This window comes from Haemaphysalis longicornis, unplaced genomic scaffold (genome assembly GCF_048455015.1).
Source record: "Haemaphysalis longicornis isolate Haplotype H1 unplaced genomic scaffold, Haemaphysalis longicornis Haplotype H1 scaffold_6, whole genome shotgun sequence".
Classification (NCBI taxonomy): Eukaryota; Metazoa; Arthropoda; class Arachnida; order Ixodida; family Ixodidae; genus Haemaphysalis; species Haemaphysalis longicornis.
Genome location: NW_027526407.1, coordinates 193,882,584 through 194,026,762, shown reverse-complemented (window position 1 = coordinate 194,026,762; position 144,179 = coordinate 193,882,584). Strand labels below are relative to the sequence as shown.

Sequence of the window (144,179 nt, the reverse complement as noted above, 5' to 3'; positions counted from 1 at the left end):
TATGCACCACGTTCGGCAATACAAGAATAGTTGTGATAGCCTGCTATCGACCCCCCTCCGCTCCCTCTACTTTCGTGGAGGAATTGCACGACGTACTAAATGCTATCGTTTGCCAAAAACCTTCGTTACCTATAATTTTGCTAGGAGATTTTAACTTTCCGAACATTGACTGGTCAAATTCTTTCCCTACCCTTAAACCATTTTCTTCCCAATCTCAGAGTTTCTTAGACATCTGTGCCTGCTTAAATTTTACTCAACTTGTTAAAGAGCCGACTAGACTTAGTGGCAATACCGCAAACACTCTTGATTTAATCTTGTCGACCCACCCTGACTTCGTATCGAGCATTAGTGATCTTCCAGGTATTAGTGATCACTCAGTATTGCATTTCAATCTTCAATTCTCCTTCAAACGCCTTCAACAAAAGCTTAAACTGATTCGTGATTATAGTAAGGCTGACTTCGACGTCATTAATCTGAATCTCGGCTCCTATCTGGACACGTATCTAGAACGGTTTGATGACCGTAGCGTGCAAGAAAACTGGAACTTATTCCTTGGAAAAATAACCGAGCTTACCAATGCGCATGTTCCCCTGAGGCGTATTCGGTCTGATGGAAGATCCCCGTGGTACAATAGGACACTTACTCGTTTGTTAAACAGAAAGAAGCGGCTATTCCGCAAAGCAAAATTTCACAACACTAGTGATCGCTGGGCGTCATATTTTTCTGCTCAAACAGAATACACTAGCTCAGTACAACACGCCAAACGGCACTTTTTGAACAACACCTTGCCGGATATTCTTCGTACGAACCCGAAAAAGTTTTGGAGCATCGTTAATACTAAAGAAAACCATGATATTGTACTTTTCGATGATACAGGCGAGCCTGTACCTCAGGCGAAGTGTGTTTCCGTGTTAAACAACGTTTTTGTTCATAATTTTTGTTCAGCCGTTCTAAGCTCTATACCAGATCTTGTTCCGAGTAGCTTTTGTGCCATGTCTCCTGTTGTGTTTGAGTCTGTTGGAATTGTAAAGATCATTGATTCATTGAAATGACATCTTCATGCGGAATAGACGGAATTAACGCAACGTTTCTGAAGCAAACTAAAAACTACTCATCCATTTTTCTGGCAAAGATTTTCCAGCAGTCCCTAAATAGCGGAATTTTACCACGAGACTGGAAGATTGGCAAGGTCGTCCCGCTGCATAAATCAGGAAACAGACATTCACCTCTAAACTACAGGCCAATTTCATTGACAAGCATTCCCTGCAAAATTATGGAGCACGTCCTATATTCACACATTTGTAATTTTCTTGAGTTTAATTGTTTTTTCAATTCCGCACAACATGGATTTAGGCGTTCTTTCTCATGCGAAACACAGTTACTTCACTTTACTCACTCGCTCCATACCTATCTTGATAGCAATTCTTTGGTTGACTGTATTTTCCTGGATTTTGCCAAGGCCTTTGATAAGGTGAACCACGTTTTACTAATGACTAAACTTGCCGCCCTCAACCTCGATCCCCAGTTACTGCTATGGTTAGAACATTTTCTTAACAACCGTTCTCAATATGTCACGCTAAATGGTTTCGACTCCCAACTTAATGAGGTAACATCTGGTGTGCCTCAAGGTTCAGTTCTAGGTGCCTTACTATTTTTAATATATATTAATGATCTATCTAACCATGTGTCTTCTTCAATGCATCTATACGCAGACGATTGCGTCATTTATCGTCAAATCAGGTGTGACGACGACAATTGCGAACTGCAGTCTGACTTGAACAAAATTGTGACATGGTGCGAAACATGGAAAATGGTGCTTAACCCCCTAAAATGCAAGGTTATGCGTATTTCTCGGCGTGACGTATGTTCACCTTTTTACACACTTACTGATGTGCCACTAGAAAACGTATCATCCTATCGTTATCTCGGCGTCACCTTATCATCAGACCTAACCTGGAAATTGCACATTGACTCCATCACATCAAACGCTAATCGCATGCTGGGCTATTTACGACGAAATTTCAGCCAAGCTCCTGTCTCCCTAAAGTTAACACTTTACCGAACTTTAATACGCTCGAAATTAGAATACGCTGCATCTATTTGGGATCCGAGGCAAGCTAACTTAATTCAGTCTCTAGAGCTAGTGCAAAACAACGCAGTGCGTTTTATATTGTCGAACTATCAACGAGCAGCCAGTGCTACATCAATGAAGTCCAGTTTATCTTTGCCTCTCCTGACCCTGCGCAGAAGATATTTTCGTCTTTGCATGTTCCACAAAGTATACAATCATAACTTGCTGCGCAGCTTGCTTATACCGCCACCATTCTATCGTTCGTCCCGTATTGATCACATGCACAAAGTTGGAATCACTCATTGTCAAACCAACACATTTTTTCACTCATTCCTACCCTGCACATCAAATGATTGGAACCGCCTTCCTGCAGATATAGCATCCATAACAGATCACACACTTTTTCGAAGCTCGTTATATGCCTATTTGGTTCCAGATGACCAATCATAATTTGTTTCTTATAGTGCTGGCGCACAGTTGCCCTTGTATCTGCAATTATCTTTTATTTTGTATGCTTTGTTCAGCATATACACTCGGTGTTAATGCTTGTGTCTTTGACATGAAACATTGCCACCTTCCGTTCCTATTTTCTTTTTCTTCCTTTGCGATGTGCATATATTTTGATTTATGCCTTTTCGTTGTGAATATACGTTGTGAAGTGATATATTGATGTGAACTAATTGTTCTTGATTATGGTATTTATGTCGCGACCACGTATAGTTGGCCAATTTAAGAGATTTTGTGTAATTGGCCGCATCTGTCTTTTTTTGTGTGTACTCTGTACACCACTCCTCTCTACAATGCTTCGGCGATTGAGAGTAAGTGAAATAAATAAATAAATAAATAAATAAATAAATACTTGATTTAACCTTGATGTTACGTACCGACTGCAGCTTCATGAATTCAAAGTGTGAGCAAAGCAAATTTCGGGGCTGCCTTGACACTGAGGTTACCGTCAAATGTCACTTGTAGGTTAAACGGCAAGGCACTCTGGCCCCCTTTGTTTAGCTTGAAAGAAAAAGAAAAGCCGGTGAAACCCTCATTGCAAAAAAAACGAGGTTTCGCAAAGATTCGAACCATGGACTTTCAAACCAAAACGCCACCACACAAGCGCGCAACCGCTCGACCACGCAAGGAGAAGACGCAGAAGACGCAGAAAAAAAAAGCCGATGACACCCTCATTGCAAAAAAAATAAAAAAGCTGTGAGGTTTTGGCAAGATTTGAACCATAGACTTTCAAAACACAACACCAGCACCTAAGCTCCAATCCGCTCGACCACGCCGGAAAACAATCCGTGGACCCAAAAATTTGGTACCCAAACAGAGGCTGCCAGCGAATATTGTCGGGTGATTCCTTTTGGTCCTATTTGACAAATTTCGACAGTGCTAACGCTTGTTTCTTTCGCACCGATCTTGTAGCCGAGGTCAATTATGCTAATGGTGCAAACGATGTAACCAAAGCTCTCTTATTTAGGCAAAGAAAAGTTATCGCGCTTGATCGTTCCCCTATGCAAGCTAGGGTAGCCGCGAATAAAATTGGATGCACCGCTACATTTCTGGCGTTGATAAATTTTGTTTGTTACGCACCGATCCTGCAGACAAACCCATCATGCTAACACTACAAGCGATGTAACCAGGGCTCCCGTATTTAACTCGCAAAAAGCTCTCCCAATCCCCTGATCTCCCCGATGAAAGCCAAGTTAGCCACGGAGGAATGCGCACTTTCGAACAGAAATACCATGTTATTTGCCTCAAGGCACCAAATTACCGCACGTTAAAAAATGATTGTTTTCTGCGAATGTAATGACCCCAAAGAAGGAGATGGAGATAGAATCCGGACGATGTCGCCTGCTTTCAGATGCTTCCTGTCGCTGCGTCGACGGTGATATCTGGCGAGCACCATAGACATCGGCGTAGCTACATAGGAGCAGTGGGAGAGTGAACATGGCCGCTCGGACCTGAGTAAGATGGCTCGCTGAAAGGGCGAAGACGGCAGGCCGCAACAACGGAGGTCCTGGACTGAGGACCCCGCCCACTTCGAAGCTCGATCTACCAGTTCAATAAAGTTTTCTCCTCCTGCTCGTCCTCCCGCGTCAGGTCACGTCGCCGTTCATTTTGCCGACGCCGTCAACGCGCGGCGGTGTCGACGCGCGAAAGCGCGGATAATACGGTGCAAGTGGTTGCGGCCTCAGAACAAACCGTAAAATTACAGCGCCCACAATCCCACGGCCGCTGTATTATCACCACAGACACTGAAACTCCCTTAAATGCCGTAATTTAAATTGTCGGTATAATTACTGTTTTCTTTAAAAATACCCACCCTCAAGCTTTTCGTGTATGTAACTGGCAACTAATATCTGTATTAACCAATAACTTTGGCATCTATTTCGCAACGCGTTTTATCAAGGTGGGTGTCTTTCAGGAACTAGGTTTTTCCCTCGGACGAACACGAGACAGGAAGTCGCTGCGCGGCGAGTCCGATCATCCGTTATTAACTGCACTCTGTATCGATACGCGTGCTACAGGCCGGTGACGGCACGGGTGTGCACACCTTCAACTTTCGCTATTTCGGTGATTTGACTACCATGGATTTATCTACCGGACGAAGAAATACTGCCAAGTAGTGGAGGTAAGTGAGTACTAGTGAACCTTGTTTTCTTGTCATATTTAACGTAGCAGAGTTGCCCTCGAACATCGATACGCGTAAGCGGTTACCCTTAACGATTTGAGGGACTCGCTTGGGGCGTTGCGGAGATTTGTCGGTAGACCTTTGTACCTGGCTGCTGCGTTTGTAAACAGAATCGATTCTCGCGCAATTTCTATACCTGCGTTTGGGGAAGTTGTTGTGTTGGTGAAGTGTTTGTGTTCTGTCCTGTTTTCTAGGCAAATGTTTTGATATGAAATGAAATAAGGGAAGCTGCAGAGTGCGAATATAAGTGCGTGCGCGAATATAAGCGCGTCTGCGAATATAGGCGTGTATGCGTTACACGCACATCGTGTATGTTTAGCGTGATATTAGTTTTTGGTTCGTTTCTGCAGATGCCGTTTTTTTTCGTCATAATAGTTTTCGGTTAAAAAACGTGCACAATAAATTGAATAATTGCCGTGCGTGTAGCATTAAAATAAAATAATAAATCGAGTGAATTCTGAGAGTACAGCATTAGATTTTATTGCCATCTGGATGCTTTTTTCGCGTTTCGATTGAGTGTTCAATCTTTTCGAACGCTCAGTTTCATCGTGAAATGTTGGAATGAACAACGTGTATGCAACCCGAATTTATTTGTAACGTCAGAACTAACGTCAGAATTTGTAACGTCAGAACAAAACTGTCGTAACTGTTACACTAGTATAACCAGCGCTGGTTGTGCTTCGTACTCTTACTGCAGCATCGCATACGTAAATCAACCTTTTAGAACCTAGTAAAACTATTCGAAAATGGCTGTTAAATTTCTGTGACTTATGGAATTTCCATCTTAATGCATTTAGTGTGTAGCACACCTTGGTGATTAGAGTTACACAGCATTTGGGATTTCGCAGTTTTAAGGCAGAGTATGATTCTGGTGCCTGGCCTGTCGTTTCCTAATAGCTTACATGTTGCAGGCTGCTGACTGGTGCAACTTTGACTATGTGTGAATGTGATTGTGCTGTAAAAATGTCGTGCACTACTTTGATGCTTCCTGCTGCACAACGTATACTTCAACTAAAAATGTAGGCCTAGCAGGACAAGCGAACAGGACAACATGACGAGTTCTTCAGTGATGTGCTTTTTGAAGATTTAGTTATGCATATATACCAACTAACCCACATCGCAATTCTTCTGCAGGACGTATACGTCCATGGCAGTGACGCTGTCCGGGTTTGTGCATGTTTCCTTTTCCCACATATTGTGGACATGGCTTCATCCGTGTATATATTGTCACTTCAATCCACCAAGCGGTTAGGATAGACGCAGAAAAATATTTTGCAAGTTCAGATGGGACCAGTAGCTGGGATAAAATGTCCTCAGAGTCCCCATTCACGAAATATAGTTCTTATATATATAGTGGTACCTCACATTAGCTGTCATAGTTAGTGTTAAGGTTGCCGTAGTAGTGCCAGTGCTTACATTAAATTATATCCACTCCACTCTCTTCCTGTCCCTTAATGTTACACCCATCTTCTATTGTTCTATTGCCTGTTAAGTCGTCCTTTATTTAAAGGGGCACTGACACAAAATTTTGAAGGCGAGATAACTTCGGAGATAGATTGGTGGGAACACATATACATCATCTGCAAAATATCAGCGGCGAATATAGCCTAGAGCATATTTAAAATCAATTTTAAAGTGTGCAAAACGCAACCGAGCAGCCAGCAGAGGACCACGCGCAATCGACATCCCGATTAAATAAACAACATCCAAACACGTCACGAGTTTGTGTTTGCCGCTTCCGCACTGCCGGCGTTTTTCGCCGGGTCGCTAGGCTCGCTGCTCCAATCGGAGGGCCGGAGGGCGGAGCTTTTGCTCTCGAGAACGAACGACCCGATCGTTGGCGGCGCAGGCGCCGTGATTTCGTCAGCTGATCGGGCAGCTGGCCGCGACCAAAGTTCTACAGCTATTCCAGGCATTCTGTTTCTATTACGGTTTATTACCATTGGATGCGAAAACGCGCCGGAGGCACGAAAAGCCACTCAGCTAGCCGCATGGTCGCTGTGCAGGCGGCGGCCACGGCCGCGACGTGGCCCAGGCCGGCGCAGGTAGCTCGAGTGATAGCTTGTTACCGCTGCACGAAATTGTCCCCAAGCCCCGACCATGGTGGCTTACATGAGAAAGGAGTTAATGATGCGATTGCGGGTTGCATTAAAAATTGTCTTCTGCACCGCTTACGACAGTGGCACTCGAATATCCGCCGCAGTGCTAAGCCGAACACATCAGTAGGCGGACCTGTAGGCAGACCGGCCGGCTGCTCCCAGCGCACGTCTTGCCACCCACCGTCTCGAGCGTCGCGCGTCGTTCTTTAGCCGCGGTAGCATTTGCACTCGCAGTGCCTGCGTCACATCCACGGTCTCTTTTTAATTAAGCGCCTCACGAGATCAGTACGTGGGGGCATTCGCAGAAACTGCCGTCTATGCGGATCCGACAGTGCTACCGCGGCTCTGCTCTGTGATATCCCTCCGATGGTCACGTGGTCAGCTTTGTTCACACAAAATCCACAAAATCCATCGTTTCGCGGCACTCGCTGAAACCGGAACTGCGACTGGCCGCATTAAAAAGGCATTTTATTAAACAAGCGTCGGACGCTGAAGCAAATGAGGTTTCTACAGGTTATAAATAGGCCACTAGCTACTTCTCGCAACAAAAACAAAAAAACAAGATGCAAAATTTTTGTGTCAGTGGTCCTTTAAGTTAGACCGTTTTAGTTAGCCTGGACGTTTCTGGCCCATAGGCGAGTACCGGTAGGATGCAGCTGTCGTACACTGTCTTTTTCAGGGACAATGGTAGGCGGCCATTCTGTATTATACCACTGTTAAAAAGCTGTATTAACAACACAGATTTCCCTGTACCCATGCCTAGATTGATGAATTGGCTTGCAAGGGAGGTGCTACTGCAAAAGTCTGCACAAGCGCCTGCTCAAGCTACTGTTGACGGTCAACTTGGTGCAGGACTTCTCCTGGTTTGGGAAACAGGAAACACGATTTTTCCACCTGCGAGTGGCATCCTGCATTGTGTGTAACTAGATATCTTCGTGTAGTTAAAGACATCACATTCTTTCACCAGACCAGACAATGTATAGGGCCGAGATTTTTATTGTCAGTAACATCCTGTGAAAATATCACCTTTTTCGACAACCTGCGGCTTCTTAGTTTTTATTGCTAGAAGCGGTAATTAATTTATTTCAGCCTTTGGACCATAAAATTTTTACTCACTTTCCAACCATTCCGGTCTGCAACTATTTCCGCAGTTTCTGACACCACAACGAAGAACGCAAGCTGTTCAATTTTCTACCATAACTAATGATGGGGGCATGTACCATTGAGCCACCATTGAATCATTTCCGTGCTTCGATGCGTTTTTATTTTGTGTTATTGTTCTTTGAGCGTATCAATTGGTGTGAATCACGTAGTCATGTAAACCTGTTTTGTTGTAACTAATATTCAATCATTTCCGTGTTCCCCTTTTTTTTGTTTGTTCCCAAATTATATCACTTTGTGTGAACTATTGCAATAGTGTAACTTTTTGTTTTCCTAACCGGAATTCATTAGGTTGTTTCTAAAGTTTTTGGTTGTTTTATTGTTGTGCTGCCATCTCACTAAGTGTGAATCATTTCATCACGTAAATTTCTGCTGCTCTTGTGACCGCCGCACAGTTTTTTCTTGATACACACCTTTTCTATAGATCATAACCATTTCCGTAGATGTTGGTTTGTTTAAGGTAGCTTAAATTTGTATGGCACTCACACCCACCACTCAACACCCCTTCTGTGTTTCCTAGGTGCTTTTGTTTTGTTGTTCCACAGACTTTTTACTAAATGTGAACTATAGAGTTTCGTAAATTTGCTGTGTTTTTATAACCACCATTCAATCATTATTTTGCTTTCACACTTTTCTTGCGTTGTTTTTCACCCAAATATTTTAATGTGCGATATTTCAAGTTGCAAACCTATCTTGTGCTTGTACCCTGGGTTTACATGTTTCCTTTTCATCCTATTTTTTGTCAACCTTTCTGCTGTGTGTGATTTATTTATAGTCATAAATATTTGTACTATTCTTGTAATTGTACAGTGTGTACCCTGTGGGCCAGTGCAGATAGGAATAAAAATTAAAGTGTTTTGTGTTGCGAAAGCAGATTACATAATTTGGAAGTCAATATAAACTGTTTTACCTCAACACTTTTGTGTTTTATGTATACTTTGAAAGCGTTCTTACTACCAGCTGCAGGAACTTACAGATAGGATGGGAGACTGTCATTTAGTTATTTTAATTTTTGAATTGTTTCTGTGATAGTATACTTGCAGAAGGCCTGTACAGCCTTGCTCTATGGTACAATTCTCTGACGCTACTGTGGTTGCCTTAGTGTCCAGGGCGCTTGTGCTGATCAGGACTGGTTTGCTGTTACTTACTGCCTCTTGTTTTCGATGCGAAAGTTCTTGTTTAGAGCTGTGCTTCGTGTGCTACTGCGAGAGTGTGTGGTCAGCTTGGCACTTCACATATGAGACTTCATGCAGTATGCAGCACTTCAAAAGTGGAAACACATTAATCTAGAAACGAGGTGACAAGTAACAGCAAACAGTGCTGAATTGCTAGTAAGGCATGTATTTGAAGGATTAAGCCCACAATACGTAGGCAACCATGGAAAGGGGGCTGGCCAAACTTCCTAATAATGTATAAAGAATGTATATTTCAGGCATACAGGTTTAAATCAACAATGTCATACTAACGTACACAAGTCATGAATATAAACAATGTAATGCTTGTGCCAAAAACAGAAACCCAATGTAGAACAGACATCTATATACGTCTTGCATGCGCACCACTACAATATCCATAAGACGTACCACTAAGGTAACGTCCCGTAAACAGCATATAAAATTACCATGAGTCGTCAATTGGACGTTATCCTTCGTGTGATTTAGATGGATTTTTGCGGTTGTAGCAACGTTGAATATATTGCCACGGCCCATTGATTCAGCGACAGCCTAGAAAGGAGCTCTACACTTAAGAATATCAATGCCGCCAATCCCACCACAGCACGAAACCAGATGCGCGTGTTCTGGCACATGGAAGTGAAGGAAGACGAAACTCGTTTCTGTGTGTCCCGCTCGGTACTGGCATCGCAATTTGAGGACATCATCATCATCATCATTAGCTCTGTGATTTAAGCCTAATTCTGGCATTAAACTAATTGCTTACGAGGAGCTACAATATGTAACTCCGACCCCAACGGTACGTCTTCTGGACATCTGCAATGTCGATTGCTCACGACTCCGGGATATCTGCACGGCGTAACGTGCTTTGCTGGGGAGTGTGCGTCGGGGTCTCTTTCAGTAGCTATTGCTAACACGGTTGCACTTGTGATCCATCATTAGCTACATACCACAGAAGCACATTGCGTCCTTGGTTTTGGCAATGACGCAAGAACATAGCTCGTCTTTTGTGTGATAGTCCTTTGTGAGTTCTGAAAGATACCCATGCTGAAAGCATTTTTTTAGGTTTCCAAAATGATTTATTCAGACAAAATTTCCCGGGTGAGTGGACTAAAGGCAGATGGACTCTGCCTGACTAAGGCCCATTCTTCCGCACATGAGCATTGCTAACAGCGGTAGCAGCGAACATAAAAACGCACATAATGCAAGAAAAACAACATCATTAGCAAAGAACTCACAGAAAAAACAATTCATTCAAGCAAGTATACATAAATGCAAAGCAGCAATCCTACCGCTGGTACAACATCAGCAGAGTTCATTCCACAGTACGGGAAAAAAGATATTGCTTGACATCACGTTTGAAGGCACGTATCGAACGAGATTCGTGGACCATTTTCGGAATATCAGGATGTTTGTTCATGAAATAAGGTATTAAATGACCAAATGTTTGGGTCCCATAATTTTTCCTAATCATTGGGGTTTTGTATAGTTCGTGCCTAAATGTATAATACATGTTGGGTGGTTGATACAGCCTATAGCTTGATTTGTCTATAGCTTGATACTGCCTATAGCTTGTTCATAGGTTGATTTCGTTGAAAATGCGTATTAAGAGCTCGAATTCAAACAGCAGCATAATTTTTAACAATTTTAGTTCAGAAAACGCCGGTGAGGTATGTTCCAAGTAATGAAGATTTTCAATACATCGAACAGCTCGTTTTTGTAGTACTGTTATTCGTTTCATGTTCGTTGTAGTCGTGGTGCCCCACACGAAGAAGCAGTAGTGCAAGTGAGATTGCACCAATGCGTAATACAGTTCTCGTAATATAGTTTTAGGAACCAGATGTCTAATTTTGTATAACATTCCTATTGATCTTGATACGTTTGCATGTAGCTTATCTATATGTGGCGTCCAGCTCAGGCTTTCTTCGAAAACAAGTCCAAGGAATTTGTATGTATACACACGTTCTATAACACAATTTTAAAAATGTATTTGGATTTCGGTATCATCCGGTTTATTTCTAGGCTTGAACACTACGTATTTAGTTTTCGCAACATTTAGCTGCAGTTGATGCAGCTGTAACCACGTTGTCAAGTCACCTAACCAGGTGTTAACAGCCGTATTAATACTGCTCAACTGCCTCCCAGAGAAAAATACACTGGTATCGTCGGCATACAAGATGATATCTGGTGTTCGTGGTATGTGTACAATGTCGTTAATATATCCAACAAACAATTATGGCCCTACAATTGATCCTCGGGGAACTCAGTACGTGATTGTTTTTAAAGAAGATCGATAACCATTGAGAAGAGTGTATTGTAAGCGACCGGTTAAATAACTTCTAAGCAGATTAAAAGCTACGCCCCTAATTCCGGAATAAGGCTACTTTAGAAACAGCACATCATGTTTAATCGAATCAAACGCCTTTCTAAAATCTAGAAATAAACCCAAAGTGAACTGTTGTGTTTCAAAATTGCTAATTAATTTATCTTTTATGTTCAGTAAAGCCATCTCAGTGGATTTACCTTCGCGGAAACCGTATTGTTCTTTAACGATATCTTGAGATAAGTTTAGAAATGTATTTAGGCGTGTTTTAAAAAGATGCTCAACTATTTTTGACTATAAACGAAGAACGGAAATGGGGCGGTAGTTGCCGATGATGTTCAAAGGACCCCCTTTATGAATGACGACTACTCTTGCTTTTTTCGTGCTCTCCGAAAATATGCCGGTTTCAAACACGGCATTGCATATATGTGCCAGAGGATAACTCAGGAGATCAGCTACGGCAATAATGGGTGTGGCTTTAATATAATCGTACACGGCTGCAGTATCCTTGTCTAACGTTTTAAGAATATTATATATTTCCAATTCAGTACAGCTTCGGACGGGATGTATTGCCTACAATCAAGACATGACTTGTTAGACGAGGGTGCTGCGCCCGCATTAAGAAAATAATTGTTGAATTTTTCAGCTAAACATTCCCGACTATATTCTACATTGTCTATCACAAGGCTCTCTGATATAGAATTCTTTGATGCACCAACTAAATTTCTTATTGTATTTCATATTTTACTCGGATGGTTGGAAATTGACTCAAACGTCTTTTTAAAAAGTCTAATTCGGCTTTCTTTAGGTCCGAGTTTAACTTATTTCTTATGCGCTTGTACTGAATTAAAATATCGACGTCGCAAGAACGAATGAATTCGTCATACAATTTGTCACAAGTTTTAATTCTGCTGCATAGCTCTCGGGAGACCCAGTGTTTTCTTAATTTTTTGTATTTCTTTACTTCTTACAAAGGAAATTCTCCCTCATAACTATATTGAACCTTACGCAGAAAGATGTCATTCGATATACTCGGATTTGTTTTGTTATAAACATCATCCCAACTTGTGGATTCTATAAAGGCCCTAAAATTATTCAAGGAGTTTTCGCTGATTATTCGATGGAATGCCGAGTGCTTTTGGGAATACTTCGTTTTCTGTTTAGAAATGGGAACAAAACAAAATATGAGCCAATGGTCACTAAGGCCGAATGTCAAAGTACCGGAAACTACAACATTTACATCATGGCTAGTGATACATAGATCAATAAGGGTTTCACTATTCGTCATTATGCGGGTTGGGGAGTGAATATTATTCCTCCAGGAAAATAATTCAAGAACATCATAGAAACCTCGGTGTTGCGCATTAGGTGAAAGTACATCAATATTGAAATCTCCGACTAAGACAACTGGAAATTTCAATGTGCAGGCATATTCAAAAATGCCATGCCAATACGACACAAGTTTTATTACCTCACCGGATGGCGGACGATAAACAGGAGCCACCACTGTGTTCACACACTTTTCAGCGATTGACTCATAATCTTTACAGACATATGAAAACTCGGATAACACATCATATTGCAAGTTATCTTTTAGGTTAATGCAAGTACCACCTCCTTTCTAATGTGACCGGAAAACACCCTCTGTTTTATACCCGACAAGCGCCACTACGTCTTGTTCGCACGAAAACCACTTTTCAGTAAAAGCTAAAACGTCAAATTTCTGGTAAGGGATTGCAAGGCGGCATCAATTTCAAAACGATTATCTTTCATACTTCTTATGTTTACGTGAAAGATCGACATAGTATTGCTCGAACCTAAGGAGGAAGTGCAAACAAGATTGTTAAACAACTCTTCATTGTAGAAATCAATTGGAAGAGGCACTGCCATCAAAAAAAAAAAAAGAAACGACAAAGCACAGTCGTTAGCACATGGTGCCGTTTCAGCAGATCTTATCAAGGTAAGCTTCGCATTCAACTCGAATGACCGGCTCGGCGTCTGCTATGCGCACTAGCAGCTTTCCGTTTCTTTGCCTGGCATACTCGTAGCTTTCATCATCCACAACAGTTTTTTTGTTTGTGGGGCTAGATTATCAAGAAAGTACACTTATACTACAATAAAATCTTTATACTACAATAAAATCTCTATTGACGGTTTTGTCCTAGCAGCAGTAACTATGTTTTGCAGGAACTATGTTTTCTATTTTACAAATACTTTATTTTTATTTTACATTACCTTTTTTAGGGCACAAATGCGGACAAGGTGTATTTAGGTTCTTTACCTGTAGTAGTTGCCCTAGGTATTGGCAAAGATCATCTAGTTATCTTCGCTTCGCTAGTAACTACTGATTTTTTTGTATGGAGGGCATTTGTAGCATTACACAAAATCACACAAAACAAACTTCCTCTCCACCAGATTTGTACTGCCCGCAATCGTTTTCTGTATAGTATTGCGCGGCTATTTCAAGAATTGTGGTTGCCGATTTCATTGTCTATTGGTTCCCTTTGTAGCATAAATACTCCATCAGTTCTTGGAATATTGTCCTTCTTGTACCGGTTGAAACTTTCCTTTCACTCAAAGCAGGGCACGAGGTAAGAGCTATTTTTAAAATAAAGAGCACTTGTTTTACTTTCCAAAGGACTCGTGCAACCTCCTCTATGAATTTGTTTTTTTTGAACTTCTCTTCTTCTTAGGCTATCGCCTAGCTTTACAATGAACCAAGCAGTACCTTTTTCTTTCGTTTTCTGTGTGCTTATCCTCCTTGGAGATGCCAACCCAAGCCCCGGGTAAGAAGGACTAACTAAATTATCTCATTTTTTTGCATAATTTAAAGTACTGGTCAACTTATCGCTGTTTTGTTTTAAAATTGCTGATATAAGATAAATGTGTCTGCTAAGAAAAGTTGCGCCGTTTTAGAAAGATAACACCACCCCTGAGACCACCTTTCGAGGCTCACTGCACATCCTATCCCCACCGCATGAGGGTGGAGAACGACCACGAGCGCAGAGCATACAAAGCGCGTGCCACCCGCCTTTTAGCGGGGCAAAAACTAGGCAAGGGTTACATTCCAGTTTACAAGTATTTCGCCGTATCAGACGTTATATTTGCTGCCGCCACGTAATACGGGAACCAACAAAGTACTCCCCGCTTCCTGGGAATTCATGATTCTGGCCATGCCGAAGCGTTATCTATAGTAGATGGCATCACGAACTTCACAGTCCGAAGGAAACTGCTCATTATGACGGACAACCACATTGCACTAACTGACAACCCAAGCACATACGCAACATTGTCGAAGTACATCTAACATTCAAACCAGAGCTTTCGATAGACCTCCGCTGTACTAAAGATTACCAATGAATACCAGGAAATAGTGCGGCTCACCAACTGTCGCAGGAAACCCTCTTCCGCGAGGCCGAGCCTCTCTCCCGGAGGAATACGATGGCTACACCATGTGCGTCGAAGAAAGGAAAGCCAGGCCCCAAAATTTGGTTCAGCGGTGCAAGGATCCAGACACACACTGCGTTCCCCCATCTCTTGACCACGATTGAAGAAAGTTGCATCTCTCCAGCTCAGAAAGGTGTCCTACGCACCCCACATATCAGGCACTACATTGCAAATAAACCTGGCCACCTTAGCTAGCCACGCTGTGGTCACGGGTACCCTAACAACCAACACTATATGTGGAACCGCGTAGAGTCTATACAGACAAGGAACACATACACAGACCCCCTTTTCCCTTCGCCTGGCACTTGGGCGGAGTGGCCCTGTGACAAGTGTGTGGCGCCCCCCATCCCTGATATTTGTTGGCCGCTAAGTTCAGTGGCCCCACCAGCCTCGGTGGGCAACATTGTGTGTGGTCGGGCAATAAACACCGCCGAGCACGGCTGCTCGGGGGTCAGACACCGTCACCACCAGCACGCTGCATGTCGTCTCTCGGCAGCAGGGTACCGCTACCCTCCCAGGTTCACGAACGCGGGTTTAAATCGTGACAGGCTCGTCCCCCCCGAGCACCCCCAAAAAAATCTCGAACATGTTCCCGCAAGCGCCAAAAAGCACTGGCCGGTACCCACCCTCAGTGAGACACTTTACCACCTCTTCATTAGAACTGACAGAAGAGGAGCACTGGGAGGCCCTCCTCGAACACATTGAAGCAGTTCTTTGGGGCGACTGAAAAGAACAGGCACCCCCCCCCCTCCCGCGCCGCAGAAGCCTTTATAGGAGGGCAAATTATTGTCTTCTTCCCTCTCTCTATTTGTACTTTAAAAGAGAATGATAGGAGAAAATGAGTTTACTCGCGCTCTTTTTTTTAACTGCAAACCAATCGGTTAAACGCTGTTTTTATTGCAAGTAAACGATTCTTTCGGTGTTGGCTGCGCCCCTCACAAATGCCACCTATTGCTCGTGTCTCCAACCAAACAGGAACCTTCAGGGACACCCACCATCGCCATACGCACGAAGTGCTTATTGTGCGTTTAATGGAGCCGGCCGCACCTGCCTCTTGACATTACGGAACCCGCTGGAACATCCCAACCGGATTTTCTAAAATGGTTGTGTCCTCCGGCCCCGTCCCTTCCAAGCCGGTGTAGTGCACTCCTACCGCTGTTTTCGCCGTGGTCACATGAACACTTACAGTCCTTTCTCAACACCGGATTCCAATGAAGACGAAACGGCTTCCCCTAAAGGGCCAAAGTTTAGGTCTTGTCTCTGCGTTTTAATGACCATGAGATCAGAAATAAAGGCTGCCACATCAAAAGCAACGAAACGCGTGCGAGGCGCCGTGCATGGCATGCTCGTACTCAGCCAGACCAAATGTTAAAGTTCAACCATTTCGATTATTTGCGGAAGAAGAGGAGGACGCAATGGAGGGGAAGAAGCCACGGAGTCTCCCTCACACCCATCATATCTACACGTTCCCCGTGGTTTGCGGCGTCATCGGCACGTTGTTCCTGAGCCACTATTGTCTTCCGTGGAGGATGAGCTTGTGACGCTTAATGAGGAAATTAACAAACTCACCAAGCGATGGTCTCAGCTAACACGCCGGCAGCAGAACCCGCCTCAATCGTCTCAAGACCTATCACGCCCGCCTCGTCTTTACTGCAAGCCTCATCAGCAGGCCAAGTGTACGACTGAACTTGCCTGACCGCCAGCCTCTTCTGCCGTGTCCAACAAACAGCTTCTCCAGTGTGCGGTGCACCAGCTGCAGACATTGCTTTCTGTACTTGCCGCACACCTTCGATGACCAGTTCGCTACCATGCCTGAACCACAACAGCACATTGTACAGTGGAACGGTCGGGGTCGCTCTACAAAAATTGGTGAGCTCCGTGCAAGAATACGTCTTGGAAATCTCCATGCGTGGGTTTTCTCGCTTCAGGAGAGGAACCCTCTCCCTCGTCTGCCTCACTTTACGGCATACGCTGAGCCGTCTTACCCTGATGGCGGTGCAGCTCAAATTCTACACCTCCGGGCATGGCGGCAAGCTATGTTTTAACTCGGTTTCCTCAAAACCCCATCTCTCTAAATTTGTGGTGTACAGCCAGGCAGGAGGTGGTGGCGGTAAAGGTGCAGCTTCCGCGTTGTGCGGTTATCCTGCTGTCATGTTACGTGCGCCCTTACAGTGGTCGTGCTCCCCGCCTGTCGCTGGGTTGGCTTACCCAACAACTGCGAACCCACCCCTGCTGCCCCCTTCTTGTTGTGGGGGACTTCAATGCTCCCCACTGTGACTGGGGATACCCTGCCTCAAGCGAGCATGGTGGAGTGGTCCTGGAGCACTTCACCAATGCCTGCTTTAGGCTGGTGAATGATATTACTAGCCCGACCCGCCGTTGTACCCACGCCCGGATGCCCCCATACTCACCTGACTTGTCCTGGTGGCTGGGTACAAAAACGATCTCCTGACAACGCGAGGCGGACTGCTGGGGCAGCGACCACCACCCAATTCGCCTCGGGCGTATTCCGGAATCAACGGGTGTGCCTTCATCGCCGGTGCACACTTGTGAACTGGGAAACCTCCCGATTCACTCTCAACTCTCCCCGTCACAAGCCTGGGTATTAGGCTGCACATTGTTCTAGTTAAGTAGAATTAGCTCTTAAATACATACCAAAATAATCTTACGTTTGCTGTACCAAAACGACGAGCAGGTGTTGTTGAACCCGCTAATTTTTATATCTATGAAAGAGGCACTAAAGCTAGGTGCCGAAACGTTTGATTATTGTGCAGAAGAAAAAGGTTTTAAAATTATTCTATTAGAACACCGGCGTTGCTTTTTAAACATGCACCGCACAATATACTGCACGCTGCCCCTACTCCTATACAACCAAAAACAAGGTTTTAGTTTTAGTGTTGACCAATACTCGCATTATTCCTCCGAATAAATAACATGCACACCGAATCCAATCAACAATCCCACCGTTGTATCACAAAAGGCATAAGGTACAGCCAAGCAGCCTATACTAAGGTTATATTAGCTTGGTGGGGGGCTCGCTTCGACATGGGGAGTGTGGTGTATATGGCAGAAACCAACACAGCATTAAAAGTTTTCATCGACTGTAGCGCCCGGGTATTCGCACTCCGTGTGATACTATTTGTACTCAAAGGCGCTTGGGTGATTGCGAAGACAATAAAAAACACGCCGACCAGTTCAAACAGAAGCATACGGAAGTTCAGGCTTCCAGCCCGGGCGCCTTGTTCAGAATGAATGGATCATCAGATATGGGCGTCGTTAACGCTGCTCAGTGCGGACCGGCACGCTCAGCGTTGACACGTGTGGAACTAGAAGCAATTAGGAGTCTTTGTAAAAACGATGACATCGCGATCCTGGCAGGCGAGTAAGGCAATTCTATCGTTCCTCTTTACTTTGCCGACTGCAGGAAGATACGCTTTGTTACCGATGACAGCCACACGTATATCCCCCACAAGAAGGATCCAACACTCAAAGTGAAAAACGTGTTCCAAAATCTTCTGCCCAACGTATTCCCCACCGTTTCTCTGAGCCACAAAGCACTCTATCACAAGCTGCGGAGCCACATTGGATCCACGCCTGCACTTTATGGACTGCCAAAAATTCACAAGCCAGACGTCTTAATGTGCCCCATTGTTCTTTATACACCTTCTCTTCTGCACGGACTGTCGAAATTTCTGAAACAAGTTCTGACTCGGCTCGTCGGTCACCCGACCACTCAGGTTCATTATTCTTTCAATTTGGTCGAGGAGACTCGCAATACCCTCATCGAGGAAGACGACTTGATGGTTTCATTTGACGTGAAGTACCTATTCACGAGCGATCCGATTGACCTGGCTGTAAACGTATGCACCGCTGCTGCCGAGGCTGATTATAAGTTGCCCCCAAAGATCCCCGAAAGATGTACCAGAACTATGCAGGCTTCTGCGTTTTTGCCTTAAGAATACGTACTTAGTTTTTAAGGGAAATTTCTACAAGCAAGGCCCTAGGACTCAAATGGATGCCGCAATTTCGGTCCCGACGGCGAACCTGAACATGGAAGCGCTGGATGCATGGCAGCTAGGCTCCTTTGCCCTTCGCCCGAAAGGGTTTCTCCGCTATGTTGACGATTGCTTTTGGATCGTTCCAAAGAACGCGGCAAACAACTTTCTGCCCTACCTAAACGGCCTGAAATGTGCTTTTTAGTTTAGGTTGGAAAAGGAGGTCAATTGCACATTTTTTTTGCTGGAAGTCCTCGTGTCTCGGCCGGACTAGAGGCCACGTTTCAGCGTGTACCGTAATGATACACACACAGGCCGCAATTGAACTTCAGTTTCTTGCACCCCGCTTCCAACAAGAGGGCTGCTGTTAGCACGCTACTGGAGCGTGCTAAATGTTTGTGCCCAAACCGTGAGGTTGCGGCGGTGGACGCGCCAAAAGTACCGGACGACGTCGCTAACTTGGATTACACCAAGAACTTTATAAGCGAAACGGAACGCCGACTGACATGACAGGGACAATTGGACGCACCTCTTCCTGTGATGAAGCGAGCTCCTGTACCATACATTCCTGGAACAGCGAATGTTTGGCAAGTGTCCTGCGGGAAAATGACATGCAGGTGGCGCACTTTCCAGAAAAAAGATGCGCTATCAGCTCGTGAGAGTCAAGGACCGCTTCTCCAAGTAGGGTTTCCCCGGTGTGGTATACGAGATACCTCGTGCAGACTGCAGCGGTGTTTGGATCATGGAATCAGGGAATAACGAGTATCGTCCGCAGCAGGTCTGCAACAGTGCTTTATCCGAGCACGCCGTCTTGAATGACCACAAGATTGAATGGGACAACGCAAGGATCGTCGCAACAGAAAATTGAGAGCATCACAGCTACATCTGGAATCACAAATTAGTCAACCATAAGGACGAAAACCTGAAGGCGATATAGCCACTCTCTTTGCAGCGATTTCTCAAGCGCACAGAAACGACACATTTCTAGTGATGGATTTATTGTGAACAAGGCTTCTGTGCTGGAAGCCGAAACGTCAGTACGTTTGCGTTTGTACTGTTCAGCGTATCTTTTTTGTTCCGAATGTACCTTCCCGGCCAGACGTGATTCGGTCATGCTCTCGTCTTTATTGCGAAAACTAGTGCGAGAGCATCATACAACATTTGCATTATGGGGCTTCCGGCACCGAACTTGTTTGGATTTATTGTAGGCTCTTAAAATGTGATCGATGACACAGCGTTATTTTGCATTCACATTTTCTATCCGACGACCACTAGCGCACTGTCCTCTAGATCGCCTCCTGTGCTACTGTCGACGAGCGCTCAAATATGGTCGGAAAAGATCTCACCTTCTCGCGAATACGTCATATGAATCGGTTGCTCTTGTAAATTAGTCTTCACACAAAGTTCTTGTTTTTGATAATTTGTGGTCTCGGCATCTGTCCCGCGAGTCGCCGGCTTTGGTTTCTCTTCATGGGCCCGGTCTTTTGCTTCCAGTAGTCAAAGAAAAGGAAGAAGAGGTAGGTGGGGAGTAGCGTTGAGGTTAATTTATCTGTGCTTAGGCATAGTCGGGGGAGTCGAGGGTCGTAATAGGCGGGCCGACATGCTCAATATTTTTTGGTCGCTTCCAATAGGTCGGTTGCGGCGCATTCATTGCAAATCCATGGAGTACCTTTCGGCGAGAAGGGCAGTAGAGAAGTAGATGACCGCCTTCACCACACTGTTAGCGGACGGAACTGTTGTCAAACACGTGGTGCACAGGCGCTTTACCTTCCAGCCACCTTCTTTTAAGACGCGCCTCTGGGTCAAATAGGTGCAGAAATGGCTGTATCGAGGCATGCAAAACACATGCCACGGCCATTCAAGGAATGTCACAACGTCAGTGATAGATGTATCGTAACGTTGAATGGAAGCTGCCACTTGCACAGCGTTCGTGTAACTAAGTAAAGTAAGCTCGAGGTGTGGCAGTGCCCCTGGTTCTACTGCTAGCCAAACTTAACAACCGACGACATCTCCGAAGAAAGAGACTGATGCCCGAGGGTCCGTACTATAGAGAAGTGCAGTGCATCACGGGTCGATCTATGCACAAGGTCGCAGATTAATCGCGCGTCGGAATGACTTATTTTATTGCAGAAATCCGTCCCGTGACGGAACACAGCACAATGCTAAGCAATCACACAGGCACTTAAAAGAATGTCAAATGGTATACGTGCTCCAGGAGCGATTCCAGCATCTTATGAAAAGTACTTTATGTTACTTAGTAAATTTTACCAAAGGTGTCAATGGCCGTACGATGATATCTTTTAATATTTTAAAAAGGCCTAAACATCAATACGTCTGGCAAAGCTGGACCCCAATGAATCAGTCATTTTAAACAACGTTCAGCGTAGGCAAAATGCTCGTACATTTTTTACAAAGATTGTTCTTCGTAATGCTGCATCGCTGCAATACGTAAACGTGTTTGTAGTGACGATTTGGTTTTTGCCCTGAATATGTATATACGTTACAAGACCCCGCTTTCTTTATACCAGAAGATTTTTATGTACCACACACTGCTCATGCAGTGAAATTGCTAAAAGAAAGAAAGAAAGGAATAAAGCAAGAAAGAAAGAAAGAAAGAAAGAAAGAAAGAAAGAAAAAAAGAGAGAAAGAGAAAAGGAAGCAAGAAAGAAAGAAAGAGAGAAAGGAAGGAAGAAATAAAGAAAGAAAGAAAGGAAGAAAGGAAGAAAGCTAAAAAGATGTAAAATACCCTCATTTTGTTAGCAGTAGCATTATTTGTCCGCAATATTTTGCCGTGGTTCGGTTTCCTAAGGATAACATAAGCATGACATTTTACACCTCGTTCAGAGTACGTTCAAGGCCGTTCTTTTATTTTTTAGTGGCAATCGTACGATGCCACAAATAAGGCCAGTACAGATTGTTTTAACCAAGACAACGGGGAATTGTATGTTGTATTGACCCTTGTTGTATAGTTCTTATCTTTTCAATCGATGTGTTGCAACCTGTCCTTCCCCCTACCCGGTTATTGCACTTTTTTAGGAAGCCGTGAGGTTTTCTTGCCAAAAGGAATCAGGAATCACGGCAACTTGTCTGAAAACGTACCAGAACAACATATTTACTTCCCTCCAAGGGTGACATCGAACAGCTGGATGCGACAATTGGGAAGTCTACAAAGGGCCTTCTGACTGAGAGTAACCACGGCCATGAACATGGTAATAGAGTTCAGTAAAATTGACAGTTGGGGTATTTGGTGTTGATACATCGTCAAGTAGCGCTTGAAACACGACGAATTCGGACAAGACAAGCACGACGGCACCAACTCGCTACTGTTTTGTTACGCATAGCACCAAATGCGTAATCAGAATGAACACATTCCCAGGTCAACCCCTCGATTGTGCGGCTCGATAAACACAATATTACAATGGGTACAGGATAACTAAAGCGATAATTACACGATAACAATGTTCACATTCAAGAAATCACCCGAAAAACAGCCGAATGATGCATATGATACGAAAAAAATTTCTTTTCGTGTTATGCCACCGACGCAGGAATGACACACTTTTCTTCGATTTTAAAGCAAAGCTTTTTACCTATACCCCCGAGAGTTTTTTCGCGACCATTAGTTTCAACAGAACACTCCCGAGAACAAATAAAAAGTTTACTGGGCTCGCCGGAAACGAACCTCGAACTAATAAAATAAAAAGGCGAGAGCCCGGTCTTTTACCGATTTAGCTTCGAGCCCACGCGGAAGCAGGGAAGACAGGTGGTGCACTCACCGAGCACATCTACGGGTTCACCCCTTGACGTCTCGTTGAATGCCACGTGACAGCTTGATTGATGGATTGTGGGTTTAACGCGCCGACGCAACGCAGGCGATGAGGCGCGCCGTAGTGGAGGGCTCCGGATTAATTTTGACCACCTGGGGATCTTTATCGTGCGCCGAAATCTCGTACACACGGGCGTTTTTGCTTTTCGCCTCCATCAGAAAAGCGGCCGCCGCGGCCGGGAATCGAACCCGCGACCTTGTGCTCAGCACACGTGACAGCTTGACGCGACCTTTTGCCCCGCTGTGCGCTTCCCCAACGGCACGTCTAGCACCCCTCTGCGTGCCGTACGCATGTGCTAGGAGTTACAAAAATCAAAGCTCACGCCAACGCATAGCATCTCACTTCTAGTACGGCAGTGTGCTAAAGCCTGTGACGTCCAATGCTCACACAAAATATCACAATTTCTTGTCTTCCCTCACTCCAAACTACCCACCAAAGAACACATTCAGATATTCCTTGATGGCCAGGCTATCAGTCCAAGCCCCAGCATCAAAATCCTGGGCCTACATCTCCTGGCCAACACCAAGAGGGACATATCCTTGCAGCGCCCCAAACACAGCATCAATCAAATCGTGCACATGATCAGGCGAGTTGCCACCAAGAAGCGAGGTCTCAAGGAATCTCATACCTTTCGATTTATACCAGCTTTTGCCCTCTCGAGAATCGCATACATCAACCCGCGTCTTCTTCGCGGAAAGAAGGATATAAACATGCTTTATATGACAATTAGAAAAGCAACTGACCAGGTCATTGGTTTTCCCATGAGGGCGTCTCCGGAGAGGATGCTTATCCCTGGGCTTTACAACAGGGTGTAAGATTTTTAGAGGGCCAACTTTCTAACCAGAACACAGATTCAGCAGAAATGAGGCGGGTCGCCGCATCCTTCACCAGATTTCCCGGGCAGCACACAATGTCAATCCAGTTGATGTGCTCCCGTACTCTTGGAGACATGAACTAAAGATGCTCCTTTGCTCACAAATATGAACCCCTCACATGACAATGATCGCCGACAAGCACGGGCTCATGCACTCAACACAACCCTGGATGGGCAGTATGCAGTTATCTAAACAGAAGCACCCCAACATCTAAGGCAGCAGTACGCCATCATCGTAGCTACCTCCAACACCAACCTCCTTCCGTGTGCCTCACTCAAGACCCAAGAAAAGAAGGCAACAAAAGAGGCACCCATTACCTTGGCCCTCACTCAACAAGGGGTTCCAAAGGTAGTCGCCATTTTCCATAAAGCCAAATGGAAGAACCAGTCGGGTTGGGTGTCCCCACCTGTACTGTGTGTGCTAAAAAACCGCGACGCAAACGATTTTATTCAGGTCAACTGAACACGTGCTCGCGCTTAAATGGAGGACAACGAACACGCACCCCATCAAGCCTGTGCCAAGAGCACAGTCACCCACTTGTCTTGTTCACGGACATAACTCAGCATTATCGCCTTCAGAGAGCCACCGTACCTTCGCCATACGCTGACTTTTCTAGAGAACAACAAACTACCCTACGGCTCATACAATCCGGCTCCTTTCCACATCCGACGCGTATTCACTTAATGCACCCGAATCACTACGACGCTGAATGTAAATTGTGCCCAGAAGTAGGCACACTCCACCGCATAATCGAGGTGTGCGACTTTAGCCCTGAGCACTCCGCTATCTTTCCGTCAACTATGCAACAAAAGCAATGGGAGATGCTGCTTTCCAGCCCCTCTCTGGCCACCCAGCTTCAGCTGGTGGAAAGAGCGCAGGAGGTGCGGACCTAATATGGGAACATGGGATTCCTTTCCCTGAGCCACACTCTGGGTCGTTGAGAAATCCGAATGGAAGTATATTTCCTCCTACAATTTTTTATTCTTGTGCTTCTCCTCGTCCTCCTCCCCCGTTGCTGTCGCAAATCTCGTCGCCTGCGTCCGCAGCGGCGGTCATGGAGAAGTAAGATCGTATGACACCGGGTCTGAGCTTCCTGTATTTTATTAAAAACGAGTTTCCAGTCATGTGCAACACCAATCCAACTCAACGAACCACCGTTCATGCAATATGCTTTATAAACCTTAACAAGTATATCTATTTGAAGTCATAAATGGTGTTGTTAAGTGCATTTCCCTTCTCTCTGGTTTCACTAATTTTAAAGCCACGTGAAGGAATTAAAGTGACGTCGCATTGGCAATCCTTGTGTGTGCCGTTTACAGCTTTGCTTTCAACCCACATTCACAGGGTGGACTGGCGCGAACTTTTTCTTATTTTGAAAGCTCAAATATCTCTCTTAAAGGAGCCATGAAGAGAAAATACCACTTCGTTTAATTTGAAAGAACTGGGATTCAGTATCTCACTCAGCTCCATTACATCCACAAAATATGTTTTTTAACAAAAAAAAAGCAAGAAGTATTGAAGAACTTTCAAATTTTGCGCAACAGTGACGTGTTATGAGCAAGAATGACGTCATACGGGCCAACAATAACACATAATTTTCAGTGCGTTAACTGCACGTTAGCATTCAATTGATGCGGTCAAATGGAACTAGAGGCCTCATTACAGACGTCCAGTCATATGTCGTCGCGACAGGTCAGTTAGGCGGCCGCCAATCGCACAAACAAGGTTCCGTGACGTCATAGAAAAGTTGCGGGAAATTGGCGGGGGGGTCGCGACTGCTTCACACGTTTTCTTTGATATCTCCGTTATTTGTTTGAAGATTGCGGTAAGATTGGTATCATTGTTATCGGGACTAAGCAGTCTTTCTAATAAACCCAACTTGTAATTTGTCTTCATGGCTCCTTTAAGAACTGCTGATTGCGCCGCCACAACAGGGGGGTAAAAAAAACGTTCCTGCGTTTTTGCAGTCGTGCCTTTCCATAGAATGATTTCCCGTGCAAGCCGGGTGAACTTCCCAACTGTTTTAGTCCTACACTAGGGCTGAGCGACAGGCCGGGGGGTCGCTCGTACCTATTTTACCGGTAGGTCCCTGGCGCCACCAAGGAACATGAATTCCCATGGTGCCTTCCACAGACACGATGGACGCTCAACTTGCAACCGCCTGTGGCAGGACATGCCGCCAGACTCTTTCACCCCCGCCAATGGCGCAAGGCGACATGAGGTCCGGGGGTCCCGCCAGGTGGACAATGGTCAGGGGCACCTCGATAGGGTAAAGGCAGCTTTCCAGACGTGGATTACCCTTTCAAGGGTCCGCACTCGACCATGGACGCCTGTACCTAATAAAGAAACTGGTGGGTGTTCGGCGGTACCAGGATTTGAACCCAGTACCTCCCGCATACGAGGCGAGTGCTGTACCTTTGAGCCATTGCTACGGTAAAGTTAGGACTCGTTCCACCGGGGCATTTCTCAACAAAGTCGGGTAGCTGGTGGGTGACCAGCGGCTCCAGAGGAACCTGCCACGTCTGCAGCCGTGGTGGTGCGTGTAAAAGGTCTTTGTTCCCTGCCAAGACAGTGGGAACTTGTACCCTTTGAACTGGTGGGGGCCCAGCGGTCCCAGAGCCCGGCCGAAGGGGTTCGAGGAACCTACCACATGGCCTCCCATGGCTGCTTTCAGTCAAGCTCCAAGGGTTTCTTCCACCGTCGAGACGAGCTACGGTACGGGGACGCTTGTACCCTTCAAGGTAACCGGTGGGTATCCCGCGGCCCAGGGTTCGAACCTGGTACCTCCCGCTTACGAGACGGGTGTTTTACCACTCGACCATCGACGTCGCTGGTAAAAAGTTACGACCTCTTCCAACGGGGCATTTCCCGACAAAGGCGGGTAACTTCTCACGCACGAGATCTCCTGTGGGGGGGGGTGCCTGTACCAATTTTTCACTAGTTGGTGCCCAGCGGTACCGAAGTACCTCCCACATTCTTGTACCACATGGTACAAACCGACGTGATGGAACGGTTTCCAGTACACTGGATCCCCGGCTCGGGGGGCGCCTCTCCCCATTTTTATTCTGGTGGGTGACCAGCGGCTCCAGAGGAACCTACCACGTCTGCCACAGTGGTACTGTTTGTCCAAGCCCTTCATCCCCCGCCAAGACAGGGGGCGCTTGAACCCTTTAAACTACTGGGTGCCCAGCGGTCCCAGACCCCACCCGAATGGGTTCGAGGGACCCACCACATGGCTTGCCATGGCTGCTTGTGGTCAATCTCTAAGAGTTTCTTCACACCATCGAGACGAGCTACGGTACGGGAACGCTTGTACTCCTAAAGAAACCGGTGGGTATCTGGCGGCCCAAAAAGAACATTTGTTTCGCCAAGGTTGTGCACAAAAATCGAAAAAAGAAGGTAAGAAGAAGTGGAAAGACGTTCCAGACAAGCTACAAGAACAATAAAAATGTACTGTACAATTAAAATAAATACAAGGCAGAAATAACAAGAGGGTGCTCAGTTCCTATGCAGCTCTGTGTCTAGGCGGGTAGTGGAAGGCCGAGAAATGTGTGCATGAGGGTTGGTCCAGAGTTACCTCCTGTGCTCCATGAGTCGAACAGTATACACCTGCCTGACTAGCCAATACAATCGTTATCACACGATAATTGCAACAAATACTTAATTCCATTGTTACACGGGACAAATGCGAAGCATGCTTAACATTGCCACAGCTGCCAAACTTATTTCCTGACAACTTTGTTTCTACTAATTTACAAAGCTTGGCAAGCTCATTGGTAGTTCTCTGAACGCGTCACTCCCGGCAACATTGTTGAAGCAATGCTATAAATGGTACGTGTACGGTATCAAAGCTGTTTTCTTTTTTTCTCTTGCAACACCATATTTACTAGATTTCGCTGTTGTACCGACCACTTTTATTAGCCTCTAAGCAGTCCTGCGTTTTATGTGCACCAAAAACCCAGCCGCGTCATCCTGGGGATCTGCGCCTGGTAACAGTTACCAGTTTCATGCACACATGAGAGAAAAATGGCAGACCTCAACTCAGAAAAGGTGAATAAACTTTTTACCGGTTTAGAGTGTGCTTCACTAAAATTTTAAACTGGCTTCGCAGATGTAGGGGAATATTTCTAGCACACAGTTTGTGGTTCCAAAAGCAAGCGCAAATCAAAAAATTGTTGGCAGAACCTTACCGGTAGCTCACACGTGAAATTAGGTCTTAGAATGTACTCTAAACAATTTCAGCCCATGAACCACTCGGCGTGATACATTGCAGTTCTGCACAAAGACACAAAATAACCAAAGTAAATCACAACTTTATTACCTAATTGGCACAGGTTCTGCTTTGTATGACTGTCAATTGCGCAAAGATAAATTGCACTTAGATCAAATGCAATTGCACTGAGTCAATTGCACTGAGAACCTAAGGACAAGACACCTTGCAAATATTACTCGTCCCAGTTTTCTGCACATGTAAGCCCCCATCCCACTCCACATAGGTAGACTTCAAGTAAAAGTACAGGATTTCGAGAAAGCCACTCATCGGACTCCGCAACTATTAGCAAACACTATTCAATCATTTTTCTTTGTAATTCACCTCATCACACTAATGATTATTTCATTGTGAGAAATACAGTAGCATAGATTGCCGACATCGATGGTGAAGATTTTGCCCGTGCCGGGGCTATCCGTAGGCTACGAGGCTCTTCTAGTATAGGATCAAACACGAATCATGAAGCCGTCCAGGTATGTTTTCAGGAGTTTTTATTTTATCAGTGTCGTTACCCGCAAGACAATGTCTCGTGCCTAAGCAATGTTTAGTGCTGTTATAATCGAAGTCTGAAATATTATTTTTACATTCAGGAAAAGAGTTGAAACTTTGAGTAGTAATCTCGCTCCTGGTTAGAATTTTTTTAAGCAAACGACCTTTTCGGAAGTGTTTTTTGTAAATGTAATATAATATAAAGAAAAATACTTCCGTGAAGATATGCGGACACCATGAAATGTTTTATAGGGCTACGCCGAAATGAGCACAATTTGTGGATGGAAAATGGCAGTCGTTGTTTTTGTAAAGATACAGATTTCCGGCGTATTAAAAATTATGTGTAACAAAATTATGTTTGATGCTTGAATGTTATGTATAAATATGCAGGAAATTGTAAAATTTCGTACACTGTACGTTTATGCGGAGAAAAACTTTCTTCCAGTGAAATGATTTTCAGCAGGGAAAAGGCGCGTTCCAGAGCCCGGAGCAGCTTTTCCCGTCAAAGTTGCAACGCTAATAAGATATGCACACAAGCGGTTACAATAATAGCCGTTATTACAACATAAATACCAGCCCCACTAGTCGCACTTTGCGTAGCGATTAACAAGCAAATACCTTGAGAAGCCCTGACAAATAACCGTAGCAGCCGATGCGGAGTGTTCAATTATATGTTAATACAATAATTTTCTCACAACTACTTTTTGCTAGCACGACTTCAGAAACTTTACTGTAATTCCATGGAGCTGGGAGTATTCAAACAGCCCATGGCGGATGGTGTAAGTGCCCGTCTTCGCGCTTTTTATTCGACTGAGAATCTCACACACCTATTCATAATTTATGTGAGCTGAAAAGTATGCATGCGGCAATTTCAGCGTGTCCGATTTGAGAAAGGGGATTTTTGTTAAATTTTGTGTATCATTTCAGTTTTCACGATACTTTGAAATACACTTTAGGACCATTGGAACGTGACTATGTGGCACCTAACCCACTCAAATGTGCCTAAAACATACATATCCAAATAGTAGAGTAATGTTTTTATATGAACTTAGAGTGCTAACCTAAAGCCCAAGAACAAAGTTGACAATCGGGCACACTCAAGTGTTCGAAAGTGAAAGGGATACGGCTGTATGGTTATACCAATTCAACAAAATGTTCGTAACCTTTCCCGTGTCATAACTCAAGGTCATATAGGTTTGTGAGTGAAATTTACAACGTTATATTTTTTTTTCAGGTTTACTTTTCCAAGAGGAGGTTGGCGGCACTTTTTTAGGTAAGAGTAGCCGATCTGGGATAGCCCTTTTCTTACTTTTATGAACTAGTTTCATCTCTCTGTCCAAAATAGAGGCCTTGTTCTCACCGCTAAAGACTTACGACCGCAGTATTGTGTCAACATTTGTAGCGAAGTGCTGAAACTGAGTGACACTAGCGCTTTGCGACAAGGCCGCATGCCATCTCATTGAAAAGCATTTGGTGTAATTGTATGGCCTTGGCCGTAGGGGTGAAAGTAAGAAAGAAATGAAGTTTACGGGCAGGGTAGGAGACGATGTCCAGACACACTAATAGAAATACCAAACAAAAGAGCTTCAGCGCAGGCATACCACGCGGTGGTGCCCCTCGTGATATCGGTACGCCACAGATGCTTGTGACGATTACAGCATTGCACTTGGAATATGGCGACGAAGCAGATCACGGAAAATATCGTCAGAAAAAAGTTAAGTGGCCACTTTCTATACCAGGGAGCACGGTGTCGCACGCCAGAAAGTACAATCACGAATAAAATTTGAATGAGGACAATCATGCAGCACACCAGACGCAACCAAGAAGGAATCCTAAATAAAAGAGTGGAGCGTTTCAACCATGTTGTTTAAAACTACATTTCAATCCGGTCGGTGAGGGTCTCACTAAACCAGGCAATACCGTTTGAATATGTAAGTGCTAAATGAAATTTGGTGGGGTGATGGCTAGGGAGGTCTCCGAAAATCTCTAGATTGCTGTGACAACGATGGGTAAGTAACAAACGATGAGGCCCTTACTGAATCACATCTAAAAAATAAGCTACATTGGCAGCACACCTCGCGGTGAGAGTAAAATTGATGGCGCCTGAAATAGCATAGTTTGCAGCTACCGCAGGTTGGTTGGCGCCTTAGTTTTGGTCGTCCACAATACCCACGAGCAATGAATGGCATCTCACCTTCAGGCACAGCTGAAACGCTTAAAGCTCTGTTGCGTCAGGTCGGACGCTTCTCACCGTTTTAAACAACCTAACAGACTATCACCCTATACCCCTAGTGAAACTCTTCCTTGGCCCTTCTTCCCAAAACAAGTTATTGAGGGCATTCCTCGCCACATGTACCCGCTCACAACTTGGTCTGCAGACAACAACTTACAAAAGCATTGAACAAGCCCATAAATTGGCCTAAACAGAAAACAGCGCAATCTAAATCACAGACGCCAGATCTGACGTAAATTATCAGAGGTGGCTCTTTCACCCTTCAAAGCCCCACGGGGTCCGTAGACATCATCGTACGATTTTAAAACGACCCACATTGTAGAATCCTTGAAATATGCATAGGTGCCGCCGTGGAATACGCTGTCAAGTTCGATCCCCTTTCTCCTACTTTCGTTTTTAGGTTTTCGCAGGAGCCCTACTAAACATTTTTTTCACACACCACACTGTCAGGATCGGTGTACAATTATAACTAAAAGAATAAATTGGAAATGAGGCTAGTTTATATACACCAAAATCCAAACAAACTACAGACATTAGGCTGAAGAACAACGGGTAACTAAAATGAAGAATGGGGAATTGTAACAAAGTAATGTAGAAAACGGTCGTGAGTTCGACCAACCGCTAAACAGTCAACGTCTGAAATTTAAAAAAATCACAACACGTGTTCTCCGCTGGAACGGGGATGTCCAACACGACCGCTAAGCAGCGCCGTGATATTGCGGTGCTGAAAGGTCCAGGTCGTGCTCGTCGCGGTGCAGCCTGCCTGGAGCTGCCTTTCCACAGTCGCGGCGAACGAAGCTCTCTCGGCGCACCGCTGTATTTCATCGATTACCAGCGAGACGATTGCCTTGCGAAGACCTCCTGGAGGTTCCAGTCGTGGTGGGCCTCTTAGGGCACGGCATGGGTCCAGCCCCCCTACGACCACGCCTCCCGGTCACGCTCCACACTTCTCAGTCTCCCTTCTTCCTTGGTTTTCTCTTTTAGTGCCGCCTCTCTGCCTCCGGGTGCTGTCGCTGGAAGCTTCTCATTGGCCGGTGGCCGGCGCGAGCTCATGCCGTGGTCGTGAGCATTCGGCGCCATGGGAGGTGTCAATAAACTTGGCCGAGCATCTCGCGCGTGTCGTCTGCTTCGTAGTTTCTTTCCTTCGTTCTCTTTTAATGGCGCTTCGTTTACGTCGTTGCGATTTTTTCGCATAAAACACAGCCTGATAACTCTGACACGTTAAACTGTGCCCTTCTCTTCTTCCTCAAAAGATAACGCTACCATGGGTCCCCGACCACGCTAACTTGTAAAGCAAAATTTCGAGCATACGGGCTCACCCGATCACTCTCCGTGGGTTTGTCTGTACAGGGGCCAAATGGGTACCACCCAGGCGATCAGAACATTTTAAATCAGGTACACGTACTGTCACTAAATGTACGCACAGTCATCCTAAGCTTACTGCTTGCATTCAGTCATCTACAATGTACTTACCAAGGTAACGCTAACAGAATTTCTGCAACCTTCGATTTCAGTCAACCTAAAAAACAAGCAAGGCTATCAGCAATCAATCATATTCACATGATCAATCAGGTGATAGAGAAGTGCGCTGAGTATACTGAACCCCTTTATATAGCCCTTAATATTTCAAATAATATTATGATATTTCACGTAGCAAAATACAGTCACCCGAAAACAGGCGGATGTAAATAATTGGTGCAATGAAAGTGGCTATATTGTTATTATATACGGGATGTGCCTGCGAGACAGCTCGAGTCCTGATCATCAAAATATACCCATCAAAACAAATTCCCAACACAGTGAATGCAGTGAATCATTGAATGACTGACTCCCCAACGCTCAGCCATAACTGCTTTCCCTGCTGATTTAAAAATATCGTAGTACATTCCTCTCATAGTGTAGATTCTCTATAAGGCAGAGTTGTGAAATACACCCTTCGCCAACAGAAATCGGTAAGTAGTGTTTCGGAAATTTTGCACTATTTAATTCAACAGGGTGACATGAAAGTGCTTTTTGCTGATAGGTGTAGTTCGTAAAGATCACTAAAATTTCATTTTGTGATTTTACCCTAACCATCACTCATGCTGTTATTAGCATATTGGAGCAAATTTGTTCTTTTGATGCGTTTCTCAAGATTCCCGCTTGGGGTCTGGAAGAGAACAGGTACATTCTTAAACTGGGAAACAGCGCTCTAAACGACGACAGCGAGAGAAGAAGACACAGACCTCAGTGCTGTGTCTCCGTTGATTAATGTTTTTCACCGCGGTTAGTCACTCGGTAATACAGCAGTTCAGTTTTGTTAGTGTGGCTAAATGATAAGTGTATCACATCGACAGCACCGAGCCAGTTCGGTGCCTTCCGGCGTTTTGTTTTTTCAGTTCAGATCATTTCATTTATTCAGACAAACCATGTATCGGGAGGAGAGGCAAAAACCAGATTAAATCTGCCTGATGGCGGCCATCAACCCCGCACAAGCGTCTATCCATCATTGCAAGCAACGGTAAGACACAAAAAATGAGAACTGGCTTTACAAAGGTAATGTAGAAAAACAAGAATATACATTTTTCGAAATAATATAGTAGCAATTAAAATAGGCGTACAAGACCAATAATTACAAACTAAACACTATACACTACATAATTACACTACACAATTCCAGACTTACACGCAGGAAAATGCAGGAAAAGCCAAAGTGGTACATTTATCAAAAGAAATATAACAGCAAGCACAACAGGCGCACAACACAAATTATAACGAACTACAAAGAGTAACGCTATACAAAATACACGTAGTAGCGCTACAGAATTCGAGACATTAGGTAATGTTTAATTTTTTTCTTTTGTGCGAGCCAATTTGGGATGTGTTGCACTAATCCACAAGAGCTCGGTGCCTATTTAAATACTTAGGAATTTGGTGATCTACGTTTTGCATACTATCGTTTGTTCGTATCACTGGCGTCCTAAAACAACTCGGCCGAATATTGTATTGCACATTAACCGGTACATATTGTTCTAAAAACAATGCGTTCGTTGATATTTTTCTACGAATAAAAAGACTAAGCTTAAGGTGAAACAACTGCTGTATTGTAAGAATCCCATCGTGCTTAACTAACGGTGCTGAGTGGGGCGTACTAGTTACATTCTCAATGCGGCGAAGAGCTCTTTTTTTGTAGCACTAAAAGTATGTTTAAATTAGTTGCGGTCGTGCTTCCCCATACTAAAACACAGTAATGAAAATGAGACTGCAGTAGAGCGTAGTACATTTGGCCGATGAGTAAGATCGGGACCAGGCATTCACTTTTATAAAGCAAACCAACAGACTGTGACACAACGGCGTCTACATTGCTACTATGAAGAGTCAAACTAAGGTTTCCATGAAAAATAAGTCCTAATATTTTAAAAGGGGACACCCCCTCGATAGAAGAGTTCCAAAATTCTACCAAAGGGTCATGATCATCGAGCTTGTTTCTTGGTATAATATAAAATATTCCGTTTTACTGACGTTTAATTGAAGTTTATTTAGAGTAAACTACTTTGATAGTTCAATGAGCCATTTATTAACAGATGTTTCTAAGTTACACAAAGACAGACCAGAAAACAACACACTAGTATCGTAGGCATAGAGCGTAATACAGGCTTGCAAGGAATATATACAATGCCATTAACGTATAAAGTATACAGCACTGGTCCCAAAATAGAACCTTGAGCGACACCACAGGATATACCTTTTGTCGACGATCGGTAGCAATTGAGGCTGGGAAACTGTAAGCTTCGGATAAGTACCTACGGCGCAAATTTAAGGCCACACTTTGGATACAATAGCAGGGAAGCTTACCAAACTATATGTCATCCCTAGTGGAGTCAAATGCCTGTCGGAAATCTAGAAAAAGTTCAACAGTATATTTTTTATTTTCAGAAATATTCAGTGTTCTTTCTTCATTGTTAACAATGCCATTTCGGAAGAACGATTTTGACGAAAGTCAAATTGTTGATCCGAAATCGCGCCAGTCGAATCGAGAAACTTGGTTAACCTTTACTTTATTAAGTATTTTAGATCTTTCAAAAAAAATGTCAAGACTGAAATTAGTTTATAGTTGTTTATGTGGTCCTTCGGACCGCCTTTATGCAATACGGCTACTCGGGCAATCTTCATTGCATTAGGAAAGGTGGCAGTAGGGAACGCTTGATTACAAATACGAAGCAAAGGGGTGCACAAAAAAATTCGCGACAGCTTTAATAGGCTGACCCTTAATGTCTTCGTAACCGGCCGACACGTTATTAGATAGAGATTGCAGAAAAGAATATATTTAGATTTTCCTGCATTGTGAGCTATAAATAGTGTTATTATAAACAAAATTTCCGCACTTATTTTTCCGCGCTTCTGGTGCCCTGTGAAACCAGAGGAGGCCATCGTGGAATGAGGATGGTAGGCGGGTGCGAGGGGCCCAGAACAAGGTGTGGGGTATTCTTCGTCGGTACCCAACGTCGGGTAAGCCCCTTCTGTTCAAACGGGGAAATGTATTAGGTAAGCGTGTGCGCCATGAGGCAAAAAGGGCGAGCTGGGGCGCCTTTCTAATATCCATAAATTCATACCCAGACATTCACAATGTATAAATACGAGTAGGTAAACTCAGGACTACAAACACATAGTCCGCCTCTGGTTAGCACGACAGGGGACACGGTGGAAGACAATGCTAACACAGTCGCACATTTACAACACATGTCTAGTTCTGCACAATACACAAACACTTTCATGCAACACAGAATATCTCCAGAAAAAAATCCCGTACGTGACAAGAACATGTCAAAGTCTGCATACAACTCTGAATTTACACTTCAAGAGCTGAAATTGCTCTGGCCACTTGTAAACCTTCAGCTCCAGGGGCAGACAACATTACATACAGTATGAGTCAGCACCTACATGCAGGCAGTCTTGAGACACTACTACACCTATACAACCAAGTATGGCTTTCGGGGCACATTCGAGCTTTTGGAGGGAGGCCATAGTTGTAGCATTCTGAAGAGGGGATGTACCCTTCCTCTCTCGCTGGCTGTGGACCCATTGCGGTGACAAGCTGCCTGTACAAGCTTTTCGAGAAGATGAATAATTGGAGGCTCATGTATTTTCTTGAGTACAATGGTCTTCTCGAGAGCCGCCAGGCACGCTTCCGGGCAGGTCGATCCACAAATTATCAGCTTGTTGCAATTATTCCTAGAATAAAGATGCCTTTACACACAAAGAGTACTGCATGAACGTATTTTTGACGTGGAAAAAGCGTTTGATACGGCATGGCGTCATGCCATTCTTGCAGACATAAAAGCATATGCTGTAACAGGTAACATGCTGAACACTATTGGTAGTTACTTGTCGAAACGAACATTTTGCGTCAGAGTAGGGCCGGCACTGTCAAGGGTTTAAATTAAAAAAAATTACTTGCCTGAAGGCGGAGTTTTCAGCTGCATGCTATTTATCATGCAGATGAATTCGCTTTGTAAAGCATTACCTCCATCGCTTTCCTGTTTTTTGTATGTGAATGATGTACAAATACTGTTTAAATCTTGTAACATGTCCATATGTGAATTTCAAGTCCAGCTTGGGGTGAAGAAACTGATTTCAAACTTAATTCCGCGAAAAGTACTTGTGTCGTATTCTCAAAGAGAAGTGGGCTAAGGCCAGATCCTGATATCAATCTTAATGGTGACAAATTCGTATTACAACGAACACAAGTTCTTGGGTGTGGTGATGGACGAAAAACGTACTTATTTTCAAATCAATAAACTCAAACAAACATGTCTAAAAACAATGAATATTCTCAAAGTCCTATCTTACCAATACTACTGTGCAGATAAACATCTCATGCTGCGCCTTTATACCGCTTTGGTAGGGTCTCGTTTTGATTACGTAAGTGTTGTCTACGGGTCGGCCACAAAAACAGCGCTAAAAATGGTCTACCTAGTGCTGCACTACGGGCTTCGCTTCTCGTGTGGTGCTTTCCCTACAAGCCCATATGTGGATTGTGACAAATGGTGCCTGGAATACCAGCGAACTTATGGTAATATTTTATATGCTTGTAAAATATCATCAATCAACAACCGTACTTTTAAACCTGTTTTTATGGATACATCCACATCACAGATGTTTTTAAATTTCCCATCCGTTCGGTGCCACTCTCCTAAAAAGTGAGAGAGGAGGCGGCTCTACCTAATATATCCTTTTAAACACCTTGAAATCTTGTGGCATTGATTTTGAAGCACCATTGCACATTTTCACTGTGCCGTGGGACATGTGTTTCATCAAACTTTATAAAAATAAGAGGAATGCAATTTTGCAGGATTTTCTCTCACTGCAGTAGAAGTACCAGTGTACTGAATTTTCCAGCGACGCCACCAAAACTTCCTCCGTCATTTCACGTGTGGTGCACGGCCCCACTTTTGAAGTTTTTGACACCATGAACGTAATTTGTAGCATCTTTACAGCAGAGGCCTATGTTATCTTTCTTGGTGTGAATCATATTGTCAAACGTTCCATTCTAAAATCTGTCATTTACACTGATTCACTAAGCGTTGTACGGGCGTTATTATTCCGAAAGAAGTCCAAAAGACCACATAGTCCAACTTGTTCTTGTGACAATTATGGTGGCATATTTGGCAAACCTTGAGGTGACTGTTTGTTGGGTCCCAGACCACTCAGGGATCAGGAGAAATGAGACGACAGATGAAATGGCCGCTCCGGCACTCACAATAACGCTGCACTAACCAGGAGTACCCCACACCGACTTCAAACCACACATTAAACAACAACTACGTAAAACTTGGCAAAAACATTGGAGTGAACAGACCCCTGCCCAATGCTGCTACACTCTTGAATAGAGTAGACCTAACAACATTACTCTATACTGACATCAAGCCACACATCAGACAACAACTTCGCATCAAATTGCAAACACATTGGAGTGCACAGCCAGACAACAAGTTACACGTAGTAAAGCCACACTTGGGAGATTACACCACTGACACACACAACCTACCCACAGAAGTTTTCTTGCAAAGGTTACAAATAGGCACCACATGTGTAACACACTCCCACCTGCTCACTGGATCCCCACGACTCACGTGCAGCGGGTGTGCAGAGGACTATCCGTAATGCAGGTGCTGATTCAATAGAAAGCAGTTGACACAACACGACGCAAACACGTCCCACTATATACATGACATATTCCACAACACCCCTCATACTTCTTATGAGACTACCCCATGTTTTCCGTCAAACAAACTTTTTAGTTGCTTACCAATGTGTAATTTTTACATCTTTCTTATCATGCACCTTGACAGCCTGGCCCTTTACACCAGTCATCCTCATTACGCTGTGCCTTTGTTTATTTAACTGAAATGTTTTACTATTACTTTTGATGTCACTCTCATAAAATGACTGTTGTTTGACGCTTTTTGCCCTTAGTTGGCCTTGCACCTTAAAACCCAAATCTCATTAAAAATTGTTTCTGCATACAAACGCATTATTTCTGCATAATTGTTATAAATAAAAAATGGATTTTTTTAAAAGAAAAAACACCTCGATTATGATAATTTGGTTTAGCTACAGAAAAGTGTAAAACTAAAAACCTACATTTTGTTGAATACTTATGAGATATTTTGTCAAAGCCACTGCACTCCTGCACTGGAGGCATGAAATTGATAGCGTGTGTAGGCAACTTGCTGTTGGTTGCTGCACACTAATGAAGACCCGTTTACACGTTCTACTTAACCTTCCTGGCTGCCTCAATTTCTCTTCATTACACTGATATTTATTATACGGTAATCAAAAGAGGTGGGTAACGTATTCCAACCGTTTCAATCCGGTTCGGCGACAACAAAAGCAGCATTACGGATAATAACCCACTCTTCCGCTGACCACCCTCGTGGCAATATATTTGACGAGCTTGGAAAGCTCCCCTTTACATCTCTCAATGGCAAAAAATTCGCCGTTTGGTCAATAGCATAGTAACTTGTACTCTCGCCTGCCATTTAGCATGCTTTTTTCCCGGCCCGTACCACGAGATGTGCTACAAATAAAAATATCAAACTGCTTGTTTGTAAAATAGGTTAATATGAATGGTTGCTTGAGTTTGTGCGAAATTATGCAATGTGCTATCAATTTAAACCCAACTTCTAAGAAGTTTTAGTGGACATGGAAACTATTTTTCTTGTACAATCAACATGCTTAACTTTTTGTAGGTGCATCATTCTTATACTTTGCTTTTCACCGATTTCCGCGTTTCGCAATTCTGTCACGCATTACTGTAGTGGACTGGACACTAGCTTTTTGCTAGTTGTCCAAACACTTGCAATAGTTCTATAAACCATTAAATGAACGGCCTTATAAAAAACAACTGCAGGCATAAATGCCCCATAAGGAGCGGGAAAAAAATACAACTTTTAAAAATGAGACTTTTGTGCAATATATAGCGAAAAATTCCCGGCACGTGCAACGAAGAGAAAACACCGCCCACTTCGAAACACAAGTAAAGAACAATGTCATGGCGTAAAAAGCACGATATGCGGGGCAGCGTGAAATGCAATAGAAAGGTCCAGAATCGATCCACAAGGCAATCTTCAGTACAGAAAAGTTACTCTTCGGTTCAGACATCCCTCCAAGTCTTGTACAAAAGAAACTACAGTTACATTTAAATAATTATATCCATGAATGTTGCAAGAAAAAAAGAAAACCTAAAGTGCCAGTCTACTGAGAATATTTGACTAAGCACTGTCTAACCCATGCTCATTGGTGAAAATGTTCTGACCGTAACTGCAGGAGAAAGAGTTTCGCTCAGAACTTGAGGGTGTGCACGTCCCTTCCGATTACAATGTTGGTTACAGATTCGCAGCAAATGTGTTTTGAGTAGTGAAACATGTGCAGCTCTTTGGTTCTCAGCACTACTGTTAACTTTAGTATAGGTGTCCCGAACCTTGGTTTGGTCGTTTTTTTGTAATGTTTCGCATGAGCATATAAATGTAATTTTTCTAGATATTTGCATCTTTTTCATAAGGCGGCTTTGTAAATCTAAAAATACGCTTCTCGTCCCCTGCATCTTTAAGTCATTTATGTTCTGCTTTAGCACAATACTGTGCACCGTTCAACAAGATCATTTGTTCGATTTTTACGTTTTTTGGTATTATGTTTTTGTACAATATGTTTTATACAAGATTTCTTTTTAAAAGCGACCCCAAAGACCGCATCTTTCATCCACAACTTCGTCAAAATCAACAAAAGCCACTTCCATAGGCTCTATACCGACATAATTGTTTGCTCTAAAATATTCTCTACACTGTAGATTAAACGGCGAGTCGTGACGATTTCACAAGATAAGTAAGAGGAATGTGCGAAATTAGAAGATAAATAGAATTTTTCACAAGGCTATGGTGCGATTGCACTCATTATACCGATACAGATGTCGGGAAATTTTTGATTCACGATTGTTAATTCTAAGACAGCGCTCGGCAGTGCTTGAACGCGGGTAGACTATTTAACTAGTCGAATTTCGTGGCGTGTGAACTATAGACGGAAAGAGTTGTCTTTTTGGCAGGGCAAACTTTGATATTACGTACATTGACGAGTCCGGTAAAAATATTTCTAGTTGTTTCGTTACTTGTGACTATTCCCGCGTGGGGGCAGAAAAAAATCAAGAGGATCATGCGAGTTATCTTTGCGCTGATGAAAATAGTTCATTTCGTGATTGCAAAATTCACAAATTTGAAACAGCGCACTAAGCCTGAGCGTGAACGTGTTGGACGCTCAGCAAAACAGGTGCCACCAGCCAGTCTGCGTTGTGTTTTTATACGCGCTGTGGTTTGTGCCACTGTCCTTGAGAGGCATTTTTATTTTTATGTTTTTAAATTCGCGCTCTAAGACAATAGGCAAATGCAATTATGGTAAGCGTACAGGGTGTAGCCGGAAAGGAGTTGGTAGAAGGAAGTTGCACCAAAACACAAAGAAACAGATGCAAAAGTAAACAGGAAAGTTTAAGTTAGAAATACACGCATTTATAACATATATTGGCTCGTGGTACTTCAAACCCCTAAAAAAATAGCCTTCTCAAAAATAGTGAGTCCTTTAACCTAGAAATAGATTCCTTCCAAGAGCTACCCTATTGCTATAAAGAGAAGATGTTTGCGCGAATTTTTGCATGTATTCCAGATTCACGAGATAATTTAATGTATTAGAAAACAAGGCCTAAGTATTTACAGGAGCTGGAACTATCACATACAATCATATAATAGACATTTCACAAAACCTGAGTAATTTGTGTACAGCCGTTTCCGGAGAGTTTAACCGTTTATTTGAGCCATCGTTTTGGTTCGTCTTTTTGTTTTTAGACCCCGACGGCCACCTTCACATCCTGTTGGGCGACCCTCACTCGGGTAAGAACAAGAAGGTGTGTGAAAGATCTTACGCGCCAGCCTTGGGTAGTGAATGCTGAATAAAGGCATATCTCAACTTGCACAAAGCATGTGACCGACTACAGGACTGCCTCACGGCATGCACCTGTTGGGACCAGTGCTGTAGCATTGTTTTAGTTATTTTTGAAAAATTCTGCATGCTTAAGTTTTATACACCAGGCCACATAATATTAAAAACAGTTTATTTCAAGTACAATTTACTAAATCTCCGACTCGAAGCAGTGAAGGTCTGTAGGAGAACGCCGCTCATGCAGAAGAACCACTTCATTGCGGAATTTCAAAGGAAATAAGGTGCAGGTGAATTGTGTGAGTGATGGAACAAAATTTTAGGAGGATGGAACAAAAATTTCGAAGTGTAGTTAGCACACACATTTTCACAGGTTTCAGCACGCAGGTTCCAGCTAGATGAGTTATGTTTCCCTTTTATTGACAAAATGAACCGCAGCTGGACTCTAGCTTTTCATCGATTGTTAGCAGACGATAGAAGTCCGAGAGTTTCAAAGGGTCCAAAAGAAACTCTAGAATGTCTCAAACTCTCTTCAGACAAATACGTTTTTATAGCTGCCAACTTCTAAGCAATATGCACGCGACACAACCAACCACTGTCGCCTACGCGATGTCCTCACTATCTTAATTTGTTTTCATCTCCAGTTGAAGCAGATAGCAAGGTGTATAATGCTAACGCGTTATAATGAAATGTTACAATAAAAATTATCCTGGTGACATTAGGAAAAGAGCGGACGCAAACGTGATGTCACGAAGTGCACTTCTCACTTATCAATCGCTATTGGAAAGTTGAATTGCCAGCATTACGGTGAATTTGTGTCGCAACTAAGGATTTTCATAGGTTGTAGGGTTTAACACGCCGACTCTACACACTCGATGAATTGCGCCTTTGTGGAGCTCTCCGAAAAAATTTTGACCACCTTGAAATCCTTTTCGTGTGGCGAAATCTCCAACACACAGACATTTTTTTCTTTTTGCCTCTATCAGAAAAGAGGCTGCCGTGGTCGGAACTAGTACACACTTCCTTGATCTCAGCCTCAAAATGCCTAAGACACACAGCCACCGCGGCAGGTTTCACGGCTAAGCAGTCAAACTTGCCTAAGTATTGAATGTAATTGTGAGATCGTTACTCGCTACGAAGAATACGAAATGCTTTTTATAACCTTCCATACAATAATGGCCATAGTTACAACTGACGATAGTAATTTCAGTCAACAGCAGGTAGGGATGTACAAAGGAGCCACAGATGTACAATGCGCATTGACAGCGCGCATGTAAAAACAGGGGAGCACATGTGACTGTATACTGGGATTTTTTTGTTTTATAGAAAAATAGGAAAAATAAAGCTAAGATATTTATTTAGAACGAATAAAAGATTTCGGCAAAAGTGCCTCGTCATTCGAGCGTGGGAAATACAAAGCTTTGTTTACGAACGTTGGCACATATCACCTGCGAAAAGTCAGCAATTCACAATCCTGTACAAATCTCAGCTTTTTACCGGTTCTAATTGCTTTTCAAGTACTATGTCCTAGGAGAGCAAAGATGACCATAGAAACGGGCATTCTGTTCTCGGCTTACGACAACTGAGCAAAGTATGGCACAGTAAGCAAAGAAAACTGGTTAATCAGAGTGGAAAAAAGTACAACCTCCCTAAATTTTGAATGCGTTCGGTTAGGATGGGTTGTCGTCGAAAGTGGACGGTCGATAATGGATAAGATTGCTCAACAACCTTCTGCTGTAATTAATTGATCGGTAGATGCAGCAGTGTAAAGGGTGTAGCGGTAATGTGGCCTTCGACATTATCACGTTGCATTTCGACTTAAGGACATACGCAACCTGCTGGTCTCCAGTCAGCAAGAGTTCACAGCTACTGAATTGTGGCGCATTAACAAAATAGGCAAGCAAACGCTTAGCGGCTTGTTACCACTCGAAAGGGAATGTCTGACCAACTTGGTGAAAATTCCAGGTGGCCCCAATAACCAAGGACCTCTTGCCTATGACGAAGAGGAAAAGAATTGCCGGCGGTCGAAAATTACTTCCCCCTCACACTTTGGTCCCGAGCCCTTTGACGTGCCGCCTGGCTTCTGCAAGACACATTCAACATCGCTTAGCTCTAACCGAGCCAGAATGACTGAAAGCGCACATCCGCGCGCTAAAAAAATACTGTTAGATATTTGTAACACCGTTTGTGATTCTTGAATTACTGAGCTCGTAGCTTGGACCATTGGCGAAAACATTTCAATAGCTGTGCTCCTATTCACACGCTTCTTCATTATCTATAATCAGGGCCACTTCTTTCGTATGGGGAACAGAGTAAACCTATAGCCCGCCAAGTGCGTGTTATTTTCCAAGATCTCGTTAGGTAATTTTTTTGAGTTACACTGCTATCAGGCGCCCGAGACACACAGTAGAATGTGGGAGGCGCGAGGCAGCCTGCAAATAAGCACGTTTTGTTAAGGTTTGTTCCTTAGCAACAGCGCAATTTTCCATGACGTGGTGGTTCTGATATTGATATTTATCGGACACGAAGCTCTTATTGGCGCCATTTCTTTTCATAATTTTTAATCTAGGTAACTCTCGGCTTCCTTGTCAAAACACCGCAACCCATTATATTGACGCGCCATTTGCACTCGCCCGCATCATAGGGCCTGTTTTTTTTCACGTACCTTTACCGAGGTGAAAACATCTATCAGTTTATGTGGCGCAGTAAACCAGACTCACGTTAGTTTTATAGAAACGTATCCATGATATTTTACATATCGAAAAACACTTCCAACTCCTGTAACAGAAACTCGGAGAAGCCTGAAAGCTAGATATGCATCCAACTTTTGTTGAAAGTGCACGGAACGTCTCATTAAACATTCAGTGAACTAACTGGAATGATTTAAATGTAAGCCGAAACTTCGTTTGTGAGCTAAATGTATACGATTGCACTTATTGTTGACCTCTGAATGAATTGTTTTGGCAATTTAGCAAGAATTATTATTATTCCTAGGGCAATACCAAAAATACAGGGCGGCTTTTGTTACCTAAATTTTGTAACATCGTGCAGTCGTCTTGAGCGAACACATTTTGTACTTTTTGTTATTTTCAGTACCCATGGGGCGCCTCGAGGTATACTCCGTCGTCCAGGAACAGGGTGAGACGTTTGAAGACTTTATCTTGAATATTTCTATTGTGACATGGCAATATTAGATGACACAGCAATGTAGTTGACAAAGTGTACGAAGCACGTGACTCACCCCGTGGCTGAGGTAAGCAGAGCTAAGCTGCAGTGTATAATTTTACCCAGCTATTACTGACAATTAGAAAAGTAAGACGAGGGAGCCACATCACTGGAAGGCAATGCGGTGGTTAACTATATTGATTCCAGTTTTTAGGGCAATAATTTCAGTGTAAACACTCGGCACAACAGAGTTCTGAAAGGTTAAAAAAAGTTCGGTCGTTTTAGCCGATATCATGAAGGCGCCGTATATGTGAGGTGACGCCAGATGAAGTGGTTTCCGATAAGCTTTTCTGTGGCCTCATAAAACCGCCTCGACTTCTTGTTTCTGGTATCGAGTGTGCCTCACTGCTTCAAAATGATCTGTATAAAGGAGTCACCGGCCACCCTTAAAGGTAGTTGGCTTCATTTTTTGACTTACTCACGCCGTTTCTATGTTGGTCAGAAGGCGAAAACATCGGGTATGCAAGCGGCGTAAGACCTTCAACACGTCTAGATGCGCCCTGCCAGGTGCTTTTGTATTTAGAGCTGGCGACACAGCGGTTTCTCTAACAACTCCAGATGCTTCGAAGTTTCTTTCCGGAAACTCCCACGGTCTAATACTCCTCTTCTTGCGTCTGGTTCTACAGGCACGTAGCTACGTTCATGTTCAAGATCGTACGGGCTAGCCTGAAATATTGGTTACGCCTGCTAAGACCCTTGGTGTGCTTGTACCGCCGTGCTGTCAACGTCCTCTCTGTAGAAACAAAGTATTTTTGAAACACTGGTCTGTTCAATTCCGTTCTACGTAATACGCATGGTTAAGCAGCTCCAACAAAGATGCTGTGTGGCAATGAAAATTTTGAAATGCAGAAACTTTTTACGGAATAAACATACGTAGTGAGAGACTCAGGGACAGTGAAAGATTGTCACGCCGCCAACTATGACGCGCAGTTCTTCAAGCAACAATTATTTTTGGATTGAGCTTCTTCTCTCCTATTACCCAAACAAAGAGCGGTAAACAGCAGTGAGCAACGTGAAACAAAGTACAAGTTTTGGCGATTTGAATGGCAGGGCAATTAACCAGCTAGCATTTATCTTTTTCCCCCATTTTTTTCAAAATTGTCTAAACTCGTCAATCGAGGAAAGAGGAGAGCATTCTATTTAGGTGATGACAATTCGTAAGACTCGCCTGATGAAATCACAGAGGCTGTGCGGAATACGAAAGTGAAGAAATTGCGATTGCGGGTCCAATGCAAAAAAGTCAGGCACAAAAAAGGTAAAGAAAAGACAAAGAAAAGACAAAGGCAAAGAAAAGACAAGGCATGGATTGATGGAATCTTACGCAGCTTCGTCAGTACAGTACATATTGTGTTTTTTGTGTTTTGGTCGAGGTTGTGGATCGTCCACGTTTAAACCACATAGCTGGAAAATGTAAATGGAAAGCTAGGACACAGCTTCACACTCATCAATAAACTGCTGGCGCTCCTTAAGGGCATCAAAAATGCAGTAATAAATTACGCGCTTTAAATATCGAGAAATAACTGTGCTTTGCATAAATGTATTTGATTTCAAAATTGTATATTTTAAATATACCAATACTGACATTCCTGTAGTGTTAGTTACTATACAAAAACATAAATAATTGCGAATAAAACGAAAGTACCCTTGATACGGTGCTGCTAAAGATAGTCACCTACTCTTCAAGGAATGTGTTTCTTTGCTATTTCTTGGCATGCGCAACGTATTTTGTAATTTTGTCATCAGTTAGAAAACTGGTTGTGTCGTCCTATTACGTTCTAATCGTGCTCCTACATGCAGCATTTATAATGTTGTCCTAAGTGCAATTATCAATGTCTCAACACGACCACCATGTGTTCATTACTATAATTACGTCTACATTTAAATAAACATAAATATTTACATGTTCGCGGGCATATAACATGAATATTCAGCCAGCAAAAGTTCAGTTGTGAGACGTTGGTACGAGTGCTCCAAGCTTTCGATGAATGAAAGCGTAGATAACCTTGCCCAACATGCTATATTCGCCAATAAACAAATATTTTCAAAACAATTTCGGAGAACCTACACAAACGTGGTTATTTTTCGGTGGCAAGCGTAACCTGGATAATTATCCGTAGGTTTATTTTCCCAGGAATGCGTACACAATGAATGTGGTTGTCGGGAGCCCGAAGAAACTTTAATGGGAGAACCACGATAGGGGCCACTAATTGCACACGTAATCAAACATCAGCGGCCAGGTTATGCATTGGAAAACTTCGGCACCATAAAGTGTGGAGCAACAAGAAATAAAGGAAATTTACTTTCCAGAGATATCATACTTTCCAGAGATATCATAACTATATCACGCAACGCCCAATGTCTGAACAAAGCATTGAAATTAGGAGGAGAAATATTTTAATATTGACAGGAAAAAAATTGGCCCTGGTCTTGTTAGTGTGATTGCAAAACTTTTGATTTTAATTTTTGGGTCTCTGTGCATTTTACTCAATATGGTAAATGCGTCATACGAGAATTGCCCTTTTAATATAAAATATCTCAATTCATATTTTTCTGAAGTTTTTCCTGTAGCAGTATGGCATTCGGCATAATATGCACCCAAGCGCAATAATGACCACACTACTTCTGGCGTCATCAATTTCTTCCAAAATTTTCACAAGGCGTCACACTGCAATTCATTCCCTGGAAATATAACATGTATTTTTGAGGGCCCTTCCTAATATGTGAAGGCACCATATAGGCAATGAATGCATAGCAACAACTTTCATGAATAAAGGGTCAAAATTTCTCTTGGGTGTCATGCTTACTCCGCAGAATTTCTGCAACCGGTACCCCAAAGCTGGAACAGACTATTTCCAGCTAGACAAATGGAAAAACTTATTTTGTCTTCCTTCTCCTGTTTATACCCAAAGACATGAACCGGTCAAAGAGGCGTAGCCAGGGAGATACCTATTTTAGAGATTGGCACGGAGAGAGACGCAGACACGTGTTGACTTAGCAAAGACGTAATGAAAGAAAATCAATATCTCAATACCTTTTCGGAAGCAAGAAATAGTATCTATCACTCAACAAAATCAGCAACAAAATAAAGCTTAAAATGTTCCGAAATAATGTGCCACAATTCATTTATTTTTTAACAAATCATTAGTGATGCGAAGAACCCCCTCTTTTGGCAAAGAATAACTGCCCAGACGACATGAAATGGGTCACCGTCGCGCTAGAATGAATTGCCAAGTAGGTAACCATCGGTACGCTGTGAGACACTCCCATAGACAGTGCTTATGTGTGAACTCCAAATGGAGTATATTGCGTTTGCTTGCACTATCCTTCAATTTTTAGCAAGCAGGCCTTACTGGCACCTTTGACGTGTACCCATAAAATGTCTGGATAATTTGGCTGAGTACGGCATACAGCTTACAAGTGCGCATTCTCGAGGTGTAAGAAGGGTGCCGAACTCCTGTTTCTGCCTTCCCTAGTAGAAACCATCACAAGGTACAGCATCTTGAAATGTAGCCTATTAAAGTGGCGAAACGTGTTGTGATAAGCTCCAGGAAAAAAACCGTTCGGCGACGATTCCAATGTCACAAGGAACGCGCTCTTTGGTACCTGATCACTGCAAACCTTGACCGAAATATTTGGGGTTATGTAAGAGTGCTCCTACGCCGCTGAAAGGTAGGACAGCACTGTAGAAAGATCACGTCCTATGAACGGTTATTGCGCACACCCGACAGAATCCAGGGAGGAATGCGGTGACTCAAACACACATGCATATTAGGAAAACACAAGCTATGACCAAAAAAACGGCGCGCCGACTAAGCAAAAGTACGCCGGAATGAATTGTTTCGCAAGAGGCGACAGCAGGCTAAGCGTCGGATTTGCTGACAGGAGCAATAAATTGGCGGCGCTTGCAAGAACGCTATAGTATATTACTTGCGTGTTTCATTTCTTTTTATGTTTACTTGTGAATTCGTTTCGCTATTCCAGGGAGCATTGACTTAGCCTGTCATGCTGTAGGCCCCATGACACAGCTTGAGCTGCAGCGATGACCCAGCTTGAGTTTGGCACTGCTATGGCGGTTTTTAAATGGTGCAGCCATTCAGTTTTTGTGCCTTGGGGAAACTGCCGTTCGTTTCAGCTTATCGGGAGTCATCAATGCGAGCGGCACTACTGCACGGAATAGACTTGTAGGGACAAATGTCGATCGTCAATATCCGTCACACCAGCCTGACTAAGTTTGTTGATTGAGCACTTCCATTAGTCGAAATGAATATTTCTTAAAACAATGGAGCCACTTTTGCAGGTAAAAACACTACAGCCAAAGCGTGGAAAGGATCTGGCAGCATGGTGCGCAAGGAGCCCGTATGTTTCGGAAGCACAGAAATAGTCGGCGCCAGCAGGAGCAGGACTATTGCTGGCCACGAGTTTCCAATTGCGTGAAAAGTATGACAGTGCAGTGCAAGAGTCAACTGAGGTTTATCTTTGGTACGTCTTCATAAATCGTTAACCCAAGGCCTGCCCTGCAGCTCAGTATTTTTCCTCCACCCGGCTTCCGAAGGACAACTTCGGCGCGTGCGCGTCACGTGCGACCAACGGATGCTGGCTGATTGTGGTTGGTCAAATCTTTATTTACTGTTGTAAACGAGCGTGTTCCGTTTTCGGCGCGTTGTGACGTTCTGAAACGCTTCTTTTTCTCCGGTTAATAACTTGCGGTCTGAAGCCAGTATGGCCACCCGGAATGAATGAATGAGTGAAACAAATATTTATTAAAAACAACAGGTGCAGTTGTTAGGGCACCCGCCCGGTGGAGGGGATCCCTAGTCCGGGATCCCATGGATGCGGCTGGCTGCGTGGGCCTTTTGCACCAGGTCAAGCTGGAACGTAGGGTCCTTGCTGGTCAACCGAGCCGTCCACTGTTTTATAGAGGGGTTGGAGATTGGGTACAAGTCAGGTGTCTTTTGGCACTCCCACACTTAATGGTATAGGGTACAGGGTGCTGGGCAGTAGTGGAAGGTGGCTGGATAGTCTGTCGGATAAACGGCATAAAGAAGGGTACGGTGTGGATAAGTGTTTGTTTGCCCTAAAAAGCGTGATGAGCTGCCTGTAATAGACAGAGCATGCCCGCGACCTGCTCAAAAACGGGGCGTAAGGTAGTGCGGAGGCAGTGACTAAGCGTATCTCGAAGGGCAAGGGAGTGCATTGCTCCTAATTGTCTTACTCTCTGCTCCCCGGCTCATAGAATCTATGATGTTTGTTCGCGCACAGAGCATCATTTTCACGCCTTAGAGCAAATATTTAGGGAGTTACAGCATTTAGAACACTTGTGGCCGCTGTTAGAAAGCAGAACGCTCACAAATGTGGTGAGCTATGGGTAGGCACACAATGTAGACGAAGTTCGATTGGCCGCCAGTTTTCTTGGAATTGATATCAGTGCTGAGGCAGTGAACAGACAGCTCGTATGGGGAAGCTTCGGGTGGCATCTGGAGAAAAGTGATAGGAGGGATTGACCTGGAGGCAAATATAACAAATATTAAGAAAACCCACTGGAGCAAGGGGCTTATATTCTGCGATGGGAATCTTCGGAAAATAACTAGGAGGCATTTTCAAACTGGAATACCGTTTCGTTCATATTGGGATTAACGAAGGCTTAAGCCACCACGCTACCAAATATTTACGAATAGTGCCAATGGCATCATAAATACCACCGCATAAGGCGTGCAAACTTATTGGCTTCTTTTGTCTCCCTTTTCCTTGCAACACGCTTTATATCTGAAGGACACAAATTTAGTTCTCCCCGCTCATTTGAGGCTTTACTACGTTCACACCAGTGCGGTCACAAACTGCGGGTTCAACGTGGTGCTGGAGGACGGTCCTAAAGATGACATCTCACATTGCAGCGGAGCAGTCATCAATAAAAACCATGTTTCTTAGAGACGTATACCTTGTGCCTCAATGAGAGGCACTTTACTGGGGAGAAACCTGTGTATAATATACTGCTCTTTTGTCAGATTGAAATTCTTCAGAAATCCTGTCCCTAATTAGAATATTCGGCCGAGATAACAACATACACATACTGCTCCATAAAAGATCCTTTAAGATGGCCTTCTAGTTCCAGGAGTCCATTGCAACGTGCCGCCTCTTGTCCCCTTTCCTAAATCTTCCGTTTGATGTCGAGGGAAGAGCTGATCAAGGCAGTTTTCCAACCTGAACCCGACCGGATATGCGGCATATAACACCATTCCTCGCATTTTGCAGGTTTTCTAGCTACGGCTTGTCGGATCGCACGGACGCGCCACCATTCAACACGAGCCAACAGGATTCATCGTTTATGCATTGCATTGTCAGTTGCTACCGTTCCGATATCTTCCTTGATGCGCCCCCTTCCCGTCATGTGACATCCTCTGCACTCCTAATAAAGGACTGCATCCAGAACTTGAGTTTACGAGGGTACGTTAGACCCGCAGCGGACAATCGCCATAAAACACATTTTCTTCGTACTTCGCAGATGGGCATCCGCTTTTGAACAAGTAAAAGTACCTGCCGCGGTCTTTTCGTCCTTCCGTGCTCTAATCAGTACCTTTGTTTTGCATATGATGTGTATTGCGTGTTATCATTACTTTTGGGTGGCGATTATGACCTAAACACCGGATCCAGATCGAGAAAATTTCTAAACGAGCTGCTATATAGTCAAAGAAAAATATCTTGAATTATTGCGGCAATTACCCCAAAAAATGGTAAAAAAATTTTGGTGGGAACTCGCGTTTTGGTGAATTGAAAAAACGACTCCCAATATTGATGGGTTTGAGAAGACAGTAGCTTTGATTGAAGCTAAATTGACTGATCTTAAATAGAGGAGAACACGCTCCAAAGTTTTAGTCGCCAGGGCGCCGACGACAACGCAGGGCGACAAAAATCTAGGGCGCAGTAGCTGCGGCGTCTTCCTCCGAATGTGAGGTGGTGTCTTGGTTGTCGCGGGTTTTCATCTTTTCATCCTTCGAGCCGCCGCGTGATGACAGGTGAGCTTCTTCAGAGATGACGCACGATGATTGCATTGGCCATCTGGTAAGATTCACGAATACGTTTTGCAAACCATGGCACTTAGAAGGCAGAAAAAAGGCATGAGATGCCGGCATCTCAACCAGCGACTTTGAAAGAAGGAGATTGAGGCGTCTGTACGCTGCTCCACGGAACAACGGCAGATGTTGCGGAAATAACCTGTAGAGTGTACTCCATAGCTTTGCTACAGAAATAGGGGTGTTTTTGCTGCGACTGCGATTTCGCATTCAGAAATATAGCTCGCCGCGCCTTTGTTTTACGCTATCCGCTGAAAACTTTGGTCGATATTGATTCTTTAATACCTATTAAACATTTCACAACTGTCTTCTCATGTTAACTCAGCATACATTTTGTGCAACATTTACCAGTCGCACACGAATAAGCAGTTTGCAACTCCGGGAAACAAATTGTTGCTAAAGGAAACGGTAGCAGCGTCGTAGGCCGAAATACGGATTACATTTGCGCTAGCTTAAGTTGTAAGAACTTCATGGACCTTACTCTGTCTGTTACTCTTGAGGAACTAACATAACAGAGCCGCATTCATTACAGCACCAATGTTATCGGGGCGTATAAAGTTTTCGCGTCTCGATCGCTTCCAGAGGACGGTTTTGCCGATCGGTATTCCCGGCGTTTTCGGTCAGCGAGCTAGTCACACACATGCGAACTTTCGATCTGCCGATATGTTCGTGACGCCTTAGGCATCATATGAAAATTGGCGGTCTGCGAAAACTGAAGTCGGCGTCGGCGTGGAACTACCCGCCGAGTCTCCGTGTCACCCTAGCCACAGCGGCTTAAGAAGAAGCATGGTAAAGAGTAAAAATGATAAATAGGGATAAGCATAATAGCGTTGCCGCTCAGAATCCCTAGATGCGGACAGACTCCCATTGAAATCTAAACCTGGCAACGTTTAACACGAGACCTTTATTTATCGGGGCGAGTCTAGGGTATTAAATCGAAAGTAACAGGACTTAGCGACGTTAGGAGGACAGGTGAAGCATTTACGGAGGTAAAAAATGGACACGTCGTAAACTATTGTGGTAGTGGACAAAGGAGAACTTGGAGTGGGAATTCGAATCAATAAAAATGTCGCTGGCCACATAGATAGCAATAATAAAAGGGTAGCCGTGCTTGTAATAAGGCTTATTAAGATGTACAAGCTCAATGTGGTTCAGGGTTGCACGCTTACATCCAGCCATGAGAATCCGCTAGTTAAAGGCTTCCATGAATGTGAGGATACAGCAATGACTAAAGTAAAAACACCGTAGAGTGTTTCCCGCATATATGAAAATAGGCGGAAATTAGAAATCACTTCGCTATAACCGCTTTTTGCTATATATGGAGTTTAAAGGAGTGTATGCATCACGCAGAATGAGAATATAATTTATTAGATAATTTCTCAAAAAAGGGGTCGAGCGTAATCTACACAGTTTTGTGAGCGTGCAATTAAAAACAACGGCCTCAATACTGTCCAAGTGTGAGCAGAAGCCTGCTGTTTAACTGAGGTACATACGCAACGTGCCAACGGCTGCAACAGGTTCTCCGTAGGTTACTGGCTGAGGTGCGTCACCGCCGCCACAGTCGGGGTCCGAGGCATTGTCATCGACAAACATTTCATTTTCAGAAACATGGCTGGCGGGTTCGTAAACAGAGAATTCCTGAGTTGGGACTACGTATTTGTACCCGAGGGCAAAACCGATGCAGTACAAGCCACGAGGTGCAAGGTTTGAAGCGCTAGCAGACTCCAAAATCTTTCCTAGGTTCATGGTAACAGCGGCCCCATCTGCTGTGTCACCGATATCACCTGCTCCTGCTTCGTGTCCGGCAGTGCCGCTACACCGCGAGCAACCTGCTTTCGGAAGCAGTGAAATACCGTATGCGAATTCCCGTCAGTTCAGGCTCCGCTCGCATAAAATGTTACCGTCACCAGCGGCACTTTCAAGTCGGCTGATTTGTTGGCGGTCCGTATGTGAATGAGAAGAACCTCGATGACACTACGGCAATAGCAGAGACGAGGTGTAAAAAAGGCCAAACGATGGTTGAACAAGTACCCGGTAGTCAAGAGCTAACGGTTTTTGTATCTTTAAACACTGCCCAGCAAACCACGTTACGTCGTGCAGATATCCCGGAGACGTCAACAATCGACATTGCAGATGTCCAGGAGACGTGCCATTGGGGTCGAAGTTACATAAATTCAACGTTGCTACAACTGCAAAAAACCCGTCCAAATCACACAAAGGATAATGTGCAATAGTCGTCACTTGGTACTTTTATATGCTGTTTACGGGACGTTACTTTAGTGGTACGTCTTCTGGATATTGTAGTGGTACGCATGCAAGACGTATATAGATGTCTGTTCTACATTGGTTTTTAGACTTTTGCACAAGCATTAGTTTAATATATTCATGACCTGTGTACGTTAGTATGATATTGTTGCAGAGCAAGGAAAACGCTTGTTCACAAGTAAAGCAATGTGTCTCTATTGGCAGATAATTAGGAAGGCAAATTCGGACAGGCAGCTAGGTCTTTCAGCTCGTGCACACGCTAGTCCACCAGAGCATCTTCTTCTTCCTCGACTGATAGCCAGGCTGCCGCACAACCACGGCACATGCCCACTTTGGGGGATTGCGCCCTTTGCAAGTCGAGTGTCTGGCCAGCTCATTTCTCTAACACGTTCCACGCAGCATAGCTCCCCCGCAGGATAAGCACCGACTCGGTGCTGTGCGGCTACAATGTGGAAGGTGAATCAGGGGAGTGGTACGGCTTGAGGCGGGCGACGTGGACGATGTCACTCCGAGGTTCAGAGCTGGAAGGGACGACGGGGACGATTTCATACGTAACGTCCGTAACTTGACGAAGTACTTTGTAAGGGCCAGCATAGCGGGAAAGCAGCTTCTCAGAAAGTCCGACACGGCGAGTCGGACACCATAGTAAGACGAGGAACCCTGGTGAAAAGTGTACGACGCGGTGACGCTCATCATATCGGTTCTTCTGGCTGATTTGTGAAACGGCGAGGTGGGAACGGGCAAGCTGACGTGCTTCGTCGGCTCTTGCGATGGCTTCGTGGACATATTCGGTGCACGGGTGGGTGGCGGGAGGCAGAATGGTATCAAGCGGTATGGCCGGTTCCCTCCCGTAGAGAAGGTAAAAGGGTGAGAAGCCTATAGTGTCGTGACGGGAGGAATTATACGCGAAAGTGACGAAAGGCAGCGCAATGTCCCAGTCGCTGTGGTCACTAGACTCGTACATTGCAAGCATGTCCGTAAGGGTTCTATTAAAACGCTCAGTAAGGCCATTCGTTTGTGGGTGATAAGCTGTAGTCACCTTGTGGCGAATCGAACATGAGCGAAGTATGTCCGCAATGACTTGAGACAGAAAATTTCGACCGCGGTCTGTGACAAGCTGCCGAGGGGCGCCGTGGTTCAGTATGACATCATAGAGGAGAAAATCGGCCACGTAAGTTGCACAGCTCGTGGGTAGCGCACGGGTGATAGCAAAGCGGGTAGCGTACTCGGTAGCGACAGCAATCCATTTGTTTCCGGAAGTAGACAAGGGGAAGGGCCCGAGCAAATCTAGTCCGATCAGGAAAAATGGTTCAGTGGGAATTTCAAGTGGTTGCAGCTGGCCTGCTGGTAGCTTGGAGGGTAGCTTACGGCGTTGGCACAGGTCACATTCACGCACGTAACGCTGCACTGAGCGGTAGAGTCCTGGCCAGAAAAAACGACGTCGCACGCGGTCACAGGTGCGGGTCACGCCGAGATGGCCGGCCATGGGTGCGTCATGAAGCTGGTGCAGCACCGTCCGACGTAGGTGTTCCGGACGACGAGCAGGTTACCAGGACCATCCGAGCGAAAGTTGCGACGATATAAGACTCCATCGTGTATAACAAAGGAGCGGAGGGCAGGGTCGTCGGAACCAAGGTTAACGCCGTCAATGATAGAGCGCAGAGAAGGGTCGCGCCGCTGTTCTTCGCCCATGTTCAGGAAGTCGGAGACCGCTAGGACACAGGCGTCAGTGTAGTCCGCCGAGCATTCCGGAGGGCTGACCGGGTTTCGAGATAAACAGTCGGCGTCCATATGTAGGCGGCCGGATTTGTGAATCACCGAAAAAGAGTATTCTTGAAGGCGCAACGCCCAGCGGCCAAGCCGACCGGTAGGGTCTTTAAAGGAGGAGAGCCAGCACAGTGCGTGATGGTCAGTCACGACTGCAAAGTGCCTACCATACACGTAGGGGCGGAATTTGCCGACGGCCCACACTAGAGCAAGGCATTCGCGCTCCGTTATAGAGTAATTGCGCTCCGAGGCCGAAAGGAGGCGGCTGGCGTACGCGACCACTCGATCAACACCGGCTTGCCGTTGGGCCAATACAGCTCCAATGCCGTAGCCACTAGCGTCGGTGCGAATTTCAGTGGGAGCAGAGGGGTCGAAGTGAGCCAAAATCGGCGTTGAGGTCAAGAGTCCAATCAGTGCGGAGAATGCTTGCTTTTGTTCGGAGCCCCAGATAAACGTTGTGTTCTTCTGAAGGAGATCGGTAAGAGGGCGGGCGATGGTAGCAAAATTTTTGATGAAGCGGCGGAAGTAGGAGCATAAACCAATAAAGCTACGGACATCTTTAGGTGAGCGGGGCTCAGGGGAATCGCGAACGGCACTTATTTTACCAGGGTCTGGTCGAACTCCCGCCGAATCAACCACGTGGCCGAGGATAGTGAGCTGATGGCATCCGAAGCGACATTTCTTGGCGTTGAGCTGGAGACCGGCCTGACGAAAAACTGATAGGATTTTAGAGAGGCGGGAAATGTGGCTGTCAAAGGTGGGCGAGAAAACAATGACGTCGTCCAAATAGCAAAGGCAAATGGACCATTTGAACCCGTGAAAATGTGAGTTCATCATTCTTTCAAAAGTAGCCGGCGCATTACAGAGGCCAAAAGGCATCACTTTAAACTGATAAAGGCCGTCGGGTGTCACAAAAGCGGTCTTCTCGCGATCTTTTTCGTCCACTGAAATTTGCCAATAGCCTGATCGTAGGTCTATTGATGAAACATATTTGGCTCCATGGAGACAATCAAGGGCATCGTCAATGCGCGGTAGAGGGTAAACGTCTTTCTTTGTTATCTTGTTTAGGTGTCGGTAATCAACGCAGAACCTCCAGGTGCCATCCTTCTTTTTTACTAGTACTACGGGAGATGCCCACGGGGTGTACGAAGGCTCTATGATGTCTTTGCCGAGCATCTTGTCGACTTCCTGCTGTATCACGAGCCGTTCAGCCTGCGACACACGGTACGGCCGCCTGCGGATTGGGTTTGCATCACCAGTGTTTATCCGGTGCTGGACAGCAGAAGCCTGGCCCAACGGGCGGTCATCCAAGTCAATATGTCTTTATAGGACTCCAAAAAGCGGTAGAGTCCTTCAGCTTCGGCTGCTGGAAGTCCGGAGGCGATCGTGTCCTTGAGCGCGTCTTCCTGCCTAGGCTCCGCAGGGGTCTCGTTGAAAGGGCTCGATGGTGCGTCCGCCGATAGAGGGGAAACTTGATCACCGTCCAAAGGGAAAAGGGTTGCAAGCGAAATACCCTGGGGCAGCACTTGCGTTGACAGGCCAAAGTTCACAAAAGGGAGGCTGATCACATTATCAGTAATTGTCACTACGGTGTGGGGAAGAGCGACGTCGCGCTCGAGTAGCACTGAGCGTATCGGCGAAACGACGTAGTGACCATTAGGCACGGGCGGCCGCGATGACAAGGGCACCAATGTCACGGTTTTTGCCGGCAGACGAACGCTTTTTTCGCAATAAAAGCGTGGCCCTGGTTCGTCGCCTGCTGTTGACAAAAGAGGCAGCTCTAAACGGAGGACACCGGAGGAGCAGTCTATAAGGGCAGCATGTTCTGACAAAAAGTCGAGACCAAGTATAACGTCGTGGGGGCACTTCTCAAGGACAGTGAACTGGACGGGGATTTGGTGGCCGGAAATTTCTACGCGAGCAGGGCACAGCCCAGAGAGGACCGGCATGCGCCCGTCGGCAACACGTATGACACTGGTTGGGGAGGGGTGAGGACTTTTCGGAGTTGGCGGCGGAGATTAAAGTTCATTACAGAAATTTGGGCTCCGGTGTCACTAAGGGCACGTACAGGGACGCCGTCTACATAAACGTCGAGTAAATTCTTCCCGGCAGGTAACGGCTGTAGAGGATTTTGAGGCCTGGTCGTCAATGCAGCGTCACCTCCAGGCGCTGCATCTCCTAGTTTTCCGGCGAAGTGGCGTAAGGGGTCGGAGAGGACGAGCGGCGAAACGGCGGGAGCGCGATTGGCGACGCTGCGGGGACGGTGAGCGGTCGATGCGAGAGGGCGAAGTTCGGGCGGCATCGTGTGGCTGGCGTCGAGGCGAGAACGAACGGGGGGCATCGTTGGCGTACTGGAAATCTGGGAAGGCGGCGGGTAGGCCGAAGAGGACGGCTTTGGCAGTATCTAGCAACATGGCCAGCCCTATGGCAGTTGAAGCAGATCGGCCTGTCATCCCGCGTCCTCCATTCGCCTGGATTCCTGTAATTGGACGTGCGATAAGTATTTCGGCTTGCCGTTCGGAAAGGGGTCTCGTGGCGCCGGGATGGTCCACAGCGCAGACGGAGCGTATGCCCAGGTTTTCGATCTCCTGACGTACGACGGCTTGTATAAGCGGGATGGATGGGTGGCTGCTCTGCGATGCGTGCTAAAATAGGGAGGCTGGTGCCATTGCCTCGAGCTCGCGTCGTATGACGCGTGTCAGACCCTCAGGAGCATCTCGGCCAACGTCAGACGGGGACTGTCGGCGAGAGGGTACGGGGTCCTCGCACGAAGATGTCGGAGCGGTGTTCGGCAGTCGGGTGAACGGCGCTGTGATGCGGCGGCTTTTGGCCTGCTCAAACTTCTGACATTCATTGATAATAGCGCTGACGGTGGTGCAGTCTTTGCAGAGCAGCAAGTGAAAAGCGTCATCCGCGATTCCTTTGAGCACATGGCCTACTTTGTCGGCCTCTGTCATCTGGGCATCAGCCTTCATGCAGAGGGACAGCACGTCCTGGATATAAGACACGTAGGACTCGGTGGTTGTTTGTGCACGCGTCGCCAGTTCCTTTTTCGCCGCGAGCTGACGTCCTTCTGGTTGCCCAAATAGTTCCTTCAATCGGTACTTGCAATCGTCCCAGCTCGTCAGGTCGTGCTCGGTCGTTTCATACCAGACTTGCGGTGTCCCCCTCAAGTAATATCCTATGTTAACCAGCATGAGTGTCGGATCCCACCTGTTATGGCCACTGACGCGCTCGTACATCTTGAGCCAATCCTCAACATCGACGCCATCGGTGAGGAACCCTGGCTCGCGAGGGTGGGAGATAATGACGAACAGTGGCGCGGGTCCAGAGGCTCCAGAAGCCAACATCGTTCCTGCTGGGATGCGGAAGCCGCTCCGAAGCTCCGTTTTGGGTAGCACCTCCACCACAGATGTTGCAGAGCAAGGAAAACGCTTGTTCACAAGTAAAGCAATGTGTCTCTATTGGCAGATAATTAAGAAGGCAAATTCGGACAGGCAGCAAGGTCTTTCAGCTCGTGCACACGCTAGTCCACCAGAGCGTCTTTTTCTTCCTCGACTGATAGCCAGGCTGCCGCACAACCACGGCACATGCCCACTTTGGGGGATTGCGCCCTTTGCAAGTCGAGTGTCTGGCCAGCTCATTTCTCTAACACGTTCCACGCAGCAGTATTGTTGAGATGAACCTGTATGCCTGAAATTTACATTCTTTATACATTATTTGGAAGTTTGCCCAGCCCCCTTTGCAAGGTTATCTTCGTGTTGTGGGCATTTATACATCAAAAACATGTCCTACTAGCTATTCAGCACTGTTTGCTGTTACTTGTCACCTGGTTTCTAGAGTAATGTGTTTCCACTCTTGAAGTGCTACATACTGCAAGAAGTCTCATATGTGAAGTGCCAAGCAGATCACACACTCTCGCAGAAGCACACGAAGCACAGCTCTAAACAAGAAATGTCGCATCGAAAACAAGAGGCAGTAAGTAACAGCAAACCAGTCCTGATCAGCACAAGCGCCCTGGACACTAAGGCAACCACAGTAGCGTCTTTGAATTGTACCATACAGCACGGCTGCACATGCCTTCTGTAAATACACTATAAGAGAAACAATCCAAAAATAAACTAATTAAACTGACAGCCTTCCATCCTATCTGTAAATACCTGCAGCTGGGTAGTAAGAAAGTTTTCAAAGTACACATAACACACAGAAGAGTTCAGGTAAAACAGTTTATATTGACTTCCAAAGTATGTAATATGCTTTCGCAACACAACCACATTAATTTTCATTCCTATCTGCCCTGGCCCACAGGGTACACATTGTACAATTACAAGAAGTGTACAAATATTCATGACTATAAATAAGTGACACACAGCGGAAAGGTTCAAAAAAAGAGGAAGAAGAGCACACATGTAAACCCAACAAGCACAAGAAGGTTATGGAACTTGAAATATGGCACAAAAATAATTGTGGGAAAAACAACGCAAGAAAAGTGTGATAACAAAGGAACGAATAAATGGCGCTTATAAAACACAGCAAATTTACGAATATAAATAGTTCACATGTAGTGAAAAGTTTGTTGAACAATAAAACAGAAGCCCCTAGGAAACACAGGTGGTGTTGAGTGGCGGTTGTGAGTGCCATACAAATTTAAGCTACTCTAAACAAACCAACATCTAGGGAAATGTTTATGATCTATAGAAAAGGTGTGTATAAAGAAATGACTGTACGGGGGTTACAACAGCATTAGAAATTTACGTGATGAAATGATTCACACTTAGTGAAATGGCAGGACAACAATAAAGAACGAAAATCTTTAGAAGAAACTTAGTGAATTCAGGTGGAAAAACAAAAAGTTACACTTTTTCAATATTCCTCACAAAGTGACATAATTTGGGAACAAACGAAAAAACGGGGAACCCGGAATTGATTGAATATTAGTTACAAAAAGACACATTTACATAACTACGTGATTCACACAAAATGATACGCTCCAAGAACAATAACACAAAATAAAAACGCATGGAAGCACGGAAATGATTCAATGGTGGTTCAATGGTGCATGCCTGCACCATCAGTCATAGTAGGGATTCTTGAACAGTTTGCGTTCTTTGTTGTGGTGCCAGAAACTGCCAAAATAGTTGCAGACCGGATTGGTTGGAAAGTGAGTAAAAATTTCATGGTCCAAAGGCTGAAGGAAATTTAATACCGCTTCTAGCAATAAAAACTTAGAAGCCGCAGGTTGTCGACAAAGCTGATATTTGCGCAGGATGTGACTGACACTAAAAATCTCTGCCCTATACATTGTCTCGGGAAAGAATTTGATGTCTGCAACTGCACGAAGGTATCTAGTTACACAAAATGCAGGATGCCACTCGCAGTTTGAAAAAAGCGTGTTCCCCGTTTCCGAAACCAAGAGAAGACCTGCGCCAAGTTGACCGTCAACAGTAGCTTGAGGATTCGCCTTGTGCAGACTGTTGCATTAGACTGTTGCAGTAGTACCATTGCGAGCCAGTTCATCAATCAAGGCATGGGTACAGGAATATCTGTGTTGTTATCACAGCCTTTCCAGACCGGTATAATACAGAATGGCCGCGTACCATTGTCCCTGAAAAAGACAGTGTATGACAGCTACATCCTACCGGTACTCGCCTATGGGGCAGAAACGTCCGGGCTAATAAAAGGGTCTAACCTAAATTAAGGACGACTTAGCAGGCAATAGAATGCTATAGAAAACTTATTGAACTGGTAGATCAAGCTTGGAAGTGGGTGGGATCCTCAGTCCAGGACTCAGTTGGTGGGGCCTGCCTTCTTTGCCTTTTCAGCGAGCCAAAGCTGCTTACTCACGTCCGAGCTGACAAGTTCACTCTCCCACTGCTCCTATGTAGCGACGCCGACGTCGATGCGGCTCGCCAGATATCAGCGTCGACGCAGGGCCAGAAAGCATCCGAAAGCAGGTGACATCGTCCGGATTCCATGTCCATCTCCTGGTTGGGGTCATTACGTACGCAGAAAACAATTATTTTTTAGCGTGCGGTAATTTGGTGATTTGAGGCAAATTACAAGCTATTTCAGCTGGAAAGTGCGCATTCCTCCGTGAATAGCTTGGCTTTCATCAAGGAGATCGGAGTTTGGGAGAAATTTTTGCTATTTAAATACGGGAGCTCTGTCTGCATCGCTTGTAGTGTTAGCATGATGGGCTGGTCTGCAAGATCGGTGCATTCAATTTCATTCGCGGCTACCGTAGCTTGCATATGGGGAACGATGAAGCGCGATAGCTTTTTGCGGCTTAAATAAGGAAGCTTTGGTAACATCACTTGCAGTATTACCATAATTGACCTCAGCTCCAAGATCGGTGCAGAAGAAACAAGCGTTAGCACTGCCGAAATTTGTCAAATACGACCGAAACGAATCACCCGACAATATTTGTTGGCAGCCTCTGTTAGGGTACCACATTATGGGTCCAAGCCATGTTTTCCTCGTGGTCGAGTGGATTAGAGCTTAGGGGTTGGTGATGTGTTTTGAAAGTCTGTGGTTTGAATCTTGGCAAAACCTCACGTATTTGTTTTAGTTTTTTAGATGCGACGCTGAGAGCATCTCTTGTCGGTGGCCCTGTCCTTCCTGCGTGCCTTCGTCGTCGTCGTCGTCGTCATCGGCTTTCGCACTCTCCTCCGCTCACCCCCCTTCTCTCCGATAGCGAACACTCTCTCGCGAGGGGCATTGGATTGGATTGGATTAGATTGGCTTGGCTTGGCTTGGCTTGGATTAGATTGGATTTGGATTGGATTAGAGTAAAGTGGATAGTGTTGGATTGTGTTGCCCCATAGCCGCGGCAGACGCACTGGCGCCGGTGCGTGGCCAGGTGAGAGCAAACACTCTCTCTCAACATGTGCGGGTGTGCGGCCCAGCGCGCTCTCACTCCGCAGGTGGGCGGCGCTGCGCGCGGTGCTGCGCATGTGCAATACTCTCTCTCGCCGCGATCTCCTCTTCTTTGGGCGCGCTGCTCATATAACCGGTGTGTCGCTCTCCGGCGGCCTTTCGGTCGACGGTTACTCTCTGCTTGCGCTTGAACCCCGCTCACCGTCGCATCACACCAGTGTTCGCGCGAGGTGAGGTGGGCGTAATTTTGTTTTTTGCAAAGAGGGCGTCATTGATTTTTTTTTTCAAGGCAAAAAATGCAGATTTTCTTGCCGTTTAGCCTACAAGTGACGTTTGAGGGTAACCTCAGTATTAAGGCAGCGCCGAAATTTCCTTTGCTCGCACTTTGAATTCATGAAGCTGCATTCGGTACGTAACATCAAGGGTAAATCAAGTAGCAAGTAAAGTTGTGCTAATTGCGTCTTCGTTCATAATCTTATCTTATTCTGTTCAGATTTGACGGCAATGACCCCCGCCCTACCAAAAACAAACCATAGACGGCTTGTTGGCAACGTCGCTTGTAAACGATTTCTGCACTAAGTCCCTGCCTCTTTCCGTTAGGTTTGGCATTGGGCTACTGTTTTGAAGGTCGAGGTTCAAAGCAATAGTGGTGGATTAAAATTCTTGCACAAAACCCCCTGGTACGAAACCCTCAGAAAACACATACAAAACCCCACGGTACAAAACCCCGCGGTACAAAACACATACAAAACCCTTCGGTAACTTCAATACAGTACGCCTGCGGAGAGTTTGAAAATCAAGTATAGCAGATATAGCTAAAATAAATGTAACTGCGATGGACATGTTCGAAGTAAAAAACGGGCGTACCAGCATCATCTGAGGAACGTCAGGAAATATGTTTAAATACCATCCCCAAATGAAGCAGCAGCAACATCTAGAGTACGTCTTTAGCGCAGTTGAAATAACATGCGACATTAAGGTACCAGCAACTTTATCTCAACATCCTAAAATTTTTATTAAAATATTGCACGTTGCACGGATGTGTAATAGAGATACTGCTGGAACATAGACGTTCGGATCTTTTTGGGACGTCGCAGAGATGTTATTGGTTTGCTGGGTGTGTTATTCATGAAAAATCACCTGGTTGTTGTTCCAGGGGACGGCGAGAGTTGGGAGTGTGAGGCTACGATCACATAAAAAAAAAGTGCGAAAGAATTGCCCAAAAACGGCTTGAAAAAGGGTGACGAAAGGTTAGCTGAGAAAATACGAGCTGCGGCATGGAGGTTAGGCCCCGTCCGTATGTGAAATATGAGCCGTGGTTCGAGGGTAAACTACCGACGTGGGCGGCCAGGAGGATCCAAGCAATGGCTTGCGGAGTGTGCACTGGAAAACTGATGATGGGCGTAGCAGCAAGTTCTAGCGGTGCTAACCTGTTTAACTGGGTTTTGGTCTTCACATCCTTCAGAAGTTTTAATAAATTCCTGCACTTTTTTGTTCTGTTGTAAAGTGATCGGCTCAACAGTAAGTATAACTATAAACTTTCAGGCACAAAATAATTTTGAAATATTTGAGATTTGTATCTATGATAAAGGGAATGTGACCTCAGGATTCAGGCTTGTGTTTATCATAGTTCAAGTAAAACGTATGACGCGAAATATTTTTTTGACTTGTTGCCAACTTGCAGCTAAAATAACAACAAGGTTACGGGAAAGTAGGAAACTCCTCAAAAGTCTGACATGTAAATGGTAATACTTCAAAACACACCGTCTGAGGTGGTGACCTGTTCTAGAAAACTCATTTCTTCTGACATTGGTACCATTTCAACCCACTCACTAATTGTAAATTAACACTTATAAAGCTAAAAAGTCTGTTTACGCTACAAATTATGTCCTCAACATGTAGAAGGAAGATGCAGTAATTATCATTTTTCTCATACCGTTGGATGCAGGGTACCCATAACCAATTTTTCCTAGAAGAAACATACATCTTATAAACCGACGTCCGAAATCCCCTCAACTCTCTCTCTTGTCCACGTCAATGGTGTTGGAAGAAGTGGTGACACAAAATTTTTGAGAGAATGACTGTCATACTTAGGCAATTGCGAACCACGATACTTATCAGAAGTGGTGTAGCAAGACAAGATAAAACATCATTTGGGTTTTACAAAATACCCTTTAAAGAAGCGTTGTATACACTGATAAAGAAATAGTTAATCATAAGCACAATTGTTAAAGGAAAACATTTCACACACAACGCTACAAAACCATTTCAATGTTCCCAGTTTTTTTACTAAAACATGCACATGACCGATATGCATGGCTTGCAGTTTTTCTGAGATCAATATTATGATGAGAGTTTTCAAAGGCGCAAATGGTGCGGGATAGCCCAATTTCACAAACCTTTTGATATTAGCCTCTTTTTTGTGCCGCTATATTTGACGTACACATTTTAGCGCCGTCGCAATGCGACTGGTAGCCAGAATATTATCGCTCTTTTAAACAAGGATTGTAAATCAAGACAGAAGTGGTTACGTGCGCTGAATTACGTAAAAAAAATTCCGGAGGAGTACTGAGGAACACAAATAACTGTGAACCGTAAAATATGATACCAATTTCAGAAATTTTGTGCAGCCTTCCACATTTTATTTTACTAAGCCTGCATTTATTTTTTGTGGTATTGTGACATACCATTTCTTTAGTAACCACTTGCCAAATCCGCCACTGGTAAGATGCCTCGTTTGTAGTAAGATATAAAAAGTGGATCAAAGGATTGCTTTGGAATCATCGTCATTGATACGTGTTTCCCTTCTCGCGTGCGTAAACGGCAACTAAAATATTCCGATCAAATAGTGGTTACTCTTGCGTGATGCCAGAGATACGAATTTCCTTTGCCAGTTGGACGATGCTGCTGTCATCTTTCGTACGCACGCTAGTTGACGGGGTATTGCGGCATTCTTCTTTCGACGCAACGCGTTCTCAGTGTAGCAAGATGTGTCTTCACAATATGGGCGGTAATGCTGGGAAGGAAAACAAAACTATAACAAAAAAAGATGTCTTCCCATTATTCTGTTTGTTAACACATGGATACACTCTATGAACACCATTTCTCGATTGCGACAAATCAACATGCTATTTGCAACCTGTTGACATTCCAAACTTTGTCTGGCTCTGATTCTTCCCTTACAGGAATAACAATTTACTGTGACGAATAAGTCTGAAAAAGAACATGACGCGGAAGTTCTTCCTTTCTGCGATCTATTGTTCTAAACAGACTGTGCACATCCCGGTGTTAACTAATAGTTAGCCCGGGCTCCTCGGTACCATGTGGCATGCACTTACAGAATCAATTGATCGCCATTCCGTGAGCCGCACTTACTGTTGTAACCAAATGAATCACCTAGGAGCCTACGCGCACAATTTTAGAGCAGCGCGTAAGCACAATCTAAGAGCTGGTTCTTTCGTGTCCGCGATGGCAATGTTTTACAAATATCATCCACCAGGGGCAGACGGGTTTTAGTGATTTGTTTTCTTCACATAGAAATTGCAGAAGTCTACAATTGTAGAAGTCACTTCAGACTGGTCCAAGCTGCCGTGTCGACACATGCCCTAATCACAATTTCAAAGCACCGCAGGTGCATCGCCCCGTCACCCTTTTACCGGAGGAACGATGCTCGAACGAGCCGGCAGCGGAAACAGCCGCTCAACACGTGACGACCACTTCTGCATCACTGCGGGGGACGCGTCACCATCGCATACACTAACCGAACAGCTAGAAGAGTAGACACTTCAGACTGGTCTATGCAGCCGTGTCGACACATGCCCTCATCACAATTTCAACGCACCGCGGGTGCTTCAGCCCGTCATCCTTCTTACGGAAGAGCGATGCTCGTACTCGACAACACCGGAAACTGCAGCTGATCACGTGACGACCACTTCGGCATCGCCGCGGTGGACGCGTCACCGTTGCCCACATAAACCGAACTGCGAGAAGAGTAGACACTTCAGGTCGGTCTAAGGAGCCGTGTCGACACATGCCCTAATCACAATTTCAACGCACCGCAAGTGGGTTTGGGGTTGCTACCCGTCTTTGTATTTGGTATTGTTGTGACGGCTGCTGGACTTGTATGATGCTCTGATCGGTTCTTGTACATTTTACTATTCAAATGGCAACGAGAAAGTGTGATGCTCTGTCCCATGTGGCTAAAGGCCTTGGGGAAAGAGCCCCTGCCAGTATAAAACAAATAGCCAAGGTCCTAGTTGAGATGAGTACGAAGTTTGTCGAAGCACTGACGGCACTTAAATTGGAGCTAAAGAAGGTTGACTCTTCGAACACTTTATTCCAGGAAGAAATTACGTCTGTGAAAGCTTCCATGTAGTTCATTCATGAAAGTTTTGAAGAATTTAGGGTAAACGTCAAGGGCTTCCGCCAGGAACTCACAGACGCAAAAAACACTCTTGAGGGGCAGAAAGAAAGCAAAAAGGTTGTCAGAGAACTTAAAGAAGTGAAAATGGAGCTAGTTGAACTGAAACAGCACAACAGGAGGGCGAACCTAGAAGTGAAAGGCACTCCGATAAATGACAAGACGAGCTTGACACAATTTACACTACAATGGCATCCTGGATCGAGACCGATGTGTCTGCGGCTGATGTAGATGTCATTTACCGAGTGCCTACGCGTAAACCTGCTGCTCGTAATGGGGTCATAAGATAAGATAAGACAATCTTTATTTTCTCCAGAACAAACTGGAAGGTTTCAGAAGACACTGAAAGAAACTGGAATTTATATCCAAATGCAAATGGGACCGATTCTTGGAGTCTGTTAAGAAGCATAGGTTGAACGCACGAGGCGTTGAATTTATTAGAAGTGAGCCAGTCTTCGTGAATGAGTACCTTTGCCTGGAGAAGAAGATTTGGCTAGGCAAGGGAATTCAAGCCAAGCGGAAAAAAAATTTGAAATTTTCTTCGGCACCTGAAGGAAACGTTTTGCTCAGGAAATCTGAAAATTCAAGAGCGGTTCACGTGGTGTGCGAGGAGGATCTCGACAAGATTGTGTAAAGATGTATATTGGTCACCCAGGTTGAACTTGCGGTCAGGCCAATGCCTGTCACCAACAAGCATGCTATAACCGGCACGTCCATTTTTCACTGCAATGTACGCAGAATAAAAAAACGCCAATCTGCTTGTTTTGTTTTTAGCCAAACAAAAACAAATTCTTGACATAGTAGCAACAACAGAAACATGGCTAATGCCGGCTGAAAATATAACAATTCCTGTGTGTGTACTCTGATATTATACGCGCGTGTGTCACGTTCCAGGGGTGCTGCAGTTGCGCTTTTTATCAAAAGTAAACGTTCGTTTTCATTCGATCAGGTGTTACTTGCAGCACACCGTTTATCGAATCTTCTTTGTTGTGCTGTTATCATCCTTTATAGTAGGCGTTGTTTATCGGCCTCCTAAGTTTTGTCTCAATTCCTTTTGGGAAAAATTTAAAACGATCTTTTCATCAGTAACACATGACCACAAAGCGGTGACCGCAATAGTTGGAGACATAGATATTTACACACATAACGCATTGCACAGAAATTTCGAATACTTCTTGAGATCATTCGACTTGCACAATATCATCAGTGAGCCCACGCGAGTGACTGCTTCATCCGGTACATTACTCGACCATGCTCTATCCAATCGAACATCAGTTGTAACGGTTGCAGTTTATAGTCAGGCGATCTGCGCCACCTATCCATTTTTATTAAAGTTAGCTCTTTCGCGAAACCACAGCACGAAAGTCCCAGACTTCTGCGCAAGATCAACTCCGACCTTTTACGAGATAACATTCTGTCGCTCAATTTTGATAAAATTTATCACAATGACGTCATTATTGAATTTTCCAACGTCATCAATGCTGTTACTGGCGCGTTAGAAAAAAGCAGCCAGAACGTTTTCTGCGCTCTGGCGATACGCCGGTTTGCCCTCGGACGAACAGAGTCATTCTTCAAGCTTTTTAAAACAAAGTAATATTGGTATCATAAATCGCAACACACCAGAAAAAATCAATAAAATTCTATTCAGTTTAGGCAATGCGCAATAAATTGGTGGCAATGTAAGATGCCGCCAAAAAGAGTATTACGCAAGTCGCATAGCACAAGCTAACAGTAATACTAAAACAATTTGGGATATCGTCAAGGAAGTCGCAGGAAAAGCACCCACACATTGTGTACTGCCCGATATTGTTGATAGCAATAGAGTTGGTACCTTTAATTACACTTTCGCTTCTGTGGGCACATCACTAGCACAGAAACGTCCACCTGCATCAGGTGAACTTTGTTTGGAAAGTTGTCTATCGAATGTTTTTGTAATGTTTGACATAGATGTAAACAAAATACAGCACGTCGTTTCATATACAATGTCTAACAAATCTGTTGGTGTAGATGGCATTACTCCAAAGACGCTCAAAGAAAATTTTCACATTCTTGGTCCCTTATTATGCCACTTGTTCCTCCGTTAAATCTTCTATATACCCATCGTCGTTGAAGATTGCGAAGGTTGTCCCAATATATAAAGAAGGGGACGCTTCGGACCCTCTAAACTACAGGCCAACTTCAATTCCTAGTATAATTAGGAACATTTTTGAAAAATTACTTGCCAATCTGTACAACAAGTTTATAAATAAACAAAATATACTCTGCACCACACAAAACGGCTTTCATACCGCAGTCTTGGCCCTAAAGCAGTTAATTATGCGGCGCTAAATAATCGCAAGCTTGTGTCAGTCTTATTCCGAGATTTATAAAAAGCATTTGATACGGTCAATCACAATATCCTAATTAAAAACCAGCAATATGGCTTCCGTAGCATTGCCTCTCACCTTTTACTAGATTACCTCAGTGAACGTCAACAGATAGCAAAGAACAACTATTAGTCTTCATCCCAGTATCTCAAAGCAGGGGTCCCGCCGCGATCAGTTCTCGGGTCTTTGCTATTCTCATGCGTAAATGATTTATCATCAGCACTTCACACTTCTGAAGCACTGACGTATGCTGACGACACCTGTACAATCTGTATAGCTGACAACCTTAATGAACTTGAAACCATAGCGAACAAAGAATTCTGCTCAGAGTTTAAGCGGGTGATATATAACAGTTGAATATTAATTAGGGGAAAACCAAATTTATCACCTTTAACTCCCTTAAAATACCTGTGGCTGCCAATTGTAAAAAATTGGCCGCATATCCGCTCCTTTTGTTGCAAATGTCGTCAAAAGACGATAGTCTTTATCGACTTTTGCCAAGTAAATGCCTCCCTTCGCTTTCCCGCTCACGTCTGATGTTGTTCCTGTTGCGTCGCGCTCCTCCCAAGGTAAAGACGCGAAAGGTGGTCTTAAATCATTTTAAATTTCCCGCGTTGCACTGCTCCAAACCGGGTGTCTCGATGCCAACGCTGCCGTACGGCGAAAACGCGTGTGAATAGAGGCGCCCTACTTCAACGTTTATAGATTCACGTTTCACTTGATTTTTTCAAATGCCGCCAGAAGCTATATGGCGCGGGCGACAGCAGGCGACGGCGGAGTGATATTTTTTTCTTCAGTTGATGAACTATTTATTCTCGCCAAAATCAAACATGTACAATTTTTTATAAAGGCACGCTGCAAATATCACTTCTGTATTCATTTATTGTCTTACATATGCGTAATATCTTGTTGTTCTTCACCAAAATTGACGAGTATGAACGTTACACCGGACTTAGACGGGCCCATTTAGCTGTGACTATATACGACTATTGGGCAGGCGTTGTTTTACTTTGGCCGGGTGGCTGAATCGAGTCACAGACAGATGGACAGACAGACATACAGACAGACAGAGAAACATACAGACAGACCAAAATTTCTGTGTTTAGGTAGCCCAAGAAAGACTATCGTCTTTAATATTTTTTATATAAATACACAAATGTTAGAACAAGCACTATGATTTAAATATCTCGGTGTTACGCTTGACAGTCATTTACACTGCAGGATCATATTCATGGGATCTGCCTGAAACTCACTTTATGTTGCTGCGCCCTGCTAAAGGCTCGATAAAAATCTCACGAAAATATTCTTCGTATTATTTACTTCGCCTTTATTCAGAGCCATATTTCTTAGTGCATTGAATCTTGGGGAAGAAAGTACAAATCATATTTGGATCACATTATAAACTTCAGAAATGATCGCGGAAAATATACATCATCCTGAGTACTAAGAATGCTGCAGGGCACACTTCTGAAAAAAATGAATGTTCTGCCTTTAAAACGCTTGTTGGGTTTCAAAATACCCATCTGTGTGCACAACGTTTTAAGGTACAATTGGCCCATTGATGTATGTATGTTTCATCACCGGCTGCGTAGCACCAGAAGACTCTCGCTCGAGAACTTGAACCTTGCGCCAGTTTTCTATGTGTATGGAGAGCGGCTAAGCATCGTTATGACATGAAATGACGAATCCTACTTTGTCAAACCGCTCCCAATTTTTCTCGAACCGTGAAAATGCATTTGTTTGATCAGGCCTAAGGGCTATATGAATGTTATTGTCTGTTTATCCACCATTTGACATATAAGTTGCGCTGTGTTGTAAATTTTTATGCATGTACCTCGTAATATTGTTGCACTATCTTAAGTCATATATAAATATTTTTTTATATTCAGTAATTTGTTATCAGTGTGTTAAAAATGACACCTTAATGTATTAACTCCGTCGATCCCGAACTAGCCTTTGGCTATGGGTTCACGCAGTGTTGTGCGTATTTCTTTATTTCTTCTTGATGAATAAAAGTGAATTGAATTGAATTGACCCAGATGCTCCTTCGGGACTCATTGCTTGATAGCACAATTTCCAAAGAAATTGTGATATTTGTGTCAACGTTTACGCCGTAATACTTTAAATATACAATTGACCGGTCTTGCAATGCAAATGACTACGAAAGGAACATCTGTTTTTCACCAAAGGATTGTAAGTACTGAAAACAAGAATTAGGTGATCTGAAGTGCGAGAAAATCTTCCCAAGCATTGTTGAGGAATAAACATACCCCTGGTATATCTAATATATTAGCACGTTCCCGAAATTTGTTTGACCCTAACCGCTGTTTTCTGTTAAGCAAGCATACGGTCCAGGTCTTGGAATATCCTTATATGACATTTTTTACGAACGACTTTCCATGTGCACGAGGTAGACATCCTAAAAGCCGGCACAGGTGTAGGTTGTGATTTGTAACACTAAGAAAGAGGCGAAGCAGGAGTTACGCCTCAGAATAATCGGCATTGCTAGGGGCTCTCTTTACACCTGCACAAAGGGCAACTAAAACTCTGCGAACCAATTGCGAAAACTTCTCCGTCATCGCACAGAAACCCGGCAAGCGACGTCTTAACGCCGGAAGTGCGGAAGAAGGAGAAGAATCTCATGTTCATATCTAGGTACATTTATTGCAGAGCTAGGTTCAGATGTTGCAGTATTTTGCTATCAGAGGAGTCGTTTTAGGTTTGATGATGATGATGGTTTGATGTTTATGGCGCAAGGCCAACTGGGGCAAAGAGCGCCAAAACAATAGTCGTATATGAGAGGTGATTCATCGCTAACTACAAGTAAATACCTTAAACACTAAGTAAAATCAACAAAAACAAAAGTAAAATCACAAAACGACAATGAGCATGGCTGGTGTATAGGGCCAGATTTCATGATGCGTGATAGGAAATGAGGTTTAAAAACTTGACGTCCGACAAATACTCAAAAACACGTTTCACGGAAACAATGGCTTCGTCACCTAGAAACAACGATGGATGTAGTGGGATATGTTGTCTGTAGAGTTCTCTGAAGTGTTTGTGTCGTGTTGTGTGAAGTGCCTTGCATGTGATTAGAATGTGCACTACGGATAGGGCTTCTCCGCACCTGCTGCACTGGGGTCTACAAGATCCCGTCAGCAGATACGAGTGCGTCGCATGGGTGTGCCCTATCCGCAGCCTACCCAAGGCGACTTCCGTGTGTCTGTTGTGTGAGTCAGATGTATACCGTCCCAAGTGTGGCTTTATTACATGTAGTTTGTTGTCTGTCTGTTCGTCCCAGTGTGTTTGCCACGTTCTGCGCAGGTGTTGTCTTATGTGTGGCTTGAGGTCTGTGTAGGGTATCGCTGTAATATCTACAGTGTTCCTGAGTGCAGCAGCAGCGGCCCTCTCGTCTGCCAACTCATTCCCAGCGATCCCTGCATGTCCTGGGACCCAGCAGAGGACCAGCTTATGCTTTTGTGCATACACGGACATGATAGTGTTAAATACAAGATTAACTATGTGGTTTTTCGGGGGTGTATGCGATGACAGTGCACGAACAACACTCAAAGAATCTGTATAGATGATGGAATTGGGAATTGGATTTTCAAGAATGTGTCGTACAATCAGTAAAATTCCATACGCTTCTGCTGAAAAAACTGTTGTGTGCACGCTCATGGTTCTGGCTGCATTAAAATTTGGACCATGAGCAGCGCACGACACCATAGTGGAGGTTTTAGAAGCGTCACTATAAAATTCTGCACATGTGTATTTAAACTGCAAAGACCGAAAGTGCTGCAGTATTGCAGCTCGTGGTACACGATTTTTGTCAAGTCTCATAAAAGAAAGGTCGCACGACACAGGGCGAACTTGCCAAGGCGGTAAACTATTAGAAAAGGATGACCTGTACACGTCTAAAAACGAAGCACTGAGATCCGAGGCTCGCTCTCTCACTCTAAGTGAAAAGGGCAGAGGAACGGATGGGCGATTTACAAAGAGCAGAGATGTTGATGTATCATTAAAGACAGGATAAAAAGGATGATTATTCAGCGATGAAATTTTAAAAGCATAAAGCAAGTCCATGTATGTTCGTTGGTTCTCAAGGCTCCACTTATTACATTCGACATAAAGACTCTCAGCAGGGCTAGTGCGAAAAGCACCCGACGAAAGACGAAGGCCCAAGTGTAGCACTGGGTCAAGAATTCGCAAGGCTGTCTTAGTCGCCGACCCATATACCACACTGCCCTAGTCCAAACGAGACCCAACCAAAGCAGTATACAAGCGAAGCAAGAGTTCTTTGTCGGAACCATAGGATTGGTGGGAAAGAACCTTAAGTATATTCATTGTTTTGAGACATTTATTTTTAAGTTCCTTGATGTGGGGAATGAATGAGAGTTTGTGATCAAACACCACACCTAAGAACTTGTGCTCCTTGTTCACAGGAAGCGACATGCCATTAAGATGAATGTCTGGGTCCGGATGGACCCCACGCTTCCTGGAGAACACAACGCAGGAACTTTTTGCAGGATTCAATTTAAAACCATTGTTGTCTGCCCAGCCGGCAAGTTTCTTGACACCAAGCTGGACTTGACGTTCGCAGATTGACATATTACATGATTTATAGGATATCTGGACGTCATCTACATACATGGAATAAGAGATTGTGGGTGGCAGTGCCTTACCAAGAGAGTTCATTTTTACTATAAAGAGAGTGCAGCTCAACACGCCACCCTGTGGCACGCCATTTTCTTGGACGTGAACCTTTGAGAGTGCACAACCAACTCTTACTCGAAACGTTCTGTCTGACAAGTAACTAACAAGAGTGTTCAACATGTTACCCGAAACACCGATTGACTTGAGGCCACTAAGGATCCCATAACGCCAAGCGGTGTCGTATGCCTTCTCAAGGTCGAAAAACACAGTTAAACAATACTGCTTATGCGCGAAGGCATCCTTGATGTACGAATCAAGAGCTACCAGTTGATCGTTCGTCGATCGCCTCACCCTAAAGCCTGCCTGGCAGCCCTCGAGAAGACCGTTGTACTCGAGGAAGTACACGAGCCTGCGATTTACCATCTTCTCGAAGAGCTTGCACAGGCAGCTCGTCAGGGCTATAGGACGGTAGCTTGAGGGGGACGACGGGTCCTTTCCCTCTTTCAGGAAAGCAACAACTATAGCTTTCTTCCAAGAGTTTGGAATGTGCCCCGAAAGCCATATCTTGTTATATATGTGTAAGAGTGTTAGAAGAGTGTCTGCGTGCAGGTGTTGTATCATTGTGTATGTGATGTTGTCTGGGCCTGGAGCTGAGGGTTTACACGTGCTCAAAGCAGCCCTCAGCTCATGCAGTGAAAACTCTGAGTTATAAGAATATGTTGACCTATTGTTATCTAGTATAGGTTTCTTTTCGGCCGTTTGTTTGTGTTTCATGAAAGTGTTTGTGTAGTGTGCTGAACTGGACACGTGTTGGAAGTGTTGTGCGAGGGTGTCAGCCTGGTCTTCGAGTGTGTCCCCTGTTGTGCTGACCAGAGGCAGGCTGCGTGTTTGTTGTCCTTTGAGTTTCCGTATTCTTGTCCATACTTTCCGTGTGTCTGTGTAGGAGTTTATTGATGTTATGAAGGAACGCCAACTCTCTCGTTTTGCCTCACGGCGCACACGTTTTCCTAACGCCTTGGCCCGTTTGAACAAAATGAGGTTACCCGACGTGGGGTACCGACGAAGGACACCCCACGCCTTGTTCTGGGCCTCTCGCGCCCGCCTACTGTCCTCATTCCACCACGGCCTCCGCTGGTTGCGCGGGGCACCAGAGGCGTGGGGAATGGACTTTTCGGCGGCGTCGAGGATGTGCGCCGTGAGCAGTTGGGTAGCTTCTTGGACGTGTAGGTGTCCTATGGATGTGTGGTGTAGTTTGGATGTCTCTGTAAATGTATTCCAGTTAGCTCGTGCTTCATTGAACCTATTATGGGAAGATGGACTGCATGGGCCTTTACCTATGTATGTGAGTGAGGTGGGGAAGTGGTCACTACCGTATGGGTCAGTGCCCACACCCCACTCGAGCAGAGGAAAGAGAACTGCTGAGCCAATCGCCAAGTCAAGACGTGAGTATGTGTTGTGTCCTATGTTATCGTATGTAGGCTGTTTACTGTTGAAAAGGCATGCTCCAGAAGATGTAAGGAATTTCTCTATCAGGCGACCTCGGGCATCCGTACGAGAAGAGCCCCAAAGAGAATTGTGAGCATTAAGGTCGCCTGTTAGAATGTACGGTTCGGGCAGCTGGTCAACCAGCGCCTCGACGTCAGAGCTCGAAAGTGAAACATCAGGAGGAATGTATATGGAGCATACCGTTATCAACCTATTAAATATTATCAAGCGTATTGCTACAGCCTCAAGGACAGTGTTCAGAGTGACAGGGTGGCATGCTAAAGATTTCCGGGCAATTATGGCCACACCGCCAGAAGAGTGTGTGCAGCCATCCCTGTCCTTTCTGAAGACCATGTAAGTATTCAAGAAATTTGTGTGCTTGGAATTCAAATGTGTTTCCTGAACACACATTACACTTGGCTGATTAGCATGCAGTAGTTCGTATACATCGTTAAGATTTTTAAGAAGGCCTCTACAGTTCCATTGAATTATGTTTTCTCTTCCCATTATTTAGTGTGAGAGCTACTGGAGTGTGTGTGTTTGTTTATGTGTCGTCTTTCGGGGCTGTGACTCTCGCCTTTTTTGGCTTGTCGGGAGGCTTTGGCGTCGGGACGCGTTCCTTGCGCTGCGTTGCAGGCAGGAACGGCCCGACATCCATGTCGTCGTCGGATATCCGAGGGGTGCCCGACGGACCGGGCCCCCCGGACTTGGCCCCCCTCGGGAGCCCTTCGTTTGAGCCGCCACCGCCGAGGGCGTCCGGGGCGCCAGAGGTGGCACGGGCGGTGCGGTGGCGGTGGGAACCGGTGCGGGGCCCGTGGTGTCCATCACCTCGGTACCCTCCAACGCACTAGAGGATGGGGAGACAGAGGCGGGAGCGGCACCGGTCCCGACGGAAGAGGTTGCCACCACAACCGCTGCTGCCTCAGCAAGCGGCGTGATGGTGGGTTGGGCTGCCAGAGGCAACCCAGGGGGGGGCGAGGGAGGGACCAGGTCAGACTCGCTGAACTGGGTCCCTGTGGAAACGAGACGCCGCTCCGCCCCCCGGCGAGCTGCGTCGGCGTACCTCCCCAGGGGGAAAGAGGCGAACCTCTTTCGAGCCTCTGGGAAGGTAAGGTTCTCAGTGACTTTCACCTTGATGATCTCCTTCTCCTGTTTGAATTTCTCGCATGTTCTAGAGTAGGCCCCGTGGGGCCCCTGGCAGTTAGCACACATGAGGGTTTGCGATGGGCAGTTGTCTGATGGATGATCGTGTTGTGCGCACTTGGCGCATGTTAGTCGACCACGGCAGGCGTTAGTGCCATGCCCAAACCGCTGGCATTTGAAACACCGGCGGGGGTTGGGGATGTATGGCCTGACGGGGCAATGAATGAAACCTGCATTTACTGATTCAGGAACTGTGGAATGGTCAAAAGTCAATATTACATGTTTTGTTAGGATTTCCTTGTTGTCTCTACGAATCATGATACGCCTCACTGCTGTCACACCTTGGTCCTTAAGGCCTTCCAACAGATCGGTGTCAGTTTCATTCATTAGATCTGACTCAGAGATCACATCCTGGGAGCTATTAAGGCTGCGGTGGGGTGTGACCCTGATGTCGAGATCTGCGATGCGAGTTTGAGTCAAGAGATTTGTAGCTTGTTGCTTTTTATTCACTTCTACAAGAACTTCTCCTGTTCTGAGTTTTTTGGCTTTGTAGGACTGACCAACAATGCCCTCAAGAAATTTGGAGATCAGGAAGACAGACTTTGTGGCAAGGGGGTTCGACGCATCAACAGATTCGATTACCAAAAACCTAGCATAGTTGTCCGGCTTTCGGAAACTCGTCGTTGGCAACGGAGGAAAGGATACTTCGGTGCGGCCCCTTTTAGGGGGCCGATCTTTGGATTTGGAAAATTTGGAAGCCATATATCATAGTATAAATGCAGGGAGACGGGGGTACTTTCTCCTTTGACCTTACCATGGTAGTCAAAGAGGTCCCGGAGCTCCCTGCCTGGTAGACAGGCAGGGAGCCCATCGGCCGGAGCTTGACCAAGGCTCCGACGGCCACCGTTAGAGGTTTCTACCCTTCACCTTAAAAACACATCACCACGGTAGGGCACAGCTTATGTTGGGGGGCTCGGGGTCCGCGGTATAGCCAGTACCGTCACCAAGATTGCTCAAGGTGCCCCGTGCGGGGCGTTTGAGGTTTGGGAGGGTCAGGACGGGTATCCTAATGTGCGTAAGATATGACGACCTGTAGCAGTTTTCGAGAGGCGTTGATGTTGGTGGATGCGATGGATATCAATGATGTCAGAAACCATCGTCGGAAGCCCAGGGTATGCAAGCCGGGTGGTGCAAGTGTTAATCGGAAGACACACAGATATCTTCGGTGCTTTGCCGATAAGAGCGGCAAGCTTCCCTTCCAAGGCGCGCGTTAGGACGACGTGCGGCGCTTGATAGCGAATTCAGGAGATAAGAGCTTCGCGGAGCTGATAAAAGTCGTGTTGTTTGAGCCCCCTGGAGCGTGTAGTGAAACGGTGCATCATGTTAAGGATGGCTTCGGCTTGACGGAGAATGTGTTGTACAGCAGAATCTCCCCGACCATCAGACTGCATGTGAAGGCCAACACTTTCAAAGTTTTTTGTGGATGATAGGCGTTATCGTGGTGATGAACTTGAAGTGGGCTCCAATGACGGTAGTGCATGAGAAGCAATGAAGGTTTCCCAGCCGAGGCAGCTAGTCTGATATTTTGAACTACTTGATCAACAGCTATGAGAGAGCTTTAAAGGGTATCTTGAATGAATCCCCGACCTCCGTGGTTGATTCAGGTAGTAATATTGCAATGAACCATGAATTGGGTTTGTTTGTTTATGTTTTGATTTGTTGCCCGATTACGCCTCTCGGTGTTACGGTGTCCCAAGAAAACCGCGGGTTCCATTCTCTATCTTTATACCACACGGGTTATCTCATTCTTGTCAGGAGAGTGTTTCGCCCTAACGTCACTAGACTAGAATAATCTTTTTTCTGCAATTGTCTGGATGCAAACCGACGGTTCGAGAAACACTTACGCCGAAAGATAAAAGCCGGCAGAGCCGACGCCGCGGTATTCGATTCGCCGACGCTTTGTTGACTGCTGCCTCGCCGCCTCTGTACGCTTTGATTTTTTAGGGGAGCACAAGTTCGCTCCCATAAACTTGTTTTACCTTCGAGTCAACTTGATCGTTTTTGGCTACGTGACATGTGGTGAATATGCGGGATACGCACCTTTCATGCTCCCCACGGCTTCTGGAAACCGTCAAGCCAACACAAGCAGAAAAAACCACTGACATCAAGGACCACAGTTGACAGAACGACAGTACCGTACACCGACCTAAAGACACACATCAGACGAACGCTTCGTAACACATATCAACTGCACTGGAGTCAAAAAACAGACAACAAACCGCACGTGATAAAACCACAGTTGGCATATTACACAACTTACTCCCACAACGGACACATGGAAGTCGCCCTCAGTAGGTGGTGGATAGGCCACACACATGTAACGCACTCCCACCTGCTCACTGAATCTGCGTGACCCATGTGTAGCAGCTGTGGAAGGGACCTATCCGTAGTCCATATACTAATCAGATGAAAGGCACTTCACACAACACGACACAAACATTTCCCTGAAATATACGCTCGACACATTCCACTGCAGTCACCATACTTTTTAGTTGACGAACCAATGTTTTCTAGTCAAAGTGTTCTTAAGTTTAAGATTCAAAGCATGTCATACTCGGGGCTGTGTCTCTACCTCCCTCGTCGTTGGCCGCCGTCCGCAACCCCCCGGCGCCTGCCTGGCCAAGCACCGGTGATGATGATTGTGGCAGTATGCCAATAGGAATTGGGTAACCAACTAATCCATCACGAGATAGCTTCGCGTTGAACCACCATCGTCATCTTCCCGTATGGGGAACCCTGAGTACCACAACCCCACTGCGTATGCCTGACAAGGCACCGCTGATGATCATTGTGGCAGGGTGCCCCAAGGGATTGGGCAACCAAACAATCTATCACGAGATAGCTTCGCGTTCAACCACCGTCGTCATCTTCGCGTAGGAGAACCATGAGCAGTATGCGAGACATTCCTCCCCTTCTCTCCGGCATTCCTCATCTCTCCGAAGCTTCTCTCCTCTCCGGGATTGCGCGATTAGTGGCAACACCTGCGGCTCCGCGCGCAGTAGTGCGAAGCAGCTTAGGATTAGAGACGCGACGGTAGCCGCTGCATACTCCGCTGGGGGCGTCACTGTAGTTCCGCAGTATAAATGACGCGTGCACGCACTCCGCTGTCCTCATTCTCCTACCGCAACGCCACGATCGAACTGGAAACTAATGGGAACGTGCGTCGCACCCTGGGCTGCTTCGCATACTACTGAGGGTTCCACTACGGGAAGATGGTGAAATTTATTTAACTGAGGTAAAATTTCTCCAGCTCTTGTCATATCACGTGTAATGATCCTGGCCGCATACACCAGCCATCTCCATTTTCTTTTCTTTTGCATCTCTTTGACTTCTACTCCCAGGTTTTTGGTAATAACGGTCTCACCAACCATTAAATCCCTTCTTCTTCTGCGCTCTTTGCCCTTGTTGGCGTTGCTTCATTAAACACCAGTAATCATCCTAATCATCATCTCCTACCCAAACCAACCAAGAGACAGACCGCTGCAATCGACAACATGGTGCAACAAGCCACTCCTCCAATTGCATTGTAACAGCACTGGGAACAACCATCGCTCCACGGATCCCTTGGTGAAGACCCTGAGGACTAGTTGGAGAAAGTGGAGCGCGCTCGGATCTTTAACAGGTGGGACGACTGAGAATCGTTTCGGAACGTGTTCGAAAATAACGAGAGCTGCCTGACTGACTGGAGTCTCTTTTAAAGAAAGTTCCTTAGAACGTTCGCCAGCATCATGCGAAACGAACGAATGAAGTTTTGCTAGAAACGCGCACGCAACACCCCAACGAAGGGCTAGGGAGTTTTGTTGAGGAGATGAAGAGATTGCTTTGTAGAGCGCACCCAGAAATCACAGAAGAAAAGGAAAATACGGTTTCTGATGCGACGGGTAAAGCAGGATCTATTTGCTTGTCTTGTCCGTAACCCTCCTAAGATGGTGGCTGAATTCCCGTCTGAGGCGGCTGCGATGGAGGAGACGCTTGAATTTCGAACGAGGCAGTAGGACCACGCAGCAAAGGCGATGGTTTCGGACACGATCAGAGCCAGGACCATTAGCTCAGACTCACAACGCAAGACCATCTGCGAAGTGATGAGGGAGGAGCTGCAGGAACGTTTCCAGACGGCGCCACAACCCCAAGTCGAATCCTTGACTGACGTCTTCCGGGAAGAAGTTCTTCACGCTTTAAACTTCTATGCCATTTAAAGTCCCAAGTGAGCCACAAGCTATGTTGTACTCAGCAGCTGTTCGTCGACCCCGAACAGCTTCAACACGTCGTCAAGAGGCCCCGCCGTAACACCACCAACTGTCGCCGCCCGACCCCATGAAGTCCGAAACAAGACGCCGAGGAAAACCGACGTTTGGCGAACCACTCGGACTTCGTGGTTTTTCCGTCGACACCTCTCGACCTCTGCCTGGCCAACGTAAACGTGAGATCGTCTACCTACCTGAAACCAGCCATGGCCCAGGCCGTTTCAACGGTTCACTATCGCCCTACCCATGCCAATCGTCGAGCCGCAGTAGCAACGTTGACTTAGCACAGAGAAGGTCCCCAGCCCACGTTGGGAAAAATAAAAGCAGCAATTTGTGTAGGTGAAATTGCGCGACGGCAGAAAAATCAAAACCCTTTAACCGCGAAAAGGCTCGCCGCAGACCATTATTCGCGTAATACCCTCAGCCCGACAACCTGTTCTAACCCCGACATGACTCCCGAACACGAGGACAACGACACAGCGCGACGCATACGCAACATGACAAAGCTAGCCGTTGATAAGACGACGATAACGACGACGCATATTGACCGGCCGGCAACACGCACAAGGCAAGATACGACGTCCCGACGCACCCGAAACTGGAGAAAAGTGGTGTCCGACCTCCAGTTTTCCACCGACGGCTTTGATGTAGTCGCCCTCATCGACACCAGAGGTGGCTACTCAGTAATAAGCGGGTCATTTGCGTCTCAGCTAAAGAACGCTACGACAGAATGGGACGGTCCGCACATACGCAAAGCAGGAGGCCATCTCGTAAGACAGTGTGGAACGTGCACATCACGCGTCATCATAGACGTTACCATGTACGCTGCTGCGTTCGACATTTACCTAACTGCTCCCACGACGTAATTCTTAGAATGGGCATTTTGACGAGCAAAGTTGCAATAATTGTTCTGCAGCAAGGTCGATAACGTTTTCCTGCGATCACTCCATGACACCGGAACTGAACCCCAAACACCGTGCTGCTGTAAGGATCGCCGACGATCATGTCACCCTGCCACTCCGCGCAAACTTGATGATCACCATAAAGTTTGACGATGCTTCTCCTAACATCAACGCCATTTGTAGAGAGTGACCAAAGTTGGGTTCTCGACCACGTTTTCTCTGTCGAAAGGGGCACTGCGCGCTTTAGGCAAGGCAAATCCAACCTTTTGGTCATCACCCAGGACTACCACCATCAAAACAAGGGCGCTGGAATTGCGTTCGTCGAAGAAACGCATGAAAGAAGTCATAGGATTGCGGTCGCCAACTTTGAACGCGCACTCGAAGATGCAGTCAAGCTGCCGCATTCTTTCAACGTGAGCCTGGTGCTGCCGTAATAAGACCAGGACAAATTATTGCGTTTGCTGCGTCGCCGCAGCAACTATTTTTCTTCGAAGTCAAAATTGCGTCAGACACCTCTAGCGAAGCATCCAACTACAACCGAAGATGTAGCCCGACCTGTCCGACAGTCACCGTACCGCGTGTCTTTACACGAGCGGTACGCCAACCAGACACAAGTCCAAGACATGATCAGTGACAACATTATACAGCCATCGACAAGTCCCTGGGCTGCACGCGTCGTACTCGTAAAGAAAAAAGATGGCACATTAAAGTTCTGCGTTGACTACCCGTGACACCAAAACAATTGCCCAAAAGGACGTGTACCCCCTGACATACATCGACGACGCCCTCGACCACCTCTGCAACCTAAAGTACTCCTCTTCGATGCATTTGAACACATGCTATTGAAAAAATGATGCGGACGAAAGATACCGAGTGAAAACTGCATTCTTAACCCCGGATGGCCTAAACGAGTTTAAGGTGACACCGTTTGGGCTGTGGCCAGCACCGGCAACGTTTCAAAGAGTCATGGACACTGTTCTTGCTGGCGTGAGAAGGTACACATCAATCGTATACCTCGACGACCTTGTGGTATTCACCCGGACTTTCGATAGGTTGGACCCTGTGCTGAAAGCCATTCGTACGTCGGGGCTAACGCTAAAGCCTGAAAAGTGCCGCTTTTGCGTACCAGCAGCTCAGGCTTTTAGGCGACGTTCTCACCGCCGCGGTAGTACTGCCTGAGCAGTGGAAAACTTCAGCCATAGCGAAATTTGGAAGTCCAAAAAGAACAAGGGCGTGCGAAGATTTCTCGGACTGCGCGTAATACCGGCGTTTTGTCGCAAGCTTCGCACGTATTACAGAGCCACTGATGGGATTTGCGAAAAATAGCACCACTTTCAGCTGGGAATGTGGTTAAGAGGAAGCGTTCTGCGAGCAGCAACACCGCCTGCAAAGCACGCCTTTGCTAGTCGATTTCGATGAAAACACCAAAAACCGAAATGTATACGGACGCCAGTCATCTAGACTTGGGGTCCATCCTCGCGCAAAAGCAAAGCGGCTGCGAAAAAGTAATCGCCTATTTGAGTCCTGGTCGTACAAAGGAAGAAAGAACTACTCAGCCTTTGAGAAAGAGTGCCTGGTTATTATATGGGCCATTTCAAAATTTCGCGGATTTGTGTATGGAGGAGCGTTCAAGGTTGTGGCAGACCACCACGTTCTGTGTTGGTTCACCAATTTGAAGGACCCCCCTGGCCGTCTTGGGCGGTGGAGCTTGCACCTGCAAGACTTTGACGTTACAATCGTCTATATATCCGCCGGGAAGCACTCTGATGCCGATTGCTTGGGAAGTGGCCCCGTCGACCCACCCCCAAAAGACTCCGATGAAGATAGCGCGTTCTTCGGAGTCGTGACAAGAGCGACCTTGCCGCCCAGCAGCGTGCCGAATCCGAGTTACGCGTCATAATCGACTATCTCGAAGGACGTTACGTGAGCGTGCTAAGGGGCTTCAAATGAAACTTAGCTGCATTCAGCCTGAAATAATCCGTCCTCGTGAAACAAAATTTAAACCTGGAACCAGAAGAAGTTGTCTTCTTGTCATCATCGCAGACCTTCATGAAGAAATTTTTGAGGCGTGGCACAGCAACCCGTCTTCCGGACATCTCGGCACAGAATGCGCTACGGGAAAAACACGGAGAAGTACTAATGTTTTCGCGTTACAACTGATGTGTCCCACTACGTCCGCAGCTGCCGTGAGTGCCAGCGAGGAAAAACGCCACCGACGAGAATCTAGGGATTTCTGCAGCTCATCAGCGTCTCTCCGAGGCCCTTTCAGTAGATTTGAATGGATCTTCTGTAGCGACAGACTACATTATGCGCTACGCTGAGACAGCCGCTCTCCTGAGGGGGACTGCACAAGAAGTTGAAAAGTTCTTCATGCACCAAGTTACGCTGCGACATGGAGCCCCGGAAGTCGTAATTACGGACTGCGGTACGGCATTTATTGCGGAGCTGATACAAGAAATCGGACGCTACAGCAACACAGATCACCGAAGAACGACGGCGTAAAACCCGCAAACGAACGGACTAACAGGGAAAGTTTGAACAAGGCAATTGCGGATATGTTGTCCATGTACGTCGACGTTGAACATTAAACCTAGGACGAAGCCATCGCGTATGTCACGTTTGCGTACAACAACAGCGATCCAGGAAACTACGAAGGTGCCCCCATTTGAGGTTGCCTACGGAAGACGCCCGACTACGATGCTTGACGCTATGCTTCCGCATGTAGAAGACGACGTCGTCAACTTCACCGTCAAGAATACCTTCAGCGTGCAGAGGAGGTTCACCAGCTCGGTAGAGATGGTACAACGGACCAGCAGCAGGTGGATGCGGAACGCTACAACCTCCGACGCCGAGACGCCGAGTAACACCCAGGGGATCGTGTGTTGGTTTGGACTCCCATCCGACGACGCGGACTCAGCGAGAAGCTTCTGCGACGGTATTTCGGACCCTGCCAGACACTACGACGTGTTGGACAACTTACCTACGAAGTGGTTCCCAATGTTGATTCCAACTCATCACGAAGACGCACGCGACCGGACGTCATCCACGTGGTTTTCCTCAAACCTTACGGCGCGAGATGATGTAATTTTTTGTTGTTGTTGTTTATCAGGACTGTCGCGTTATTTTAGCATCGGGACGATGCACTTTTAAAGGGGGAGTTGTGCCGCGAACCATGCATTGGTTTGTTTGTTTTGTTTTTACTGCCACGCCGCGCCCGTCCGCGTTATCTGTGTCCCAAGCGAAACACGGGTTCCAGTGTTTATTTTTATGCGCACGGGTTATCTCATTCTGATAAGGATAGCGTTTCGCCCGGACGTCACAAGCGTACATTTATTTTCGTTGATCTACAATGTTCTGGATATAAACGTATGGTTTTACAAAAAGTCACGCCGAAATATAAAAGCCTGCACAGGAGACGCGTCGGTATTCAATTCGCCGACACTTGCCGACACTTGCCTTCGCCGCCTCTGTATACTTTTAGTTGTTATGGAAGCAGAAGTTCGTTTCAATAAACTTGTTTTACCTTCGAGTCAAATGCGTCGTCAAAATACACAGCGTACATAATTATGTGGGCATATGCTAGAGCGCAGAAAATATTGCGCATGGCGAAATTTAATAATGTAGGATAGAGGACCGGTCCCTGAGGAATGCCTCTCTGTGGGTTAGGTACCACGTCAATCCTGCGGTCGGCAATTTGTATGGTCAGGGTATGAGATTGAACACAGTCTCGGACGTAACTGTACATGTTTAAGCCGCAATTTTATCTGCTAGATCTGAGAGCATAGTCTTGTGACCCACAAAGCGAAGTGCCTTCATAAGGTCAACAACGAGGATCGCTTTAGCTAGGCTGAGCTGAGAGACTAAAACACATCATTGTATGTGCGAAGCAGTGTGTCTTGGGTAGATGCGAGTGGTATGCAATCATTGAGTGAGGCAGTGGTTGGGTATCTTCTAGATGTTGCTATAGGGTATTCAGGGCCACGTGATCTATAACTTTGCCAACGTGAGGGGTCAGTTTTATGGGACCGAGATTAGGCAGACCTAGAGGTTTTCCGGTCTTCCAGATGAAGGTCATGTGGCCTCTCTTCCAGAAGTTACGGAGTGGTATTTCTCATGTCCTGAGGAGGTTTATGGCATGTAAGAGATGGTGTTTGTCAGCATCTGGCATATTCCGAAGTAGGGCGGTTGTTACCGAGTCGGGACTAGGCGATCTTCCTCTGCACATACGGAGTTCGATGCTAAGCTCAGACAAGTTGAGTTCCTCATCGAGGTCTGGGTTTGGAGAGCCGGTATTTTTAAAATATTGAGGTTGACACGAAGAAAGCATATAAAGTTTCTTCAAGGTGGCCAGTAGAGTGGTGGGGTCTTTGCATTTACTGGTGGGGCGATTGATCTTCTGGGTGGTCGTAACCTTTGTAGAGCCGGCATTTATTAAAGCTTTGAGGATACGCCACGTCTTAGTAGTGCTCATGGTGTACTGAGGTTCAACACATATAGTATTTCACTGTTCCCTCCAGAGGTAGTTAAGCATTCTTGAATGGGTTAGTTAAGTCGATTGATTGGGGCATGGTGCGTACGGTTTATTTTGCTGCTAGTCCACCGCTTCAGCAGAGGAACGGGGGCTTCCAAACAGTGTGACAGGTTTGTATCTATGGGAGGATGGACTTTGTTCGTTGCAAGAACCTTGGTATGCTTATTAACAGCATCCATATGTTGCTGTGTCCAGGAAGGCAATTCTTTGAAAGGGGGTTGCAGCGCTGTTGTCGGTATTTATCCCAATCGGGGATGAGTGTATATTTTTACTTGATTCGTCTTGGAGATGGAGAGACAGTAAGGCGTAGGATTGCATGGTAACTGCTCATACATCCTTAAGTGTGTTCGCTTCGAAGAAGCAGAGCCGGAGTAGCGAAAGTGAGAACGGGGATTTTATTGCCTTCCCAGAAGTTTCCCATACGTGTGTATTGTTGTATGCCATTAGGTAATGTGTATCCAGCTTTGTAAGCTGCACAGTGCACCCGGCGGCGTTTTCTACATTCTCTGGTGTACCCCGGGCATAGTCTGGGGCATTGAAGTCACCGGTCAGAATATGCTGAAAGCGGCTTTTGGTTCGACATGGATACAACAGTTCCTGAACTTCTGGTAGGGTATTTCGCCGGGGACTGTAGGCGTTTGTGATGAACAGAGAGCTGCGCTTAAGAGGAATCGAAAGAGTGTCATGTTCACGAGTAGCCGTGAGGGTGGAGTGGACCAGCGTGGCAAGGCAGAGACTGCGTACCGTCGGATTTAGTCCTGTCTGTTGAAGGAGAAGGATGTCTGGTAGCTGAGGTTGGGACTGAAGCAGGATAACGAAGGCATTGGGCTTGTTGTCGAAACCATGACAGTTTCATTGAATTATCAGTATGTGATCCTTCATAACTCACGGAGCGAGGTAACTTACTCTGGCAGATCATGTGCTATGATGACGATACGGAATCAACGCTCAATATTTCTTAGGACTTTTTTGAGGTAATGCTTGAGCAAAGGTGTTTTAATGGGGAAACGGATGTTTCTTCCAGTTAACTGAAGGGTTGGACATGTCTTTTTGTCGTCGGAAGAATGCTTCTATATAGCTCTTAGGGTATGCTTCACAATAGCGATCATTTCTCCAAGCTCTCATGATTGCCACCCGAAAAAAGCAATAATCTTTTTGCATAAATGTTTGGTTGCTTCAGTGAGAGCCCGACAGAGTTCAAAAAATGTATTGAAAAAATTCTATGCTTTCTATTTTATAGGTGATTATGTTGTACTTTGGAATGTCTGGTATTTGAATAACCATTATACAACTTGTGTTCGACATAAAGTGCACTGTGAAATTACGTGCAAGAGAGCACATGGATGCTGGGTGATCGAAGTTTCAAAGTATTTCAAATCAAACTTCTTGCTGCGTTTAACAAACAAAACTGCATTCGACTTTGTATTGTTAGCTCTCTGCTAGTCAGCCGCAGTCTGTTTCCTAAACTTGTTCAACAATAGAGTTGCTTTGCTCGAAATAGCTTCCATAGTTCCTATCTTTAAAAGGTAGTGTAACCTAATATGTGGCAAATATCTACCGACAAATAATATAAACAATTAGAAATCCCGCACAAAGCAAACCATACCTCAAGGGTGTGTCATCAACTACACCAGCCTTTACCGCTCAGATTTCTTTCTAAAATAATATTTTTTGCTTTTCACAATTTTACTTATTGTGGTGATTTCAGGGAACGATAGACGCTTGCTTTAAAAAGTAAGCTTTAACACTTCTTTTCACTGCGACGGAATGTTGTAACAAGACGTGAATAGAAAAATACCATTACCGTAATTCGCCTGAGGTTAGAACTATATTGGAATAAATACGCAAAATTACGCAGAGCACGCGCCTAAAAAGGGTAATATAACGTACCACGAAGCGAAAAACTTTAGTACCGGTCTTGAAGCATGTTACAAACATTTGTGAAAATTATAACTCCTTTCAGTTAAACATCACTAAAAAATGGTGATCAATATTAGAAGCAACAACTTATATCAACAAACAACTGCTTAGTGAAAAAACGTTCAACGAAGTGTTCTTTGCAACATAAGCGGAAATGTTGCAATTAGAAGGCGCCGGCGAATATTTATTGATGAAACCACCGGTAAAGTTTGTATTACCATCTTTATACAAATTGCGGCATAGCGTTGAGGTCCCCAAGACCGAGAGATGTGATTTTATTAAAATGCAATAGGAATGGCATTTTTAAAAGTTTTCTACGCCTTTCCAGTACCACAATTTGATACAACATTTAAATCACGATTCGGGGCGCTTTCCTAACAATCTGCCACTTAGATTGGTGCGATTGGTGGTTCACTGCGATGAACCATAAAATATCGTATCGAATGGTTTGGTCAACCTCTTTTTATATCAGTTTGCCATGACACACCAAACACGTTTCAGCCCAAACTTACGGTTATACCAGGCGTGCACGACCTTTTTTCATCCTGTAGCTTCCGAGTACTGTTAGATTGGGAGTAGTTAGGGAAGGAAAAAATTATGATAATTTATACGCGAATAAATAAATAGTAACCTATTATGAACATAACCAATCTAAGTAGGTTCATATCGCTTATCTGGTATTTCTGATTGTTTGCAGGCACAAACCCCCAAACCAACTACCGAAACCACCAAAACAAGTACGCTTTGAATTTCCCGATGGAAGAAGAGGACGTCCGGGAACATGGGTGGGAAGTCGCCCGATCTAGCCCCCAAATTTTGCATTGCTAGGGAAACCCTACGTGTACATTGCGATGCATAGGTTTCAATTGATATTAACCTGTTGCTGCATAAAGCATTGAGAATTTCATTACGATATTGTACAAAATGTGGTCCCAGAAAAGCTACAAACTCCAAGTGTAACAGGAGGCATTTTTTGCGGATTGGAATTATTCATACGCAGTTATACCAACGCATAACCCGTCCTGCCTGACGCTAAAAAATATGGCTGTGTCAAAAGCGCAATGCCCGCCACAGGCTACTAAAAATATCAGTTCTCTACGCTCGGCAGTGATGACTTAAGTTGCTTCATGGGAAAAACGCTCACCCAGCTGATAAGGCACTGCCGAAGGTACGTAAAACGGGAAATTAACTCCACTTCAAAGCACGAAGGCGGCATCTAAAGTGAGTCACCCTTTGGTAATAGTTACTTCGCCTGCTCCTTCTTAAGTTGGACTTCTACTTATTCTAGCAATCGCAAACCGAGCGAATAAAACGTTTCGGTACCCCGGCGTGCACGATTGTCTTTTGTATCCAGAATAATAATTTTGTATCCAGAACCACATACATACATTACCCCTGGCCCTTATTACTATGTCCAGTTCTCACCTGACGCAGCATGACAAAAGAGCCATCATGCTGTTGGCATAATACCTAGCATCATATGAATCTCCCTGGTTTGCATTTATACGGACGTCACCAGTAACGCATCGAAATTAATTGGATATCTGCGGCTATATTTTTCGCCGCCCACACCATGTTCCGAAAAAGGAAGATAAAGTATACGTGGCTGTCCAGTGGACTGGGGACATCAAACAGGCCTCGGCGAAATATCTGTATTCACCAATTTGCCGGCTTGAACGGAAGACACAAACGGAACATTTTGACAATAATTATTGGAATATAAATAGTAACAGTGTTGAAGATGTGTGCCCAATGTCGTTTTTGGGGGAAGCTCGGGATAATTTGAAAGGTGGACGCTATTTATCCAGCTCTAATCTTCGATTAGGATACTGGCAAATTTTTATGACTAATTGCAGCAAAAGAAAAGTGATTGATCTAAGCTTAAAATATGCCATTCGAAATATGAAAAACGCCTGTCATTTCTGCGCATTGTTGGCAGTAATATTTTAGCTTATAGCAAAACTGTTATCTCTGCTACCTTGACAGGACGCCTGTCTTTATTTATACATTTTACAAAACGCTTATCCCTAAGCGTAGATTTACGAGACGTGTGATATCTGCTTTTAAAACTGAACAAAAAAGTGTCTGTTTTCAAGCAAATCAAATAAGATTTAGCGACATATGGCCATTAAAATGAAATTCTATCCGACCATAATAAGATTATGCCGTAGAATTTTCAAGATTTTATGAAATGATATCAAAAAGGTACAAAAAGAAAGTACAACAAAAAACAAGTGCAAAGTGAAGAAACGTAGTGCAGGATTGAGTGCGCAATTATCCATCTCAATATACAACGCGGCGAACAGGAAAAGCGAGGAACTCAGGAAGTGTGTTTCCTTCAGCCACCGCCCACCCGCGCACAGAAATATTAGGAAAACTAAAGAAATAAGGAAGGGCTGCTGTGAAGCTCACTCAAAAGAGCGAAACGAACAGGCCACAAAAGCCGGAAGTGTGGAATCGACAATTAGTACTACAGACACTGGGGAATGCAAAACGCCAGTTATGTCTCAGGCAAAAAGCAACGTTAAAGTTCAAGAGCCCAGACGTGCGGATTAGTGAGGGCCTGCGCCGTCAAAGCGAAATGATGCCGCTTCCCGAAGAGACCACATAATAGCCACAAATGGCTTGTCAACAGCCAGCGTTGCGGCAACAAAGTGGACAATGACGACCCCTCGATGGCCGCCGACGCCGAGGGAGAGTGCGGGAACCACACAAGAAGGAGAGAGTTCTGGTTGTACGAGTGCGTTGAGAAATGGCATACAAGGAAGAAAATAAACATACAAACAGCACACAAAAAAGCAGTCGAACGAGCCCCCGGCTCATGAAGTGTATTGACATTTCATATTCATGGGAGTTCCAAGGGCTTGTACATTATGGAAAAAAGAAAACTAAAATGGGATAAATGTAAAAGAAGAAATTTTCAGTGATTTAAAAAAGAAATGACTCTTTGTAGCCAGTCACCAATGGCAGTATGAATTCGCACACAGCATTATTTAAACAAACTGACAAACGAAAGGACGACCAGAGAATACACCCGTACAAATCGTAGGACAGGGTTAACCCTATCAGTCAACAAAAATGGCTTACAAAGTGACATTTCCGGCATAAAAGCAACGAAGCATACGGAAAAAATAACTGATTGACAATGCAGAAGGTAAAGCCACATATCTGCTTTGTGAGCGCACCACCTGTCTTCCCTGTCTCCGCGTGGGCTCGTAGCTCACTCAGTAAGGCAACGGGCTATCACTTTGGTACTCTATTAGTTCCATGTTCGACACCTGGCAGTGCCAGTATCTTCTGTTATTTGTTCGTGGGAGTTATATGTTGGCACCAACGGTCACGAAGGAACCCTTGAGGGGTAGGTGTACAAAGGTTTGCTTTAAAAAATACCATAACATAACAAAAGTTTAAATACAAGGTTGATAAATGGGTTTATAAAATATAGATGGTGGCAAAGGAAGGAGCAAAAATGTGTACGAAGTCCCAAGTCAATCGTAGCACGCGAACAATCTCTCGCAGCAAGAAGAGTCCGAGTCCAAGCCTGCAGAAAATTTCCCATGGGGCCTCACAGTTTTGGCTGCGGCGGGAGCGGCGGTGAGTAGAAGCTCCCGTCGAAGGCGACTACAAACTGGTGCTGGTTTTCGTTGACGCGGTGCGGCCCCCACAACCGAGCACCGCCACGGCGCCATGACGAGATTACCGTCGATCCGCCCGAACAACCTGGTTTGCGGGAAAACGAGCAGTACTTGGGGTAGCGCTCCCGCCGTCCGGGCGACTGCGCTGGAGCGCCGGGTCTTCAAAGGATAGGCGTCTCCGCAGGTCGGTCGATTGCCGCTGGTCCGCCACGCTACTTCGGGGTGGACGATCCTCCAGTTGCTGTCGATCGCTTCTCGATGCTTCTCGAGCCCCGGGACTCGTTACTCTTCTTTCTCGCCTCCCTTGTCTGAGACACCTTCGAATCTTCGCTTCCTTCTCTTCCGTCAGCCACTCACACGCTTGCTGGGTCTTTCCCCCATGATTTCTTCTTTTTCCCGCGATCTGGGAACTTCTTGACCCCAGCTCCCGCACAAGAAAGTCACCCGGTGAAAACACGTGCACTTTCACAACTTTTCACAAAAAATTTCTATTTGAACGGCCCACACTAGCGCTAAGTATGTGCGCTCAACCGTTCATTAACAACTTTCTCGTTCAGAAACAATTCGGCTGGCGTTATAAACTGCTGAAAGCTGGACTATTCCTGTAGCAATACTGCTCCAAAGCACGTGTCTTAGGCGTCTGTCCGAAAAACAAACGGCTTGGACGTGTCTGCTGGCGCAAAATTGGTGCTGACAAGTTTTCCTTCAGATTGCAGAAACCTGTCTCGTGGTCATCGTTCTAGTTAATCACGTTTCTAGCTCCTTTGTGAGTCAATTCTGTCAGTGCCTTCGCTATTTTAGCGTAGTACGGGATGAAGCGTTGGTAGTAGCCTGTAAGGCGTACTCAGGACGATACTTCCTTTTTACTTTTAGGTATTTTGAGCCCAATATTTTGTCCAAAGTCCCGTTCATTCATTGCCCCAGGCAATCTCCTACCTTGTGACCGAGAAACGTAACAGTCTGTGGCCCCATTGCACACTTTTTAGGTTTCACGGTCAACCTGGCAGCCCGCATCCGCTGGTATACTTCTCGCAATGCCAGGATGTGATCCGGCCACCCTAAAGTTGCGACCAGGACTTCACTGAAGGAGTGATAGAAGTTTTCTACGCCTTCAAAAACTCTGCATCTGTCGAGTGTAGACCGCTGGGACGGTGTTGATGCCGAAAGGCATGTACTTGAACTGGTACATCCCGAAATCGGTTGAGGACGCAGTCTTTTCCCGAATGTGAGGTGTTAAGGGTTCCCGCCAAACCCTTTTAGTGAAATCAAATTTGGAGGAAACCTGTTTTGGTGCTACGCGAGGTGGGACCACCTCAATTCGAGGTATCGGTTCCCTGTTGGAAACCAGTAGTTTGTTCAGCTACCTGTGTTCCACACAAGAGCGGATGGAGTAATCGTGTTCATTTACAGGAAAGAGTGCGGAGTTGTATGGTAACTATGATTTCCCAAGCGAAGCAAGTCTTGCCCTCTCCTTCGATTAACTCCTCAAAAGCAAATGGCAGGGGGTACTGCCATACATGAACAGGCGTGGGGCTTCTCAATTCCAATCGGCATTCAAACAGATCAGTCTTGCCTGGCAAATACCAGATTATCTCTTGTTAGTACACAAAAGTTTGAACTAATCTTATGAGATCCTGTTCCCTCATGCCGTGATGGCGCTTTGCAATACGCGAGACACTTTCGCCAGCTTTATTCAGGCTGGATTCCTACAACCGCATCTCAGCTGTCCTCCGGTGGCTGTACTTTGGCCGCACGCAGGTAGCTTTCGAGTAGCCGGAGCCCTAGGGCTGGACGCAGGCCGTATGAACGTATGGCGGTCGACTGGCCGACGGAAACTGGCCGTTTGATAGCCATGGGAGTACGGCCGTATTTGGCCAAACGGCCTACATTTGGACACAGGCCGAATACGCAGGCCGGGAAAAGGCAAGATAAAAAATAACTGGCCAACGTACACCGGATTTAGGTAGGCCGAACAGCCCTCTGCTGCCTAGAGCGGTACCCCCGAGCCACCCGCGTCCCTGAGCAAGTCAACGGTATTAACAGGTACGAATGCGGAGCGGGTATTGAGCAAAGCAATCCGCTACGCGACGACCTTAATATCTAAATTTAGGCTCCGTAAGTTTCAAATGAGTAAGTTATGAGGGTCTTCGTCGAACACTTTAGAGAAATTTATAAAATACAGTACGTCGGTGGGCCGTAGTTAAGAATTGAAGGAAAATTGCGAGTAGGACACTTTTTGCGTTTTACAGGAAGTAAGATTTTTACACGAAACATAGGCTGTGAATCGCTCAAGAAAGAATTGCCCTCTCAAAATTATACAAGGTGCGAGTAAATGACATGTTCCAGTTTTTTTGCATGGTATCGAAGTCATTGATATTGTCCTTAATTTGCTGGGCAAAATGTTTCGCCCGACTTACAAGATGTACAAATTCTTCCCGCACCCCAGTCATCCAGAAGACAGTCCGCTTCAAGAGATTGCTCAAGAATTTGTTTAGGAATACGAAGCTGTAGAATCTTGTGTTTATAGGAAACTTGAATGTAAAGTTGTTTATTCCGGTAGAAGCTGCGATTTTGAAGTTTTATATTATTTTTTGAATGCCTGTTGTGCCGAAATGAATTGCTTCCATCGGAAGAAACTCACTAGATTGATAAACGGGGTAAGTTTTTATGTTTACAAAACCCGACACTGCCTCCACGAAGGAGGCAGAGAAAATAAAAGCGCAGTCATCATTAGGTTTACGCCGTCCGAACTTTTGATTGTCAATTTGCGAGTATTTCTTCCATTCACTGCTCTCAAAAATTTTCAGAGGTTGTTAGGTGACACACTGCAAAGTGCGTGATTAAATTATGTTTGCTTTGCTGCTTTTGGGGTCCCTCCTGTATTCGGAATTATCATTGTAGTAAGAACCTCACCTGGCCTGTGAGTTGGCAGCTTTAGAGGTTTAAAACAGCCTTTTGTTCTTAATCGCCAACCGTTGCAATTATTGGGTATACCGGGGTGCACACCTATTTGTGAGGGCAGGTGTCAGAGGTACAAGCACTTCAGGCCGGTGTATTACGTTTTCTTTAAAGAAATTTAAGCAAAAGTTAACGAAACACTCTGCGAATCCATTTTTATAGCTGTTTTCTATTGGTGGTATTACAATCGGCAGCAGCGTAATCTGTAAAGCTCTTTGTACAATTTTTATTATGAGGAACGCAAACACGTCTGGTGAAATGGAGATTTAGATTTAAAGTTAAGATTTAAAAAAATGGTTCCAGCGGATCGCAGGAGCTATAGGGACGGTGAAATTCAAAAGGTTTGTAGGGGATTCGATATTCTGTAAAGCTTAGCCTTGGGATTGGAGAACGCCCTGGTCCTTCGCTGATATTTTAAGCGTTTATTACGTTGCGTCACTCCACCTGGGATGAGCAGGAGGAGGAAAAACTTTATTGTGAGCCTGGTTATGTGGGAGTGGCTCCTCAGTCTAGGAGACCAAGGGACGACCTTGCTGTCTTAGCCCTGGACACCAGGAGTTGTTGTGCATCCAAGCCGCGCTGGTAGTGAGGTTCTCCCACACCTCAGGAAGGGGAAGGGAAGTGGGTAAAGGAGGGAGCTGATGTAGCTGTTTTATTTGTCGAAAATGTTCCAACAATCTTTGATGGCCATCTGAAGCGATAATGGTTAAGCGTTACTGCTTTAGTGAATTTTTTGCTCACCAGCATTCTTCGGTTGCAAAAAGTCGTCAAAAGTAGACAATAATTATTTCACATTGAAATGTAGCTGTTGTAGTACTGGACGCGTAGGCGAGTCCATGGCTCGGCCGAACCGAGTTTATTCGCCTCTCTCTCCTCCAGCGCCGATGGTAATGATAGTTGGCAGTTATCCGCTTTTGTCGTCTTCCTCTTCCTTACAAAATCCCCAGCATACTCCCACCCGCACCAGTAATACAAGTGGGGAAGTACAGAACACGGCATTCTAGTTTTTTCGTAGATGGGTAGTTCGATGTTATTCCTTCGACGACGATAGGTGGCCGTTTCCTGAGGCCTTACCTGCCATCCATGCGTCGCGGCATGATGCCTTCTGCTTGCGAATTTCTCGCGTATGACAGGGCAGGCTGTTTTATCCGATCCGGGCTGTGTCATTCATGAGGCAATAAAGTTGCCCCTCTAGTCCCCATGGATGAATCGAATTCTTAATGCGGTCTAAACCTTCTGATCAGTGGTAACCTTTTCTTCTCCGGTTCGCTTTCGAAGTTCGGTCCGAGTCCGGGCTGAGGTGTGCGCACTTGCGTCTGTATTGTCATTGACATGCATTTTGTTGCTTTTAGTAGTCGAATAAACTCTTGACTTCACATGCTTGAATCTGCGTTTTCCAGGATTTGCTGCCGAGCCAATGGTTTCGTAACTGTTGTGCGCGAGTCAATGGCCTGATGTCGCTGCACCCGGGACCGCTGCTAGGTGGTTCATACGTTGTCTTGATCAGAGTATTGCCCATGCGCGATGGCGTCTTTGACATTGCCCCGAGTGCATTTGAGTCTTGTATGGTGTTGTCCTCAATTGGGCGGAATGCCACGGCCCCAGCTGCTTGGTCGAACTCCGTCTTGCTGGTGCATCCCACGCCCTGGCTCACCAATGACAATGCAAATGTAGTGGCGCTCTGCTGCTCCATCCGCTCTTCCACGCACGAGGACGAATTCGCGGCTTCAAAGGCCGCCGTTATTGCGAAGGGGTGTAGTGCATTGGCGGCGTCCTTTATCTCAGAGGTGCTACCTCTGGGCGGCCCCTCCTTGTGTTGAGGTGAAGACAGTCTTCGTCGTGGTAAACGACTTCTTCCAAGTTGCCTCGGAAATCCTTTCGATTAGCGAAACCTTAGTGCGACTTATCGCGTAAGTGTACTCTTCGCCTTCTTTTAAGTCATTCACAAAGCTCTCAAAGTCGAGAAGGCTCTGGATATGTCCATCCATTTTCAAAGTTTGTCCTGTCTTTGTTTCTGCATTTTGACACAAATTAACAAGAATACCTATATTTGAAGTTGAGGATTCCAAAGCACAAGCGGCTGTGATGGCTAGTTCGGTTATGTCCGCCCGGAGGATGACCTGCTAACTAATAAGTCGGTCCACAACCTGCCTGTCATCGAAACCAGGAAGAGCAGCGAGGCAAGGTTTAGGGCTCTCCGATAGGTGGGGCTCGTCTCGGGGTTCTATGCGGGAGGTCTGCGTCCAGCTCGCAGCCATGGCAGGTACCGTTCAAGAGTGAGTGCTTCGAAATATTAAGATCGGACGTACTGGAGGCTTCGCACTTACTTGAAGGCCCTGCGCTGTAAAATCCGCTGGTCCGTCGTTCCCGGACTTCGGAACCATAATGTAGTACAACGGGAGGCGAACGCCAGTCGACGGCTTTGCCGAATCGCGTTTATTAGCCTCTTTCTCCTGTAGCGCCGATATTAATGATAGTTTGTGGTTAGCGGCCTTCTCCTTTTCCTCTTCCTACTAAATTCGCAACAGCACCTATGAGCAAATGTGTTCGAAAGTCAGAGCCATGAGGCCTTCGTTACTGATAATTTCAACTGTGGGAACGTAGTTATAAATTCTTTTATGTTGCCTCAATGTTGAAACGAAATATACACCATTGTGCAAGATACCGTTAGAGGTATGAACTACAACATGAAAGCAACAACGTTTATTATAGATTGCACTCTGCAGAGAAATTTGGTACCACAAATATACTGCAATATTCAGCGTGGAAGTAATGCTTGAGCACCCTATTCATTCAATACGATCTCGCGATGGTTGGATGCGCGCACTTTTACCCGTCTTTATAGCTGGCTAAGCGTTGTTTTTGCCACATTCACATCTAGCGTGCGTATTGTGTTTTGCCCTCTCGTTTCCTTACCCGTCCAGTAGTATTAGATGAGACGGGACATACACTGCCTGAGTCTTGCGTTTTGGTCCACCAGTATCGGCCTCTCATAGCCGTTATTTACGTTGCTCCGTTTCTCGACTTTCTGAAGAGGTGCAAAGTTTATTTCACAGCTCGTGCAAACGCCGAGGATAGTTACGCAACTTGGTGTGACGATGAGCTGTAGTCGATTTATAAGCACCTTGTCGCGATCCATCGCTTCAATTTTTCGTGTAATCACAATGTTGGCCACAAAGGAAAGACAATATTCTCACCATTGCCATGCCCACGTTTTGTTTCTGTTCATGTCGCTTTCACAAATCATCGATAAAAACCTCATGCATGTATAAACCAGTAGTCATCCCTCCATATTATTTTTCTTTTAAGCATATATGCAAACATTTTATGCGATACAAACCAATCTACAGATAACACCAAGGTGGGCAGATGGAAAACAATGTCTTATGCGAGAAATGTCGTTCACACCATTGTCCTGCAAAATATTGCACGCACATTCCACACAAGACACTTTATAAGGCCTAGCACTTCCTTTTCAGCGAGTTAAGAGAATGTCAGGTAAAGTGTACGAACTTTGCTCTGGCAGCGTTCTTGGGCAATAGTACAGCCGGAGTTATTCTTCCATGTTGGAGCTGTGCAGTAGGGACTCCCTCTGCTCACTCTTATTACAATTTGACCTAACGTGGCTGACTGCGGGCATCGCAAGAGCATGTGTACTGCGTCCGCTCGTTCCTGGACCCTGTGGGACTCTGGGGGAAATGGCCTTCGTAACAATAGCTGTAGAAAATAGGGCTCGGATATGAGTTTGTATGCTAGATTCGCCAGACCAAGGATTGGCCTTTGGTTAGCAAGGGATGTCTGAGTAAGAAGTGGGCCCGCGCCAACCCGTACAGGTTGGTAATATCTCTTTAGGGACCGGAGTCTCTTCCTGTCTTACAGCGAAACAACTTCCCCATTTAAATTCACTTTCGGGCATTCAGTGAAGCCACGTGCGGCGTCTTGCTCGGATCTGGTCCCGGCCAGGACAGAGTTGGCAGTGCACCAGAACACTTGTATCTCACGGGTTCGTTTATCATGGCTGAAGACTGAAATTAAAATTGTGGTCGCGTCCTTGGAGATCTCCCTTTTTAAATTAAAAATACATCTTCACCAAAAATATTACATGGAACCTTTGTGCTAGGGCTTACAATAACATCAGATTATATGTTCACACTGAACTCAGAAATCGCAATTTCTTGTGAGAAACCAAACTAAAAATTTTGACAGTGCTGCTGTTTAGGCAGTTGTTGGAGCGCTCTCCAGAAGCTCAGCATGATCCTACTCCTAGGCACGCGGAACCACCTGCATCTACAGGAGTGCCTATGATACCACACGCTACGACTCCAACTACGCGGTGTTCACCCTCTGCTCGCCGAGCTTGACGGCTACATCAGCGTGTACCGAAAGAGTGAAACACTGCGGGCGTGTGTTCGGTGCTTTCCTCCCTCTTTGAGGCTGTGCACATCCTCCTCGCTCCCCTTTCATCCACGATAGCCGCGGCTGTTTTGACGCTCCTGGACTTTTTTTCACCCCTCCTTGAACAGTGGCGGTAGCAGTGCCTAGAGAACAACATACTCTTTACAACGCCCAACTCGCAACGTTAACTCACCCAGACATCCACAGTAAAATTGCCGGGGCCTCGCCAACAAAATCGGAGAACTGAAATCGCGAGTGCAACACGGTAAGCTACGGATATGGGCACTGCTCTTGCTGGAACATATTGCATTGCGTCCACTACCTGGCTTTTTTGGGTATCACTTCACTACCTTACCAGATGGGTGCAAGAATGCCACGGATGCCCATCCCGGCAAGGCTGCCGTGTATGTATCTGCTCAATACCCACATACACAGATAAACCTTAATGCATGGTTTAACACAACCAGGAAGTAGTTGCTGTTCACGTACGTCTTCCTGGCGGTACGGTTATACTCGTCTCGATCTATATACGCAATGCCCCATCGGCCGGAATACGACTTGGCTGGTTCGTTCATCTACGAAGAGCGTACCCTGGCGTCCCAATCCTTGTCGGTGGTGACTTTACTGCACCACACATGCAATGGGGATGAGCAATAACCTCCCTCAATGGCACAAAAATTTACGAGACCTTTTTCGACACGGCGTATCACCTTCTCAACGCTCCTTTCGCGCCTACCCGCACGACTACTACAAATTCTCCCAATCTAACGTGGTGGATGGGAAATCGGACGCCCTACAGTCAGGTACAGCCAGACGCCTAGGCAATTGATCACCTCCCCATACTAATTCATGTACGCCGGCGCACTACCTCCAAAGTCAAGCGCAAGGCCTTCATTACCAACTGGGTATAATTCCGTTCCCTTACTGCGGAAGGGAAGCTACGGGAGGCTACGATTCAAAAGTTGGTAGAGGAGGCCAAACCGAACCTCCTTAATTTTTGGGCGGCACAGAAAAGAGCAGATATTGTTGCTAGGATAAATCCGGACTCCCTCCCGATGGTTCACTGCCTTACAGCCAAAGCCCGACACTACTTCTTTCCCATGAAAGGTGGCTACAGTGGTGTGATGGTATGAATGGCCGTACATAAAATTGCACAATTTGGAGCACCTTCCGAGCAATGGAAAACGGTCGTAGACCACCTGATCTGGTGTCAAGCTCACGCCGTGTGGCTCAGGAGACTCGAGAAGAATTTGCCCAATGGGCGCAAGATCGACAATTCTTCCCTCAACACGATGTGCTGCACATGCTTCCCCAAGATCCCCCTCCTCCTGCAGCAGACACGGACGGCCTGGATACTCCGTTTACGCTTCCAGAACTACTCGCCGTTATTGGATGTTCCAAAAAGCGTACCACCCCAGGCCCGGACGGTATACCGTATGAGGTTTACCAATACCTGGAGGGTGATATCCTCAATACTATTCAGGATATACTTAAGGAAACCTGGACAAACTCAACAATCCCGGCCGAATGAAAGCACTCAATAGTTATCCTAGTTGCTAAGCCTGGAAAACCTCCTAGCCGATTAGAAAATCTCCGCCCAATCTCTTTGACACTCACCATCTGCAAACTAGCAATAGGAATGCTTCCGACAATTCTTTCTTGGTGGCTGGAGAAGCTTCGCCAATATCACCCAGCTAAAATCGGGTTTTGTCCTGGTGTTGGCACGGAAGATCGTTTGGCGATGTTGTCCGAAGACATCGTAAATGTTTCCTCCTACAGCCACGCCACTCGTACCATACTGGCAACCGATATTTCAAAGGCATATTGCCGCGAACCATACATTGGGTTTGTTTATTTGTGTTTTGCTTTTACCGCCCGGCTGCGCCGGTCTGTGTTATCTCTGCGCCAAGGGAAGCGCGTGTTCCATTCTTTCCTTCTTTCTGTTCCTCATGTGTTATCTGTTGTGATAGGGAGAGCATTCCGATCTAACGTGAACAGCCCAGAATAATCTTCTTGGATCTACTATGTTCTCGATGTGAATCGACGTTTCGAGAACCACGCGCGCCGAAAGATAAAAAGCCTGCAGTGCGGAAGCCGGGGCATTCGATTCTGCGACGCTCGCCGACGCACGTACGTCACTTTGTTGACCACTGCTTCGCCGCCTCTGTATTCTTTTCAGTTGTTAGGGGAGCACAAGTTCGCTCCAATAAACTTGTTTCTTTTCCAAACAACTGCTTCATCCTTGGCTACGTGACATCTGGTGGAGGTGCGGGGTACGCACCCTTCATGCCCACTACAACCTCTGGAAGCCGCCAAGCCAGCCCAACAAAAGCCAGCCTCCGCGTGCAAGATTTACCACCCGAGTTCGGTCTACTACCGGAGAAGACGAAGAAGAAAAACGTCGCAACCAGCACCATGCTCAACCAAGCCAATCCTCCTGTCGTTCTGCAGCAGCCACGGGAACCGCCATCATTCCGAGGAGCCCCCGCAGAAGACCCAGAAGAATGGTTGGAGAAACTGGAGCGCGTCCGGAAATTCAACAGGTGGGACGACGCAGAAACGTTCCGACACGTTTTCTTTTACTTAGAAGATTCGGCTCGCACTTGGTTCGAGAACCACGAGAGCTCCTTGACAAACTGGGCTCAGTTCAAAAGCGAGTTCACTAAGACCTTCACTACCGTCGTGCGGAAAGAAAGAGCCGCCCTTTTGTTGGAAACGCGCACGCAACACCCCAACGAAGGTGTCGTGATCTTCGTTGAGGAGATGAAGCAGCTATTTCGCCGCGCGGACCCCGAAATGACGGAAGAAAAGAAGTTGCGCTTCTTAATGCGCGGAGTGAAAGAGGAACTGTTTGCTGGACTTGTCCGAAATCCGCCCAAAACCGTCGCCGAATTCGTGACCGAAGCCAGCACCATTGAGAAAGCCCTCGAAATGCGTGCTAAGCAGTATGACCGCAACTTTGTTGGCGCGGCCAATGCAAACGACTTTGGCAGCACGCGGATCCCGGCCGACAGCCTACGCGAGACTATCCGCGCAATAGTAAGAGAGGAGCTGCGGAAACTTCTCCCAACGCCGCCGCAGCCCCAAGTCGCTTCCCTCGCCGACGTGATTAGAGAAGAAGTGCAACAAGCGTTGGGAACTTCTAAGCCATCCAAGGTACCCCGAGAGCCACAAGCTATGACCTACTCTGCGGCTGTTCGTCGACCCCGCCCTGCCCCAACATGCCGTCAAGAGGCCCCGCCGTACCACCGCCCACTGTCACCCGCCCGACCCCCGGTAGCCCAAAACCAGACGTCGAGGAAGACGGACGTATGGCGAACTCCCCATAATCGTCCTCTGTGCTACCACTGCGGAGAGGCCGACCACATCTACCGTCGCTGCCCATACAAGAGACTCGGACTGCGTGGTTTCTCCGTCGACGCACCTCGCCCTCTCCCTGGCCAACGACCACGTGAGATCGACGAGTATCTATCTGAAACCAGCCGTGGCCCATCCCGTTTCAACCGCTCGCCATCGCCCTACCCGCACCAATCGCCGAACCGTCGTAGCAATGCTGACTTCGCCCGTGGAAGGTCCCCCAGCCCACGCGGGGGAAACTAAAAGCAGCAACTTCTGGAGGTGAAGTTGCAGAACGGCGAAAAAACGAAAACCCTCCAACGACGCATGGCCGCACCGAACACCGTACCTGCAGCCCAACGACTCGATCTAACCCGGACGTGACTCCCGAACCCGACAACGACACGACGCGACGCTTACCCGAAACGACAGAGCCTGCCGCTGAGAAGATGACGAGAATGACGACGCATGGTGCCCGCCCGTCAACACGCACAAGCCGAGATACAACGCCCCGACGCACCAGAAACTCCAGGAAAGCGGCGTCCGACGTCCAGCTGTCCATCGACGGATTTGACGTAGTCGCCCTCATCGACACGGGAGCCGACTACTCGGTAATGAGCGGCTCATTCGCGTCGAAGCTGAAGAAAGTTACGACAACATGGGACGGTCCGCATATACGCACAGCAGGAGGCCATCTCGTAACGCCAAGTGGAACGTGCACATCACGCGTCACCATAGGCGGCACCACGTACCCTGCTGAGTTCGTTATTTTGCCTAAGTGCTCCCGCGACGTAATTCTCGGAATGAACTTTTTGACGGAAAACGGCGCAATAATTGATCTGCAGACCAAGTCGATAACTTTTTCCTCCGATTACTCCACGACGCCGCAGCCGAACCCCGGTCACCGTGCTGCTGTCAGGATCGCCGACGATCACATCACCCTGCCACCCCGCGCAAGCTTAATGATCGCCGTCTACTGTGAGGATGCTGCTTCTGACATCGACGCTATCGTAGAGAGTGATCGAAGGTTGCTTCTCGATCGCGGTGTCTCCGTCGCAAGAGGGATTGCGCACTTTAAGCAACGCCAATCTCACGTTTTGGTCACTAATTTCACCGAAGAGTACCAGCATTTAAACAAGGGAACTGCAATTGCGGTCCTCGAAAGTACGCAAGAAGCAAGTGACGTGATCACGGTCGCCGACTTTGAACGCACACCCGATGACACCTTCAAGCTTCCGCAGCCCTTCGACGTAAATCCGGCGCTACAGCAAGAACAACGGAACAAATTATTGGCTTTGCTGCGTCGCTATAGCGAATGTTTTTCGTCGAGCGCAAAACTGCGTCAGACCCCTCTAGCGAAGCACCGAATAATAATCGAAGATGGAGCCCGACCTACCCGACAGTCACCGTACCGCGTCTCTTCACACGAACGGGAAGCCATCCGGACTCAAGTCGACGACATGCTCAGCGACGACATTATACAGCCCTCGAAAAGCCCCTGGGCTGCACCCGTCGTACTCGTAAAGAAAAAAGACGGCACATTAAGGTTTTGCATTGCCTACCGGCGACTGAACAAAATCACGAAAAAGGACGTGTACCCCCTCCCCCGAATCGACGACGCCCTCGACCACCTCTGCCACGCGAAGTACTTCTCATCGATGGACCTGAAGACCGGCTACTGGCAAATTGAAGTGGACGAGAGGGACCGAGAGAAGACTGCATTTATAACCCCAGACGGCCTATACGAGTTCAAGGTGATGCCGTTTGGGCTGTGCACAGCACCAGCGACGTTTCAAAGAGTCATGGACACTGTGCTAGCTGGCCTTAAGTGGCACACCTGCCTCGTATACCTCGACGACGTAGTTGTATTCGCCCGGACTTTCGACGAACACCTTGCAAGGTTGGAGTCTGTACTCGAGGCCATTCGTACGTCGGGGTTGACGCTGAAGCCTGAAAAGTGCCGTTTCGCATACGGGGAACTCAAGTTCTTGGGCCACGTCGTCAACGCCGCAGGAGTCCTACCTGACCCGGCAAAAACTTCAGCCATTGCGAACTTCCCAGGGCCGAAAGACAAGAAGGGGGTGCGAAGATTTCTCGGGCTGTGCGCATACTACCGGCGCTTCGTCGCAAACTTCGCACGCATTGCGGAGCCACTCACGCGCTTGACGAAACATAGCACCCCTTTCAGCTGGGAAAACGACCAAGAAAAAGCATTCTGCGATCTGCAAAAACGCCTGCAAAGGCCGCCCGTGCTCGCTCATTTCGACGAAAATGCCGAAACGGAAATGCACACGGACGCCAGTGATATAGGCTTGGGTGCCGTCCTTGTCCAAAAGCAAAGCGGCTGCGAAAGGGTAATCGCCTATGCCAGCCGTGGTCTGTCGAAGGAGGAGAAAAACTATTCTGCCTCTGAGAAAGAGTGCCTGGCTATTATATGGGCGATTTCAAAATTTCGCCCATACGTGTATGGAAGGCCATTCAAGGTTGTAACAGACCACTATGCGCTGTGTTGGCTCGCCAATTTGAAGGACCCCTCTGGCCGTCTTGGGCGGTGGAGCTTGCGCCTGCAGGAGTTCGACGTTACAGTCGTTTATAAATCCGGCAGGAAACACTCCGACGCCGACTGCCTGTCCCGCGCCCCCGTCGACCCACCACCACAAGACTCTGATGAAGACAGCGCGTTCTTCGGGATCGTGACGGAGAGCGACCTAGCCGCCCAGCAGCGTGCCGACCCCGACTTACGCGTCATAATCAAGTACCTCGAGGGATGCAACGTTGCCGTTCCTAGGACCTTCAAACGCAGCTTACCAGCATTCAGCCTGAGAAACTCCGTCCTTGTGAAGAAGAATTTCAGCCCCGGAACAAGAGCGAATTACCTTCTCGTCATCCCCGCGGACCTTCGTGACGAAATTTTGGAAGCGTGTCACGACGACCCGTCTTCCGGACATCTGGGCACAGCCCGCACTATTGGAAAAATCAAGGCGAGGTACTACTGGCCCGGCCTTACCTCTGACGTCACCCACTACGTCCGGAGCTGCCGTGACTGCCAGCGACGAAAAACTCCGCCGACAAGACCCTCTGGACTTCTGCAACCGATCGCCGTCCCATTGAGACCATTTCAACAGATTGGAATGGACCTTTTAGGCCCGTTCCCTACGTCACGAGCACAGAACAAGTGGATTGTCGTAGCGACAGACTACATGACGCGCTACGCAGAGACCGCCGCTCTTCCGAGGGGGACTGCACAAGAAGTGGCGAAGTTCTTTATAAGTCAAGTTGTGCTGCGACATGGAGCCCCGGAAGTCCTAATCACAGACCGCGGAACGGCATTTACTGCGGAGCTGATGCAAGGAGTATTAAGCTACAGCAACACGGATCACCGAAGAACGACGGCGTACCACCCCCAAACGAACGGACTAACAGAACGTCTGAACAAGACAATCGCAGATATGCTGTCAATGTACGTTGACGTTGAACATAAGACTTGGGACGAAGTGCTCCCGTATGTCACGTTTGTGTACAACACGGCTATCCAGGAGACGACGCAGCTGACGCCGTTCGAGCTTGTCTACGGTAGAAGGCCGACTACGATGCTCGACGCCATGCTTCCGCACGTAGATGATGACGATCTCAACGCCGACGTCCACGGATATCTTCAACGTGCCGAGGAGGCCCGCCAGCTCGCTCGAGTTCGTATAACGGACCAGCAGCTGGTGGATGCGGGCCGCTACAACCTCCGACGCCGAGACGCCGCGTACCAACCAGGGGATCGTGTGTGGGTTTGGACTCCCATTCGACGACGCGGACTCAGTGAAAAGCTCCTGCGACGGTACTTCGGACCCTACCAGATTCTAAGACGTGTTGGGCAATTAACCTACGAAGTGATCCCCAGTGGTGATTCCGGCACATTACGACGACGCACGCGACCCGAAGTCGTCCACGTGGTTCGCTTAAAACCTTTCTACGGACGATGACGAACTTTTATTTTCATTTGTTCGGACTGTCGCTTATGTTAGCATCGGGTCGATGCACTCTTAGAGGGGGGGTAATGCCGCGAACCATACATTGGGTTTGTTTATTTGTGTTTTGCTTTTACCGCCCGGCTGCGCCGGTCTGTGTTATCTCTGCGCCAAGGGAAGCGCGTGTTCCATTCTTTCTTTCTTTCTGTTCCTCATGTGTTATCTGTTGTGATAGGGAGAGCATTCCGATCTAACGTGAACAGCCCAGAATAATCTTCTTGGATCTACTATGTTCTCGATGTGAATCGACGTTTCGAGAACCACGCGCGCCGAAAGATAAAAAGCCTGCAGTGCGGACGCCGGGGCATTCGATTCTGCGACGCTCGCCGACGCACGTACGTCACTTTGTTGACCACTGCTTCGCCGCCTCTGTATTCTTTTCAGTTGTTAGGGGAGCACAAGTTCGCTCCAATAAACTTGTTTCTTTTCCAAACAACTGCTTCATCCTTGGCTACGTGACAATATGATAATCTATCCAACGACGGTATCATGCGTGCTATGCTTGATTTGGGCCTGCAACGTCGTGGGGTTTATTATGTCGCCGCCTTTATAAAAAACCGCACAGTCGCTGTCCGTGTAGAACGGAAGCCAGTAGGACTGCTTCACTTGGTCCGTGGTGTCCCCAAGAGAGCTGTGCTGTCACCAATGCTTTTTAACATCGTAATTATTCACTTGCGTGGCAGCTCGACACTGTGCAGCACACACGCTTCCTCGTCTACGCGGATGATGTCACAGTATGGTCGACGCACAAAAACGTACAGATGCAGTATACAGCGCCACAGAAGGCTATTGAAGTTATTCAGCCATTTGCAGCGAAGGTAGGTCTTACTGTATCTTCCGAGAAGACGAATTTTATGACAGTCGCTAACAAAGCTGGCCGCAAGAAGGTCACCGTCCACCTTCCAATCATACGCATAGGCGCTCATCAGCTTGCTGAAGCAACAGAGCTCCATATTCTGGGCCTGCATATTCACCAAGCTGGTACCGCTAAAGCATGGCTGAAAGCAGTGACGCAAACGGCGGCAAATGCCATTCGCCTAATCCGCAGCAATGCGCCAAACGCGGGAGGAGCAAGAACTGAGGTCGCTCGGCGGGTGGCGTGCGCTTTGCTCCAACCACGATTGGTTTATGAAGCACAGTTTCACCGTCTAACCATATCCGGACATGCTCAACTGGAAACGATTAATTGAGAAGCCATGCGAGCCATCACCGGTCTCCCTCGCATCACCCGGATACTGGTCCTTTAGGAACAAGCTCAGCTCAACACCATTTACGAGCTCATAAATCAACGCCGTGTTGTACGACGGTCAAAGTATGCATGTCTGTAGAACGGCCACGCACTGTACGACCACTTCAACCCTGGCACCTTGGCTCCCCCGGAAAGTTTGAATGAGCTTCCACCCTGTGGTTATAAGATTATAACCTCCAACAAAACAAGCCATCGGCAGAGAAGGCGGACCAAGGAGTGTAAAGTGCTGCTCTCTCGCTTCCCAAATAACCCGGGTCCCGACGATCAATACCTCCTCTACACCGACGCTTCATGCACAGGAACGCATGGAGTCACAGCGTGGACCAGCCCCTCTCATGCCAGCATCGAAGGCCGTATTCCCTGGGCCTCTGCCACATGCATCCCAATCCCGCTGGAATTACAGGGTATACACCACGCTCTACTGTGTGCAGCCGCTTCAATGAGGACTTGACAACCATCAATATTCGTACCGCCTCTACAGAAGTGATCCACTATTTGAAACAGGTTGCGCGGACCCCCATCATCGGTCAACGCTTCCACCAGCTCCACATCAAAAAGCCATCCAAAGTGGTTGCGTCCTGGGTTCCAGATAACACCAGTATTGCAGGAAATGAACAGGCTGACTTCGTGTCACACCACTGCCCAGCCCCTTGATCCCCCGCCCAGGTCCCAAGTCACCCGTGGGCCGCAGGAATGGCTGCAAAGGAGGATCTTCGACGCCGAACGCGTGCTCTCATACCTCCGTATTCGCTTCTCGTCCCCCTAAACCTTACCAGGATGGAGGAGGTTGTAGTGCGAAGGATCCGACTGGGCGTGGCCCTTACTCCTGCCCGAACGAGTGGATGGAAAGGGGATTACAGAGGGCATGTGAAATGTCCAACCTGCTCGGAGGAAACGCTTTCGGCAGACCTTCACCAACTAATATGGACATGCCCTGGAACTATTTACATTCGAAGGAAGTGTTTGATGGCAGCAAGCCTAAATTTGCCACAAGACACGCATTAACATTGGTGTCTCCATGGTCCTGGCTACCGTTCCCTACTGGACTATATACGGAAGGACAACCTAGTTTCCTGGATATAGATCGGACCCGCTTAGTGTCTAAGCCTTGAGTCTGTTAAATAAAGGAAAAAAGAACAACAAAAGCACCCCCAAAATTTTTTTCCTGAATAATCGGTCGTGTAGCCGATGCAGGGAAGAATGGTCTAATGCATTCCGGTGCAAGTCATTTTGGTGCGGATATTTTTGTGTACGGACGTTTCGGTTTGCGGAAATTTCGGTGCGCAAACTTTTCGACGACCGACTTATGGGGTCCGCGTTTCTTTGAGACAGCCGCTATATTTTTATGTCCGCATGATGTGGGCAATATACAACAATATGGCGCAGTGACTGCATTAATATATTGATTCCATGTGTAATTTTTCCAAGGAATGTTTTTGAAGGTAGCCTTTGTATATTTTTGCTTATACCTCGTTCAGGGAACACTTGTTAGTCAACCACACGATTGAATTGTTTTGCACGTGTTTTTTTTTTAAATACAGGACCAGCGGTTAATTTATCTTCGCTCTTTTTTCAAGAATAAAAATAAGTTAATACAATTAGCTGGTGTTTACGATGGTCTAAAATATTCTTCATGTAATTTTTTCTAAATAAAAAGCCCACTCTTGCTATCCAAAAGTTTAAAACATTCGGTTGCCGCTAAAAATGAAGAAAGTCTGATAAAGAGGTTTATGTAGGCGGCACTGGCATGCTAAAACAAATTTGAAAACCGTGTTCTCGTTATCTTAGTTTTACAAACAAGTCTAGGATATTGCCGTGACGGAAGACCGGGTCATTTTTGTTTAAACAGCAGCAGCACCTTTATCTTAATACTGATAAAGCTAGTACGGGGCGTACGCACAAACACCGGTCATTCCCGTATTCGGGCGAACCAATTTTCTCTTTATGTTTGCAGGCGTACTTTCATCAAATTTTAATTCTTTGTCCCAGCCTCCACCCACCCCCTTCCAACACCGTTATTATTTTTCTATCGCACCAAGATTTCTTTTTCAGTTATATTATGTTCAGTTTCCTTTGAAAACCCTAGAGGCCTCCAAAGCGTCAATGCATTCTTCATGCATGAAATAGCTATACATTCACCATGAGCTCTCACATCTCTAATCCGCAACAAAAACCTCTCGAAAAGCCACTGTGGACGCAAAGACCATTATCGTTCGCGCCTGTCGCCCCCCTTGAGGAACAAGATCGCTGGCTACACCCTTCTCGGTGTCGCTGTAACACTGATGGGGCCCAGACTCCAGGAATCGCTTTTTCTTTGCCTCCCAACGACGCATCTGCCATTACTCTTCAAGTCGGGCATATCATAGACACCCCTCAAATACTTCGCTTTCTTCCTTTGTAAGAAGAAAAATTTTAATTAGCTGCTTTAAAGAGAGCAGGGACAGTCGTCTACAACTTTTCGATGTCCAGATTACACAACAAAGAAGCACAAGTTTCACCTTGCTCTCTCTACCAAGGAGGCTGGTAGCCGGCACTGCTCAGCCCTCCACGCTTAACCCTCTTGTGTAACGCCACTGTAAGTGCGATTTTCGATTAGTTTTCCAGTAGAACCGACACGAATTGCGAGGAGATAAGATTGATAGAGAAAATTATTAAAATAGTATGCACGCGCGCTTCTGCAAGCTCGTGTCCTTTCTTCTTGTTTCGTGGGGTTTGGCGGGGAGGTGGAGAAGAGGAGAGAAGGAGAGATAGGAATATTGGAATGCACTAAAATCAAAGGCGCCTTGCCAACATTGGCTGAATTGAAATTAAAGTGCTGCGATAACACTTGAAATAAACTTTGAGTTGTTAAAATAAATGTTAAAATAAAGGAAAAGTTGAGCGCAAGTGAATTACAAAGTTAATTTGTAGCATCATTATCGAAATGAAATTTTTTTCCTATGATGCTCCGCCTATGTTTGGCGTTCTTTTTCTCCGCACCGAGACGTCCTGCACCAAAACGTCGTGCACCGAAATGTCCGAATCCCGGAAAAAATAGTCTTGGTAGAGTAAAGCCGTTCAATCGAAAATGAAAGTATGTTTTATTAAAATTCATGTTGTGTTCCTTTCATTGCATCTCCCAAATTTATTTAAGTATTTTTCTCCATGATCAATTTTCGTTCATTGATCACATTTAGCACGTTGTTGGAAAACTGAGGACATTTTGTGGTGTTATTTATAACTAGGAATTATTTACGTCAGCCTAGGAAAGTGACTGCAAAACTCCCTTAATAAATCGATACTGCGGTTCGCCAAAACGACTTCTGAAAGAGCTTCAAGGGAAAATAAAATATCCTAAAGAACTATATTCAGAAAATAGCAAGAAACGCTGCTTACGGCCTCAAATGTAGAACGGCAGCCATTGAAGATATATTGAGTATTCTCTCTATGATGACAGTGCACAACCGTCAGGTGGCTACATTGCTCACAAGAGACTTTTTAGACTAATACAAAATGAAGCACAAATAAAAACTCAGGAGGCGCGAGCCTCGCCGCTTCGGGAAATATCGACAGTTAAAGGTGTGTTCGCCCTACGTCTCTACCACGCGAGGGTCTGCTTAGCCCACATAAACGCGAGCGCGGACGCGCAAGCACCCTAGCACGCACTCACGCACGCACGTACACACGCACGCGCGCGCGGAGGCACACACGCAAGATATTGCTTTAAAATGCTGAATTGTATACGATGTCTACGCCTGCAAGTTGGTTATCTGATACCAAGAAAAGAGATTTAAAAATCGAAATATACAATAATTATATATTGGCCTTTCAATTAACTAGAATGAATGTTTTAATTGATGCTCAGCCCTATTTTCAATCCATTAAACTTTACATGCATCCGTCCATGCATACATCAATAACACCGTTCGTCCCTTCGTCTGTCTGTCTGTCCACCCAATTTTCTTTGTCGTAATTTAGCCTCTATGAGCGTTCATGTTATGCCCACATATGAATATTAGAGCATCCCATCTATTTCTGAACCCCGTTAGCTAAAACTCCAAGGTAGAAAATCGAAACCGCAAAAAAAAGTTCAGATCTTAAGAACTAAAAAGAAAAACGTCGGCCCGAACATGCGACCATGTTTTCTTAGCTTCGCACTGGAACAATTTTTTCCGGGCCCATTTTCTGCGGATCATTTTTTTTCGGGACCATTTTCTGACGTTTTCCGTTTAAGCTGGCGGTTGGTACAGCAGTGTTTCTCACAAAAATCTTGCCGAGGAATGACGTTAACGAACGCACAGGTATCGCCGTAGCTTTTCCTCACCATGCTACCGCGGGAATTTGGCCAGTATCTTTGAGAGGCGCGATTTAAATGCTACTGGCACGGCTTTGGAAATGCGTTCCGAAAATTACCAAAACAAATGGTACAAGCACGGCTTTTTAAACGCGTCGCTGGGTGGTCTGCTCTATCGCTTGCTGAGAAGAGTGGTCAGTTCTGACGGTGAAAAGAGAAGAAGAATGCTAAAAAGAATCAAGCCGAAAGGTCCACAAGCGATCCCGTAATCACCTTCTTTGTTAGCATTCTACACGCCCACCCACACCACTCGATCGGTGATCACCGAGCGATTTCAAACCTTTTTAGCAAACGCTCATATAGCAGCGCCCTCCGCTAGTCTTGGAGCTGCACAGCTGACACGGTGGGCACGAGCACATTTTACATAGTTAAGGACAGAGTGTTCATTGCTCTTTCGGTGACTAGCGATGATACCATACTAGAAATTTTACCAAGCCTTGAAGAAAAAAATTGAAAAAAACTTGGCCGAGTCTCCATGAATAAATACGCGTAAATTTATGTGAACCAAAAATAATCTATTTGGTGCCGCATGCTTCGCGGTTTGCAAGTCTCATTGCCCGACTAGGGCGAGGCTGCTCGAATTTTTTTTACTATGCCTGTTATATAGTAAAGGTTGATGAAGATTGGTTTTGTTTCTATCACAAAGGCCTAATATTAGTGCCTGTTGACCGAGAATTGTTTTGGTACCGAGGCCTTTGAAAATGTGTTTCATTATTCTCCAACTCAATTCCCGTCACCAAATCTATGAACATTACCATTACAGAGGCTCTATTTTAAAATTGTATGACTTGTATTGTTTTCCTAAAATATTGCAATCCTTCTTTTTCCTGAAATTCAAATTAATTGGTTTTAATCGCCAGTTTGAGCTATTACTTTGTAGGCCACGGACGCAAGCAGTTCTATAATTTTTTGTATATATTATGATCTACAGTGGCTGAAATTATGGCGATCCCAATTTTTGCACTCAGTCGCTTTTTGGCTATTTGTAGTTTGTTTTTGCACGCTGATTGTCATGCGTCTACCCGTAACAAACTACCGATAACCGCATGAACAAAGTAATATAAATAGATAGACATTATAGAAAGGCAACTGGAAAATCACCAATTACCGTATATAGATTACACGCCGGCTATCTTAACTAGCCTTTCTTACAAAGAAAATTTGGTAGTGGTACATCCTTTTACTTGGTAATCTTTGGCTTTGGTTTCACCTCGGGCGACGCTTTTTTATGCAGTTTTTACAGACACTAAGTTTTTAAGAAAACGTTTCGGGTACATGGTCCGCGCGATATTAAAAACCGAACAAAGGTATAGCGCGTATATATATTGGGCACAAGATTCGTAGACATGGGATTCCACTGAATTAGCCGTCATTACTGTAACAAAAACCTAGTGCATAAAATTTCGTTTCTTAGAGGTAAATTCAAGCATTTATCTGAATATATAAAACTGTAGGGTCTCGTAATTGTCTATTTTGGTACACCGCTGTTATTCTTCTGAAGCACATGGTACTAAGTACCAAACAGACGGACAATTTTCTCACCACAGCAACACATCAAATACTTATATTGTTAAATATTTGTGTCTTGGGAAACATTTTCAATGCTTAATTTCCAAACTTTTACTTTATCAAGTATTCCCTCACACCCATAACTGAACTTTCTATTTGGTTTGTACCTTTCATGCAGTGAATAATATTATGGGCGGATGTCGTTTGTTGCGAAAGAGTCCTTCTGACTATTCAAAATATGCTAAGGCTCGATAAAAATAAAAAGCGCTGAAACATACGCAACTACAATTGAAATCAGTCTTTTCAGCTAATGAACTAACCTGAAACTATAGAAAAATTTTATTTCTGTCTGTACTGGTCAATACTGGGATTCGTTTACACCCATCTTTATGTGTAACGAGGGTTTCTTACGGTGAACCCCAATGTAATTCCTGGTCTTTTTAGCGAATAGACAAGGCGGATGGAATAGGGCACGGCACTGTGACAACCAACGTAACACTTCCGGTCTACGTGCCACAACTAGGCAAGGCCTTTGCCAGTATCCGCCATGGTTCCGGGCGTCGCCGCCAAGGCCAGGGCATCGTCTAAAGCACGGACTATCTTCTACCCGCTCCGGCATGCCGAATGGCGCGTGACCCTGCGCGAAGCGGGATCAAGATTTCAACTGCTTCGGTTGAGATTCTTTCCGGCGTCGCACCCTGTGGAGCCAACCCCGACGACACAAGCACCGTGATGAGGGTAAAGTCGGCACCGGCGTCCCCATGCGATCGACCGTGAGCGGGTTCTGTTCCCGAGATATTTACGCAGGGACAATCGCGGACTTTGTACTTCTCGGCAGTGGAGTGGGCTACTTGGGGTGTATCCCTTAGCTGAGTGTCTTGTTTAACGATTTGTGTATAGCTCTTCGTCGTTGCTTCAAAACCTCTGTCCTGTGACGTCTATGAATATGTCTTCTTCTCGTTCGCACCAAGTGCATTCCCTTCGTTTCGCGTGATCCGGCCCGTTCATTATACATGTTGTAGACACTCGAGTATTGGCACGGGGATAGAAAATGACTTCCTCTTCACACCGAGTAGTTTGAGTTGCACAGCTACCACCCCCAAGCTCAGAAGACCAAAATACCTCAACATAAATACCCGAGAAAGTGGAGGGGAGACAGCCCCCGGTAGCATACTGGTCACGCGCCAGTCGCGTATTCTGGAGGATGTGGGTTCAAACCCCAGGGACGGGCAATGTTTCTCCCCTGTGTGTTTCCAAGTCCGTCATCTCATTCAATACCCACCACCTTCTCTCCTTTGCTTTTTGAGGCATTCTTGACTACCAACCCTCATTTCTGTGTAAATTTAACAAGCACCTGATTTCGCACTCTGATTCGCTACTTGCATAGGGAGGGTCTCTGTTCTGGCAGCCTAGGGGCCATAGGTAGCTTAACAGGGTTCAACGCTGGTCGACGTCTCTCGACATCTCGTAGACACTCCAGTCACCCCCTGGCGGGTAAAAACAAGGTCACCTTCACCCGAGTTGTCTGAGGGGCGCTGGCTAAGACCTCCAAGCACAAGAAAGAAAAGTACCTTAACATAATCACCCAAAATATTAGAGGGGAAACAGCCCCGCAGGCAGCATTGTGGTCATCCCACAAGACGCGAATTCTGGAGGTGGTGGGCTCGGATACCACGCGGTGGGCATTTTTTTGCACTTTCTTACTGTCTTCGCAAATTCTGAATCTGGTTCAATTACCCACAACGTTATACCCTTCGCTTTCCGTGGCATTCTTGACTGTGAAACAGGGCTCTGGAATAAAGTTTACCACCCGTGGATCTTTACGTGCGCCGAAATCTCGTACACACGGACATTTGTCTTTGTCGCCTCTATCAGAAAATGGCCTCCATGGCCGAAAATCGATCCCGCGACCTCATGCTCAGCAGAAAACGCGTTGGAGTCAGAGCAGCCGCAGCAGTTCCAAACCCTTTTTCTTTCCTAATTCTACGGGCACCTCATTTACCATTCTGATTCGCTAGACGCATAAGGAGGGTCACTGTTATGGCAGCATTGGGGGCATATGTAGGTAAAGAGGGTTGAGCACTGGTCGACCACTCTCGACATGTCGTAGACAGTCGAGTCGCGGCCCGGGGAGTAAAAAGAAAGCCCAATTCAACCGCAGTAGTCTGAGTTGCGCTGGCTACCTCCCCCAATTGCAGGAATACCTCAACACAAATACACGAGAAAGTAGAGGTGAAACAGCCCCTCCGGTATTGTAGTGGTCATCACACCACCCGCGTATAATAGAGGTCGGGGGTTCGGATTCTCTCCGGCGGGCATTTTGTCTCTACTTTCTTTCGTCTTTTTTCAAATTCTTCTTCTGTTTCCCTGACCCACCACATTTTTCCCTTGGCTTTCCGAGACATTCTTGACTGCCAGCCCTTATTATTCTATCAATTCAATGTGCCCCTCATTTCCCATTCTGATTCGCGAGATGCATTGCAAGGGTCCCCTTTCTGCCAGCCTAGGGGCTATAGTTAGCTTGAAAGGATTCAACGCTGGTCGACTACTCCCAACATGTCGCCGACACTCCAGTCATTGCCCGCGGGTTAAAAAGAAGGTCCGCTTCAGCCCTAGTAGTCTGAGTGGCGCTTCCTACCACCCCCAAGTGCAGGAAACAGAAAATACCTTAACATAAATACCCGAGAAAGTGGTGGACAACAGCCCCGCCGGTGTGGTAGTGGTTATCGCACCAGACCGGTATTCTGGAGGTCATGGGTCGCATTCCGCCAAGCGAGCATTTTTTTCCAACTTTGTTTTCTGTGCTTAAAAACTCATCTGTTTCTGTCACCCACCACAACCTCCCCTTTGCTTTCCAAGGTTGTCTTGACGGCCAACCCTTATTTTTTGATATATATATATATATATATATATATATATATATATATATATAGTAAGAAAATGAGGGGCTCGTTGGGGAAATACAGAAAGATAAGTCGGCAGTCTACAACGCCAAAGGAGGCATAGGGGTGTGGTTAGGCTCTTTTTTTTAGTACGGTTAATGAAGTTAATATTTTTTTTAAATATAAGGAAGAAAGAAAGAAAGAAAAACACGCGCCCAGAGTGGGGACCGAACCCACGCCTTTCGATTAGATCTCGAATGCCTTACCAATTCGGCTGTCTGGGCGACTGTGTTCTCCTTCACTTTCTGGGCTATTTATATTTACTAGAAGTGTATCTGACGCTTGAGGGTGGTAGCCAGCGCCACTCAGACTACACGGGAAGAAGGGGACCTTCTTTTCAACCCCCGGGGCGTGACTAGAACGTCTAAAGCCTGTCATGAGCGGGTAACTGGCGGGAAGCCCCATTATGCTACCTAGGCATCAAGGCTGCCAGAATCGAGAACCTCGCTAGGCTTTCGCAGAATAATATAGTAAGGAAATGAGGGGCTCGGGGAAATACAGAAAGATAAGTCGGCAGTCTACAACGCCAAAGGAGGCATAGGGGTGTGGTTAGGCTCTTTTTTTTAGTACGGTTAATGAAGTTAATATTTTTTTTAAATATACGGAAGAAAGAAAGAAAGAAAAACAAGCGCCCAGAGTGGGGACCGAACCCACGGCTTTCGATTAGATCTCGAATGCCTTACCAATTCGGCTATCTGGGCGACTGTGTTCTCCTTCACTTTCTGGGCTATTTATATTTACTAGAAGTGTATCTGACGGTTGAGGGTGGTAGCCAGCGCCACTCAGACTACACGGGGAGAAGGGGACCTTCTTTTCAACCCCCGGGGCGTGACTAGAACGTCTACAGCCTGTCATGAGCGGGTAACTGGCGGGAAGCCCCATTATGCTACCTAGGCATCAAGGCTGCCAGAATCGACACCCTCGCTAGGCTTTCGCAGAATAATATAGTAAGGAAATGAGGGGCTCGTTGGGGAAATACAGAAAGATAAGTCGGCAGTCTACAACGCCAAAGGAGGCATAGGGGTGTTGTTAGGCTCTTTTTTTTAGTACGGTTAATGAAGTTAATATTTTTTTTAAATATACGGAAGAAAGAAAGAAAGAAAGAAAAACACGCACCCAGAGTGGGGAGCGAACCCACGCCTTTCGATTAGATCTCGAATGCCTTACCAATTCGGCTATCTGGGCGACTGTGTTTTCCTTCACTTTCTGGGCTATTTATATTTACTAGAAGTGTATCTGACGCTTGAGGGTGGTAGCCAGCGCCACTCAGACTACACGGGGAGAAGGGGACCTTCTTTTCAACCCCCGGGGCGTGACTAGAATGTCTACAGCCTGTCATGAGCGGGTAACTGGCGGGAAGCCCCATTATGCTACCTAGGCATCAAGGCTGCCAGAATCGAGACCCTCGCTAGGCTTTCGCAGAATAATATAGTAAGGAAATGAGGGGCTCGTTGGGGAAATACAGAAAGATAAGTCGGCAGTCTACAAAGACAAAGGAGGCATAGGGGTGTGGTTAGGCTCTTTTTTTTAGCACGGTTAGTGAAGTTAATATTTTTTTTTAAATATACGGAAGAAAGAAAGGAAAACACGCGCCCAGAGTGGGGACCGAACCCACGCCTTTCGATTAGATCTCGAATGACTTACCAATTCGGCTATCTGGGCAACTGTGTTCTCCTTCACTTTCTGGGCTATTTATATTTACTAGAAGTGTATCTGACGCTTGAGGGTTGTAGCCAGCGCCACTCAGACTACACTGGGAGAAGGGGACCTTCTTTTCAACCCCCTTGGCGTGACTAGAACGTCTACACCCTGTCATGAGCGGGTAACTGGCGGAAAGCCCCATTATGCTACCTAGGCATCAAGGCTGCCAGAATCGAGACCCTCGCTAGGCTTTCGCAGAGTAATATAGTAAGGAAATGAGGGGCTCGTTGGGGAAATACAGAAAGATAAGTCGGCAGTCTACAACGCCAAAGGAGGCATAGGGGTGTGGTTAGGCTCTTTTTTTTAGTACGGTTAATGAAGTTAATATTTTTTTTAAATATACGGAAGAAAGAAAGAAAGAAAAACACGCGCCCAGAGTGGGGACCGAACCCACGCCTTTCGATTAGATCTCGAATGCCTTCCCAATTCGGCTATCTGAGCGACTCTGTTCTCCTTCCCTTTCTGGGCTATTTATATTTACTAGAAGTGTATCTGACGCTTGAGGGTGGTAGCCAGCGCCACTCAGACTACACTGGGAGAAGGGGACCTTCTTTTCAACCCCCTTGGCGTGACTAGAACGTCTACACCCTGTCATGAGCGGGTAACTGGCGGAAAGCCCCATTATGCTACCTAGGCATCAAGGCTGCCAGAATCGAGACCCTCGCTAGGCTTTCGCAGAGTAATATAGTAAGGAAATGAGGGGCTCGTTGGGGAAATACAGAAAGATAAGTCGGCAGTCTACGACGCCAAAGGAGGCATAGGGGTGTGGTTAGGCTCTTTTTTTTTAGTACGGTTAATGAAGTTAATATTTTTTTTTTAAATATACGGAAGAAAGAAAGAAAGAAAGAAAAACACGCGCCCAGAGTGGGGACCGAACCCACGCCTTTCGATTAGATCTGGAATGCCTTACCAATTCGGCTGTCTGGGCGACTGTGTTCTCCTTCACTTTCTGGGATATTTATATTTACTAGAAGTGTATCTGACGCTTGAGGGTGGTAGCCAGCGCCACTCAGACTACACGGGGAGAAGGGGACCTTCTTTTCAACCCCCGGGGCGTGACTAGAACGTCTACAGCCTGTCATGAGCGGGTAACTGGCGGGAAGCCCCATTATGCTACCTAGGCATCAAGGCTGCCAGAATCGAGACCCTCGCTAGGCTTTCGCAGAATAATATAGTAAGGAAATGAGAGGCTGGTTGGGGAAATACAGAAAGATAAGTCGGCAGTCTAGAACGCCAAAGGAGGCATAGGGGTGTGGTTAGGCTCTTTTTTTTAGTACGGTTAATGAAGTTAATATTTTTTTTCAATATACGGAAGAAAGAAAGAAAGAAAAACACGCGCCCAGAGTGGGGACCGAACCCACGCCTTTCGATTAGATCTCGAATGCCTTACCAATTCGGCTATCTGAGCGACTCTGTTCTCTTTCCCTTTCTGGGCTATTTATATTTACTAGAAGTGTATCTGACGCTTGAGGGTGGTAGCCAGCGCCACTCAGACTACACTGGGAGAAGGGGACCTTCTTTTCAACCCCCGGGGCGTGACTAGAACGTCTACACCCTGTCATGAGCGGGTAACTGGCGGAAAGCCCCATTATGCTACCTAGGCATCAAGGCTGCCAGAATCGAGACCCTCACTAGGCTTTCGCAGAATAATATAGTAAGGAAATGAGGGGCTCGTTGGGGAAATACAGAAAGATAAGTCGGCAGTCTACAACGCCAAAGGAGGCATAGGGGTGTGGTTAGGCTGTTTTTTTTAGTACGGTTAATGAAGTTAATATTTTTTTTAAATATAAGGAAGGAAGAAAGAAAGAAAAACACGCGCCCAGAGTGGGGACCGAACCCACGCCTTTCGATTAGATCTCGAATGCCTTACCAATTCGGCTATCTGGGCGACTGTGTTCTCCTTCACTTTCTGGGCTATTTATATTTACTAGAAGTGTATCTGACCCTTGAGGGTGGTAGCCAGCGCCACTCAGACTACACGGGGAGAAGGGGACCTTCTTTTCAACCCCCGTGGCGTGACTAGAACGTCTACAGCCTGTCATGAGCGGGTAACTGGCGGGAAGCCCCATTATGCTACCTAGGCATCAAGGCTGCCAGAATCGACACCCTCGCTAGGCTTTCGCAGAATAATATAGTAAGGAAATGAGGGGCTCGTTGGGGAAATACAGAAAGATAAGTCGGCAGTCTACAACGCCAAAGGAGGCATAGGGGTGTTGTTAGGCTCTTTTTTTTTAGTACGGTTAATGAAGTTAATATTTTTTTTAAATATACGGAAGAAAGAAAGAAAGAAAGAAAAACACGCGCCCAGAGTGGGGACCGAACCCACGCCTTTCGATTAGATCTCGAATGCCTTACCAATTCGGCTATCTGGGCAACTGTGTTCTCCTTCACTTTCTGGGCTATTTATATTTACTAGAAGTGTATCTGAGGCTTGAGGGTGGTTGCCAGCGCCACTCAGACTACACGGGGAGAAGGGGACCTTCTTTTCAACCCCCGGGGCATGACTAGAACGTCTACAGCCTGTCATGAGCGGGTAACTGGCGGGAAGCCCCATTATGCTACCTAGGCATCAAGGCTGCCAGAATCGAGACCCTCGCTAGGCTTTCGCAGAATAATATAGTAAGGAAATGAGGGGCTCGTTGGGGAAATACAGAAAGATAAGTCGGCAGTCTACAACGCCAAAGGAGGCATAGGGGTGTGGTTAGGCTCTTTTTTTTAGTACGGTTAATGAAGTTAATATTTTTTTTAAATATAAGGAAGAAAGAAAGAAAGAAAAACACGCGCCCAGAGTGGGGACCGAACCCACGCCTTTCGATTAGATCTCGAATGCCTTACCAATTCGGCTATCTGGGCGACTGTGTTCTCCTTCACTTTCTGGGCTATTTATATTTACTAGAAGTGTATCTGACCCTTGAGGGTGGTAGCCAGCGCCACTCAGACTACACGGGGAGAAGGGGACCTTCTTTTCAACCCCCGTGGCGTGACTAGAACGTCTACAGCCTGTCATGAGCGGGTAACTGGCGGGAAGCCCCATTATGCTACCTAGGCATCAAGGCTGCCAGAATCGACACCCTCGCTAGGCTTTCGCAGAATAATATAGTAAGGAAATGAGGGGCTCGTTGGGGAAATACAGAAAGATAAGTCGGCAGTCTACAACGCCAAAGGAGGCATAGGGGTGTTGTTAGGCTCTTTTTTTTTAGTACGGTTAATGGAGTTAATATTTTTTTTAAATATACGGAAGAAAGAAAGAAAGAAAGAAAAACACGCGCCCAGAGTGGGGACCGAACCCACGCCTTTCGATTAGATCTCGAATGCCTTACCAATTCGGCTATCTGGGCAACTGTGTTCTCCTTCACTTTCTGGGCTATTTATATTTACTAGAAGTGTATCTGAGGCTTGAGGGTGGTTGCCAGCGCCACTCAGACTACACGGGGAGAAGGGGACCTTCTTTTCAACCCCCGGGGCATGACTAGAACGTCTACAGCCTGTCATGAGCGGGTAACTGGCGGGAAGCCCCATTATGCTACCTAGGCATCAAGGCTGCCAGAATCGAGACCCTCGCTAGGCTTTCGCAGAATAATATAGTAAGGAAATGAGGGGCTCGTTGGGGAAATACAGAAAGATAAGTCGGCAGTCTACAACGCCAAAGGAGGCATAGGGGTGTGGTTAGGCTCTTTTTTTTAGTACGGTTAATGAAGTTAATATTTTTTTTAAATATAAGGAAGAAAGAAAGAAAGAAAAACACGCGCCCAGAGTGGGGACCGAACCCACGCCTTTCGATTAGATCTCGAATGCCTTACCAATTCGGCTATCTGGGCGACTATGTTTTCCTTCACTTTCTGGGCTATTTTTATTTACTAGAAGTGTATCTGACGCTTGAGGGTGGTAGCCAGCGCCACTCAGACTACACGGGGAGAAGGGGACCTTCTTTTCAACCCCCGGGGCGTGACTAGAACGTCTACAGCCTGTCATGAGCGGGTAACTGGCGGGAAGCCCCATTATGCTACCTAGGCATCAAGGCTGCCAGAATCGAGACCTTCGCTAGGCTTTCGCAGAATAATATAGTAAGGAAATGAGGGGCTCGTTGGGGAAATACAGAAAGATAAGTCGGCAGACTACAACGCCAAAGGAGGCATAGGGGTGTGGTTAGGCTCTTTTTTTTAGTACGGTTAATGAAGTTAATATTTTTTTTTAAATATACGGAAGAAAGAAAGAAAGAAAGAAAAACACGCGCCCAGAGTGGGGACCGAACCCACGCCTTTCGATTAGATCTGGAATGCCTTACCAATTCGGCTGTCTGGGCGACTGTGTTCTCCTTCACTTTCTGGGCTATTTATATTTACTAGAAGTGTATCTGACGCTTGAGGGTGGTAGCCAGCGCCACTCAGATTACACTGGGAGAAGGGGACCTTCTTTTCAACCACCGGGGCGTGACTAGAACGTCTACACCCTGTCATGAGTGGGTAACTGGCGGAAAGCCCCATTATGCTACCTAGGCATCAAGGCTGCCAGAATCGAGACCCTCGCTAGGCTTTCGCAGAATAATATAGTAAGGAAATGAGGGGCTCGTTGGGGAAATACAGAAAGATAAGTCGGCAGTCTACAACGCCAAAGGAGGCATAGGGGTGTGGTTAGGCTCCTTTTTTTAGTACGGTTAATGAAGTTAATATTTTTTTTTTAATATACGGAAGAAAGAAAGAAAGAAAGAAAAACACGCGCCCAGAGTGGGGACCGAACCCACGCCTTTCGATTAGATCTCGAATGCCTTACCAATTCGGCTATCTGGGCGACTGTGTTCTCCTTCACTTTCTGGGGTATTTATATTTACTTGAAGTGTATGTGACGCTTGAGGGTGGTAGCCAGCGCCACTCAGACTACACGGGGAGAAGGGGACCTTCTTTTCAACCCCCGGGGCGTGACTAGAACGTCTACAGCCTGTCATGAGCGGGTAACTGGCGGGAAGCCCCATTATGCTACCTAGACATCAAGGCTGACAGAATCGAGATCCTTGCTAGGCTTTCGCAGAATAATATAGTAAGAAAATGAGGGGCTCCTTGGGGAAATACAGAAAGATAAGTCGGCAGTCTACAACGCCAAAGGAGGCATACGGGTGTTGTTAGGCTCTTTTTTTTTTAATACGGTTAATGAAGTTAATATTTTTTTTAAATATACGGAAGAAAGAAAGAAAGAAAAACACGCGCCCAGAGTGGGGACCGAACCCACGCCTTTCGATTAGATCTCGAATGCCTTACCAATTCGGCTATCTGGGCAACTGTGTTCTCCTTCACTTTCTGGGCTATTTATATTTACTAGAAGTGTATCTGAGGCTTGAGGGTGGTTGCCAGCGCCACTCAGACTACACGGGGAGAAGGGGACCTTCTTTTCAACCCCCGGGGCGTGACTAGAACGTCTACAGCCTGTCATGAGCGGGTAACTGGCGGGAAGCCCCATTATGCTACCTAGGCATCAAGGCTGCCAGAATCGAGACCCTCGCTAGGCTTTCGCAGAATAATATAGTAAGGAAATGAGGGGCTCGGGGAAATACAGAAAGATAAGTCGGCAGTCTACAACGCCAAAGGAGGCATAGGGGTGTGGTTAGGCTCTTTTTTTTAGTACGGTTAATGAAGTTAATATTTTTTTAATATACGGAAGAAAGAAAGAAAGAAAAAAAAACACGCGCCCAGAGTGGGGACCGAACCCACGCCTTTCGATTAGATCTCGAATGCCTTACCAATTCGGCTATCTGGGCGACTGTGTTTTCCTTCACTTTCTGGGCTATTTATATTTACTGGAAGTGTATCTGACGCTTGAGGGTGGTAGCCAGCGCCACTCAGACTACACGGGGAGAAGGGGACCTCCTTTTCAACCCCCGGGGCGTGACTAGAGCGTCTACAGCCTGTCATGAGCGGGTAACTGGCGGGAAGCCCCATTATGCTACCTAGGCATCAAGGCTGCCAGAATCGAGACCTTCGCTAGGCTTTCGCAGGATAATATAGTAAGGAAATGAGGGGCTCGGGGAAATACAGAAAGATAAGTCGGCAGTCTACAACGCCAAAGGAGGCATAGGGGTGTGGTTAGGCTCTTTTTTTTAGTACGGTTAATGAAGTTAATATTTTCTTTAAATATACGGAAGAAAGAAAGAAAGAAAAACACGCGCCCAGAGTGGGGACCGAACCCACGCCTTTCGATTAGATCTCGAATGCCTTACCAATTCGGCTATCTGGGCGACTGTGTTCTCCTTCACTTTCTGGGCTATTTATATTTACTAGAAGTGTATCTGACGCTTGAGGGTGGTAGCCAGCGCCACTCAGACTACACGGGGAGAAGGGGACCTTCTTTTCAACCCCCGGGGCGTGACTAGAACGACTACAGCCTGTCATGAGCGGGTAACTGGCGGGAAGCCCCATTATGCTACCTAGGCATCAAGGCTGCCAGAATCGAGACCCTCGCTAGGCTTTAGCAGAATAATATAGTAAGGAAATGAGGGGCTCGGGGAAATACAGAAAGATAAGTCGGCAGTCTACAACGCCAAAGGAGGCATAGGGGTGTGGTTAGGCTCTTTTTTTTAGTACGGTTAATGAAGTTAATATTTTTTTTAAATATACGGAAGAAAGAAAGAAAGAAAGAAAAACACGCGCCCAGAGTGGGGACCGAACCCACGCCTTTCGATTAGATCTCGAATGCCTTACCAATTCGGCTATCTGGGCAACTGTGTTCTCCTTCACTTTCTGGGCTATTTATATTTACTAGAAGTGTATCTGAGGCTTGAGGGTGGTTGCCAGCGCCACTCAGACTACACGGGGAGAAGGGGACCTTCTTTTCAACCCCCGGGGCATGACTAGAACGTCTACAGCCTGTCATGAGCGGGTAACTGGCGGGAAGCCCCATTATGCTACCTAGGCATCAAGGCTGCCAGAATCGAGACCCTCGCTAGGCTTTCGCAGAATAATATAGTAAGGAAATGAGGGGCTCGTTGGGGAAATACAGAAAGATAAGTCGGCAGTCTACAACGCCAAAGGAGGCATAGGGGTGTGGTTAGGCTCTTTTTTTTAGTACGGTTAATGAAGTTAATATTTTTTTTTAAATATACGGAAGAAAGAAAGAAAGAAAGAAAAACACGCGCCCAGAGTGGGGACCGAACCCACGCCTTTCGATTAGATCTGGAATGCCTTACCAATTCGGCTGTCTGGGCGACTGTGTTCTCCTTCACTTTCTGGGCTATTTATATTTACTAGAAGTGTATCTGACGCTTGAGGGTGGTAGCCAGCGCCACTCAGATTACACTGGGAGAAGGGGACCTTCTTTTCAACCACCGGGGCGTGACTAGAACGTCTACACCCTGTCATGAGTGGGTAACTGGCGGAAAGCCCCATTATGCTACCTAGGCATCAAGGCTGCCAGAATCGATACCCTCGCTAGGCTTTCGCAGAATAATATAGTAAGGAAATGAGGGGCTCGTTGGGGAAATACAGAAAGATAAGTCGGCAGTCTACAACGCCAAAGGAGGCATAGGGGTGTGGTTAGGCTCCTTTTTTTAGTACGGTTAATGAAGTTAATATTTTTTTTTTAATATACGGAAGAAAGAAAGAAAGAAAGAAAAACACGCGCCCAGAGTGGGGACCGAACCACGCCTTTCGATTAGATCTCGAATGCCTTACCAATTCGGCTATCTGGGCGACTGTGTTCTCCTTCACTTTCTGGGGTATTTATATTTACTTGAAGTGTATGTGACGCTTGAGGGTGGTAGCCAGCGCCACTCAGACTACACGGGGAGAAGGGGACCTTCTTTTCAACCCCCGGGGCGTGACTAGAACGTCTACAGCCTGTCATGAGCGGGTAACTGGCGGGAAGCCCCATTATGCTACCTAGACATCAAGGCTGACAGAATCGAGATCCTTGCTAGGCTTTCGCAGAATAATATAGTAAGAAAATGAGGGGCTCCTTGGGGAAATACAGAAAGATAAGTCGGCAGTCTACAACGCCAAAGGAGGCATACGGGTGTTGTTAGGCTCTTTTTTTTTTAATACGGTTAATGAAGTTAATATTTTTTTTAAATATACGGAAGAAAGAAAGAAAGAAAAACACGCGCCCAGAGTGGGGACCGAACCCACGCCTTTCGATTAGATCTCGAATGCCTTACCAATTCGGCTATCTGGGCAACTGTGTTCTCCTTCACTTTCTGGGCTATTTATATTTACTAGAAGTGTATCTGAGGCTTGAGGGTGGTTGCCAGCGCCACTCAGACTACACGGGGAGAAGGGGACCTTCTTTTCAACCCCCGGGGCGTGACTAGAACGTCTACCGCCTGTCATGAGCGGGTAACTGGCGGGAAGCCCCATTATGCTACCTAGGCATCAAGGCTGCCAGAATCGAGACCCTAGCTAGGCTTTCGCAGAATAATATAGTAAGGAAATGAGGGGCTCGGGGAAATACAGAAAGATAAGTCGGCAGTCTACAACGCCAAAGGAGGCATAGGGGTGTGGTTAGGCTCTTTTTTTTAGTACGGTTAATGAAGTTAATATTTTTTTAATATACGGAAGGAAGAAAGAAAAAAAAAAAAACACGCGCCCAGAGTGGGGACCGAACCCACGCCTTTCGATTAGATCTCGAATGCCTTACCAATTCGGCTATCTGGGCGACTGTGTTTTCCTTCACTTTCTGGGCTATTTATATTTACTGGAAGTGTATCTGACGCTTGAGGGTGGTAGCCAGCGCCACTCAGACTACACGGGGAGAAGGGGACCTCCTTTTCAACCCCCGGGGCGTGACTAGAGCGTCTACAGCCTGTCATGAGCGGGTAACTGGCGGGAAGCCCCATTATGCTACCTAGGCATCAAGGCTGCCAGAATCGAGACCTTCGCTAGGCTTTCGCAGGATAATATAGTAAGGAAATGAGGGGCTCGGGGAAATACAGAAAGATAAGTCGGCAGTCTACAATGCCAAAGGAGGCATAGGGGTGTGGTTAGGCTCTTTTTTTTAGTATGGTTAATGAAGTTAATATTTTTTTTTAAATATAAGGAAGAAAGAAAGAAAGAAAAACACGCGCCCAGAGTGGGGACCGAACCCACGCCTTCGATTAGATCTCGAATGCCTTACCAATTCGGCTATCTGGGCGACTGTGTTCTCCTTCACTTTCTGGGGTATTTATATTTACTTGAAGTGTATGTGACGTTTGAGGGTGGTAGCCAGCGCCACTCAGACTACACGGGGAGAAGGGGACCTTCTTTTCAACCCCCGGGGCGTGACTAGAACGTCTACAGCCTGTCATGAGCGGGTAACTGGCGGGAAGCTCCATTATGCTACCTAGGCATCAAGGCTGCCAGAATCGAGACCCTCGCTAGGCTTTCATCGAATAATATAGTAAGGAAATGAGGGGCTCGTTGGGGAAATACAGAAAGATTAGTCGGCAGTCTACAACGCCAAAGGAGGCATAGGGGTGTGGTTAGGCTCCTTTTTTTAGTACGGTTAATGAAGTTAATATTTTTTTTTTAATATACGGAAGAAAGAAAGAAAGAAAGAAAAACACGCGCCCAGAGTGGGGACCGAACCCACGCCTTTCGATTAGATCTCGAATGCCTTACCAATTCGGCTATCTGGGCGACTGTGTTCTCCTTCACTTTCTGGGGTATTTATATTTACTTGAAGTGTATGTGACGCTTGAGGGTGGTAGCCAGCGCCACTCAGACTACACGGGGAGAAGGGGACCTTCTTTTCAACCCCCGGGGCGTGACTAGAACGTCTACAGCCTGTCATGAGCGGGTAACTGGCGGGAAGCCCCATTATGCTACCTAGACATCAAGGCTGACAGAATCGAGATCCTTGCTAGGCTTTCGCAGAATAATATAGTAAGAAAATGAGGGGCTCCTTGGGGAAATACAGAAAGATAAGTCGGCAGTCTACAACGCCAAAGGAGGCATACGGGTGTTGTTAGGCTCTTTTTTTTTTAATACGGTTAATGAAGTTAATATTTTTTTTAAATATACGGAAGAAAGAAAGAAAGAAAAACACGCGCCCAGAGTGGGGACCGAACCCACGCCTTTCGATTAGATCTCGAATGCCTTACCAATTCGGCTATCTGGGCAACTGTGTTCTCCTTCACTTTCTGGGCTATTTATATTTACTAGAAGTGTATCTGAGGCTTGAGGGTGGTTGCCAGCGCCACTCAGACTACACGGGGAGAAGGGGACCTTCTTTTCAACCCCCGGGGCGTGACTAGAACGTCTACAGCCTGTCATGAGCGGGTAACTGGCGGGAAGCCCCATTATGCTACCTAGGCATCAAGGCTGCCAGAATCGAGACCCTCGCTAGGCTTTCGCAGAATAATATAGTAAGGAAATGAGGGGCTCGGGGAAATACAGAAAGATAAGTCGGCAGTCTACAACGCCAAAGGAGGCATAGGGGTGTGGTTAGGCTCTTTTTTTTAGTACGGTTAATGAAGTTAATATTTTTTTAATATACGGAAGAAAGAAAGAAAGAAAAAAAAAACACGCGCCCAGAGTGGGGACCGAACCCACGCCTTTCGATTAGATCTCGAATGCCTTACCAATTCGGCTATCTGGGCGACTGTGTTTTCCTTCACTTTCTGGGCTATTTATATTTACTGGAAGTGTATCTGACGCTTGAGGGTGGTAGCCAGCGCCACTCAGACTACACGGGGAGAAGGGGACCTCCTTTTCAACCCCCGGGGCGTGACTAGAGCGTCTACAGCCTGTCATGAGCGGGTAACTGGCGGGAAGCCCCATTATGCTACCTAGGCATCAAGGCTGCCAGAATCGAGACCTTCGATAGGCTTTCGCAGGATAATATAGTAAGGAAATGAAGGGCTCGGGGAAATACAGAAAGATAAGTCGGCAGTCTACAACGCCAAAGGAGGCATAGGGGTGTGGTTAGGCTCTTTTTTTTAGTACGGTTAATGAAGTTAATATTTTTTTTAAATATACGGAAGAAAGAAAGAAAGAAAAACACGCGCCCAGAGTGGGGACCGAACCCACGCCTTTCGATTAGATCTCGAATGCCTTACCAATTCGGCTATCTGGGCGACTGTGTTCTCCTTCACTTTCTGGGCTATTTATATTTACTAGAAGTGTATCTGACGCTTGAGGGTGGTAGCCAGCGCCACTCAGACTACACGGGGAGAAGGGGACCTTCTTTTCAACCCCCGGGGCGTGACTAGAACGACTACAGCCTGTCATGAGCGGGTAACTGGCGGGAAGCCCCATTATGCTACCTAGGCATCAAGGCTGCCAGAATCGAGACCCTCGCTAGGCTTTAGCAGAATAATATAGTAAGGAAATGAGGGGCTCGGGGAAATACAGAAAGATAAGTCGGCAGTCTACAACGCCAAAGGAGGCATAGGGGTGTGGTTAGGCTCTTTTTTTTATTTCGGGTAATGAAGTTAATATTTTTTTAATATACGGAAGAAAGAAAGAAAGAAAAAAAAACACGCGCCCAGAGTGGGGACCGAACCCACGCCTTTCGATTAGATCTCGAATGCCTTACCAATTCGGCTATCTGGGCGACTGTGTTCTCCTTCACTTTCTAGGCTATTTATATTTACTAGAAGTGTATCTGACGCTTGAGGGTGGTAGCCAGCGCCACTCAGACTACACGGGGAGAAGGGGACCTTCTTTTCAACCCCCGGGGCGTGACTATAACGTCTACAGCCTGTCATGAGCGGGTAACTGGCGGGAAGCCCCATTATGCTACCTAGACATCAAGGCTGACAGAAGCGAGATCCTTGCTAGGCTTTCGCAGAATAATATAGTAAGAAAATGAGGGGCTCGTTGGGGAAATACAGAAAGATAAGTCGGCAGTCTACAACGCCAAAGGAGGCATAGGGGTGTTGTTAGGCTCTTTTTTTTAGTACGGTTAATGAAGTTAATATTTTTTTTAAATATACGGAAGAAAGAAAGAAAGAAAAACACGCGCCCAGAGTGGGGACCGAACCCACGCCTTTCGATTAGATCTCGAATGCCTTACCAATTCGGCTATCTGGGCAACTGTGTTCTCCTTCACTTTCTGGGCTATTTATATTTACTAGAAGTGTATCTGAGGCTTGAGGGTGGTTGCCAGCCCCACTCAGACTACACGGGGAGAAGGGGACCTTCTTTTCAACCCCCGGGGTGTGACTAGAACGTCTACAGCCTGTCATGAGCGGGTAACTGGCGGGAAGCCCCATTATGCTACCTAGGCATCAAGGCTGCCAGAATCGAGACCCTCGCTAGGCTTTCGCAGAATAATATAGTAAGGAAATGAGGGGCTCGTTTGGGAAATACAGAAAGATAAGTCGGCAGTCTACAACGCCAAAGGAGGCATAGGGGTGTGGTTAGGCTCTTTTTTTTAGTACGGGTAATGAAGTTAATATTTTTTTTTAAATATAAGGAAGAAAGAAAGAAAGAAAAACACGGGCCAGAGTGGGGACCGAACCCACGCCTTTCGATTAGATCTCGAATGCCTTACCAATTCGGCTATCTGGGCGACTGTGTTCTCCTTCACTTTCTGGGCTATTTATATTTACTAGACGTGTATCTGACGCTTGAGGGTGGTAGCCAGCGCCACTCAGACTACACGGGGAGAAGGGGACCTTCTTTTCAACCCCCGGGGCGTGACTAGAACGTCTACAGCCTGTCATGAGCGGGTAACTGGCGGGAAGCCCCATTATGCTACCTAGGCATCAAGGCTGCCAGAATCGAGACCCTCGCTAGGCTTTCGCAGAATAATATAGTAAGAAAATGAGGGGCTCGTTGGGGAAATACAGAAAGATAAGTCGGCAGTCTACCATGCCAAAGGAGGCATAGGGGTGTGGTTAGGCTCTTTTTTTAGTACGGGTAATGAAGTTAATATTTTCTTTAAATATACGGAAGAAAGAAAGAAAGAAAAACACGGGCCAGAGTGGGGACCGAACCCACGCCTTTCGATTAGATCTCGAATGCCTTACCAATTCGGCTATCTGGGCGACTGTGTTCTCCTTCACTTTCTGGGCTATTTATATTTACTAGACGTGTATCTGACGCTTGAGGGTGGTAGCCAGCGCCACTCAGACTACACGGGGAGAAGGGGACCTTCTTTTCAACCCCCGGGGCGTGACTAGAACGTCTACAGCCTGTCATGAGCGGGTAACTGGCGGGAAGCCCCATTATGCTACCTAGGCATCAAGGCTGCCAGAATCGAGACCCTCGCTAGGCTTTCGCAGAATAATATAGTAAGGAAATGAGAGGCTCGTTGGGGAAATACAGAAAGATAAGTCGGCAGTCTACAACGCCAAAGGAGGCATAGGGGTGTGGTTAGGCTCTTTTTTTAGTACGGTTAATGAAGTTAATATTTTTTTAAATATACGGAAGAAAGAAAGAAAGAAAAACACGCGCCCAGAGTGGGGACCGAACCCACGCCTTTCGATTAGATCTCGAATGCCTTACCAATTCGGCTATCTGGGCGACTGTGTTCTCCTTCACTTTCTGGGCTATTTATATTTACTAGACGTGTATCTGACGCTTGAGGGTGGTAGCCAGCGCCACTCAGACTACACGGGGAGAAGGGGACCTTCTTTTCAACCCCCGGGGCGTGACTAGAACGTCTACAGCCTGTCATGAGCGGGTAACTGGCGGGAAGCCCCATTATGCTACCTAGACATCAAGGCTGCCAGAATCGAGATCCTTGCTAGGCTTTCGCAGAATAATATAGTAAGAAAATGAGGGGCTCGTTGGGGAAATACAGAAAGATAAGTCGGCAGTCTACAATGCCAAAGGAGGCATAGGGGTGTGGTTAGGCTCTTTTTTTTAGTACGGGTAATGAAGTTAATATTTTCTTTAAATATACGGAAGAGAGAAAGAAAGAAAAACACGGGCAAGAGTGGGGACCGAACCCACGCCTTTCGATTAGATCTCGAATGCCTTACCAATTCGGCTATCTGGGCGACTGTGTTCTCCTTCACTTTCTGGGCTATTTATATTTACTAGAAGTGTATCTGACGCTTGAGGGTGGTAGCCAGCGCCACTCAGACTACACTGGGAGAAGGGGACCTTCTTTTCAACCCCCGGGGCGTGACTAGAACGTCTACAGCCTGTCATGAGCGGGTTACTGGCGGGAAGCCCCATTATGCTTCCTAGGCATCAAGGCTGCCAGAATCGAGACCCTCGCTAGGCTTTCGCAGAATAATATAGTAAGGAAATGAGGGGCTCGTTGGGGAAATACAGAAAGATAAGTCGGCAGTCTACAACGCCAAAGGAGGCATAGGGGTGTGGTTAGGCTCTTTTTTTTAGTACGGGTAATGAAGTTAATATTTTCTTTAAATATACGGAAGAAAGAAAGAAAGAAAAACACGGGCCAGAGTGGGGACCGAACCCACGCCTTTCGATTAGATCTCGAATGCCTTACCAATTCGGCTATCTGGGCGACTGTGTTCTCCTTCACTTTCTGGGCTATTTATATTTACTAGACGTGTATCTGACGCTTGAGGGTGGTAGCCAGCGCCACTCAGACTACACGGGGAGAAGGGGACCTTCTTTTCAACCCCCGGGGCGTGACTAGAACGTCTACAGCCTGTCATGAGCGGGTAACTGGCGGGAAGCCCCATTATGCTACCTAGGCATCAAGGCTGCCAGAATCGAGACCCTCGCTAGGCTTTCGCAGAATAATATAGTAAGGAAATGAGAGGCTCGTTGGGGAAATACAGAAAGATAAGTCCGCAGTCTACAACGCCAAAGGAGGCATAGGGGTATGGTTAGGCTCTTTTTTTAGTACGGTTAATGAAGTTAATATTTTTTTAAATATACGGAAGAAAGAAAGAAAGAAAAACACGCGCCCAGAGTGGGGACCGAACCCACGCCTTTCGATTAGATCTCGAATGCCTTACCAATTCGGCTATCTGGGCGACTGTGTTCTCCTTCACTTTCTGGGCTATTTATATTTACTAGACGTGTATCTGACGCTTGAGGGTGGTAGCCAGCGCCACTCAGACTACACGGGGAGAAGGGGACCTTCTTTTCAACCCCCGGGGCGTGACTAGAACGTCTACAGCCTGTCATGAGCGGGTAACTGGCGGGAAGCCCCATTATGCTACCTAGGCATCAAGGCTGCCAGAATCGAGACCCTCGCTAGGCTTTCGCAGAATAATATAGTAAGGAAATGAGGGGCTCGTTGGGGAAATACAGAAAGATAAGTCGGCAGTCTACAATGCCAAAGGAGGCATAGGGGTGTGGTTAGGCTCTTTTTTTTAGTATGGTTAATGAAGTTAATATTTTTTTTTAAATATAAGGAAGAAAGAAAGAAAGAAAAACACGCGCCCAGAGTGGGGACCGAACCCACGCCTTCGATTAGATCTCGAATGCCTTACCAATTCGGCTATCTGGGCGACTGTGTTCTCCTTCACTTTCTGGGGTATTTATATTTACTTGAAGTGTATGTGACGCTTGAGGGTGGTAGCCAGCGCCACTCAGACTACACGGGGAGAAGGGGACCTTCTTTTCAACCCCCGGGGCGTGACTAGAACGTCTACAGCCTGTCATGAGCGGGTAACTGGCGGGAAGCCCCATTATGCTACCTAGGCATCAAGGCTGCCAGAATCGAGACCCTCGCTAGGCTTTCATCGAATAATATAGTAAGGAAATGAGGGGCTCGTTGGGGAAATACAGAAAGATTAGTCGGCAGTCTACAACGCCAAAGGAGGCATAGGGGTGTGGTTAGGCTCCTTTTTTTAGTACGGTTAATGAAGTTAATATTTTTTTTTTAATATACGGAAGAAAGAAAGAAAGAAAGAAAAACACGCGCCCAGAGTGGGGACCGAACCCACGCCTTTCGATTAGATCTCGAATGCCTTACCAATTCGGCTATCTGGGCGACTGTGTTCTCCTTCACTTTCTGGGGTATTTATATTTACTTGAAGTGTATGTGACGCTTGAGGGTGGTAGCCAGCGCCACTCAGACTACACGGGGAGAAGGGGACCTTCTTTTCAACCCCCGGGGCGTGACTAGAACGTCTACAGCCTGTCATGAGCGGGTAACTGGCGGGAAGCCCCATTATGCTACCTAGACATCAAGGCTGACAGAATCGAGATCCTTGCTAGGCTTTCGCAGAATAATATAGTAAGAAAATGAGGGGCTCCTTGGGGAAATACAGAAAGATAAGTCGGCAGTCTACAACGCCAAAGGAGGCATACGGGTGTTGTTAGGCTCTTTTTTTTTTAATACGGTTAATGAAGTTAATATTTTTTTTAAATATACGGAAGAAAGAAAGAAAGAAAAACACGCGCCCAGAGTGGGGACCGAACCCACGCCTTTCGATTAGATCTCGAATGCCTTACCAATTCGGCTATCTGGGCAACTGTGTTCTCCTTCACTTTCTGGGCTATTTATATTTACTAGAAGTGTATCTGAGGCTTGAGGGTGGTTGCCAGCGCCACTCAGACTACACGGGGAGAAGGGGACCTTCTTTTCAACCCCCGGGGCGTGACTAGAACGTCTACAGCCTGTCATGAGCGGGTAACTGGCGGGAAGCCCCATTATGCTACCTAGGCATCAAGGCTGCCAGAATCGAGACCCTCGCTAGGCTTTCGCAGAATAATATAGTAAGGAAATGAGGGGCTCGGGGAAATACAGAAAGATAAGTCGGCAGTCTACAACGCCAAAGGAGGCATAGGGGTGTGGTTAGGCTCTTTTTTTTAGTACGGTTAATGAAGTTAATATTTTTTTAATATACGGAAGAAAGAAAGAAAGAAAAAAAAAACACGCGCCCAGAGTGGGGACCGAACCCACGCCTTTCGATTAGATCTCGAATGCCTTACCAATTCGGCTATCTGGGCGACTGTGTTTTCCTTCACTTTCTGGGCTATTTATATTTACTGGAAGTGTATCTGACGCTTGAGGGTGGTAGCCAGCGCCACTCAGACTACACGGGGAGAAGGGGACCTCCTTTTCAACCCCCGGGGCGTGACTAGAGCGTCTACAGCCTGTCATGAGCGGGTAACTGGCGGGAAGCCCCATTATGCTACCTAGGCATCAAGGCTGCCAGAATCGAGACCTTCGATAGGCTTTCGCAGGATAATATAGTAAGGAAATGAAGGGCTCGGGGAAATACAGAAAGATAAGTCGGCAGTCTACAACGCCAAAGGAGGCATAGGGGTGTGGTTAGGCTCTTTTTTTTAGTACGGTTAATGAAGTTAATATTTTTTTTAAATATACGGAAGAAAGAAAGAAAGAAAAACACGCGCCCAGAGTGGGGACCGAACCCACGCCTTTCGATTAGATCTCGAATGCCTTACCAATTCGGCTATCTGGGCGACTGTGTTCTCCTTCACTTTCTGGGCTATTTATATTTACTAGAAGTGTATCTGACGCTTGAGGGTGGTAGCCAGCGCCACTCAGACTACACGGGGAGAAGGGGACCTTCTTTTCAACCCCCGGGGCGTGACTAGAACGACTACAGCCTGTCATGAGCGGGTAACTGGCGGGAAGCCCCATTATGCTACCTAGGCATCAAGGCTGCCAGAATCGAGACCCTCGCTAGGCTTTAGCAGAATAATATAGTAAGGAAATGAGGGGCTCGGGGAAATACAGAAAGATAAGTCGGCAGTCTACAACGCCAAAGGAGGCATAGGGGTGTGGTTAGGCTCTTTTTTTTATTTCGGGTAATGAAGTTAATATTTTTTTAATATACGGAAGAAAGAAAGAAAGAAAAAAAAACACGCGCCCAGAGTGGGGACCGAACCCACGCCTTTCGATTAGATCTCGAATGCCTTACCAATTCGGCTATCTGGGCGACTGTGTTCTCCTTCACTTTCTAGGCTATTTATATTTACTAGAAGTGTATCTGACGCTTGAGGGTGGTAGCCAGCGCCACTCAGACTACACGGGGAGAAGGGGACCTTCTTTTCAACCCCCGGGGCGTGACTAGAACGTCTACAGCCTGTCATGAGCGGGTAACTGGCGGGAAACCCCATTATGCTACCTAGGCATCAAGGCTGCCAGAATCGAGACCCTCGCTAGGCTTTCGCAGAATAATATAGTAAGGAAATGAGGGGCTCGTTGGGGAAATACAGAAAGATAAGTCGGCAGTCTACAATGCCAAAGGAGGCATAGGGGTGTGGTTAGGCTCTTTTTTTTAGTATGGTTAATGAAGTTAATATTTTTTTTAAATATAAGGAAGAAAGAAAGAAAGAAAAACACGCGCCCAGAGTGGGGACCGAACCCACGCCTTTCGATTAGATCTCGAATGCCTTACCAATTCGGCTATCTGGGCGACTGTGTTCTCCATCACTTTCTGGGGTATTTATATTTACTTGAAGTGTATGTGACGCTTGAGGGTGGTAGCCAGCGCCACTCAGACTACACGGGGAGAAGGGGACCTTCTTTTCAACCCCCGGGGCGTGACTATAACGTCTACAGCCTGTCATGAGCGGGTAACTGGCGGGAAGCCCCATTATGCTACCTAGACATCAAGGCTGACAGAAGCGAGATCCTTGCTAGGCTTTCGCAGAATAATATAGTAAGAAAATGAGGGGCTCGTTGGGGAAATACAGAAAGATAAGTCGGCAGTCTACAACGCCAAAGGAGGCATAGGGGTGTTGTTAGGCTCTTTTTTTTAGTACGGTTAATGAAGTTAATATTTTTTTTAAATATACGGAAGAAAGAAAGAAAGAAAAACACGCGCCCAGAGTGGGGACCGAACCCACGCCTTTCGATTAGATCTCGAATGCCTTACCAATTCGGCTATCTGGGCAACTGTGTTCTCCTTCACTTTCTGGGCTATTTATATTTACTAGAAGTGTATCTGAGGCTTGAGGGTGGTTGCCAGCCCCACTCAGACTACACGGGGAGAAGGGGACCTTCTTTTCAACCCCCGGGGTGTGACTAGAACGTCTACAGCCTGTCATGAGCGGGTAACTGGCGGGAAGCCCCATTATGCTACCTAGGCATCAAGGCTGCCAGAATCGAGACCCTCGCTAGGCTTTCGCAGAATAATATAGTAAGGAAATGAGGGGCTCGTTTGGGAAATACAGAAAGATAAGTCGGCAGTCTACAACGCCAAAGGAGGCATAGGGGTGTGGTTAGGCTCTTTTTTTTAGTACGGTTAATGAAGTTAATATTTTTTTTTAAATATAAGGAAGAAAGAAAGAAAGAAAAACACGGGCCAGAGTGGGGACCGAACCCACGCCTTTCGATTAGATCTCGAATGCCTTACCAATTCGGCTATCTGGGCGACTGTGTTCTCCTTCACTTTCTGGGCTATTTATATTTACTAAACGTGTATCTGACGCTTGAGGGTGGTAGCCAGCGCCACTCAGACTACACGGGGAGAAGGGGACCTTCTTTTCAACCCCCGGGGCGTGACTAGAACGTCTACAGCCTGTCATGAGCGGGTAACTGGCGGGAAGCCCCATTATGCTACCTAGGCATCAAGGCTGCCAGAATCGAGACCCTCGCTAGGCTTTCGCAGAATAATATAGTAAGGAAATGAGAGGCTCGTTGGGGAAATACAGAAAGATAAGTCGGCAGTCTACAACGCCAAAGGAGGCATAGGGGTGTGGTTAGGCTCTTTTTTTAGTACGGTTAATGAAGTTAATATTTTTTTAAATATACGGAAGAAAAAAAGAACGAAAAACACGCGCCCAGAGTGGGGACCGAACCCACGCCTTTCGATTAGATCTCGAATGCCTTACCAATTCGGCTATCTGGGCGACTGTGTTCTCCTTCACTTTCTGGGCTATTTATATTTACTAGACGTGTATCTGACGCTTGAGGGTGGTAGCCAGCGCCACTCAGACTACACGGGGAGAAGGGGACCTTCTTTTCAACCCCCGGGGCGTGACTAGAACGTCTACAGCCTGTCATGAGCGGGTAACTGGCGGGAAGCCCCATTATGCTACCTAGACATCAAGGCTGCCAGAATCGAGATCCTTGCTAGGCTTTCGCAGAATAATATAGTAAGAAAATGAGGGGCTCGTTGGGGAAATGCAGAAAGATAAGTCGGCAGTCTACAATGCCAAAGGAGGCATAGGGGTGTGGTTAGGCTCTTTTTTTTAGTACGGGTAATGAAGTTAATATTTTCTTTAAATATACGGAAGAGAGAAAGAAAGAAAAACACGGACCATAGTGGGGACCGAACCCACGCCTTTCGATTAGATCTCGAATGCCTTACCAATTCGGCTATCTGGGCGACTGTGTTCTCCTTCACTTTCTAGGCTATTTATATTTACTAGAAGTGTATCTGACGCTTGAGGGTGGTAGCCAGCGCCACTCAGACTACACTGGGAGAAGGGGACCTTCTTTTCAACCCCCGGGGCGTGACTAGAACGTCTACAGCCTGTCATGAGCGGGTTACTGGCGGGAAGCCCCATTATGCTTCCTAGGCATCAAGGCTGCCAGAATCGAGACCCTCGCTAGGCTTTCGCAGAATAATATAGTAAGGAAATGAGGGGCTCGTTGGGGAAATACAGAAAGATAAGTCGGCAGTCTACAACGCCAAAGGAGGCATAGGGGTGTGGTTAGGCTCTTTTTTTAGTACGGTAATGAAGTTAATATTTTTTTTTAAATATAAGGAAGAAAGAAAGAAAGAAAAACACGCGCCCAGAGTGGGGACCGAACCCACGCCTTTCGATTACATCTCGAATGCCTTACCAATTCGGCTAACTGGGCGACTGTGTTCTCCTTCACTTTCTGGGCTATTTATATTTACTAGAAGTGTATCTGACGCTTGAGGGTGGTAGCCAGCGCCACTCAGACTACACGGGGAGAAGGGGACCTTCTTTTCAACCCCCGGGGCGTGACTAGAACGTCTACAGCCTGTCATGATTGGGTAACTGGCGGGAAGCCCCATTATGCTACCTAGGCATCAAGGCTGCCAGAATCGAGACCCTCGCTAGGCTTTCGCAGAATAATATAGTAAGGAAATGAGGGGCTCGTTGGGGAAATACAGAAAGATAAGTCGGCAGTCTACAACGCCAAAGGAGGCATAGGGGTGTGGTTAGGCTCTTTTTTTTAGTACGGTTAATGAAGTTAATATTTTTTTTTAAATATAAGGAAGAAAGAAAGAAAGAAAAACACGCGCCCAGAGTGGGGACCTAACCCACGCCTTTCGATTAGATCTCGAATGCCTTACCAATTCGGCTATCTGGGCGACTGTGTTTTCCTTCACTTTCTGGGCTATTTATATTTACTGGAAGTGTATCTGACGCTTGAGGGTGGTAGCCAGCGCCACTCAGACTACACGGGGAGAAGGGGACCTTCTTTTCAACCCCCGGGGCGTGACTAGAACGTCTACAGCCTGTCATGAGCGGGTAACTGGCGGGAAGCCCCATTATGCTACCTAGGCATCAAGGCTGCCAGAATCGAGACCCTCGCTAGGCTTTCGCAGAATAATATAGTAAGGAAATGAGAGGCTCGTTGGGGAAATACAGAAAGATAAGTCGGCAGTCTACAACGCCAAAGGAGGCATAGGGGTGTGGTTAGGCTCTTTTTTTAGTACGGTTAATGAAGTTAATATTTTTTTAAATATACGGAAGAAAGAAAGAAAGAAAAACACGCGCCCAGAGTGGGGACCGAACCCACGCCTTTCGATTAGATCTCGAATGCCTTACCAATTCGGCTATCTGGGCGACTGTGTTCTCCTTCACTTTCTGGGCTATTTATATTTACTAGACGTGTATCTGACGCTTGAGGGTGGTAGCCAGCGCCACTCAGACTACACGGGGAGAAGGGGACCTTCTTTTCAACCCCCGGGGCGTGACTACAACGTCTACAGCCTGTCATGAGCGGGTAACTGGCGGGAAGCCCCATTATGCTACCTAGACATCAAGGCTGCCAGAATCGAGATCCTTGCTAGGCTTTCGCAGAATAATATAGTAAGAAAATGAGGGGCTCGTTGGGGAAATACAGAAAGATAAGTCGGCAGTCTACAATGCCAAAGGAGGCATAGGGGTGTGGTTAGGCTCTTTTTTTTAGTACGGGTAATGAAGTTAATATTTTCTTTAAATATACGGAAGAGAGAAAGAAAGAAAAACACGGGCCAGAGTGGGGACCGAACCCACGCCTTTCGATTAGATCTCGAATGCCTTACCAATTCGGCTATCTGGGCGACTGTGTTCTCCTTCACTTTCTGGGCTATTTATATTTACTAGAAGTGTATCTGACGCTTGAGGGTGGTAGCCAGCGCCACTCAGACTACACTGGGAGAAGGGGACCTTCTTTTCAACCCCCGGGGCGTGACTAGAACGTCTACAGCCTGTCATGAGCGGGTTACTGGCGGGAAGCCCCATTATGCTTCCTAGGCATCAAGGCTGCCAGAATCGAGACCCTCGCTAGGCTTTCGCAGAATAATATAGTAAGGAAATGAGGGGCTCGTTGGGGAAATACAGAAAGATAAGTCGGCAGTCTACAACGCCAAAGGAGGCATAGGGGTGTGGTTAGGCTCTTTTTTTTAGTACGGGTAATGAAGTTAATATTTTCTTTAAATATACGGAAGAAAGAAAGAAAGAAAAACACGGGCCAGAGTGGGGACCGAACCCACGCCTTTCGATTAGATCTCGAATGCCTTACCAATTCGGCTATCTGGCGACTGTGTTCTCCTTCACTTTCTGGGCTATTTATATTTACTAGACGTGTATCTGACGCTTGAGGGTGGTAGCCAGCGCCACTCAGACTACACGGGGAGAAGGGGACCTTCTTTTCAACCCCCGGGGCGTGACTAGAACGTCTACAGCCTGTCATGAGCGGGTAACTGGCGGGAAGCCCCATTATGCTACCTAGGCATCAAGGCTGCCAGAATCGAGACCCTCGCTAGGCTTTCGCAGAATAATATAGTAAGGAAATGAGAGGCTCGTTGGGGAAATACAGAAAGATAAGTCCGCAGTCTACAACGCCAAAGGAGGCATAGGGGTGTGGTTAGGCTCTTTTTTTAGTACGGTTAATGAAGTTAATATTTTTTTAAATATACGGAAGAAAGAAAGAAAGAAAAACACGCGCCCAGAGTGGGGACCGAACCCACGCCTTTCGATTAGATCTCGAATGCCTTACCAATTCGGCTATCTGGGCGACTGTGTTCTCCTTCACTTTCTGGGCTATTTATATTTACTAGACGTGTATCTGACGCTTGAGGGTGGTAGCCAGCGCCACTCAGACTACACGGGGAGAAGGGGACCTTCTTTTCAACCCCCGGGGCGTGACTAGAACGTCTACAGCCTGTCATGAGCGGGTAACTGGCGGGAAGCCCCATTATGCTACCTAGGCATCAAGGCTGCCAGAATCGAGACCCTCGCTAGGCTTTCATCGAATAATATAGTAAGGAAATGAGGGGCTCGTTGGGGAAATACAGAAAGATTAGTCGGCAGTCTACAACGCCAAAGGAGGCATAGGGGTGTGGTTAGGCTCTTTTTTTTTAGTACGGGTAATGAAGTTAATATTCTTTTTTAAATATACGGAAGAAAGAAAGAAAGAAAAACACGCGCCCAGAGTGGGGACCGAACCCACGCCTTTCGATTAGATCTCGAATGCCTTACCAATTCGGCTATCTGGGCGACTGTGTTCTCCTTCACTTTCTGGGCTATTTATATTTACTAGAAGTGTATTTACTTGATTTACTATATTTACTAGAAGAGAACACAGTCGCCCAGATAGCCGAATTGGTAAGGCATTCGAGATCTAATCGAAAGGCGTGGGTTCGGTCCCCACTCTGGGTGCGTGTTCTTCTTTCTTTCTTTCTTTCTTCCGTATATTTAAAAAATATATTAACTTCATTAACCGTACTAAAAAAAAGAGCCTAACCACACCCCTATGCCTCCTTTGGCGTTGTAGACTGCCGACTTATCTTTCTGTATTTCCCTAACGAGCCCCTCATTTCCTTACTATATTATTAATGCGAAATCCTAGCGAGGGTCTCGATTCTGGCAGCCTTGATGCCTAGGTAGCATAATGGGGCCTCCCGCTAGTTACCCGCTCATGACAGGCTGTAGACGTTCTAGTCACGCCCCGGGGGTTGAAAAGAAAGTCCCCTTCTCCCCGTGTAGTCTGAGTGGCGCTGTCTACCACCCTCAAGCGTCAGATACACTTCTAGTAAATATAAATAGCCCAGAAAGTGAAGGAAAACACGGTCGCCCAGATAGCCGAATTGGTAAGGCATTCGAGATCTAATCGAAAGGCGTGGGTTCGGTCCCCACTCTGGGCGCGTGTTTTTCTTTCTTTTCCTTCTTCCGTATATTTAAAAAAAAATATTACTTCAATAACCGTACTAAAAAAAAGAGCCTAACCACACCCCTATGCCTTCTTTGGCGTTGTAGACTGCCGACTTATCTTTCTGTATTTCCCCAACGAGCCCCTCGTTTCCTTACTATATTATTCTGCGAAAGCCTTGCGAGGGTCTCGATTCTGGCAGCCTTGATGCGTAGGTAGCATAATGGGGCTTCCCGCCAGTTACCCGCTCATGACAGGCTGTAGACGTTCTAGTCACGCCCCGGGGGTTGAAAAGAAGGTCCCCTTCTCCCCATGTAGTCTGAGTGGCGCTGGCTACCACCCTCAAGCGTCAGATACACTTCTAGTAAATATAAATACCCCAGAAAGTGAAGGAGAACACAGGCGCCGAGATAGCCGAATTCGTAAGGCATTCGAGATCTAATCGAAAGGCGTGGGTTCGGTCCCCTCTCTGGGCGCGTGTTTTTCTTTCTTTCTTTCTTCCGTATATTTAAAAAAAAATATTAACTTCATTAACCGTACTAAAAAAAAGAGCCTAACCACACCCCTATGCCTCCTTTGGCGTTGTAGACTGCCGACTTAACTTTCTGTATATATATATATATATATATATATATATATATATATTTTTATATATATATATGTGTGTGTGTGTGTGTGTATTGTGGTGACGTTTATTGACACATGCAAACGGTCACGTCGTCAAGTCAGGCAGAGTCCCAACGCACGTAGGAAACCGGGGCTGAGGTTCGAGATGTGGGAGGACACACTTCGCCTCCTTTCAAAAGCGCTGCATGGCACATAACCTTATCGGAAGATTGTCCACCAACTGCTGTGTTATGACAGGACATAGCCACTGGAAAATTGTCCATCTGCTAATGTTCAGGTTCTTCGCTACAATCACCCCCGGCGAGAAGAGGGAGCCATCCTGGCGACTCATGGTGACGACGCAACCAGCGGTATATAGTAGGTGTTGAGTCGCTGAACATGCACTGTCTAAAGGCCGCGGCGCCGAAGATCCGATGAGGGCATAACTGGTCGGAGGATATAGTTCACTGGCGAGGTGCTTTTGATAACACGGTAAGGACCATGGTATTTCGATGTAAGCTTCGGACAGAAACCTGGAGTGGGACATGGCACCCAAAGCCAAACAAGGGAGCTGGGAGAGAAATCGCGTGGTGTACTGGACGCGTCATAGCGAAATTTCTGTAGCTGCTGGTGTTCAGAAGTGAATGAACGAGTGAGCTAGGGGCATTCCTCAGCAAACTGCGAAATCTGGGAAATTGGTGTGCACTCGGTGATATCAGGGCGGTATGGAAGTACCGCGTCTAGCGTGCAGGTCGGCTCCCGTCCGTGATTTCAACGACTGGGAAAGGTAGCAGCAAACATTTCCGGGCGCTGAAGAGTGGCGACGGCGTAAAGAAAATGGTGCTGTCCGACAGATAGTCACAAGACACGGAAACAAGCACTGTGGTGCCGGGAGGAATGTCGGTATCAACGGTGCCAATCAATTTGGCGGGACGTTCAGGGATAGCGATGTCGTCAAATGGGAAAAGTTCAACCTCAGCGCGAGCACACCGAATGCTAACGTTATGTCGTGAGAAAAAGTCCCAACCGAGGATGATATCGTGTGAACAGGAGGCCAAAACGATGAACTGGATGATATAAACGTTTTGCTGGATTGTAACTCGGGCGGTGCACGTGGCCAATGGTTTCACGTTTTGAGCATTCGTGGTCCGCAGGGTGAGGCCAGAAAGCGGAGTGGTGACTTTCCTCAAGGAACGACAAAGACTTTCGCGTATTACAGACACGGCGGCACCAGTATCGATATCAACGAATGCGAAAACACCTTCTACGGCAACGTCAATCACATCGTTAGGCGAAAACGGAGG

General features: G+C 46.2%; 1 long non-coding RNA gene across 1 annotated transcript; it reads left to right on the top strand.

Moving 5' to 3' along the window:
- The first annotated feature begins 40,979 nt into the window (after positions 1-40,979).
- LOC144142144 (uncharacterized) lies at positions 40,980-89,284 on the top strand. The gene is made up of 3 exons (XR_013316859.1): positions 40,980-41,066; positions 44,206-44,250; positions 88,734-89,284. It is a non-coding gene; the product is annotated as an uncharacterized LOC144142144 (long non-coding RNA).
- Positions 89,285-144,179: the final 54,895 nt, after the last annotated feature.